The following is a 143593-nucleotide window of genomic DNA, read 5'->3' on the forward strand; positions in this document are numbered from 1 at the left end:
GACGAACGAACGGACAAACGAACGAACGGACGAACGAACGAACGGACAGACAAACGAACGAACAGTTTGTTTCCAGTTTTTGGAGAAACAATTAATTTGTTTTTGATTCTGAGAAAAAAAAAATGTTTGTTTCACCCTCAGCTGCCATTATATGTAATGCTAAAATTGAAAGAAAAAAATTGTTTTCGACAAAAAAAGTTTGTACAGAAAAAAAAACCATACCCCCCCCCCCCCAGATAATCAAATGGTTGCTGCCTTAAAAAATTTGTATTAAATTTCAATTGAAAATTTCTTGCTATTGCACAATACTGTGCAAAGAAGATTTCTTGCTATTGCGCAATACAGTGCAATTGAATATTTCTTGCAATTGCACAATTCTATGCAATTCAGTATTTCTTGCTATTGCACAATACTGTGAAATTGAAGATTTCTTGCTATTGCACAATTTTGTGCTATTGGATATTTCTTGCTATTGTGCAATACTGTGCAATTGAAAATTTCTTGCTATTGCACAATACCTATAATATAATAATTTACACATCCTGTTTGGTGTGTATCTCCTGCCATATCATTATTATTTGCCTTTATGTATAAATCAGAAATAACCAACTTAAAATGCAAAAAAAAGAATAAAAAGGAAAAAAAAAATCCACCCCTCAAATTTTGTGAACCCCCTTATGATTAATCACCCCAAACTCAATTCCAGCCTTCTAATTGTGGTATGGGACCTTGTAGTACAATTTCAGAGAGATCCATACACTTGAACACAAGTTATTGTCTGGAAACCAGAAAATGCTTGTTTTTGGCCCCAAATTCCTAAATGTTTACATGTAGCCAATTACCCCAAACTCAAACCCAGCTTTCCCTTTGTGATATGGAACCTTGTAGTACAATTTCTAAAAGATCCATACACTTACACTCAAGCTATTGTCCTGAAACTAGAAAAATGCTTGTTTTTTGCCCCTTATTCCTAAAATGTTAAGGCAATTATCCCCAAAATCAATCCCAGCCTTCCCTTTGTGGTATGGTACCTTGCAGTACAATTTCAGAGAGATTCATACACTTGAACACAAGTTATTCTCTGGATACTATAAAAATGCTTATTTTGTGCTCTTTTTTTGGACCCTTATTCCTAAACGTTTTGGGCAATTACCCCCAAAATTCAATTCCAGCTTTCCCTTCATGATATGGAACCTTGTAGTACAATTTCAGAAAGATCCATGTAATTACCAGTGGCAGATCTAGTAAGGGGGGCCCACTGACTGCCTAAAAGGGGGGGGGGGGGATTCTGTCACGCTTCAGTGATTCCCTATATAACCAACCAAATTTTTTCTGAAAAACGGGGGGCCTGGGCCTCCTCCTAAATCCACCTCTGCATGCTTACACACAAGTTATTGTCATGAAACTAGAAACATGCTTGTTTTTTGCCCCCTAATTCCTGAAATTCTGAGGCAATTACCCCAAAAATCAATCCCAGTACTCCCTTAGTGATATGGGACATTGTGGTACAATGTCCGAGAGATCCATACACTAACACACAAGTTATTGTCGTTATTGTCTGGAAGTTGCAAAAATGCTTATTTTTTCCCCCTAATTCCTTAACTGTTGGTACCACAACCTCCAAAATCAATTCCAACCTTCCTTTTGATGTATTGAACCTTATGGTAATTTCATAGGGATCCATTCACTTAAACTAAAGTTATTGTGAGAAAACTAATGTGTCTTCGCCAACGTCATACTAATATACGACCGCAATTTGTTTTTTAGCAGTCATATAAAAACTGCAAGTTTTCCTTAAATTTACCAATTCAGGGGCAGCAACCCAACTACTGGTTGTCTGATTTGTCTGAAAATGAGGTAGTCTTCAGCTTTTATCTGCTCTTTGGTCGGGTTGTTGTCTCTTTGACATTCCTAATTTTATTGCTATTTTGGGACATGAATACCATTATTTGTTATTTCAGTATTAAGCTCAAGAAACTAGAATTAAATATTTTGCTATATACCCCAGTACTTACCAAGAAACTATAATGTCATGCAATTAGATGATGATGGATGGCTGTTAAATGTACAGTGGCAAATTAAATGCATATTCAGGATGAAGACATAATATGATATGAATATAAAATATGATTAGCAGGACTTTTACATGTTAGTTTACATGGGACACATTATTCTGACTCCAAGCCAACCAGCATTTGCTCTCACTCTGAACGGTGCGTGCATTTGGTCTAAGATAAATGTTTTAGATGAGAGCTATGTTCAATTTGATTAAAATACAGATTCTGCGCCACTCTCTGGCTCAAGGATTCGCCAACTACTTTCTGCACTGATAAATTTTATATCAACAAAGGATATTTCTGCCCGCTAATGCCACTACAAGGCAGCACTCGCACCCGCAAAGTAGAAATGGATTAATGTACATGTAAGTTGTAAATATTTCTGCCTCCAAATTTTGAAGGTCTGTATGATCCTGTATCATTACCATCAAAAATAAGGATCTTGAAAGTTATTAAAACAGTCATCGTTTTTGTGTTATTTCAGCAGTTTTTATTGGTGGAGGAAGCCAGAACACTAGAGAGGACCACAACATTTAGTAGAAAAACTGTAAATTCTTGTCAATTAAGATAAGAGTTAAACACACTTGTTACGTGGAAGATTCATAGATGTGGGCTCTATGCTAAAGTACAAGAACAATTTATCAAATTCATTTCTGTGTGTTGCATTGTTGTTTGGTTTTTTAATAATTGCACTTCAGTGTTTTGGTTACTTCATTGTTTTCCTCTTAAAGTTGATGTGTTTCCCTCAGTTTTAGTTTTTAACCAGGATTTGTTTTCTCTCAATCGATTTATGACTTTCAAACACAGGTATACTACTGTTGCCTTTTTTTAAATAACATCTATCCAATGTTATCATCTTTTTTACATAACAAGAGTTGGGTTATGTTTCAAATCATCATGTCTGTCTGGGATGTTGCAGATGTTAGCTGTAGCCTGTATGATAAAGAAACAAGAATTTGATATTTTGATATTTATTTACCAAGAAACAAGAATATATCTCATTCAACAAGAAATTTGTAGTTAATCAACACTCAATACATATCCTTATCTGTTTTACATAACCTTTCTAATGAATGAATTAGTTTTCAGTTATTATACATATAAAATGTAAGAGAAAATTGAGAATAATCTATATCATCCAGCATAGGAAGTTTGGTGAAGATATCATTTTTTTTTAAACAAGAATAACAATACTTTAAAAGTTATTTCAGATTCTTATGACGGTATGATTTATGAAGCGAAAGCTTGATTTAATTTCTACTATAAATGCCAATTTAAAATGCATGCATGATCTTCCTATATTAACAAAAATTCAACACTATACAAATAAAAATTTCAAACTGATTTCAGAAAATTGTTCGAACAAAGTGTGTTTTATAATAATAAATACTATATTAAAAATAAATCCCTAGCTTGTTTTACAGATTCTAAATTTTCACAACAAGTTATCTTGATGAGGAGTAATTATACCTAATATATGACAAAGAAGATGTGAATACAACAATGAAGAGGAAACAGCAATGATCAGAAACAATTTAGAGTTATCTCCTCTCTGACAGATATGATAGTCTTCCTTTAGTTAGGGACGACATCAAAAGTTCAATGTAGGATAAAAAACTTAATTCACATATTTTTTTCGCTAACCCCCCTACCCCCCTTCTTAACTTAATTTGGGAAAAATTGATTTACCTATATGGATATATGTAAAATCGATTTTAGATTAACAAAACTTGCAGCAATGTTGACCCCCCCACCCCCAAACTATTCGATTTAAGTTTTTTATCCTACATCGATCTTTTGATGTCGTCCCTTACAAGAGCACAATCATTTGTGTATATTTTCCCAGCAATTTCCCCCCTGAAGATGGTACTCAGAATAAGATCTTGTATGATTCCTGACAGGAGGATACAGGGTTTGATTTTTTTTTAATTAAAGGCTTATCCATTTAGGTAAAAAAAAAACCAGACATTTAAATTAATAATCAAGAAAGTGTAGAAAATATAAATAATTACCAAAGTGAGAAAATACAAGCGAGTCATGCAATTTAACTTTTCCAGCAAGTACAAGATTGGATATCCTTTATATCTATGCTTTAGGTCAACTTTTGCTGCAAGAATATATACCTTTTTTCTGGCTTTAAATATAACACTGACATTTCTGTTAACAAAAGTGCAACCCATATTTTTCTTGTTTGTTTATTCTTCATAAAATAGAATATGGAACGAGGTACTCTAGTACCATATAGGGATGCATAAAATATAATGGTTCTCTTGTAACCTTATACCTAAAGGCAGAGAGATACAATTTACAATAGTTTTAAAGGAGGCTCATCTACATTCAACTAATTGCTAGATTTTGTAATCATTTTTTTCTGATTAAGAATATCATACATTTTCAACATGATTGTGTTTTATGATATATTGATTATTGGCTGGGAATAAAACCAATATTATGGAATTTGAATCACATACATAACATTGAAAATAAGAACAGTCAGTATTTATTACATTATTGCAGTGTCAAAACTAATTTTCAGACACAATTCAGATACTGGCATTTCATGAGCATACTTCAGTTGAGTTTCAGAAAATAAATTTTCTTGACTTATATCCAATTGTATTTGTATTTCCAAGCTTCATGCACAGACAACTTTGTATTTTGCAAAGGTATATATATTTGTGACATGTTAAGGTTTACAATTACACTTTGAGATGCTCCCTCTATTAAACTGTCATACCATGCAAGCAGAATATATACATGAAAACCTCGCCATTCTGACCTTTATTAATCTACATAACACAATTTGATTTGAATGAATAATTTTATACCATACAACTTTCAATCTCACATCACAGAAAAGCAGTTTGATATAAAAAAAAAATCAAAAAATTATTGAAAAAAGTTCTGCTTTATTTAAAATGACACTCAGTAATCATTGTTCTCAATATATCACATCTGATAAAAAAAAATTATCACCAGATAAAAAAACAATAAAAATTAACTGAGGAATGTTCAAATCATGCCAGTTAAATATATTTTTTAACTTGCATTAGGTGCACTGTGTTTTGAAAAATGTAAGATTCAAATGTCTTATTTTTTTTTTATTGTAATTCAAATGTACATGATAACCAAAATTATAAAACAAACGCGAAAAATAATATTATGGAATTTGAATCACATTTCCCATGATGCATTGTTTTAAATTTAGTGATATTTTAATTTGTAAAATTTTGTCATTGTATAGAAAATCTGTCTTTATAGGTGCATTACATATAAATTGAGCACGACATTAATCTTTTACAATTTTTTTTTTCATTTTTAACATATTATTTCCTTGTGACTTACATACAATAAATTTTATATTTTTTTACAATATTAAATGATAGAAAGATAAAAAAAAAAAGAAATGTAAGAAGATTATGATACTTTAATCATATACAGGCTATTTTTTTTTACCAAAACACGATTGTCTCCCCCTAGTATATACACAATCAACTTTCAAAATAACAAAACAAAATTCAACAAACTCATAAACAAACACTCTATCACACAACTTAAAAAGCATTAATAACCCTAAAAATAGCTTTTTCACCAGTAAATTATAAACAGGACTAATTTATAAAATTGTTAAAAAGTTTAACAAAAGTTATCTCCCCTTCTATATGGAGAATTCTTGCCATTACTAACAAACTGAACTGAAATCTGCATACTAGATTAAACAACTATTTTTCTAGATCATACATCTACTTGTACAATACTTTAATGTAAAGATTTTTTGTTTATTTATCGAGTCTATTACAAATATATGAGGAATGAAGTTCTACGATGTATTTAGGCATTTATTTACTAGGCAAGAATGAAAAACACCAGAAAACATAAAAAAAAACAGTACAAAATAACTGAAAATATAGATCCACAACAAAATTGTTTCCTATATATATATAATATTAGTCCCACAATGTGGTAAAATTGTCATAGATAGTCACCTTATCTCCGTTTAAAATATTTGCTACCCACAATTCCAAGGCAGAATATGTGGTAACCAAAATTTTTTGGAAAATCTTACAGAAAAGTTTACATATAAAATCCACATAGCTTATTTCTTCAATACAAACCAAATTATTAAAAATTGTCCCCAAACAGGTACCGGTAGGTCTTATAAGATTTTTTTAACATTTTGTGTAACCATTTAAGAAAACTATCTGTGACAACTTTATCCAAAAGAAGAAGGTTTAATAGGGATATTTTTTGGCCCCTTCAATTGAAAAATTAAAAAACTTTAATATATTATTACATTTGGTCTGCAATATTTGTATTGCGGCTTCAAACTTCTTCAAACTGGTGTAAGACTGAATAAATTGCCAAAATAGTCTCATTTTGAGATTGTGTCATCACTTTTTAGAAAAGAGTAACAGTTTTACCCCCAAAAATGTCTTGCTTCAAGACTTAAATTTCATAGAGGTTAAAATATGTAAAATATCATTTTGGGTTCAGCTGTTGGTCATACCTATCTGGTCCAAAACCTACGTGAAAGATGGTCATTTATGGTCAAAGATGCAATTTCATGGACCAAACAATGGCTCTTATCATACCCCCTCCTTTTAATACATAAGGAATAATCATAACAATATGAAAAAATAAATATCAAATCTGACATCAGCATCAATCCATTTTCAAGTTGACATAAATATATCTAACAAAATTCAATGACGCAAAAAATGATACTGTTCCCAGCATAAGGAAGAAAACATAACATGTGAGAAATGTGTAGCCGAAAAACTCAATTGTCTGCAGGGCACCGGACATGTTGGATCTCTTGAAGTAGTAGAACATGGCATACAGAAAGACAAAACATCCTGTGGACCTACAAAATAAATACAACACAAATAAAATTTTATTTATATTTGAATTCCTGTAAATATATGATCAACAAAAAATTTTGGATTCATGCAATACATTACATATATTAATCTTTAATAAAAGTTTCATAACAATCCTATGAGAAATGTAGACATGTGACCACTTGCAATGCAATTTTCCATATAGTTAATATCTCCTTTAAATATGGACGATTGGCACTGATTTTCCAACTCATCAATGACACTTCTGATGTAAATATTATTATTTGATATAAATTTCATAAAAATCTACCAAGAAATGTACATGTAAAAGTTATTACAAGTTAAATGGACTCGCATTATGGGGTATGGGCTTTGCTCATTGTCAAAGGCCGTACAGTGATCTATAAGTGTTAATTTCGGTGTCATTTGGTCGCTTTTAAGGAATTATTTCATTGGCAATCATACCACACCTTTTTTTTTGATATTCACAAACCATTGAACATGGATCTGTAATTTCTATTTCCCCTAAACCATAATGTGCGACGGATAAAAAATACCATGCCATCTTACAATATATACCTACCCAGCACTAAATATAGACCTCCACCACCATCGGTAGTCCTCGGCTGACAGCTGGAAGTAGGTCAGTGCTATTGATATACAGGCAGTCACACTGATCAATATACCGTACACAATGAACAAGATACCGTACAAGGTGTACTGCTCTCGTCCCCATAATGTGGCAAATATATAGTACAACTCCACCGATATAGCACTAAAAAATAGAATGAGAAATAAATATAGTATAATTCTACTGATAAAGCACTGAAAATAAAATAAGAAACAAACTGATACAACTACACTGATATAGCACTGAACAAGAATTTGTCCCTAGTAAACGGATACCCAATGTCATTTTCTATGTTCAGTAGACTGTAAAATTGTGGTAAAAACTTTAATTTGGTATTTTAAATTGGAAAGATCATATCATACGGATCGTGTGTACTAAGTTGCCAATTGATGATTTCAACTTCATCAAAAATAATCTCAACCAAAAACTTTAACCTGAAGCGGCAAAGACAGACAAACAAACGAACAAACAGACAGCGGACACACAGACCAGAAAACATTATGCCTATAAATGGGGCATAAAATAACATGAGGAACAAATTTGCTATGTGTCTATTGTGTTTTCGTTAGCTTTTAATCTATCTGGTTAGTAAAGCTCTATTCAACTGATTATTCTGATGTTGTACTGGTATACCGCTGTCTTAGGTTAGGGTTTTGCTGTATATTATATTTGTTTCTAGCCATTTGTTTTGTACAGAAATCAGACCGTTATTTTTCTAATTTGAAGGTGATGTATAGCTAACTATGCCTTATGGGTTTTGCCCATTGTTGATGGCTTGTACTGTGATTTTTACTTGTTAATTTCTCTGTGCAATAATAATGTCATTTAATCTCTGGTGGAGTGTTGTCTCATTGGAAATCATACCACATCTTTTTATCATTGGCAATCATACCTCATCTTCATACTATTATATATAGTACAACTCCACTATTATTGTACTAAAAAAATCATGTGTCAAAAATATGCTCTAATTTCACAGATTTAACACTGATGAACCTAATGTCGTAAAACTCCATAAATGAAGTATTTCGTTAAATTACCTAAATGGTAAAAATCCTCCCACAATGCAATGGGCAAATGATGATCTGTACCACGGAACACTGGGGACCTCTCGGGGGAAATTTTTTGTGCGGCAAGGTGCATCAAATCCTGTAGCCCAATTTTTACCGAAGATTCCACCAATAATAGTTAATGGATATCCAACTACAAATAAAAAAACAAATCATATCATTTAATTGTATAATAAAATATTGTAAATTTAAAAATTATTGCAAGGTTTTTATTAATGCAAATAATGCCATTGGGTGATTCTTGCAATGATAAGAACTCCCATTCTGCTATCTGATCAATATTTAAGAATTGAATGCTTCTTTTTGTAACTTCATTGGGGTGTAAAAGCATTGACCGAAGTACATTTTGTATGAATTGCAGAAGTGCTTCATACTTAAAATGTGCGCATGGTTAACGCTTTTACAACCCTATGAAGTTACAAAAAGAAGTATTCAACAGTTATAATTACATTTTTTTAGCAATGATCATGAAAACACGAATTTTAATACTGTTTTATTGAATTCACCTGTGCACTTTATTGTGGGACCACGTGTTATCATGAATGAAAAGTTTTATTGAGCAATGCAATTGCTTACGGAATAACACGTGATGTGCAGTTAGCCAATCAGAATAAAGTATCATAATGAAACATACATCTAATATAATTATATAAGTATGCAGATTTTCGTTAATTTCACAAAAACTACCGGTAATTTCACATTTTTGTTCATTCTTAAAAAATCGCAATAATGAATGCACCCAAACATTTCTAATTTACAGTATATGTGTTCAGATATTTGTATAGCATTAATCATTATCAGAAACTTGTAGACAAACATGTACACATACTACTATCAACATTTAATGAAAACCATGTGATCTGTTCTCTTTCAATTGTAAATTCAAGCAAACTCAATTGGCAAAATGCCCAAATAAAAAAATTAAAATTGAGGGCATACAACTATTATTATCTTTATGTCAAATTAAATACACTTACTTTATTGTTTAAAAGGATAAAAAGGAAAGGAAATTTGAATATTTTATCTATGTAAGCTTCAACTCTTTGAAAATAATTCATTTCAAAAAAATTTCATGATTTCAGAAAAAAATTTTGCTGTACAAATATCATAAAAATTGGTACAAATAATCTTTATATATAAATCAAGCCAAATGTCATTTAAAAAAGAGGGGTCCATGTACTCGTTTTCAAGCTTATGATTAAAAGCAGTTGAAAAATCCATTTCCTGATATTTCACATTTTGACGTCACAAAAAAATAACATTTCACGTTAGGTACGTCATTTTCTCCCCTGTAACTGTATCGTATGCCCTTTAGAGAAATGGCAAAGTCTTAACTTTATTCGGGAAAACTAAAAATATAATTTGAAAGGAAAAAAAATCCAATAAAACAGAGAAAACAATAGGTCAATAATCACAAATGATCTGTATAAAGTACTTTTGTCAAGTTTGGTTCCATTCAAAAGTCAACAGTTGAAAAAAAACTTTTCAATACACACACAAACTGTAAACTCTGAACAGGTGGACAGGGCAACAACAAAATGTCTCCAAGGGTGATATCTTTTAATATCTCACGCACACAGTTTCTTTTTAACATTTGATACTTATATATCGAAAGCTGTCAAAATTGAACTGCAATATATTTTCTCAATCTAAAGTTCAAATTAAAATTTAAGAATGTTTTTAGCGTTGAAATTGCTGTTGAAAATTAAATAAAAAACTGTAAAAAACTCATTAACAGAAATACAAAAATAGTTAGTACGTCCATACTGGTATGAAAATACGAATATTTGTCTATTTAATTTTAAAATTTGATGACAAGTTTCAAAATTGTCTGAAGTTTAAAGAAATGTAGTATCTCCTTCATGCTCTGACTCCTTGTCTGGGATCAAGATGTTTTTTGGTCCTTTTTAGTTTTATAAACACTTAACATTTTGTATTATCTATAAGTCCCTTCCAGATTTTCCTCTAATTTGTTCATATAAAAATAAGATGGGGTATAGTTGCCAATGAGACAAATCTCCACCAGAGACTAAATGATAATATAATTTTTTCAACTGTAAATGACAGTATGGCCTTCAAAAATGAGCAAAACCAAATACTGATTGTCAGCTACAAAAGTCTCCAAAATGACAAATTCAAAAAATTCAAACGAAAAAATTAATGGCAGTACCGGTAGTCAGTTTTGGTTATAATGAATGTGGTTTAAACTGCAGAAAGGAAATAACTTTCGTCTATCCGCTGGCATTTCAGTATATGGGAAACATTGATGGTGTGAAACTGTCTGCATCTTATGACTGGGTTATTCAGTAAAAGCTGCAGCTAAAAACTGACTGGCAAATGACATTGCATGGTGTGAAATTGTCTGCACTAAAATATGGAAAATTTGTGGCAGTCGATGCTGCAGCTGTTAACCTATCTGCACTGACATCTGATGACTTAGTTTTTCAGTTGACGTTGCAGCTGTAAACCTGTCTTGCAAATAGTGTTGCACTATGAAATTTTATTGACATGGTGTGAAATTGTCTACACTGACATCTGGTGACTTAGTTTTAGTTAGCATTCAATACTGCAGTTGTAAACCTGTCAGGCAAATGACATCGCATAGTAAAATTTTATGAGTTGGTGTGAAATTGTCTGCACTCACATCTAAAGACTTGGTTATTCAGTTGAAAGTGCTGATGTCAATCTGTCTGGCAAATTACATTGCACTATGTAATTTTAACATGGTGTGATATGTCTTCACTAACATCTGACAACTTTGTAAGCAGTTGATGCTGCAGCTGTTAACCTATCTGCACTGACATCTGCTGACTTGGTTATTTCAGTTGACAGTGCCATTGTAAACTTGTGTGGCAAATGACATCACATAGTGAAATTTTATTGATATGGCGTGAAATTGTCTGCACTAACATCTGATAACTTTGTAAGCAGTCCACACTGCAGCTGTTAACCTATCTGCACTGAAACTTAACGATTTGGCTATTCAGTTGACACTGCAGTTATAAACAGGTCTGGCAAATGACATTGCATTGTGAAATTTTATTGACACGGTGTGAAACTGTCTGCACTAAGATCTGATGACTTTTGTAAGCAGTTGATGCTGCAGCTGTTAACCTATCTGCACTGACATCTGATGACTTAGTTTTAGTTAGCATTCAATGCTGCAGTTGTAAACCTGTCTGGCAAATGACATAGCATAGTAAAATTTTATGAGTTTGTGTGAAACTATTTGCACTGACATCTGACAACTTTGTAAGCAGTTGATGCTGCAGCTGTTAACCTATCTGCACTGACATATATGGACTTGGTTTTTCAGTAGAAGCTGCAGCTGAAAACCTGACTGCCAAATGACATTTAATGGTGTGATATTGTCTGCACTTAAATCTGAGAACTTGGTAAACATTCAATGCTGCAGCTGTTAATCTATCTGCACTGAAATCTAACCACTTAATTATTCACTTGACTCTGCAGTTATAAACCTGTCTGGCAAATGATTCTGCACTATGAAATTTATTGACATGGTGTGAAATTGTCTGCACTAAATCAGACCACTTTGTAAGCAGCCTGTGCTGTAGCTGTTAACCTATCAGCACTGACTTAGTTTTTCAGTTGATGCTGCAGTTGTAAACCTGTTTTGTAAATGACATTGCATAGTAAAATTTTATCGCCATGGTGTGAAACTGTGTGCACTGACATCTGCTGACTTGGTTCTAGTTAGCATTCAATGCTGCAGTTGTAAACCTGTCAGGCAAATGACATCGCATAGTAAAATTTTATAAGTTGGTGTGAAATTGTCTGCACTTACATCTGACGACTGGGTTGCATTCAATACTGAAGCTGTTAACCTATTTGCACTGAAATCTAAAGACTGGTTTATTCAGTTGACATTGCAGTTATAAACTGGTCTGGCAAATGACATTGCATATTGAAATTTAATTGATATGGTGTGAAACTGTCTGCACTAACATTTACTAACTTGGTTATTCAGTTGACACAGCAGCTGTAATTCTGTCTCGCCAAATGACTTTGTATAGTGAAATTTTATTGACATGGTGTTGTCTCTAACACAGGCAAATGACATTGCAAAGTGAATTCTTTTTTCACTTACAGGTTGATCTGGTCATGGTTGGTCATGAAAAAATCCTGTCTGTCGGTACAAAGCATATTCTATCATAGCCCTTTAGGGTGGGGTTTTAAAGTAAGGTTCTCATCAAAGCATGTTCACAGCCATACTGCTTTACTCCAGTCATCACAGTGATTTGACGCACTGTGAATTCATTTATTTTTGTGGGTACCAATTTTTGTGGATTAAGGAAAACTTACATTTAATAATAATGAATCCATGTTATTTAAAATGTTGGGTTTTTGTAAAAGTTGGTATCGATCCTTATAATGAAACTTACATTTAGGTGGATGTACAATTGTTGTTTTGCCTAAGTCTGCATTCAAGACTATAGAAAATGTGTTATTTGTTGAACATTTTATTTTCATGGTTCACCTGTACCCATGTAAATTGGTATTTAAAGAATAATAATGAATCCACATTATTTAAAATGTTGGATTTTTAGTTGGTATCAATCCTTATACTGAATGAATTCATTATTAATTGTTGAATATCAATTTTTCAATGAGAATCTGGATAGGGGTGAACCCAGGGACTTTCCATACTAATTGGACAGGTCACTTATAACGATGTCTATACAAATTATCAAACTGATCTCGGCCTTAGCTGATGTCACGTGACTTTATAGCAAATCATTTCACATTTACGAAGTGTTCTTCATAACTATATGTTTAGGTCTAACAGAAAATCGTTTTTATGAAATTTTATACATTTTGTCATAGCAAAATGCCGTTTTTTTTTAAATTTCTCGGACTGTTTTTTAAATATTGATCTTTGAACTTTGAGGTATTTGTTCGTCGAATTTTCAGTAGCCGGCATCTTGTTTGATATGGAAACCATTTTACACAACTGGGATGTCATTAAAACGATACATCTTAGTTTATTAATTCATCATTCTTTCAAAATCTTATATTTTTTGTCATCGTAAATGGCTATTAATCAGATTTTATATTAACAAATAATAATAATCATATAATTACAATGAACTGTGAAATACAAAAATAACTACTAGCATCGTATATCAGGGATACGAAACTAAGTTTATTGTTGGATGGAAGCTTTAAACTGGCGGCTTAGTAATCAGTTAAAATCAATGAGATGAGTCCAATTAGTATAGAAAGTCCCTGGTGAACCACAAAATTAAATGTTCAAGGAATAAAAAAAATTCTATAAGTTGATGACTTTGGGAAGATCAGGAATTAAAATATCCACGAACCTATTAGTTTTCTTTAGTCTACGAAAAGTGGTACCCACTAAAATAAATGAATCCTCAATATTCTCATATGAGTTTACAAAGTAGAAGGTAGGCTTGGGAAATTTTTTTTGAAAGTCATCAGTGCTCCTATCCAAAGAATCATCTTCATAAAAAATCCTTCTATTATCACATTATTCTTATTGTTTTGCACTTAAACTCTTGTCAGCCAATTTGAACCTATATTTCAGACTTAATGTGGAATTCACAAAATTTTCATGGAGAATTTAGTCTAAAACAAAAGAAATCATCGCCAAAAAAAATTAAAGAAATTCTAACATTTGAGCCTATAATTAAGTTTGTGTGAAAAAGCAATTTTTCATTCAATTTAATGTTTGTAAACCTTAGGCCAACTAAATTTAATTAGTAGATTTTCATCCAAATTTTTGAAAAAAATGGGGCGGGTGGGAGGATTTTATTTTTTATTTCATATCAAACCATCAAAACGTTTCCTTCATATATGCAAGAGTAATAATAAGCTTATAGCATGTATTTACATGTACAAGGAATCGTACATAATTTTCCAACTTCTTAAAATTAATATCTCTGATTGGCAAACACTGTTCTACATGTACATGATCATGTTGCCACTTTAAAAACCTATTTTTTTTTTTAGTAAAAGGCAAACACATGGAAAAATGCTCTCTTCAGTTGGACTAACTACACCAAGTTACTTTTGCTTTCTTAGAATGAAGCAAATATGCATTGGTATGCAACACAAGAATTATGAGTACAGAATAAAATGAAAATTCAAACAGTGTTGAAAATAAAAGGGTTGGTGCTTTTAAGATTCGTATGCATGATGCCAATATAATAACAATGTAAAACATGAATTTAACAAAAAGAAGAAGGTGTTTAATGACTCTATTGAGGGTATTGGGGCAGAGGTTGTTTGCTGTTTCTCAACAAAAAAACAATAGCCATGGGTAAATCTAAGTGTCTGTTTGCCGACTTTTTGAACTCAATATATCTCAAAAATCTAACAAGTTCGAGCTTGTGTCAATTGTTTTAATCCAGTCATTTTTGTACCAACGTGTTCCACAATTCTTGAGCTTGGGATATCATTCACAGTCCAAAATTCCTGACACAAAGTCATTGGCATTGTACAGTATCAATAATAATTTCCACGGTTTTCTAATCATAGAAATTTGTGTCATGCCGCAGCGATTTACATTCTTGGAACAGCGTATTAATCGTAACCCGAATATTTTATGCCCTTCCCATAATCAATCTCTATTCTCGGTAGATGATGTTGTCATCATAGATCTGTAGAGTCATTCTAAATTACTCGAAGAAATACGAAAAACGAAAATTGAAACAGGAAGTTTTGAATGAAACGAAATCATTGACGTTTACCGGTAACGGAAATGAACAAAATCCGGAAATCGTAAATTTTTCAAAATAAAAAAATTCGGGGCGGGACGATTTCAGAGGGGCGGGCGGGGATGAAAATCTATCAATTAATTTTAATTGGCCTTACAAACAAAAACAAATTATCATAAAAATAAAAATTTGTACCATTTGAGATCCTATATTTAAGTTTGTGTGACAAAAATTAATTTCATTGAGTTTTTGTGTTTAGTAAAGAGGGGGGATAGGACCTTTATCGGGACTCCGGGATCGGGTGTTTTTAAGCTCGGGATTTCGGGATTGACTCTTTCGGGATCCGGGAATCCTTTTTTTCGGATTTCGGGACGTCGGGATTTACTTTATTTAAATTCGGGACCTCGGGATTTCGTTTTTTTAAGTCCGGGATTTCGGGATCAGGACCCCTCCTATCCCCCCTCAGTAAACCTTATAAACAAAAGAAATTATGGTAACAATTTGTGAAACCGTATTTAAAAATTTGTGTGAAAAAAACCTTACAAACAAAATTTATCGTATAATAACAATTTTTTTTCTACCATTTGATAACCTATGTTTTAGAGTTTGTTTGAAAGATTTTTTTTTCATTCCATTTGGTGTTTGTAAAACTTACAAACAAAATTTATTGTAAAATAATAATTTGTTTTCTACCATTTGATAACATATGTTTTAAAGTATGTGTGAAAAAAACAATTTTTCATTCAGTTTGGTGTTTATAAAACTTACAAACAAAATTTATCGTAAAATAACAATTTGGCCCTTGGGGAAACTACTCAGCTAAAAAATTTAATTTTTTGCTCCATGCCTAAACCAAGAGCCTAGCTATGTGCATACTGAAAAGTAGCAAAGTATAGACCCCTGGCTTGACATCACACCAATCCAATTGGAACGATGGTTCAAAATAAATGCATGAGGCTATCAGGAAGCCTATGAGGCTATCATTCCTAGAGGCTATCATGCCTATGAGGCTATGAGGAAGCCTATAATGAGACAATGAGGAAGCCTGTAAGGAGGCTATGAGGAAGCCTAGTAGTGTTGATGTTGAATTGGTGTTGGAATGAATTTGTATGAAATTTGACAGTTTATCCCCAGAAATTCTTGGGGGATGAGTGAAATTTTTGAAACAACCAGTGATAAAATTTCATAAATGAAATGAAATCAATAAACATAATGCTGAGATTGCTACCCCTGTCATGGCAATATTGAAGGTGAAAGGAGGGGTCGGTGGGAGGCAAGTTTTTAGCTAAAACACTATTAGCACTATTAGCCAAGATTATTCTATAACTGCTTAATCTGCATTTAGATAAATGAATACTCAAGGCAGCATACACAGGTTTTTAATACACAACTTCTTAATGGGATACTCCTAAGTGGGAGGAGTTAAAACTGCACCCAGATTAATGTATCAAGAAACAAAGGACAAAGGAAGCCAAATGCCACAAGTGGTCACTAATTAACAAGACATGTATATTTGTATTGGAACTGATGAAATTAGACCTCCTGCTAAGAACATGTGATAAACTTCATATCTAACTGATTGACATATGATAATAAATCTGTTTCATCTCAACAGCAAAGAAAATACACATCCTGGGAAAATCCTAAAATAATGACTACTGAGTAATTAAAATCAAATTATGTATAAACATAACTTATATAACATATAAGTACCTATTTATACAAAATTCTCAGAAATGATCCTGAATATGTTTAATTGTCATTTGTTCCATGTTTGCAATGTGTTCTGATTCTTTGTAAATATTTTTTAGGGTAAATTTATTTCTGTTTGATGTGATGCTGTTCTAATCTTATTTTAATTGTCTTTTGTTTATACTGTATCTTTTCTGTGGTAATCTGTTATGTAATAGGGAAATGTGTGTTAACACCTGAGCAAACATCCAACCTCATATCTTCTTGCAAATTCTTTGACCTGACAATTAAACCATCCTGATCTAACTTTCGGCCCTATATTTTAATTTTGCTAATAAATGTGTCAGTAAACAAAATCCTCAAAGTCACACATAATGAGTTCATATTAATTTCATAGTAATTTAAATAATTTAATTACCCCTGATTTCTTTCAGAACACACTGTTTGAACTCATGATATGTAAAATTAAGGATTTAGTGCTCACATTATTATCAACCTAATTTTCCCTGCTATCACCTATCTTGTAAATAAACTCCTGGGAAATACTGTGTAGCAATGCCATTGGTATTCATGTTTGAATTAAACATAAATCATAATTTAATTGCAACTTTTATTTTATATATATACATCACGATTATAATTTGGCCCTTGGGGAAACTACTCAGCTAAAAAATTTAATTTTTTGCTCCATGCCTAAACCAAGAGCCTAGCTATGTGCATACTGAAAAGTAGCAAAGTATAGACCCCTGGCTTGACATCACACCAATCCAATTGGAACGATGGTTCAAAATAAATGCATGAGGCTATCAGGAAGCCTATGAGGCTATCATTCCTAGAGGCTATCATGCCTATGAGGCTATGAGGAAGCCTATAATGAGACAATGAGGAAGCCTGTAAGGAGGCTATGAGGAAGCCTAGTAGTGTTGATGTTGAATTGGTGTTGGAATGAATTTGTATGAAATTTGACAGTTTATCCCCAGAAATTCTTGGGGGATGAGTGAAATTTTTGAAACAACCAGTGATAAAATTTCATAAATGGCCATAACACAGATGGTAACAGCTGAGTGTCCCCAAGGATTTGTGAGGTTAGGGAGGGGGTACCTTCAATAAAGCCATGAAATAAAAAAAAAATAAAAAAATAATAAAAATAATAAATGTTATCACATAATAATACACAATACATGTATCAAAATCAATTGTCAAACAAAAACAATATCATCTAGAATCTCTGTAAAAAACATGCGTATGGAATATTTGAAAGTGAGCATGCCCTTAAATTCTACCTAACCTACTTTGAGCTGTTTTAATAGATGCTGGCGTTACCCTAATGTATCTGATGTAACTATCTGAAGTCCAGCGCCCTAATGTTTTTATCAAGTGATCTTCTATTTTTGCCTTACCAGCACTTGTAGCTGCCCCAATTCTAAAACTATGACCATTATAATGACTTGAGTTGAAACCACATATATCCAGTACTTTTTTGATACAAGTGATGAAATATTGTCTCTCCAAAGGTTTCTTATCAATGGTTATGAAAAGTGGATCAGTTTGATTAGTAGGAGAAAATTCTTTCCTTATTTGTATATATTCTAACAAAATTGTGTAAGGGCAGATAAGCTGACCTAATTTATGTAGCTGTATATTTATGCCTTTTCTAAAAGGATCAGTTTTTGATTGTTTTAATTTCAAAACTACTAAGTCTGAGTGAAATACAACATCTTCAATACATAAATTAATATGTGGATCAAACTGTGAGGCCTTTGACACTGTAAACTCGCCACATCTCAAAAATCCATAAAATGCGACAATGCATGCAGTTCTTAACATTAAATCAGTAAACTTGGAACAAAAACCTTTTCTCAAACAATTTACAATTTTTTCCAAAATTTCGAAAGTTATTGGTAATCTTATGTGATTTTTTGTTTTTTGCAGTCTTTTTACAGAATTTAAAACATAATCAAGTCTGATTAAAGGTGTATTATGAGCAGATTGTAAGGGATCATTTTGATTACCCTGTACATATTTATACCTAATTCCACATAAATATAATTTAATGGTAGAGTATTGTAAACTCAGAATTTTAAAGCAGTGGGCTATGAAATAAATTAAAATATCCTCAGAAATAGGAGGTAAATTAGAAAATTGAAAACCATTCAATAACATAAAAGTCTCAAATTTTCTGAACCCAGTATCATAAACAGTTCTTGTAGTATTAGCAATAGCACTGTTCCAAAGTTCATTCACTGCTTGATTTAGGACCACATTACATCTGAGCTGCTTGGGCACTTCATTGGATGTTGTGCTGCACTGGGAGCTAGTTTGCGGAATCTGTCTATCTGTAAACGAGATAGAGCATCACTTATATCATTCTGATATCCTGGAACATGTTTGGCACTAAAATGAAAGTTGTATTTACAAGCACACCATGTAAGTTTCCTCATTAATTTCATTATTTGTAAACACTTTGAACGGCCCTTTTTTACTATAGCCACTGTAGCTTCATTGTCACACCAGAAAAGAATGCGTTTTGTTGTCCACTGTGAGCCCCACAGTATTGCGGATACTACAATGGGGTATAATTCAAGAAAAGCCATTGAAAATGTTTTGTCAGGATAAGCAATGTTTGATGGCCATGATGAATAAAACCATTCTCCTTTGAAATATCCACCAAATCCTTTTGTTGATGAGGCATCAGTAAAAAGTTCCATATCATAACTTGAGTAAAATTGTCTACTGTAAAACATGTTCACACCATTCCAGCTGCTCAGAAAAAGTAACCAAAATTCTAGGTCAACACGGCATTCCTTATCTAATTTAACATAATGATGCAAATCATTGACAGTAGTGGACAGCCCTATGAGGTATGAAACAAAGGATCTACCAGGTAAAATGACACGTGAAGCAAAGTTTAAGTGACCCAAAAGCTGCAACAATTCCCTTTTTGTACAAGATTTTTTCCTGCATAATTTTTTGATGAATTCACAAATGCGATCAACTTTATTAAGAGGTAGTCGAGCTTCCATTTTTTCAGAATCTAGAATAATACCCAAATATTCTAAACATTTTACAGGACCTATTGTCTTATGTTTTGCTATAGGAATGTTCAGTTTTTTGAAAATCATCATCATTATAGCCATAGTTCTCTCACCATCAGCATCTGGTGGATCTATGGTTAGGAAATCATCCAATAAATGCAAAATGCTATTAACTTTGTAACTGAAATTTTCTTTCTACCTAACTTATCAGTAGTGTCTACTTGCCTTGATACTTTATCTGGGTAGTCTTGATATGTCATGGAGGTTTGCATAGGACAAAAAGCAGTAGTGTGATCAACCAAATTACAAATTTTGCAAACATTTACATTCCCACCAGCAACTATTAATGAAAGAAGATCCCTATCTCTTTTGCTCCAGTCAACCTTAATCCTTCTCTCCCTTAAAAGAGCTGCTGATTTTGCAGAAAACAATTTATGGTAATCATAAAATCTGTCACCATAAAAATTACTAATATCTATAATCTCATCTTCATAAGCATCTAGCTCTGCTCTACGGTCAGGGTAAACTGATGACATGACCCTCTTAAACTTGCCAAATGCCTTAATGAATTCTTGAATTGTGAGTTTTCTATTAAGACGGGGATCTGGCTTCCCAGAAATATTTAACTCTAACCCATTAGCTGCAACAGAGTGAATTTGGGGAGTTTCATAGTTTGGGATAAGCAGAGATGCCAAATTAACATCCTTACCGTCAATGATTTGCTTTTGAATAGAAGGAGATATAATGTCCACATTAGAATATTCATCCGAACGCACTCCACATGAAACATTTCCAACTTGTGGTCCTGAGATGAAAGATGCATGCTCTTGTGTATTTCCATGTTAAACAGTATTATTTCCTCTGTTAGAAATTTCACTCCTATTCCCAATCCCTGCATGGTTGTACCACTGTTGAAGGTTGAATTCGCAATCTCTACCTGTGTCATGAGTACAATTGTCTCTGTAAATTAGCTGTTTAAAGGTCTCTTGAAGTCCTTCAAAACACTGAGCTATGTTCCTGTCTGTTCCACCATTTGAAACACTGCTTCTGTGTTGATGCACTGATTCTGCTAAGGTAATTGGAAGAGTGCTCTCTGGTGAGGAATCTGTGTTAATCTCATCACTAACGGTGTCTGTCTGTTGTGTCTCTAAAGATGTTACTCCATCAAAACAATTCTCTAAATAAAGTTGTTTTAACACTTGTTTTGACATACCAGAAGGTGTTCTTATCCCCTTTTTGTTAAGTTCTTCTTTTAGTTTGTTTATTGTCCAATTAGAAGGGTTATTAGAATCCCATTGGGTCTCATACGGAGAACTCCTAGTTTTCCTTCGAACACCTTTTCCTCTGCCAGACATTTTGTTGTCAGTTAATCCAAAATAATGTTTATTGTTTCAGGTTATATAGTTTGAATTATATTTAGTTGTTTAAAAACTGTCATATAGCTTTTGTAAAGTAATCCAAACACTGAAAGTTCAAGTTTTTAGCTAAAACACTATTAGCACTTAATCTGCATTTAGATAAATGAATACTCAAGGCAGCATACACAGGTTTTTAATACACAACTTCTTAATGGGATACTCCTAAGTGGGAGGAGTTAAAACTGCACCCAGATTAATGTATCAAGAAACAAAGGACAAAGGAAGCCAAATGCCACAAGTGGTCACTAATTAACAAGACATGTATATTTGTATTGGAACTGATGAAATTAGACCTCCTGCTAAGAACATGTGATAAACTTCATATCTAACTGATTGACATATGATAATAAATCTGTTTCATCTCAACAGCAAAGAAAATACACATCCTGGGAAAATCCTAAAATAATGACTACTGAGTAATTAAAATCAAATTATGTATAAACATAACTTATATAACATATAAGTACCTAATAATATCCTATCCCAAAAATTTACACTTTTTTTCTACCCATTGACAACTTATACTAAACAATTTTTCATTTAGAACCTTAAAAACAAAATCTCAATAATAACAACTTCTTTTCTACCAATGCAGAACACTTTTCAACTAAAATTATGAGTTTTTATGAAGTTAATAATTTTTCATTGAGTTTAGTCTATGAATAATTTATCTGTTGACCAAAAATATTTTTCACAATAATTAAAACACTTATTCTATACCAATAGAGAAAGGTTGATATGTAAAATACACAACTTTTCAATGAATTTTGTGTTTGAAAACAATAACTAGAGGCCCAAAAAGGGGTCTGTATCCCTCACCAGCATCTAAAACAATGGCCATTTTTTTGTAAAATCATCATTAAAGGGGAATAACTCTATCATGAGTTCACTGACAACTTTAGTCCTTTTCATGTATTTGTAGATTCTATTGGTGATCATTTTATGTTTCTAAAGTTTCTATTTATCTATCACTGTTTACAAGAGAATAGACAGTTTCTATTTATCTAATATTGCTTGTCAGATATTCAGCAAAAACGGAAAAAATTGGTAAAAATCGTCATTTTAAGACAAAAACTCTAATAATGAGACGACTGAAGATTTCAGCCATGATGACTTATTTGTAGATCTTGCCTTGCTTACCATTTTTGCTTTTCACAGTTTCTGTCTTTTTATTATAATCAAAAAGATAACAGACAAAAAATCAAAAAAATTGTAAAATTTACCATTTAAGGGCAATAGCTACTAAAGAAAGTCCTCTGACAGAGTGACTTAAGTATTTAAAAGGTAGAGCTCAACATTTTGAACTTCTTTGCCCCTGCCAGATTTTCTCTATTTATAGCAGTTTTCAAAATAATAAGCAAAAATTGCATTTTACAAAACAAAAAGTCATATCTTCAAAATCAACACTTATTTGCTACAAATTGATCCAGATCTTATATTTTAGATTCACTGAGAAATAAATAATTTTTTATTGAAAAAAAAGATATGAAAAAAATTTCAACAATTGACATATCTTTTATAACAATTGAGAACGCTTATTTACGAGTATTTGTTTACAAAAACAACTTTTAATTGAAAAGCTCAATAACAAAATTTCCAAAAAATGTAACTTCATTTCATCCTATTGTGAATGCATATTTACGAGTATTTGTATTGTAAACAATTATTCATTCAAAACCTTGAAAACAAGTTTCAAAAGATAACACTCCTTTACTACACATTGAGAAATCTTATTTACAAGTATTTGTTTAGTAAACAAATTTTCATTGAAAAACTTAAAAACAAAATTTCAAAATATAGCACTTCTTTTCTACACATTGAGAATCTTTATTTACGAGTATTTGTTTCGTAAACAAATTTTCATTGAAAAATTTATAAACAATATTAAATAATATAACACTTCTTTTGTACCCATTGAGAACATATATTAACGAGCATTTGTTTACAAAAACAAATTTTCATTCAAAAACTGGAAAACAAAATTTCAAAATATAACACTTATTTTCTACCCATTGAGAACATATATTTACAAGTTTGTTTACAAAAACAAATTTTCATTGAAAAAACAAAATTTCAATAATTGACACCTCTTTTCCAAGAATTGAGAACTTCTATTTACTAATATTTGTTTGGTAAATAAATTTTCATTGATAATCTTGTAAACAAAATAAAAACAAGAATGTGTCCTCAGTACACGAATGCCCCACTCGCAGTATCATTTTCTATGTTCAGTGGACCGTGAAATTGGGGTAAAATCTTTAATTTGGCATTAAAATTAGAAAGATCATATCATAGGGAACATGTGTACCAAGTTTGAAGTCGATTGGACTTCAACTTCATCAAAAACTACCTCGACCAAAAACTTTAACCTGAAGCGGGACAGACGGACGGACGGACGAATGGACAGACGGACGGACAAACGAACGGACGGACGCACAGACCAGAAAACATAATGCCCCTCTACTATCGTAGGTGGGGCATAAAAACCACTTCTTCTATACTCATTGAGGACGTAAATTTTTAAGAGTATTAGTTTCATTGAGATACAATAAATAACACATCTCTTCTCCCATTGAGAATGTATGTTAATAAGTTTTTATGGAATAACATTTTCAATAAACTTGGGTGTTTTATAACCTTATAAACAAAAATATCCTATCAAAAATGTACATTTTTTATAACAATCCAAAGTTTTTGTAAAATAAAATATTAACTTAATAGTTTTGCACGCAACTTATTTTTAAATTGATTGATTGTGTTTAACACCACCTTTAGAATCCTTGGCTATATCATGGCAACCAGTTTGCAATGGCCTACCCAGTGGGAAGGTTCCAGAGTTGGAACCCCCTTTTTTTTGGACGATCAATGCATTTGAATGGGGACATATAGTTGGAACCCCACCTTTGTTCTGGGTTGGGACCCCCCTTTTTATTAAATGTCTGGATCCGCCCCTGATTTGTTTTGATGAAGGAAACCAGATTACCTGGAGAGAACTCAAGATCTTCATAGGAAAACTGGCATTCCTTGTCAATTAAGATTTGAATCAAACGCACCTTGCCACCAGCAGGGTTCAATTCAAACTCATAAATGACCTCAGTGTTGTCAATCTACTGATCACATTAGATGACCTACTTAGACCTCTTGGCTACCAAAGTCCCTTTTTAAATTCTTTTTAATATATACAGTATTCATTTGTTTTTTATAGAGAAGTTTCGAAGAAATACCGTTGAAAATTGACACTTACCAAATACCCAGAGGCACATTAATAATACAACTGTCTGCCAAGGTAAAGCTTGCGTTGTACCATAACCCCAGGCAACAGAATTTACAAATGCCCATACCATGAAAAATGGCGCTGAAATAATAATAACAATAAGATTTAATTGCTTTCTCTTAATTCACTTCCTGGTTGCAAATTTTCAAAGTATAAGTAATTTTTTTTATTTCCAGAATGATTACATTGTGCTTTTTAATTATTCCTTGTAGAAAAATAACAGTACAAGGTCAAACCAAATTTATTTAAACTTACATATCAGTTCTTTCTATGTTATTTTAGTTGTGAATGTTGCTCAGTCTTTAGTTTTCTATGTTGTTTTTTGTGTATTGTTATTTTTTTTATTGACTTTTGCTTATTAGGCCAAATAAAAATATATGTGTGGTTCCAGTTACATACTTTTGAAAAATAGGGTCGGTAGGTCTTTTTATTTATTTTTTTTCTAAATTTTATTTTGGATTGTCAAAATCCGGAAAAAAATTGTGTTTACCGATATTGTTTCCAGTATTATACATGTCAATACCTGAAGTCAGCCATTTTAAAAGTGTTTGGTTGCAAAATAAAGACAGTCATTTACCTTTTTAGTTAATTTTGTTGCATTTTGACAACAAATTGTTATGAATTCTTGCATTTTATCAATAACTGATACTTCTGATGGAAATTTAGATGACAGAAATCTACAAATTTTATTATTTTAAAATCACAATCTTCAAAATTTGATTGTTTACAAATTTATTTTTCCGAAATGCAAAAAAAAGTTCTAGGGTCAGTCGGGTTACTGGAACCACACATATATTTTTATTTGGCCTTAGTCAAACATCCTTTGATATTTTTTCCCTCTTTTTTTTCTTTTAACTATCTTATATGATGGTTAATCAAAGAGAAAACTATTTTAAATAAAAAGAGAATTGCACAATCGTAGGTCTGTTTTGAACTTAATTTATTTTAAAGAATTAAAAACTTAAAATTCATCTCAGTGAATATTTTCATGATTTCCTCTTTTTTGTAAAATTTCTAGGCATTCCCTCTTTAATCGTGATTGCATCAACCTCTTGGTTTGTATAGTCATGTAACTGCAGACTGCCATGGTTACTCACCAGCAAATAAACAGGAAGTGAGATTGAGATTCCATACCCAGTTGTCTCCCCCTAAAACTTTGTACATGTTTGCTGCAACATAACCTGCAATGCCTACAAAAAAAATCTCAAGTTATTTACTGAGTATGATATAAAACAATTTTTCTCTCAGAATAACTAGTAATTTTGTGTTTTAAAAAGCAATTGTTTTCAATTTGGGGTATAAAATTCTATGTTATTGGAACACCATAAGGGCTATTCCATTAAAATGTATGTGGGAGGGTAGAAAGGGACTTTCAAAATATGCTTATTGTTAACGGCTGTATGGTGATCTATAGCTGTTAATTTCTGTGTCATTTGATCTTTTGTGGAGAGTTGTCTCATTGGCAACCATACCACATCTTCTTTTTTATATTTACAACCAAAAATTATTGTTAAGAAAATTTTGCATAATGGTAAGAGACACACACTGAAAAAAGGACCATATTCAATAATTAAACTTCCCTTTCTACCTTAGCTTTCACATAGTTTAATGGAATAGCCCTAAAGTACATTATGAAAAAGTTTTTTGTTTCGTCCAGAATGTCTATTGTATTTTAGTATTTTTGAAATAAGGTAAATATTTTCACCTTGAGGTGCAGTGTATGAATCATATCTATTATAAACCCCACAAACCATTCTGATAAAAAAAATGCACTTTGGCATATTGTAACTGAGATTTTGTGAAAAATTGAAATTCAGAAGACAGATAGAAGTTATTGCAAACACAAAAAGTTTTAACAATTTAGGGGGCATGGAAGTCCATGATTTGTAATAGAAAACCATACAAACAGAATATGTTTTATCAATGCAAATATGCTCCATAAGTAGAATGTCATTGGTGTAAGTGATTAAGGAAGAATTTTAAAGTTTAAAACTTTAACCTGTTTTAAGCAGAAAGAAAAACATTCCACCTGTTAAATTTCATTGACAGTTACCCTTCTTCAAACAAAATCTAAGACCTACCTGATGTAAAAGCATACAATATAACTCCTGCTGAGTTGATAGATCCATGATGGTGCACATTAAACATTCCTAATACAGCCATTACCATGATACCAGTGGCTAGTGCTAAAAACTGGCTACCAACCCCTGTAAAAAATATAACATCATTATAAAGACTATTTCTTGATATAGTCTTTAAATCTAATTGTTCTGTGTTAATATTTTTGATTGAGTTAAGCCATTTCAATTGATATTTTATAGTTTGTCTATCTATATTGTGATGTTATACTATTGTTTCAGGTAAGGCTGAAGGTTGGTACCTATTAAAACGTTTAAACCTGCTGCATTTGTTTGCACCGGTCTTAAGTCAGGAACCTGATGCTCAGTGGTTGTTGTTTGTTGATGTGGTTCATAAGTGTTTCTCATTTTTTATATACATTAGACCATTGGTTTTCCTGTTTGAATGGTTTTACACTAGTGATTTATAGAGCCTTAATAGCTTGCTGGTCCGTGTGAGCCAATGTTCTGAATTGAAGATTTTTTACCTATAATGGTTTACTTTTACAAATTTTGACTTGGATGGAGAGTTGGCACTCATACCATAACTTCTTATATCTATTTAGCACATAACTGTAGTTATACTTGAATATGGCTACCAACCGATTTCCTTATATAGCAAATAAAATTTCAAACTATTGTCAAAAAGGAAGTGGATGCACAGCAAAATTTATAATTTTTTTTAAACTCTAAAATTTCAAACTACCAAGAAACAGCCTTTTGTAAGTTAAAAGACTTTTGTATAAAAGAATCAGATTTCACTGCAGATAATTTCCTGCCATTCTATTCTTGACCCAAATGATAGCTATACACAGGACTTTCTCTTACCAAGTATAGCTGTAAAAAGACTTTTAAAAGAAGGGAATCTGAAGACGTCGCTGTGTATAATTTTCCAGCCATTATCTTCTTGATCAATATCATCACTCTCTTCTTCATCCACATTGTATCTGGCAAAATCACTTTTTAATACTCGTGTCTGAAATTTAAAGAAAAAAAAGACTTCTCTTGTGTACTGATTGATAATTTAGTTTTAGATGCATGATTTTTTTTATTAGTTGTTAGTGCTTTCCAACTAGCTGTCAGTAACGGCGAGTACTTTCGGATCCGTATTAAGTGTCTTTTTGTCGTTGTGATGTACATTTCCCGCCAAGTCCACTTGCATTTGTAGTATTTGTATTTTTATCCATTTGATGAGTTAAGCCTTTTTCAACTGATTTTTATCGTTCGTTCTTATATTGTACTGTAACACCACTGTAACCAGATTAGGGGAGGGTTGAGATCCCTTTAAGAAGTGATTACTTTGGCTGTATTTGGCAAAACCTTTCAGAATTCTGGGTCTTCAAGTCCTTCAACTTTGTACTTTATTTGTTCTTTTGAACTTTAGATTCAATCATCACTGAGGAGACTTTGGTAAACGAAACGCACATCTGGCACACAACATTTTCAATCCTGGTATCTATGATGAGTTTAAGGTGGTACCTAACACTACGCAGAGATAACTCTGTAATATCAGCTAAACGTTTTAATTACGTTGTGAAGGCAATATAAAACTTCTCAATGATCAAAATTAGTGTTTGTCAAACTGCTATATAACCAGTGTAATTTTTCTGATAAAACGCTTGGTTCAAATTTTTTGAATTTTTTATATTTTTGTTTAAGGGTCAAAGTAAATACTTTGTAAAAATTTTATGAAAATTAAACGAGCCAAATTAATTTTAGTGAAAGTGTTGGGTACCACCTTAATTACACTTACCAGTATAATGACAACAAAACCAATGAGGAGGAAGACTAGCACCATGGAATTAATAATGGATAACCAGTGAATCTGAAATATATTGCATCAATTACAAAACAAGGAATATACTGCTGATTCAGTTATTTGTGGATACCAATTCTCTTGGATTGTTTGTTTACAGACTTTGGCAAATCATTTCAATCATATAAATAAATTTGAGGGGGCAGGAAAGGGTTGGCCAAATTTAGCAGATGAAAATCACAACACCCTGCTATGCTGTAAAGTGTTTATAATATAAAGGCTAGGGATTGTCTTTAGGGACTCTTAAACATGGTTATTTAAATCAATCAATTACCCGTAAATCACCCACATTGAGCTGTAAATATATAGGCTAGGTCTTGGTGTTAGGAACTCTTAAACATGGTTATGTTGGTCAATCAATTACCCGTAAATCACCCACATTGAGCTGTAAATATATATAGGCTAGGTCTTGGTGTTACGAACTCTTAAACATGCTCATGTAAGTCAATCACTTAAATCACCCACACCTCTTCATCAAAATCAGAAATATATCAGTCAAGAAAATTTGACCTGCCCCCTTATTAGCAAGTTAAAATATACATCTGTCTTATTTGTATTCTATATAATGTATTGTAATAGGGACACCCTGCTGAGCAGTGGTGTATTGATAATATAGATTAGGGTTTGGCATTAGGAACTCTTTAACAAGCTTTGGTACTGTGGATTCGTTTATTTTCGTGGGTACCAATTTTCGAGGATTAAGGAAAACTTGCATGTTCGTGGATTTTTAATTTCATGGTCTTGCCGAAGTCTGTATACAAGCCTATACATAATGTGGTATTCGTTGAACATTTAAATTCGTGGTTCTCCCGTACCCATGAAATCCACGAAAATTGGTATCCAACGAATAATAATGAATCCACAGTATTTCGATCCAGTTAACTACAAATCTCTTTTGGGTAAATCAGAAATATACATCTGTCTGCAAAATGTTGACCTAACCCCATATTAGAAAGTTAAAAAAAATACATCTGTCTAATTTGTATTCTATATGTTTTATAAATTCTGTTTTGTAACTTGAAATATTGAGACACAAAAGACACCTAATGTAGATCAAATTTGCCCAAAAAGTCTATTCCTTTCATGTGTTAACAAGTCCATAAATATTGCGATAATTTCTTTAATAAGTCCAAACATATAGTGATAATTGTCTTCAACAACTATAACTGTAGAATACAACACGTGCCAAACAACATGATTACTACATATTCCATTCAAACCTATTTTAAGATTGTTAGGGTGATAGACTTATCATTGCAAATCAACAACTTTTAAAGTTTTCTATAAATAAAACCCGCCCAAATATTTCAGTTAACAGGCATTTAATGAGTGATGAATCTGAAAATGTATCACACGGTATAGCTGACTTAAATAAACCCTGAAACCAAATTTCAGAAATCCTTGTATTATAATTCCTGAGAAAAATGAGACGTAAATTTTCAACTTGGCTATCTTGAGAAAATGATACAAGTATTCCGTAAAGATGCAAGGAAAAATATTCATGCGACGGACAGACTGAAGGACTGACAGACAGACAGAGGTAAAACAGTAACAACTTTTTTAAAGCGGGATATAATAATTAGTTCTTACTAAAATACACACTTTTTGTCATGTAAGCATACCCATGTTCCTTAATTTGATGGTAAAAGTCACAAAATTTAAGGTTCATTTGTTAAAACATATTTATTTATAGTGGATTTGGAAATAAGTTATTACAACTTATATTAATCCCTTTCCACTTTGGGGATGCAGGTGCTGCCTTGTAGCATTAGCATGCTCTTTTTCATAATCTACAAGGGTGTCTTCTTCTTCTTCCAGTTAAGCGGTCGCAATCAACTGTCTGATTATTCTGCCACTGTGTGTTGCGCATGAGAGTCCAAAGAAAATTTAGTTATATTTACATTTTGTGAAAGTTAAAATCCTATATACAGGTGCTCATTAAAAACAAGTGTTTATGTCTATTTTGTTAGCCGAGCCTTGAAACATTCAAGACTCGGGGCGGTGATAGTGGAAAGTGGTAAGGCATTCCATTCCCGTATTGATTTTGATTTTTGTGTCTTTTAGGTGCAAGAGATATAGCCAACATGGTAGCGTTAAAAATAAAAAATAAACATCTTTTTGTGTATATATGTACAGTACTATACCTCTAATGTTTTTGGGAAGAAGCTGTTATCTCTTACTCTCTTAGCTCTATCATCATAAGCCATGCTGAAAACATATAAAACAAATTATATTTTCCTACCCACGTTTTCAAGAGTTAATTAAGAGAAATTTATAAAGGAAAAAATAATTATCAAACAAAACGTTTTTGTTTATATAAAGTACACACTTTTGTAATAGAAATTCCTCAAAATAATAATTTAAGTCAATACAAAGCCTCCAATCAGCCTGAAACTGAAATGCACATACAACAAACAGCCTATTATATATAAATAAACATAACTGAAATTCAAAGAAGCTAAAACAAATATTGTGGGTTCATCATATTCATTGGATATCAATTTCCGTGGATTTTGTGGGTGCAGGTGAATCATCAAATTAAATGTTCTAACAAATAACACATCTTTTATAGGCTTGTATGCAGACAAACTCAAACTTAATGAAATAAGATATCCATGAACATGTAAGTTTTCTTTAATCCATGACAATTCATACCCATGAAAATAACTGAATCCACAATATTCATGATATACAAAACTTTCATGATCTTTCACAATTTTTTTAATGGACCTTAGAAGAAAACTTCAAATTAGAAACAATAACAACAATACCTTACCTTGCCTTCTGCAGGCTAGGTAAAAAAAAATGAATTTTCAGAAGCAAGTTCAAAACAAGTATAAAATAATTTAACAATCTATTAACATAAAACCAGATGCTCCACAGGGCGCAGCTTTATACGACTGCAGAGTTCGAAACCCTGAACAGTTGGGGCAAGTGTGGACACAACATTCAAGCTTGAAACAGCTCTGAATTTGGATTGTGATTAAATAGTTGACACAACATAGGTTTCTGACACAGAATTAATGTGGTCTAACAACTAAAACTTAAAAACTTAAAAATTTTAAATTGGACATTTACCTATTATGGTCCAATATCCAAAATCTAAATACATGTTTAGATTCAGCATATCAAAAAACCCAAAGAATTCAATTTTTGATAAAAATTAAACTAAGTTTAATTTTGGACCCTTTGAACCTTAATGTAGACCAATTTGAAAACAGGACCAAAAAATAAGAATCTACATACACAGTTAGATTAGGCATATCAAAGAACCCCAATTATTCAAGTTTTGATGAAATCAAACAAAGTTTAACTTTGGGCCCCCTTAATCCTAAACTGTTGGGAACAAAACTTCCAAAATCAATCCCAACCTTCCTTTTATGGACATAAACCTTGTTTTTAATTTCATAGATTTTTTACTTATACTAAAGTTATGGTGCGAAACCAAGAAAAAAAATGCTTATTTTTGCCCTTTTTTGGCCCCTAATTCCTACACTATTGGGACCAAAACTCCCAAAATCAATTCCAACCTTCCTTTTGTTGTCATAAACCTTGTTTTTAAATTTCATATATTTCTATTTACTTATACTAAAGTTATGGTGCGTAAACCAAGAACAATGCTTATTTGGGTCCCTTTTTGGCCTTTAATTCCTTAACTTTTTGGACCAAAACTCCCAAAATCAATCCCAAGCTTCCTTTTGTGTTCATAAACCTTGTGTTTAAATTTCATAGATTTCTATTTACCTATACTAAAGTTATGGTGCGAAAAACCAAGAAAAACGCTCATTTGGGCCCTTTTTTAGCCCCTAATTCCTAAACTTTTATGTTTCTTAAATCACTCTGTAATGTTTATGTCATGTTGTATCTACTGTTATGCTCTTAATGGGCCCTTTAATTTTAAAAAATAAAAATATTGTATTGTATTGTATTGTATTGTAAACTGCTGGGACCAAAACTCCCAACCTTTCTTTTGTGGTCATAAACCTTGTGTTTAAATTTCATAGATTTCTATTTACTTAAACTAAAGTTATAGTGCGAAAACCAATGTGTCTTCGGACGAGGACGATGGTGTGGAAAAGAGTGTATCATCCAAACGAAAGTTTGAATTGTGTGAAAAGTTTTGGAAAACAAAAGAAATCAGTGATATCAAAATAGGTTACTTTTCTGAAGAAAAAAAATGGAGAATGTGTCTATGAGTGAAAGTGATGCCACCCAACTACAAATTAAATAATTGACCTGTGTTAGACAAAACTAAAGTTAAAGAATGGACATAAAAATCTGAGAAATTTTTATGTTTATAAAGGGGCTTAACTTATGAACAGTAAAAGTGGCACACCCAAATCGAACTTGATCATAGTTTTGAGGTAATAAGCATTGTGAATAAGTTTCATAACATTTGGTTGAGGCAGACTAAAGTTGGAGATTGGAAACTAATTTGGGATATAGGAACATACTCACAGACAGACATGGGTAACACTTATTGATCCCTGTAGCAGTGGGGCATACAAATATATTTTGTCATGTGATTTTTTTGTTGTTGAAATAACAAATTAATTCTGTTTTGTTTGTTGTAGAATACGCATGTTAAACAAGTATTTACTTTGTTTTCATCCATTTTACACTGTAGGTGAAGACGACTTCATAAGGGGCAGTAACTCCATCCAGACTAACAGGTGCTTGTTCTTTGGTTGTGACGTTGGCATATATAACCTAAGGAAATAAACAACAAAACTTTTAAAGCAAAATTTAACAAGAATGTGTTTATAATACATGGACATCTAACTCCCACTATCATTTTTATGTTCAGTGGAAAGTGAAATTGGGGTCAAAATTCTAATAAAGCATTTAAATTAGAAATAACATGTCATAGGGAACATATGTACCACGTTTCAAGTTGATTGGACATCAACTTCATAAAAAAACTACTAGTACCTTGACCAAAAACTTAAACCTGAAGCAAGATAGACAGAAGGAGGTATGAACGAATGCACAGACTGAAAAACATAAATTTTCTTTCAAAGCAACTTATAACGTAATTCTTATTACTTATGTGTAAATCATTAAACGATCTGATGCCTTGTGTAGGCATAGGTAACGGTTTGGATATGTTTGAAAACCCTGCCATCATTTGTTTTGATGGGTCCATAAATTGCCTGCAAATTTTCTAGATTAATACAGTTAACAATATAAAAAGAAAAAGAAAACTTCAGAAAAACTCTATGGAAAGTACAAAAGGACCTAATGTATCTTTTATATCAAGAGGATGTAAAAGTTTGAATCTAATTTTAAAATTGAGAACGGGAATCGGAGAATATGTCAAAGAGACAACAACCCGACCATACAGCAGACAACAGCAGAAGGCCACCAATGGGTCTTCAATTCATCTTGAAACTCCCGCACCCGCAGGAGTCCTTCAGCCAATTTTGTATGGATTTGATTGAGTAGATGTGTGTGCTTATATAACATTTTAACTCTTTAAATACTTTTTTTGAAGTTTTTAATTCATGTCATGGAGGAATGCAAGTTATAAAGGCACATAACTGAAGAACGGTAAAATTGACACTACTCAAATTTGTACTTGATCTGAGTTTTGTGGTAATAAGTATTGTGTACAAGTCTCATAACATTTGGTTGAGGCTAATTTTATACATCACCCAATTTCAAACTAGATCTGTAATATGGGATAACAAGCATTGAGTTGAAGTTTCATAACATTTATTTGAGGCAAACTAAAGTAAGAGAACGAAACGAAAAAATTCAGCAATTTTTCCAAATGTGAAGGGCATATTTACTCTAGAACGATTGTAGTGAAACCACCAAAATTCAAACTTGATTTGTGTTTTGTGGTAATAAGCATTGTATATAAGTGTCATATTATTTGGTTGAGGCAAACTTAAGTTAAAGAACCATCTTTCGCATGTACAGATGGCCTGACGTACGTTCAGATGGACAAGGATACACCTTAGTTAATGTCCCCTCTGCTACAGCAGGGGCATAAAAAGTTATGCAGCCTGCAGGTGTGATTTCTTTACATTTGATGTGACAATATGTGCAAAATGAATCACAAAAGAAGATTCTCAAATCAATGATCAAATTCCAATAATATGGTTCCAAGCCAAGATGTTGCTTATATTGGTTGTGAAAGTGGTTAAATTGACATTTATGTTTGGGGGGTCCGCTAGGGGCCCCTCTTGGTACAGGATTTTCTTCCTGTGTTAAAAATCCATTGGTGGCTTTTAGCTGTTTTCTGCTCTTTGATCATGTTGTTGTCTCTTTGACACATTCCCCATTTCCATTTTCCATTCTCAATTTTATGGTTTATCAAAAAAATTCCCCATTTCCATTTTCCATTCTCAATTTTATGGTTTATCAAAAAAATTCCCCATTTCCATTTTCCATTCTCAATTTTATGGTTTATCAAAAAACAGCATACCTTTGTCTCACTTTTTGACTCTGACAAGGCGAGACAGTAAATAGATCCACAGTAGTTATGAAAGATGTCTAATGAGCATGCTCTAACAAAATATAACCATATGAAAAATTACTCCTGGTTTCAACTTTAACTTGCATGTATTGGTTATGAAGTGGTCAAATAAACATTGTCAATCAAAATATAACAGCAAAAATCACCACTTGAAGTGGTCAAATAAACATTGTCCATCAAAATATAACAGCAAAAATCACCACTTGAAGTGGTCAAATAAACATTGTCCATCAAAATATAACAGCAAAAATCACCACTTGAAGTGCTTGTAACCAATGATTATTCCTAATTATGCGACCATTTAAGAACTATATTTATATGAACACAAACCTGATTTCCATTGTATTCTATGTTGAAGTTGAGATGTGCCCACAGAAAGACTTTATGGTTATGAGGCAGAAAACCTCCTTCCTCTAAATGTCCAATAAAACCTCTAACTGGTATCTCATCTAAAAAGAAATAAAAAACCCTCAAATTTCAGCCCTAAATCAAATAAATTTAATCACTAATTGTGATTTTTAAACATAAATGTAGTTTATTGTAAAACAGAATTCTAACATTGGTACTTTGTGTCTTAAATCCTTTCTTTAGATGTTGTTTGTATGTATTGTTTTGATCTGATTTAATATTTGAGCTTTTTCAACTGATCCTTATAGTATTGGTCTTATGTTGTGCCTTCAGGGGCAAGGGGATGGTTGAGCTCTTACAAACATTTATAAAACTGCCAAATTATGTATGTACCTTTCCAAAGTCAGGAGTCTATAAACGTATTTACATTTTTGGTATTTAGCTGAACCTAGCCACCGAATGACCTTAAATCTACTCCAAATCACCTTTTGACGTCAAGCAACAATCACTTTTAAATTGTGACGTCAAATAATTTAAATTATGATGTCAAAGTTTACGGGAACCTGTGTGATTTTACGTAATGGCGGACAAATTTGCATACAAGTGTAAATACGTCTATTAATCAGTGAATGTCTTTTTCTCATCCTTATTGCTCTAAATTTATCATGTCCTTTTATAGCTTCCATCATGTTGCAGAAGGTCAAATCAAACCGGCCCCCAATGTCCGATATTTTGGAAATCAAAGTTTTTTTTAATATAATTGTTGAATAGATGAGGAAGTATTAATACACATACAGAATTGGATTCCAAAATATTTAAAATCTGATCAAAATCCAGATCCTTTTCTTTCTGACCATTTGCTGTCTGAGGTATATGACAAGACTCTGTCTACTGTCTGGTCTTTTAGAGATACTTAGGTTTTGTTGTTATGATACACACGGTCAAAAGTTGACAAAATATTTCATGAATATCATAGGCGGATCCAGGGATGGGGGGCCCTTTTGTGGGAAAGATTTGGTTGATTATATAGGGAATCATTGAAGCATGACTGGAGCGGGGCCTACCTTAGGTCAGTCAGCAGCCCCCCCCCCCCCCCTTAGGAAAAGTTCTGGATCCGCCACTGATTATTTAATTAATTTGATAGCCTAAGACTGTATTTTGATCATCTTTTGAAAATTAATGATTATGTTATTACTTTGACACCCCCATAAGGGGCCTTCGTTTTTAGAAATAGAAACTAATCTAGTGTACCTATAACAAATTCAAAGTAATAGAGATCCTCAATAGCATCCCGTAATAATTGTAAATCTTGTTCTGTAAATGTCACCTTACACAATTCTTTCTTATCCGAATCACCTGAAAATACAAAAAAACATATCCTGTTAAATCAATTAAACAATGTATTAAACACCTGCAGATATGGCTGCGGAACCATAGCTCTTAGGGCCTAAAATATTTTTTTACTATTTGCGGACCAGTCTATGGTACCTTAGGAACTAACAAATCCACATAAGGGTGCCAGTCAAATACAAAGCAGATTTTATATTTAATATATTATTAATTTTTTCTTGTTCTGAATAACGTTATGCATTTAATTGAACCTGTTGATCAGTGGTTGTCGTTTGTTGATGTGGTTCATAAGTGTTTCTCATTTCTCACAGATTAGACTGTTGGTTTTCCTATTTGAATGGTTACTTTTATGCTAGTCATTTTATAGCTTGCTGTTTTTGGTGTGAGCCAAGGCTCCATGTTTTAAGGCCATACTGTGACCTTTAATGGTATACTGTTTACAAATTGTTACTTGGATGGAGAGTTGTCTCATGCATTGGCACCAGATAATTCCTAGTTTTATATTAGTATCATATTAATTTTCTGGTTCTATATGTGCATGTTAATAAATGTATTTACACTTTTGGTATTTAGCTGTATTTTGCCTCTGAATGACCTTAGATCTACTCCGAATCACCTTTGACGTCAAGCAACAATTACTTTTTATTTGTGACGCCAAATGTTTTGAATTATGATGTTAAAGTTTACGGGAACCTGTGTGATTTTGCGTAATGGAGGACAAATTTGCATACAAGTGTAAATACGTCTATTTGCTACTGGATGTAAAGCACCGCCATCATCCATCAATTGGGACCCCAAACTACTGTCAACCTAAACTATAACCTGATATTGGAAAGATTGAAAAAGGGACTCCTAGACTGCAAAACATAATGCTGTGAACTTACATAAGCAGAGCATTATTAAAATTTGCAGGAAGCTGCTGCACTGTTTTAAATGGCGAGCAAATGACCAACCTTAAAGTGTGTATAACTTCTATTTTAATGCATCAATATATCAAAGATTTGTATAACCTAAATTTCTTCAGAAATTCTTTTGATGCATAGTTTCCGTGTTTGAAATACCATAATACTTTTCTTTGAACAGAGTAGGTAAAAAAACTGTCAAATTTTAAACATTTGACGTAAGTAAGACACTTTCTAAATCACCTGACTTCATCAGCAGCATGTTAATGTGACCCTGCATTAATTGTTTCAAATGGTGAGCAAAGGACCTACCAAAGTGTGAACGTAACTTCCATGTTAATGCATCAATATTTCATAGATTTTATACCGGTAACCTTATCTTCAACTTGATGTGGAATTTCAGTGTAAAAATTACAATTAATGCTTTTGTTTGCACAGAGGAGGTATAAAAACTGTTAGATTTTTCTTTTATCAGTTTGAATGTACTTGTTGTTATTTACTAAATATTTAATCACACTGAAACTGCTATTTTGTCAGTTTATACTTGAAGTAACCTTTAAATGTTTTTATCCTGCAATTCCGTGTTCTAGCATTTACGTAAATTAACAACAAAGCAGATTATCGCTTTGCTGTAATTGAATCCTATATGTTTATCTCTTTAGGCTCCTCCTACTGCCGGACTACTTTTGTGTTTTACATATTGTTCTTAGGTGACCTTATATTAGGATTTGTATATTACATTTCCAAAATCTATTGCCAGACCTAACAAGAAATTGTTGATTTTACATTTCAGTTGGTTTTATATATAATTTCTTTACGGTAGCAAACTATATAAACAGCTGCGCCATGAGCGCATGATACGCCCGACGTTTTGTGTGGAAGTTTTATGCAATAATCATAAATAGTTTCTGAGGAAGTTTTAAGCAATAACCATTTATTGTTTTTGAGACACGGCAGGACATGTGAAACCCCCAGCCCCCCCCCCCCCCCCCCCCCACCCTGTTTTTTTTTTTTACAAATATCACTAAAATAAAATTTTGAATCAAACCAAAAAGTATACAGATCTTTAAATTAGTATAACAAAGAAGTGTGTACAGTTTCAAGCAATAATCATAAATTGTTTTTGAGATACGGCGCGACATGTAAAAAAAACCCTCCCCTTTTTTTACAAAATACTCAATAACTCAAAAATAAAATTTTGAGTCATCACCAAAAAGTATACAGATCTTTAGATTAATATAACAAAGAAGTGTGTAAAGTTTTAAGCAATAATCATAAATCGTTTTTGAGATACGGCACGACATGTAAAAAAAACCTCCCCCTTTTTTACAAAATACTCAATAACTCAAAAATGAAATTTTGAATCATCACCAAAAAGTATACAGATCTTTAGATTAATATAACAAAAAAGTGTGTAAAGTTTTAAGCAATAATCATAAATTGTTTTTGAGATACGACGCGACATGTAAAAAACCCTCCCCTTTTTAACAAAATACTCAAAAACTCAAAAATGAAATTTTGAATCATCACCAAAAAGTATACAGATATTAAGATTAATATAAATAAAAAGTGTGTAAAGTTTTAAGCAATAATCAAGAAACGTTTTTGAGATACGGTGCGACATGTGAAAAAAAACACACCCCTGTTTTAGTAACAAAGTGCCGTAACTCAAAAAGTTAAAATCTTATTTTCACCAAAAAGTATACAGATCATTTGACCATCATAAGAAACAATTATATATTAAGTTTCATGAAATTTGGATAAGTCGTTCTAAAGTTATGGTGCGACATGTTTACGCCGGACAGACGGACGGACGGACACCGGACATTTGTATACCATAATACGTCCCGTCAAAATTTTGACGGGCGTATAAAAATAATCTGTAGATGCTCCTTCTTGATCTTGAAGATTTTTTGTCCAAGTTTCATAAAACAGTCCATAATATTCACAAATTTATCATCTCAAAAAATTAAATCCAAGGCTCTCTGTAAAAAACCTAAGTCTATCTATCAGCAAAAAAGTAAATTAACAAAAATAATGAACGACAAGGGAAGTCCCTTCTTAATTGGTAAAATAACAGGTATCAAACAAATGGAAAATATCTATCATATTCCTAACAGGGTGCACTTACAGGCATTTCCTTATAAACAGAATGGTGGATTAACACTGGTTGTATAGTTAGCCTCTCACTTGTTTGACAGTCTAAAATACTCAAAATTAGAAAAAACAGAATGTGTCCATTGTTCAAGGATTCCTCATGCCCACAATCATTTTCTATGTGCAGTGGACCGTGGCATTAGGGTCAAAACTTTAATTTGGCATTAAAAGTAGAAAGATCATACGGTAGAACATGTGTACTATTAGTTTCAAATTGATTGGAATTCAACTTCCAACCAGATGCTCCGCAGGGTGCAGCTTTATACGACCGCAGAGGTCGAACCCTGAACACTTGGGGCAAGTATAAACACAACATTCAAGCTGGATTCTGCTCTGAATTTGGATTGTGATTAAATAGTTGACACAGCATAGGTTTCATAGGTTTCTGACATAGAATGAATGTGGTTTAATGAACTTAAATTTTTTTTTGCTTTTGAGCAATTCACTTTGCTGTTGACTAATTATCCTCTCAAAAAAAAGCTTGAAGAAATTTCCATTTATTTCAGAAATATGAAAAATTGAACCCCACCCCCCCCTTCCCCCTGGTTTTTCATCTCCCCCTTTCCCTTATTCCAAAAATGATCTCAATTCAAAGGACTAGGTCCAGTAAGGGCCGATTTTGGCCTCAAATTTCAAGTTCATCTGACGAAAGATTTTAGACACTTTTTAAACACTTAAGTGTCTATTTTAGCTGATTCAATAAGTATATGTAAACGATTTTCACTGATTTACTCATTAAAAATGCCCCGATTCTAGCTTAAATATGAAAAATCTATAAAATATGCCAAAAATTGTCACTTTTCAGATGGTCTTTGTCAAAAATGAAAGTGGTCGCATCCGTGTTCATCCTCAACCTTTATATATGTTATGTATTATCATCAAATACAACTTACATTTCAATATTTAGAATGAACACGAATGCGGCCACTTACATTTAAGACGGAAACCGTCTAAAATATAACTACAAGCCTAAAATTGTGAAAATTTCAGTAATTTAGCATGACTTAATGATGCTTGCATATCATATAAAGTCATAAAGGGACATAACTTTAGAAGGGTAACAAGAGTGCACACACTGAAATGTCTCGCCTTCTATACTAATCATTGAAACACTGTAATTACCGAATCTTTTCATAATAAGTAGGTGAGCACTTGAAAATTCATTTCAGTTTCACCTGCTATAGACTAGCTAATATAAGTAAAATTCATTCACAAACTGACAACAGAAGCTGCATGGTGCCTTCGATAAATAACAACATGTATATTGTTAACTGAAAAAACAACAGTACAAATACATTCCTGGTGCAAATAAAAATATTAACACACATAATTGTGTTAATAAATATGCTATTAATAAATTCATTGATTGAAGTTCATAAATGTGATCTACCATGTATACTGAACATACATTCTAAAAGAAAATTTGTATGTCGTCAACATTAAAATTTGTGGTTCCATTGACAAAATCCATGAAAATTAGAATCTAACAAATATAAATAATGAATCGGCACGTAATTGTCAAAAAGAGTGGATTAAAACACTTCTGATTCTGTACATTTATGTATGTAACCATGGTAACACGATTTGACAATGTTGCTCTGATTTACACTTGCTTTCAAGATTTGATGATATAAACTGTATAAATATAAGACATCTACAGTAGTCAGCACTTTTTGTGCTGACATGAATTGTCATTGATATCATATGGTTATATTTATAAATTTACTGTCTACAAATTTTTGAATTTTTTGAAATACTAAGGCTTTTCTACCTCATGGCATAGTTTACCTTAGCTGTATTTGGCAAAACTTTTAGGAATTTTGGTCCGCAATGCTCTTCAACTTTGTACTTTATTTGGCATTTTTAACTTTTTGGGATTCGAGTGTCACTGATGAGTCTTTTGTAGACGAAACGTTCGTCTGGCGTATATACTAAATTTAGTCCTGGTATATACGATGAGTTTATCTACAAGTTCACAACAGTGTGAAAATATGTGTCCATGCAACCAGCAGCATGCATTACATTCATGTTATAGAATAAACTTGTAGGCAAACAGAACAAAATACCTAAAACTAGAGGCTCTAAAGAGCCTGTGTCGCTCACCTTGGTCTATGTGCAAATTAAACAAAGGACACAAATGGTTTCATGACAAAATTGTATTTTGGTGATGGTGATGTGTTTGAAGTTCTTACTTTACTGAACGATTTTGCTTCTTACAATTATATCTATAATGAACTTTGCCCATTAGTAACAGAGAACTATATTTGGTAAAAATTTACATATATTTACCAAATTAATGAAAATTGTTAAAAATTGACTATAAAGGGCAATAACTCCTTAAGGGGTCAATTGACCATTTAGGTCATGTTGACTTATTTGTAGATCTTACTTTGCTGAACATTATTGCTGTTTACAGTTTATCGCTATCTATAATAGTATTCAAGATAACCAAAAACGGCAAAATTTCTTTAAAAATTACCAATTGGAGGGCAGCAACCCAACAACCAGTTGTCCAATTCATCTGAAAAATTCAGGGCAGATAGGTATTGACTTGATTAACAATTTAACTTCTTGTCAGATTTGCTCTAGATGCTTTGAATTCATAGTTATAAGCCAAAAACTGCATTTTACCCCTATGTTCTATTTTTAGCCGTGGCGGCCATCTTGATTGAATGGCCAGGTCATCGGACACATTTTTCAAACTAGATACCCCAAAGATGATTGTGGCCTAGTAGTTTCAGTGGAGATTTTGTAAAAGATTACTTAGATTTATGAAAAATGGTTAAAGATTGACTATAAAGGGCAATAACTCCTAAAGGGGTCAACTGACCATTTTGGTCATGTTGACTTATTTGTAGATCTTACTTTGCTGAACATTATTGCTGTTTACAATTTATCTCTATCTATAATAATATTCAAGATAATAACCAAAAACAGCAAAATTTCCTCAAAATTACCAATTCAGGGGCAGCAACCCAACAACCGATTGACCGATTCATCTGAAAATTTCAGGGCAGATAGATCTTGACCTGATAAACATTTTTATCCCGTGTCAGATTTCCTCAAAATGCTTTGGTTTTTGAGTTATAAGCCAAAAACTGCATTTTACCCCTATGTTCTATTTTTAGCGGTGGCGGCCATCTTGGTTGGTTGACCAGGTCACGCCACACATTTTTTAAACTAGATACCCCAAAGATGATTGTGGCCAAGTTTGGATTAATTTGGCCCAGTAGTTTCAGAGGAGAAGATTTTTGTAAAAGATTAATTTAATTTATGAAAAATGGTTAAAATTGACTATAAAGGGCAATAACTCCTAAACGGGTCAACTGACCATTTTGGTCATGTGACTTATTTGTAGATCTTACTTTGATGAACATTATTGCTGTTTACAGTTTATCTCTATCTATAATAATATTCAAGATAATAACCAAAAACAGCAAAATTTCCTCAAAATTACCAATTCAGGGGCAGCAACCCAACAACCGATTGACTGATTCATCTGAAAATTTCAGGGCAGATAGATCTTGACCTGATAAACATTTTTATCCCGTCAGATTTCATCAAAATGCTTTGGTTTTTGAGTTATAAGCCAAAAACTGCATTTTACCCCTTTGTTCTATTTTTAGCCGTGGCGGCCATCTTGGTTGGTTGACCAGGTCACACCACACATTTTTTAAACTAGATACCCCAAAGATGATTGTGGCCAAGTTTGGATTAATTTGGCCCAGTAGTTTCAGAGGAGAAGATTTTTGTAAAAGATACTTTAATTAACGAAAAATGGTTAAAAATTGACTATAAAGGGCAATAACTCCTAAACGGGTCAACTGACCATTTTGGTCATGTTGACTTATTTGTAGATCTTACTTTGATGAACATTATTGCTGTTTACAGTTTATCTCTATCTATAATAATATTCAAGATAATAACCAAAAACAGCAAAATTTCCTCAAAATTACCAATTCAGGGGCAGCAACCCAACAACCGATTGACCGATTCATCTGAAAATTTCAGGGCAGATAGATCTTGACCTGATAAACATTTTTACCCCATGTCAGATTTGCTCTAAATGCTTTGGTTTTTGAGTTATAAGCCAAAAACTGCATTTTACCCCTATGTTCTATTTTTAGCCGTGGCGGCCATCTTGGTTGGTTGACCGGGTCACGCCACACATTTTTTAAACTAGATACCCCAATGATGATTGTGGCTAAGTTTGGTTTGATTTGGCCCAGTAGTTTCAGAGGAGAAGATTTTTGTAAAAGTTAACGACGACGGACGACGACAACGACGACGGACGACAGACGACGACGGACGACGGACGCCAAGTGATGAGAAAAGCTCACTTGGCCCTTCGGGCCAGGTGAGCTAAAAAACCATTGACAGCACAACTAGCACAGCTTCAGTCTATATTAACTTTGGTCTCACATATTTGCCTTTAATATGTTAAAAAAAATATATATATATAGAAAGAAAACAGTACACTTAAAATCTAATTTCAAAGCAAATATATCATCATTTTTGCTTAACAGTTTTTGAATGAAAATACCAAAATGTCTTAAAATTTCTTGAAGTTTAAAGATAGAAATAGTTTAAACACCATAATATCTAAGTTTTCAAATTAATAAAGCTAATTATACATTGTATGGGTTTAATGATACAATATCAATGAAAAACAATGCAATGTTTAAGTTATTGTTTTCCATGATAATGAAAAGAGATTTTCAACATGCAAACTAGGTGTAAATTCAATGTATTCCTATCTTCTTGTTCAATTAAAAAATCGGTGAAGCCCAGTATGACAGGAGTTGATCTCTCACGTCAGATGACATTTGTATAATCTCTAATCTCTTTCAATTTGCATTTTTTCTGATAATTCTTTGCAATCTGATTTCAAGATGATAAAAACAAAAGCCAGGCTTAACGTCAAAGATGAGGGAATCACCGCTGATTAAATAATAGGAAAAGTAATATGTTGATTTCTAACACGACATGATGACACGGAAACCTAAAGGATTTGACAACGAACCTAAAAGTACCAAATGCTGTTTCGTGTTAGTTAGTAAACTTTTAAAATTTAGTTTGCTAATTTCTTGAAGTGCAATTTATAACAGATAAGAAATAATCATATTAATTTCATATCTTGTTTTGATTAAAAAATACATAATTTTTGTACTTAATAAAATGATCAAAATTTAAGGTAAAATTACATGTTTTAGTTTTAATATGACACAGATATCCAGTACTGGTTGTATCCAGGGTTGGCAAAGTATGACCCACCCGGGAATTCCCGGGCGGGAAAACCCGGGTTTTCCCGGGCTGGGCAATACTCCCAAAAATGGGTAATAGTGGGCATTACTGGGCAATATGATTTTTTAAGCTTATTTTAACACAAAATAGAAAAGACTTGTTATAGTTTCATAGTATAACAGCTAAATATATACTTTTTATACAGATAACCATTGACAGTCATTTCTAGAAAATTCAATTTCATTCTCTTCTCTATTAATTTTATATGTAGGCAGAATACAAGATTTGCACATTTAAAGATACCTTTTAATTACCAAGTATTGTTTCAATAGTCCAAACTTTGAAAAAATGCATTTTATTGCAGTGTTTAAGTGAATTGTTAATTTTAATTGTTATACATTCATATTGCTAAATAAACACCCTACAGGGTCATGCCATTAACACTTATAAAATTGAAAGGACTGATTATTGTTACATAAACAAATCTATGTTCTAATCTGAATAATTACTTATTAATTAGTGACAGTACATATACATTATCTAAATGTGATGTTTCTTTAATACATGTAATTGTTAATTCTTAATAGGAGCTATATTCATCTGAAAAAAAATGATTTATTTGCTTTCTATTTACAGTTTGCCAATCTAGACAAATGCTAAACAAACAAAATAGGGTATAAATATCTTATTAAATGTATTGCATTTGTGTTTATCACTGAATTCTCTTTAAAATTCAGACAAATATTTTATATTACCCAGTATTGCCCAGTATTACCCACTAAAACCCAGTAAAACCCGGGTTTTCCCAGTATTTCCCACTGGGCTGGGCAATACTCATAAAACCCGGGTTTTTGCCAACCCTGGTTGTATCGTATCACATATACTTGGCCTTTTATTCCTGCTCATTGTCGACAACCATGCTGCTGTAAGCTTGACTTGTTTTCTATCTTTTTCTAAGTTATTGTTTCATAATAAAAAAATATAAACCCCTTTTTTTCGATTTTTTTAGGCAGGCTTCTTATTAACATTGTGTCCATCAACTTTTGTACAACCCCATTAAATAACAAAAAGAAGCATTCGATCCCTATTTTTATACTTAAAAACAAGGAATATATTAATCTCGTTATATCCCAATTTTGTATGTTTTCCTTCGAACTTGGTTGCTGTCTCATAGACTAAACTACAATAACTCATAAGCATTTTGGTTGATGTAATAAATAAAAAAGCTGTCCCAAACCATTGTTGACTTCATTACATAAGGTGTGGGCATTTGCAATTTTCCCCCTATTTGTTATCTTTTTTGCCCATAATTCTTTCTGCAAAACCCCATCAAAACTTCTTAAATTAATGATTATCATTCGAATACACTGGTCAACTTAATTATTTAAGTTTTACAAGAAAAGAGTGGCCAAAGATGTCTGAGTATTTTTGACATTGTCAAAAACCTCCATGAAACTGTATAGCAGTTTTTTTTTTTAATTTGAACAATAATATTTAAGTGGATTAAATGTGACTTTCGAAATGATAATACTGTATAGAAGTTTTTTTTTTTAATTTGAACAATAATATTTCAGTGGATTAAATGTGACTTTCAAAATGATAATACTTCCTTTACTGAAGAAAATAAAAATATTTTGCATTAATGTAAAACAACTTTTAAAAGGTCAATAATTTCAGAGTTGTTTCCTCCTCTGCACTTTTCTGTCAAAACAAAATGAATTATAAGACAATGACCTAATAAGGCGTCATCTGAAAATTAGACAGGGCTTAAAACTTCTTTCTTATCTCCTGCAGAGAAGAAGAAAAATTACAGCTTTTTGTACTGAATTTTATGAGATAAGGAGATTAACAACTCGTTAGAAGATAATCGGGAATTTGCAGTACGATAGCGATTAAGTTCCGTAAGAAGCTTTGCATGTTTCAACAGATCAACTCGGTGATTGAACACACTGCACTTAGAAGCAGCTGATGAGACGTGGTAATCATCCCTGGTTAAATCCTCTCTCCAGTTGCTTAAAAAAGACGTGAAAAAAACGCGTCTTCGAAAGGTTTCTGACTTAATCTCATTGATTCCGGAATTACAGAAGAGTAATATCAAACTATTAAACAGACATTAAATCGTCAATTTCATTTCATATTTATTTTGATTAAATAGAATCATAAATTTTTGAGTTACAATAAATTTTGACACTAATCTAATTAGGAATGAATCTTGATACCTTATCCTGTCATTGGAAGCTTAAACATCATGCAACATGGTTCTGTAGGATCATGAGGATATTTGTTACAGACATAAATGAATGATATAATGCTATTATAAAACAGGAGTTGCACGAATATGTGTCCATTGAACACTAACAATGAACAATTGATGCCCTGTTCCTGGTCAAAATCTTTATTTGGTACATGTAGTGTTAATCAAGCAACACTGTTCCGTATAGGATATTTTTTACAGACGTAAAATAATGAATGATATAATGCTATTTTAAAACAGGAGTTACAAGAATATGTGTCTGTTAGACTCCCAACCCCTTTTCTGTTAAAACCTTCATTTGGCAGTCTTTTAAAACAGGAGTAGCAAAAATATTTGTCAATTGAACATCCATGTCCTGTTCTAGGTCAACACCTTTATTAGGCACTGTGATCTCCAATATTTTCAATATAAATAAGGGTAACAAGAATATATTTCATTAAACACCAAATAAACCATTTTGCTTTATTAGTCCAATCACTCATGAAGGACATTAAGGATTTTTTTTTATTCGTTTTCAATTTTAATATAGTGTCAATTCAGAAACTTTGTGGGCTCTTATATATTATTTGGATTGAAAAAGAATATACAAAACCACAAGCTTTATCATTACAATTTCATGAAAAGCTTTAATATGTAAATGGTGCAAATATCAATATGTACAGCTGTGGATCCAGGGGGAGGCCAGTTCCTGGAGTTGGAGCCCCCTTTTTTATGGGGGAAGAAGACCAATGCATTTGAATGGTGACATATAGTTGGAACCCCCCTGTATGCTGGGTTGGGAACCCTCCTTTTAAAAATAGCTAGATCTGCCACGTATGAGGGTCTTGATAGAGTTTACTGAATAGACAAATAGACTAATTGACTATGAAGATCAAATGATATGTGTACATCTAAAAATTATTCCATACACCAAGTATAGATGATCTGCTGCTTATATTATCGGAGATACCATTACCACAAAACTTAAACCTTGATAAATGGTCCATGAAATAAGGAGAAAGTCAAGTGAAACTTGCATTTCAGACACGCATCCCTCGCAAGATGCTTTGAGATTCATATAATGAAAGTCAGAGCTTAATTGACACATGACAAAAAAACTTTTCAGTTTTTAGGCAGTTATTGAACCATGAAAATGAGTTCAAGGATAATATGTTGGGTAGATGAGGAGTTAAAATGGTGAAAAGATATTGAAAGTATCGTCAAATTGCAAGTACATATCTGACAGATCTTAATCGAACTCAAATTTGTCACACATTACATGTAGCTGCTGACCAAAAATGAAGATGTTTTGCATGTAAAAACTGGAGAAAGCGTAACAGACAAAAAATTTGGTGAACAAATGGACAGACATATTGGAAATAAGCCCTAGTATGTATATAGTATAAACATCAGTTGACAAACTGAGATGACATTTTCACCAGAAAATTAACACATTTGAGTGTGTGTCAAATGCAAAAAATCTTCACAGCATTTGTAAAAGGTGGGAAAAACAACCAAAAAAAAATCACATCAAAGAGAGTAAATACATGTCACGTTAAAGCACAGGTACAACTCACTGTAGTTAACATCAGAGTATCAGCTAAAAATTTCTTAAAGGGTTCTGCAGATCTTTGTGTTCGTTCCTCATGGCACAACTGTTGTCAATGTGAAAGTGTAATGACCAAAAGGGAGAACCCTGTGACCCTTGGGGTATTGCTGCTCTCAGAGTGAAAGTGCAATCTAAACCATCATATTTTACATTAAATAATCTGCAATACAATTTATTTAAAACAGGGGGGTTCAAAATAACATATGGAAAAATTGAGCCTAGGGTCAAAATAGGTACTATGTGATGTAATGACCCCGGGTCAGTTTTCCATATGGTATTTGGACCTTGGGTTTTATTTTCAAGGGGTTCAAAATACCATCATATATATATGACACCAGTAATAACTGATAAAAATGTGTCCAAAAAGTAAGGTTTCCTTCTTTAGAAATGTTTGATTCTTTTTGTTGATCTCGACTATTAAAGGAAGCATATGTCCAAGTTTCATGACATATGATAAAGTTTAAACAAGTCTTTGATGTCTAAAAACTCTGATCCCCAACGTAAATGTAAAGGTTCATTGCAAAATTTATCAGAACCATACAAACAAGAGGCTCATGAGAATGTGATATTGCTCACCTGTTTTTTCAGTTTCAGGCATTTGACTTATAGGTAGATCTTACTTTGCTAAATTTTTTTGTCATTTACTCTTTCCTCTCTTTCTGTAGTAATATTATACTATTAACATGCTAAAGAAAATATATAACCCAAAACTGTAAATTTTCCCCAAAATTTACTATTTCTGGACAGTAAAAAGCTGTCCAAATTCAGTAAAAAAATGGTAAAAACTTTAATTCAAGGGTAATAACAACAAAAAGAGAACAAGGGTAGTGTAACTTATTTCTGTACCTTTAATTGTCCTTAATTTTTGCCAATTTCAGTTTCTCTCTATTTACTGAAGACCCAAAAACACTATATGTGCAAAAAGATATTCTTCATAAAAGACAATAACTCATACATGGAGTCAACTAACAAAACTATGGAAAGGGGGGGGGGGTCAATTGTCCATTGTGTGGGGGATTAAAATACCATGGCTAAGTGAAAATGGTTAAACTAACATTTTCGTCTTCTACCAAATCAGTATTCATATTTAAAAGTAAATAGTTTTACTAGCTATTAAAATGTCTGTAGAGGGGTTCAGTTTTCTATTGTATAGAGTTCAAAATAGCATAGTTCAGTAAAAAAAAGTATACATCTTTCTAACATGTGTTATATTAAATGCTGCTACAAAGAAACTTTGAGAAGCATTATTACTATATAAACAATTCGCTGTGACTGACTATTTGAAAATTTGAGTTTTATAGGTTTTGTAATGCTCATTCTGCAATAAGTATATTGAATGTAATTCAAATGTATGAAATGTTTTTTTACACTTTTCTTAGCCATGGTATTTTGAATTCCTACCATGGAAAATTGAAACCCCTAGCATTATATGTCAAAATTTTAACCTTTTCAAATGCAACAACAAGTATTAAATTTGAATGAACAAATGTTATCAAACAGATTTTCTAACACTCTTTCTCTGCCATGGTATCTTAACCCCCTACCATATAAAATTACCCCCTTTTTATAGGTCAAAATTTAATTGAAGATAGCATTTAAAATATTTTAACTTCTTATAATTCAACAACAAATATCTTGGATGAAAAATATATGTTTCAAGAAAAAAAATGAAACACTTTCTTAGCCATGGCATTCTGTCACCTCTACAATGAAATATTGAACCCCCTTAAAGGTTAAAAATTTAATTTATGATAGCATTTACATTTCTTTAACTTATTATAATATTGAAATGAGAATCTTAAATGAAAAAAATTTGTTTGAAAAATAGGCATGGTATTTTGAACCCCCTACCCTTATTGGTCACATTTTAATTAATGATAGCATTCACAGTGCTTTAACTTGTTAAAATGCAACAACAAACATCTTGAATGTAAAACATATGCTTGAAAAAAAATAAAGAACACTTTTTTTTAGCCATGGTATTTTGACACCTCTACTATAGATGAGATATTGAACCCCCTACCCTTAAAGGCAAAACAATTAATTTATTATAGAAAACAACACTTCAACATGTTATTATGCAACAAAAAATATCTTGAATGTAAAACAACTGTTTGAAAAAAAATTAAACACTTTTTCTTAGCCTTGGTATTTTGACACCTCTACCATGAAATATTGAACCCCCTACCCTTAAAGGTTTAAATTCTAATTCGTGAAAGCATTTACACTTTTTTTAACTTGTTATAATGCTGCAATGAGTTACATTCAATGAAAAAAACATATGTTTGAAAAGATTCAATGCCATTGTAATTTTAGGGTTCTCACTAGGTATTTTTAATGGTGAGTCCTGGGACTCATCACTTTTAGAAATGGTGAGTCCCAATAGATTTTGATGAGTCCAGGTCAGTCCAGGATGCATGTAATTTTTTATGTCATAATATAATGAAATATGACCAAATACAATTTAAACGATGCATGTTGGTTTGGCAGTTTTTATAATATCAATAAAAATTATGATCTCTTTTATTGTTCAATATATATATATGTAATAGACTTCTTTCTGGGTCTATCAATTCTTGATGTGGGGCCACATTGAAAAAAAAATGATTTGCCTTCAGATTTGGTATATTTGATCTGTTCTCAATTTTATTCAAATTGTGTTAAAACATTTAAAATTGCCTAGATGGTCCTTTTTACCCATAATGCCCAGAAAAAAACCCTGCAGTACTGATGTACTATTTTCAATTTAAGTTACATATTGTATCATCTGCCCAGGAGTCAAGTGTACAACTCATTAGTCGTCTGCCAAGGAGACAAGATATCTATTAACTCAATTAGTACATTCCCATTTATCATGATTACACATTTTAAATATTGGCAATTAAAAATTCAGAAAGGTTGTTTTTCATTTGAATATTTGAATTATTTATTATATCAAAACTTCTTTTCAATCGCCAAGTTGTGAATGATGTTGAATTGGATACCCCCTTATTTTGCAAGTCACTTCTAAAAATGTAAAAATACACTAGGTTACTATCAAGCACATTTAAGTAATTGTTTTTTAAGTAAGTTTGAACATATTTAAAAATCACAAGTCGTCTTAAATGAAATGTCAGGTCTCAAGGTCAACTGCCAACCCCCAAGGTAATAAGTCGATAAAAACCTGTTGGCACCACAATAAAGATCAAAAGATTGGCGATGAATATAAAGTACAATGTTTCAAGTTGATTATGAGATATGTGTGAGAAAGTGAAATAGAACATTTTTCTCATATATCATGTATATATTTGTAAGCAATGACATTTGCATAACTCTAGAAGGTCAAGTGACTCACTGCCCAAATTTGAACTCTGCTAGTTTTGGTTCTTAGAACTATGTATGAGTTTCATAAAGATTGCATTAGACAATATTATGTTTAAGGTGGTACCCAACACTTTCACTAAAATTAATTTGGATCGTTTAATTTTCATAAAATTTTGTCAAAGTATTTACTTTGACACTTTAACAAAAAATATAAAAATTAAAAAAAATTTGAACCAACTGTTTTGTCAGAAAAATTACACTGGTTATATAGCAATTTGTCAAACACCAATTTTGATCATTGAGAAGCTTAATATTCCTTTTACAACACAATGTAATTAAAATGTCTAGCTGACTTTACAGAGTTATCTCCCTGTAGTGTTATGTACCACCTTAAGTACTAGTGTTTACCTGAATTTCCCTGTGATTTATGTACATGCTAGCATTTCAAACTGAGAAAATGCTATTTGAAATGTGATCCATTTCTCAGTAATGATACATTGTACCCACACCTCCCTCCCCTCAACCCTTTTTCACCCCTTATAAGTAAGTATCTTGAAAACAGGAAGTGAATGAGTGATTGATGTCTAAACACATCACATTCATTTGACATTTTAAGGCATGTCCAATGCTCACATAAAGTTTATTTCACAAATTCCCAAAAGCCATTATTTGTAGTTTCGTAGAAGAATATGACAAATTATAAACATGGACGTTGTGTGTAAGAATGTATAGTATTCTGTAAACAGAAAGTGGTTCAGAAATAAATCTGAAAATAATCACATACATGTGTAGTACAGCATGCTCTTGTGTTTTATAAGTATAACTCTATAATCGTCAACACCTAACCTGGCAATTTAATTTTGGAGTAAAGACCAATTTCAGAAGATAAAGCTGAATACCAAATTTCAACAAGTTCAGAATGGTAGTTTCTGAGAAAAACATTACTGTAACTTAATGGAACAGACAGACAGACAGACTGATGTAAACTAAAATTAAGAATGGAAATGGGGAATGTTTCAAAGCAGCATGCATAGAGCAGACAACAGCCAAAGGCCACCAATGGGTCTTCAATGTAGTGAGAAACTCCCGCACCTGGAGGCGTCCTTCAGCTGGCTTATCAGAGCAAAGTATAAATGCAAGTAAATTTAATTTATGACAACTGAGTTCGCACCAGTGCAGGTATATTATCAATAATTAAAACAAGTAGTTGCTGCATCTGCCCAGGAGTCAAATATAAGTCATTAGTCATGCTAGTACATCCATACAAATGCTATAAACATAAGCAATCTTAATATTTTGAAAGGTTGTTTTAAATTGCAATTTTGGAGTCTTTTTTCAGAAATTTTGATGGCATCACTGCGCTGTCAATAACAATAACATTACATGTATTTTTCATTAGAATCTGTACTTTTGATTGGCTGACTGCAATAAAATTAAACATTCCTGGCAGCAGATGCTTTTTGTTGACAACGATGATTGTTCCTGTGATAAACAATGCATGGAATGCAGAGTTGTTAATGTCTGTGTCATTTTGGTCTTTTGTGGATAGTTGTCTCATTGGCAATCATACCACATCTTCTTTTTTATATAGAAAAACAATTGAAAAATGTGTATACCAGGCCTTGAAGTCATAAAACTTGCAAGTCCGATTTTTGTACTCATACTCCAAAATCAACCAATCAAAATAATGGATTTCAGGTTTCGAGCACATTTTTGTGCTCCGAGCACTAAACAAAGTTTTATGACTTCAACCCCAGGTGTAACTTGTTATTTCAGAGTTGTAGCATACATTTGTAATTATAAGAATTGAATGCTTCTATTTGTTACTTTATAGGGGTGTATAAGCAAAGAATGTTCACACATTTTACAACATGTGCTTTGATTAAGGCTTTTACTTCCCAAAATTTTGTAAAAAATGAAAAAAGCATTTAATTCTTAAATAAAAACTCATGGAGCTTGTTAGGTATTAGTCCTAATTGACTTTTATATCTATTTTATCAAGTTGATGAAAAGATATGTTTGAAAGTGAAATAAAAAAAAAATGTTTTTCTTAACTAAATGGCTATTGCTAATTTTTAACAAGAAAACCTATTTTCTATCTATTCCTCATTTCAACTTATGATTTATTTTCAAATAGGTCAATAAATCCCAATTTGTAGTTTCAGCTAGAAATAGAAGCCAAATTTGGGCCTTATTGAACCTTCTCTTTTAATAAATAGGAATGAAACTACCAACACGGAAATGTCAGCTATTTAATCAAAGTTATAAGTGTAACCAAGTGACACATTTAAATTCCCCAATGTGTCACATACTTTTTTATAAGTGTGATAAACATATATTTTTATTATTTTGATGTTAACAACAAACAGTTTTTTCGTTGCTGTTATTGTGTCAAGTAAATACCACTAGTGTCAACATTTGCGTCACTTTGTCGTCAATACTAAAAATTGGAACATTTAGAAAAAAAAACTGTACTTGTCAAGAAATATAAGTTCTATTATAACATACATGTAAGCTGCAAATGGTAGATATTTTCTAAAGATGTAAATAAAACAATATTTGATCCTTACTGAATTAAGGGTGTACAATATTTGTTCCAACAGGAATAGATATTATGGCATTGTATTTCATTTTATATAATAAAGTTTCCAGGACATAGATATAAAAGATCCAAAAATTTTGTCTCCTTTGTTGTGTAAATGCAGTGCGTACATGCACCTACATTTTAAATACATCTATATATGATGTGTTGATTAATCAAAAGGTAAAACCAGTTACATAAGGTTTTGATTGGACGAATAAATTCTTTCCCCAAAAAAACCTACGAACAATCAATAAGGCCAATTAAAATTAATTGATAGATTTTCATCCCCGCCCGCCTCTCTGAAATCGTCCCGCCCCGATTTTTTTTATTTTGAAAAAATTACGACTTCCAGATTTTGTTTATTTCCGTTACCGGTTACCGTCAATAATTTCGTTTCATTCGAAATTCCTGTATCAAATTTCGGTTTTCATATTTCTTGTTTCAAGTACTTTTTAATGATTTTGTTGACAAATTCTGCTGCTCAATGAGGACAATATCATCTACGGAGAATAGAGATAGATTACCAGAAGGGCATAAAATATTTGGGTTACGAGTAATACGCTGTGTCCAAGAACGCAAATCAGGGTATATCACAAATTTGAAATTTCTGGCATTAGAAAAGTGTGAATTTTTTTTAATAAAACATTGACTTTGTGTCAGCAAATTTGGGCTTTGAAAGATTTCAAAAGCGCAAGCAAAAAACAAAACAGGATTAAAGAAACTGACAAAAGCACGAACTTATTAGATCTATGACCGTATACTGAGTTTTAAAAGTCGGCAAAAAAACACATTGCGTCTTAGAAAACCCTTAGATTTACCCATGGCTATTGTTTTAAAAAATACAAAATACCCTTAAAAGAGTCATTAAACAACTTCATGTTTAACATTGTAATTATATTTGCTTCAGTCTCGCATAACTTGAGAATCTTAAAAGCACAACCCTACTATTACCAACACTGTTCGAGTTCTTATTTCATTCATATAATACTTATGTTACATACAATTGCATTTGTATAATTTTATGGAGACTACAAACAATCGCTTAAAAAGTAGTCCAACCGAGCAGAGGATTCCTCCATGATTTTACTGTTTACTGGAAATAGGTTTTTAAAGTAGCAATTGTATGTAGAACAGTCGTTGCAAATCAGAGATATAATAATTAATTTAAGAATTTGAACTAGAGGCTCTAAAGAGCCTGTGTCGCTCACCTTGGTCTATGTGAATATTAAACAATGGACACAGATAGATTCATGACAAAATTGTGTTTTGGTGATGGTGATGTGTTTGTAGATCTTACTTTACTAAACATTCTTGCTGCTTACAATTATCTTTATCTACAACAGTACTTTATGTGGAAAATGTTATTGAAAATCTTCAAATTTTAAGAAAATTGTTAAAAATTTACTATGAAGAGCAATAACTCCTTAGGGGGTCAATTGACTATTTTGGTCATACTGACTTATTTTTAGTTCTTACTTTGCTGTACATTATTGCTGTTTACAGTTTATCTCTATCTATAATAATATTCAAGATAAAAACAAAAAAACAGCAAAATTTCCTCAAAATTACCAATTCAGGGGCAGCAACCTAACAACCGATTATCCGATTCATCTGAAAATTCCAGGGCAGATAGATCGTGACCTGATCAACAATTTTACTTCCTGTCAGATTTGCTCTAAATGCTTTGGTTTTTGAGTTATAAGCAAAAAACTGCATTTTACCCCTATGTTCTATTTTTAGCCAGATAACTAGATACCCCAATGATGATTGTGGCCAAGTTTGGTTAAATTTGGCCCAGTAGTGTCAGGAGAAGATTTTTGTAAAAGTTAACGCAGGGCGACGACGACGGATGACGACGGACGCCGGACGCCAAGTGATGAGAAAAGCTCACTTGGCCTTTTGGCCAGGTGAGCTAAAAATATGTACGATTCTATATACATGTTTACACATGTACATGGTATTAGCTAATTATAACACATGCATATGTATGAAGTTCACGTCACAAGAAGGTTTCATATTAAATAAAATTTAAAAAATAAAATCCGCCCACCCGCCCCATTTTTTACAAAACTTTGGATGAAAATCTACTAATTAATTTTAGTTGGCCTAAGTAATCTAGAAGATAATCTTTATTTAAAATTAAAACATAAATCCAAAATGCAGTTTTACTTGCATGTCAAATGAATGTCATTCTTATAAAGCCATATTGTCCCCTCTTAAAATAAACAATGTATTCTATCTGAGTATGACATGTAAAATGTGTAAACCGAATATCATACTCAGATAAAGCAATATTGCCCACTCTTAAAAAGAAACTACTGTGATCCATCTCAGTATAACTTACGTGTAAACCGAATATCATATTCTGATAAAGCCATTCTGTCTCCATCTAAAACCTCTCCTAATGTTAAACTCTTGTGTTCTATCTAGAAAAAAACAGGAAGAGAAATATTTATCTTGGTCCATTTCCTGAAAAACAGTCTACAGATTGTGCAATAAGGGAAAATTTTTTCAAATTGAATTAAAACATACATAGCATACATTTTTTCAAAACCAAAGTGTAGGCCTAGGATGTCAAGAAAACACTGCAAAGCGTCATACCCTCTATAAACCTCTTGTAAGAAACACTTTTAACGATTCATGTCTTTTACTCATTTAAAAAGGTTTTGCTCATTGTTGAAGAAAGTATTGTGGCCTTTACTGTTTACATTCACATCCTGCGGTCTTCATTAGATAGATGTCTCATAGGCACATTCATACCACACCTCATTATCCTTAGGCCAAATAAAAATATATGTGTGGTTCCAGTGACCTTCCCTACTTTTTCGTCTTGAAATTAGCCTACCCTAAAGATTTTATTGTCATTTTTCATTAAGCACTGTTAGAGTCAGAATGATGCCCCCATAGACTCAATGTAAAAAACAACATAAAAAAAAAAATCCCTACCTACCTACCCTAACTTTTTTTCAGATGTAACTGGAACCACACATACTATTTTATTTGGCCTTATAAAAAGTATTGTAAAGAAAATCTTAACTTAATTGTCTGACATGGGCACCGGTAACACTTGTCAAGCAGGATCTTCTTTCCCTTCTGGAGCACCTGAAATCAACCCCATTTTTTGGTTGGGTTCATGTTGTTTAGTCTTTAGATTTCTATGTTGTGTTTTGTGTACTTCTGTGATCTATTCACTTATTTTTTTACCCATGGTATTGTCTGTTAATTTTTTCGACATGAGTTTAATGTTCCTGTGGAATATTTCATCCCTGTTTTAATATCATTGTCACATGTTCTATGTACATGTGTGTCCTACCTTTTTTGGTCTACAGACTGGTAGCTGGTAGTAATGGTATGTTTCATGAGGGTTGAAGTATGGTCCAACTTTGTTCACATAAAGTATCACCTGAAAAATATATAATAGAAAATTAAGAAAGGAAACAGGAATGTGTCAAATAGGCAACAACCGGACCAAAGAGCATAAAACAGCAGAAGACCACCAATGGGTCTTTGTCACAGCGAGTAAATCCCGCACCAGGAGGTAGACTTCAGCAGGCCCCTAAACAAAAATGTGTTTTATTTAAATGAAAATGGATGTCACACAGTACTTAACTCTAAACATATCATGAACTAACATTTTACAGATTTCTAGGTTGCACTTTGTAAATACAGCTGTTTCTCAAAACACGCCTCTTTTGGGGAGTAATTGAATATTCATAGAAAATTCATTTTGTTTACATACTGGTTCCCAGTTATGCTCTCTGTATTCCATATCGCAGAGACAGAACTTGGGAATGTTACCAGTAAATAAACATGTGCATATTGTTTACATTGAAATCTGTGGTAACCTTTCATTCGAGGTAGGGGTAGTTAAGACAATTAGTGAAAGTTTAAACTCTGAGAAGTTCAGGGCATATAAACGTTGAAAATATGCCGCACAGCCCTATATTTTGACATTTGAAAAAAATTGTGGTGCATATGAACTTTCAATTCTAGGATAAGATTTTTTTCAAAACTTCATAGTAAAAGTGGTACAGTTTTAGCCGTAAAAGGAGTTCCTATGGGAAATTGCATTGTCAATATTTACAGAAATGCAACCTCTAGTGTTCATGGTGTTTGTCAGTCATGTCAGTAGATATTTAGTACAAAAATATGTTTCTTGTCCTCTTTCTTAGTTTTCTGCAGGTTTGGAAATCAATATTTTTTTAAAGATAAATCTGATAGAAGGCTCTGATTCATTTTTTTGATATCACCATTACTCCTAAACATTCAGATTTGAATTTGATTTTGATTACTGGTGTATCAGCTATTTATTGTGATGGAATTATCTCCCTTGCATATTTTGGAACTATATATATAAATCATCAAAGTCAGTCATTCAATATACTGCTCATGGAATATTTTTATGTTGTGTAAATTAAACATTATCAAAATTACATTGATTCTGGCATGAATACATGCATACAGTGTTTTTAATTCAAATGTTGCTTATATATAATTAGAAGATAATAACTAGCCGCAGGGAATAGAGCTAGGGAAGCATTTCTGCAACTTTAACTGTTCAACACAGAAGTCTGAGATAATAATGTTATTTTCTGAATATGATATTCTCAAGTTTTAGTATATTCAACAGTTTGGTTTGTAAGCTGTCCTAGTATTTGAAAGTATTAAACTTAAGGGAGCTACCATTTGATTTTTATGGGGGGGCTAGGATGAAATTTGAAAAAAATAGGCAGGACAGGAGTTTTGAGTTGAAAAAAAGGCAGGATGAGCAACTTGGTAAAAAAAAAAGGCAGGATGACAATTTGTGTAAAAAAAGTCAGGATAAATTAGTAAAAAAAAAGGCAGGACCGAATAGAGTAAAAAATAAAAAGGCAGGACAGAGATTACAACTAAAAAAAAAAGCAGGACAAAATTTTTCATCCTAGCCCCCCCATAAAAATCAAATGGTAGCTCCCTAAGTGGTGGAGATCACTATCTAATATAGTCTAATGACGGTATTCTTTGTAACATTGACTATAAAGATCTGTTGACACAAAGTCATGCACAAATGTACAATAAAACTTCAAGATTACGATTTTTTAGTCTTGTAAGTTGTATGCAAGTTTAATGTGAAAAATAAATGTCATATGTAATCATTCCACTAGATGACAATGAGCTTGTGTCGCACGATTATTAGTTTTCTTTGTTATGTGTACTGTTCCATCATTGTTCCAGGTTAGGGGAGGGTTAGGACCACTAACATGTTTAACCCCACCACATTCTGTATGAATGTGCCTGTTACAAGTCAGGAGACTGAAATTAGTTGTTGTATTTTGATTCTGTGCAACATATTTCTTTTTCGTTCATTTATTTGTACATTAATCATGTTAATTAGGCTGTTAGTTTTCTAGTTTGAATCGCTTTCAATATATGGGCTTTGCTTGAATTGTTGTACGCCATATTATTGGTGACCTATAGCTGCTAATTTCTGTGTCTTCAGAATATTGACTTCAGCCATATCTGGTACTTATCCGTTGAATCCCAGCCTGATCTGTATTTCGTAGAAATATTTCAATGGCTGAGGGAGAATTCTCAAAAACAAATATATAACAAGGTATTTGGAAAAGAACATGATGATCATGATGATTTACTGCAATAAATGGATTGAACATTTACTTCAGGCAGCTTTCATCAGGGTGTAATGAAGTAAAGTTACTAAGCCCAAAGTAAGAATGATTTGATGAACACTCTTAAGGAAACAAGTACCGGAACTCATAAGAAAAATGTCTTTGAGAAAAAACTGTAAAGTCTATGCTTAACCTCTTTTCTAAGTAACAATAAATAGTGTACATGCAGGGGTTTATCTGGGTATTTTGGGAAAAGGGACTCTGGCCAGTTTTGGGAATTTTTTAGCGCAGTTTTCAATGAAATTGGGAAAAACAACCAATATACCAGATGTTAGTTTTAGTGTGTTTAGTTCATTAAATTTGTTTTTAAATATAACAAAATGGCATTAAAGTTTATTTGAGTATCAAAATAATGAGTTCTAACTTTTTAAAGGATTGTTATTTTTTTTTATTTTGACATGGAAATTTGTGAACTTAAATATTTTGAGTTCTGTATAAAATATATCCTGTTTCTATTTTTTTTTATATATACTGAGTGCCAATGAAAACGCAACACTTTTGTTTTGCAAAAAAATCTTATAATTTTTATTTTATTTATATTAGAACTTTGTATAGTTGGTTGAAAATGACTTTTAAGATAATTGTCGACAATTTTACGGTTGTGTGATTTTTGAAACAAATGTGAAGTAAGGGTTATTTTGAACGGACATAACCCGAGTTCACCGCTTTTCAACATACGCACATTTTTCACGATTTTGTCATTTAAAGCTTGGGTAATGTCATGAATTTTCCCGCCCTTATTGTTAAGAAACTGCAATAAACATCTGAGTAAATGCCAGGACTTTCTGACAACCAGCTACATGCAGTTTTGTGCATGGTCCAATAAAGCCTTTCACAGCATACACTTACAAGAAGACTGAAGTTGTAGCCTCTACAATAACCCAAATCATCCACAAATTCAACCAAAACGGATCGTTTAATGATAAGCCACAGCCCGGGATACAAAAAGCAAGAAAGGCTCAGCAAGACCGATACATTTGGCCTTTAACATATCCGATATCGACTCTGATGGTTGTTCAAAGGTCACAAGAGTTCAATGGTGGTCACGGTAGAACCTTTGGAGCAATTCCAGTAAAGCACCATTTGCGCAGAAATTGTTAAAGAGCACCACAGTCTTTCCTTAGTTACATCTCAACGGCCGTCTGGCGTAAAAATCGAATTCTGTAGACCAAAAAGCAGTCATTATGTACTAGAAACCGTCATTGGTTGTTACATAGACATTTGGCACCCGCCTCGGCCAAAAGTCATGCTTTTCGCCGGATTTTGGTCCGATCGCGCAAATTTTGCATCAGATTTGACATGGTTTAGACGATGAAAACCACCACCAATATCATAAAGTCAGCATGAGTTAGCTTTGCGGGACAAGTGGAATAACATTCCTCCGGATCACGTTAAACGTCTTGGATGATCAATGCCACGGCGCTGTTGAGATTGCGCTGCACCACGGGGTTGTAACAATTTTTGTTAGGACTGTGAGTTGATGATTCGACATTGGATGTTTCGTTTACCTATTGCGCAAGACAGATGACAATAACACATTTTTGTTTGATATCGATCTATTGTTAAAATTGTTAATTTTCAAGAACAATTTATTTTAAAAGATTATCATTTCTAATATAAATTTTATTTTTGAAAAACAAAGTGTTGCGTTTTCATTGGCACTCAGTATATATATATATATCTTTTACTTTTCAATTTTAGTGTTGCTATGATACATTTGTAGCTGTCACATGTTTGGTTCTTTTCATTTTTTATTAACTGTATTTGATTGACAAACCCGGAATTATATACTTGTTCATTTCCGGATTTGATCTGGTTTTAGTATTTTCCCACACTTCCTGTTTATTTATGGCAGCCATTGTTTGTCAAATGTTGTTTGTCATTCAATATGTTTTAAGGCCAATTAAAATTAACTGATAGATTTTCATCCCCGCCCGCCTCTCTGAAATCGTCCCGCCCAGATTTTTTTTATTTTGAAAAATTTACGATTTCCGGGTTTTGTTAATTTCCGTTACCGGTAAACGTCAATGATTTCGTTTCTTTCAAAACTTCTTGTTTCAATTTTTGTTTTTCGTATTTCTTCGAGTAATTTAGAATAACTCTACAGATCTATGATGACAACATCATCTACCGAGAATAGAGATTGATTACGGGAAGGGCATAACATATTCGGGTTACGATTAATACGCTGTTCCAAGAATGCAAATCGCGGTGGCATGACACAAATTTCTATGATTAGAAAACCGTGGAAATTATTATTGATACTGTAAAATGTCAAAAACTTTGTGTCGGGAATTTTGGACTGTGAATCGATATCCCAAGCTCAAGAATTGTGGAACACGTTGGTACAAAAATTACTGGATTAAAACAATTGACACAAGCTCGAACTTGTTAGATTTTTGAGATATATTGAGTTCAAAAAGTCGGCAAACATACATTTTGTAGATTTATCCATGTTTTTTTGTTCAGAAACAGCAAACAATCTCTGCCCCAATACATGTAGAACAGTGTTTGCCAATCAGAGATATTAATTTTAAGAATTTGAAAAATCATGTACGATTCCTTGTACATATATACATGCTAGAAGCTTATTATTACTCTTGCATATATGAAGGAAACGTCACAAGATGGTTTGATATGAAATAAAAAATAAAAAATAAAATCCTCCCACCCGCCCCATTTTTTTCAAAAGTTTGGATGAAAATCTACTAATTAAATTTTGTTGGCCTAACTTGGATTTACACATTACTTTGTTGACGATTTTTGACATAAAGCTAGCTGTTGAATAAAATAAACATCTCTGTCATGAATAATAAAGATGAAAATAAATTTTGTGATCATTTGGGAATTTTACTTCCAAAATTGGGAAAAATGTAGGGTTTTTGCTGTTGGGAATGGGTCCGAAAACCGGACCCTGTGGAATGCTAGAAAAATCCATGACATGGTGTTTGCCTTTGATTGAATCTTCTTTACTTGTAAGCTATTGTAACCGGAGAGCATGTATCTACTCTACAAATTTATATCGACACCACCGGGATTCTAACCCCGGTCGCCTGCAAGACAGTCAGTGCATTAACCCACTGAGCCAAAGAATTGATTGCTAGCTTGAACCCTGACCATTGTGATCATTGCTTCGTTGTTGTATGCACCAAATTCTTGTATGAACTTTTAAATGTCTAATGAAACTAGATTTGTATATGACTTTCAATTTTTTGCATGTTTTATAGGCTTTACCTTGTCATTATCCTTGTATTTAATACCACTGCTTGTTGACAAAAATGCCAACACGACAAAACATACAAATATCGACATTATCAATTTCCAAAACTAATTTTAAACAGCATAACACTTTGAGTGCATTGATGTGGTATATAAATATATCTTAGAGTCAAAATATGTCGAGAAGCAGTGACAGGTAGCCAAAATCCTGCTTCAGATTGTGTTGATTTGTGGCAAAATTGTGTTGATCTGTATCATTTAGATGCTTATACTGGATGCAAAAAAGTAGTGATTTCAAACGTTTTGTCGACTGTGTTAAATTTACTGTTAATCTTTGTGTATTTCTTTTCCGGCTTAGTAAATCGTCTGTATTTCTACGCTACATTTTGTAAAATATACTTAATTTTTAATTTTAAAATCAAAAACATACAAAATTGATTTCAAGTAAACTTCAAATGAATTCTCAACAAGTAAATTGTTGATGTCAATTGATAAATCTCCTTTAACCGCCACGGGCACCTGTTAAAATAGTTCCGCGGCATAATATTTATTGATGTGTGAAGAAGCTCCTTAATCCTCTTAACTGAAGACTTGAGTATATCTGGCTATGGTTAGGGACTCGTTGTTTACAATAATGTTAGACACGGGAGGCTCATGTCTGACATTTCACGACAAAGTGCTCGTGCATTCGTGAAACTTTGTCAAGGCGACTTTGTTGGAAAACTATCAATATAACTCGAATGAAAGTTGAAATTTCAGCATCTTTCATCCCATAGAGTGATACCATATTGTGTCTTTTAACTCTGGGACAGTTTTGCTGTTTTGGAACCTACTGATTTAATTATGGACTTCCATGCTGCAATGGAAACTTTTGCTGAAGCATGGGTTGCTGCCAATGTCCACACAGCAGTGAACACAGACCCTGGACAGGTAACAGACATTTTCAATATTATCTTTTAGGGATTTGGACATCATTGGCTGTCATGGACCGATGAACATGATCTTGTATTTCTTGTCACATTAGTTGATTAATTACTGTCATTGTTTCTTTGTATAACGGTATAATGAATCAATCAACTTTAGACAGACAAGTCATGTTATATTCACAGATTTATTTCGTTATATCTCTTTGTTCTGTATATTTAATCATGTTAATTTCCCTTAATAATCTGAAGTCTTGTTTGTACCTTGCTTATTAATATTTCACACCTGACATTCATCATGTTTATGAGCAATTTGAAATAGATTCACATCGAATATACATATATAATGGTGCAAATTTTATGTGTTGTTTTTTCGAAAGTCTGCGTAATTAGAATATTAACGCAAATAGTTTTTAATCATTTTCTATTTACATATTTAAGTACATGTTAAATGATTGTTTTGATTTAAAGTTTTGACAATATTTAAATATTAATTTTAAATTAAGAAAATATTTATTCATTTTTATCTAACTTTGAATGTGAAAATTATTTACATGTTATTAATTAAGTATTTATACACATGATACATGTTAATATAAAAGTTAAAACACTCATATATATACTTTTAGAAATTATAGAATTTAAATTCAAATGATTAATTGACAAAACAAAACTAAAATTTTCTTACATTTTTATTACTTTCATCATGTTCATGACCATATAAATCTATTAACAAACTTCCAATGTCATCAGAGAACAACACTTAAATTTTCTTTCTGGACTTTTAGGTGACATAAAAGTTGTGTCCAAATGAACATAAAAATTATAGATTTTGTGAATTTTTGTATAATTTGTTTTTGTACAAGACCGGATTCTGTTTAGTGTATAGATATTCTTCGATGTACATTTTGTGCCTATTAATATTGTTATTTTGGAATAATAAAATTCAACCAAGTCAACATCTTGTGCTTAAATCCATTCATTTTTATTCAAAATGTACATGTAAGCAAAGTCACTACAATGTAATTACATGTACAAAAATGTATGAAACAAAATCTTATTCTTAATGTATGATAAATTTTTGTGGTGAGCCATGCTGCAATGAAGATATGCTTTTTTTGAGTGTTTTCATTATGATCTTCTAAATTTTCCGTCGTTTACATGTTTGGTAAATTGGTAAGTCATTGTGTCAGTTGGGAAGGAAATAGGAAGTGTTTATTTTGGTCAGATGGGAAATAGTATAATTAAACCTACATGTAATGATACCTTAGGTTTTAATTCATTTTTGAAGTTACGCAGATGAACTCAGTGTGGAAGTCTGTGTTTGATTGGGTAGACTGAACGTACATATACATGTATTTCATGGATTTAGAGCTTGGCTCTCTTCTTTTGTCGATGAACCAATTTTGTTATGTACATATATCTTTTAATAAATTGAGAATGGAAATGAGGAATGTGTCAAAGAGTCAATAAGGCTATAAAAAAGAATAGGTTTGTTTGCCCAAACCCTACCTACCCAGAAAAAAGCTGCCTACTCAAATTCTTTTATTGTCCTGATTTGTAGAATTTTTTTTTTAATCAGATAGGCATGAAGACTAATAAACACCCGATACTTCAATTTCTTTTTTTGAAAAAAAAAAAGAAAATGCCTACCTACCTATACCCATTGTCTCAACCTTTGGGTAGGGTTTGGGCAAACCAAAATATTTTTAATTGTGGCCTCACCTGACCTCTTTGGACATATACTACTATTGAAAATGATAAGTCTAAACAGATTGTCCTTAGTCTTGTTAGTCCATGAGTTATGGACCCATCGTAGTGAGAACTCCAGATGTGGGGATATTCCCTCAACCATGTCAATAAGCAAGCAGAAAGTCTTTAAAATTTGGATGAAAACAAAATTTACTAAATGTTTAATAAGATAACTCCAATACAAGTACACATGAATTTTTAAGCGAAGTGATTTGGATGAAAATAAAATTTACAAAATGTTTAATAAGATAACCTCAATACAAGTACACATGAATTTATAAGCTGAGAACAGTTGGAAGATAATCCTTACATAGTAATAATCTGTACTTATCCTGATGATAAAGGACAGCTGATCTTTTCTCAACCCAGAGATAACCCTTATCAAACTTAATCTTCTACATGTATGATTATTAACCAAATTAAGCATGTATTATGATCTATTTATGAGCAAAATTTATTATTACCTGGTTAAATATAATGATTATCATTAAAAGACTCTATTTTGTATGTGCATGTTGCATTTAAGTTAATAAAGGTGTTCTTGTGAGAAGATGATATTGGTTGGCCTCAAATACTGTAAATTCAGAAATTGTTGCTTTCATTTATTATTGCGATTTTTTGAAGAATGGAAAAAAATGTGAGAAAAAATATATTCCCCATAATACAATACATGTATATATGATAGACTCACCACACAAAGTAAAATCTTGTAACGTGGATTCGTTTATTTTGGAGGAAAAAATGTTTGTTTGTTTGTTGATATAATAGAATAAGCATGATAAGATATATCATGCTTTTGTAGATTTCTGTCTAAAAAAAAAGCCTACATGTATGTGTATAGAAAATTTGTTCTTGATTAATTAATTTTGTTTATGGTTTACTTCTAATTCTGTACCCATCGAATTGATGAAAATTGGTATCCCACGATTAATAATGATTTCAAAGTAATATAAAACTTTCAGCAAGTTTCAAGATGAAGAATAGCAATAAAAGAGTTCATGCTTTATTTTATTGGTGAAAATTATTTTGTAAGAATTTCCGTTATTTACAGACATTTTTAGTGTTAAATATAAATAGATATTTGTAGTTTTATTCATCAATTTATACTTAAGGTAAAACTCTCTTGTTTAATGAATTGAAAACTCTGATCAATAATTAATTTCTAAAAATCCTTTTGTGTTTTTTACCGCAGGAAACTTGTTTGTGTGTATTTGTTCATAATTATCATGATTATAGGAAGCTTGAAACAAAAAAAGTGAAACTTAATCCGTTTATTGGGAAAAAAATGAAGAACGAAAAACATAATCTTCTTTATTCCTGGAAATTGTCAAATTTTCCACCTTTAATATAGATTTATTGAAGATTAATCAAAATTTGAAACGGCCATCTGTGACATTTATAGTACAGATCAATGGTCTTTACCCACAAGGCAATTGGATTAAACAGGTTGAAATTAATGTACAATAAAAGGGATCAACGTGTTTGTTTAGTCCAATATTTGACTATTATTCTTGTTATTTATTGATCATTGTGGCCTTTTGTTTGGAGATTATAGAAGGGATTAAGGCCTAAGGGAAGTTAAACACGCTTTAATGTAACAAGTCAATTTTGAAAAATTAGGATGAGCAGATCAACTGGATAAAAGTAAAAATTTAATCTTAAACTGGTTTAACAAGAAAATGTTAAAGATGACACATTTTACTTTTATCATGTATTCATGTTCATTGTTCTTCAAAAATTTTATGTAGGTTTTATATTCATTGTATTGATGTCCAGTTAAAACTGGTATTTCAACAATCTTGAAATAAAGAATGGTATTTAATTGGTTGATTTTAACAGATATATAATGCACTTTTAGTATATAAATTCATATCAACCATTTTATTTACATTAATTAAAAAGAAAAGATGAAGAGAATTAAGTAACAGGAAAAAGGTTAATTTATGCAAATAAATTTAAGCTATTATTTATGAAAAAATCCTAGACTCAACTGTTTTGAAGAATTTCCAGGGTAGGTGAAATAATTTGACTTTTAACTTTTACATACAAAAAATTTATAGCAGTCTTTCTAGTAGAAAAAAATATATACGTTAGATGTGTTTTGAGCTTACAATTTTCTCAATTGATTACGGACTTTCCTTTTTGAATTTTCCTCAGATTTCATTTTAACTCTTTTAAAATGTCAAATCTTCAATTTTGATGAAAAATCTACAATAAAAAATATTTCATAATACATGGTTTATAATATCTTTTAATCTTGACACATTTTGATCAAACATTCAAAATTTAGCCTATATAAAGTGTCTAAGGTTACCTGACATATTGTCAATGATTGTTTTAGCTGTGATGAACATGTAAAATGATTAATTAATGAAATTTATTATAATGAAAGTTAAAAAAAAATCCCAACCAATTGAAATTTAATAGTCATAGTTGTTGTTGAATTATTTTAACCATAAATTAATTTACTGTAAAGAGTACATGCATGTACATGTACTGTACCTATGATGAATTATTATGGAAAAACATGTGAAATAGATTCTACGAAAATTAACTTAAGAATTGAATGCTTCTTTTTGTAAATTTATTGGGGTGTAAAAGCGTTGACCGAAGTACTTTTTGTATGAAGCGCAGAAGCGCTTTATTGTAAAAAAAAATGTGCGCACGGTCAACACTTTTACAACCCTATAAAATTACAAAAAGAAGCATTCAATACTTATAATTACATTTTTTAGCTATATGATCATGAAAACACGAATTTTATATATTTTTTTATTTAATTCACCTGTGCACTTTATTGTTGGACCACGTGTTATCATGAAGGAAAAGTTGTATTGAGCAATGCAACTGCTTACAGAATAACACGTGATGTGCAGTTAGCCAATAAGAATAAAGTATTATAATGAAACATACATGTAATGTAATTATTTTCTTTTAATATGATTTTGTTTTGTGATTGAATTAATTTGTATTTGATTTCTGTATAAACTTTTCATATTAATCATGTTAATTAAACTTTAAACTTGTTCTCATCCTAAAATGTTTGTAATATGTGTCACTGGACATTAAACATCAAATAAAACTTTTTTGGCCAAGGCATTGTCCATATAAATGTTCCCATGAGTGTTAGTCTTTTAGAGAGTTCCATCGTCAATGTTGTCCAATAACAAAGTATTTACCATGTTTACAAATATCCTTTAGAAGAGTGACACTTTTAAAGGTCAAGCTATTTGCAGTACCATAAGGTGTGATTTAGTTAACGACTGTAAATAAGTCACTCAAATCCATTCAAGAGTATCTCAGTAGAACGAACACCCACTTTCACCATAGGTAGTGTCCATATTTAGAAATATCAACATCAGTTTTGTTTTTACTTATTAGCAGCTATGTATTAGTTGTGAATGGGGAAAGTATCCGACACATTGTTGTCATTTGTATTTTGTCTTTCAGATAAACAAGCAGAGCCAGAATATGGAGGATCAGACGACAAATGTATTGAAAGATCATCCAAAAGTGATTGCTAACCACCAACAACCACCAACTTCCCAACCAACCAGCCCTACAGCAGGTATGTAAAATAATGCCAGAATTGTTCATGGTTGTTGTTTACATTTGCAAGGATATTCATCTGTTGTTTTACAACTAATTAGCAGGTATATAGATATAAGAAGTATGAGTGCCAATGAGCCAACTCTCTCATCCAAGTCACAATTTGTAAAAGTATGTACATGTAAACTTATGCCAGAATTGTTTATGTTTGCCAAGCAACCACACATCTATTGTTTTACAACCATTCAGCAATGGTACATATTGTTTTTTTACATCAGGTATGTAAACTGATAATAGATTTATCAATTGCATATACTGTGGGTTCATTTATTTTTTTGTGGATATCAATTTTGGTGGACTGAGGAAGACTTCTTGGGTATTTGATTTCATGGTTTTGTGAAAATTTTTAATTTGTGAATTCTTGATTCACCTAGGCCTATATATCTTCAAAACCACCAAAATTGTTATCCAACAAAAAATAATGATGCCATAAAACCAATACCACAACTTTCAACTTTACATGAACCTAGTTGTCCAACTGGTTTGTACTTTTATACACAAGCTCTGTATGGTTGCGAATTCAAATTGTCAAACCACATAAACAGAGCTATCCAACCAGCCAGCCCTACAACAGGTATCAGTATTATTATTTACATGTACAAAAAATGTATATGTATATTCTATATCCTTTGTTGTTCCATTTTATTTTGAAAGCTTGAAAAATCTTAACAGGCAGTGAATCTTGATGAAAACATCATGAGCTGTTCTGTACCATACATATAAACTTTTTTCTTCTGTACCATATATATAAACTTTTTTCATGTTACAATGTATCTGTGTATCTTTGAAAAAATGCAGTTGAAGAATTTATGCTGGAACTTCTGAAAAATAAGAACAAATCTGGTTAAATCATGACTGACGATTTTGCAAACTCATAAAATTAATGTAGTGAACATAATAAAGTGGATGAAAGCGTGACAACGTTAGGACACTTGTAACAATATGTAACGGTGGTTAAATTCGTAATAATATTTATTGCTGTTTAAATTGCTGCTTTAGACAAATCTTTCTAACGGTATGTGGACCAAATTAGTCCGATTACATAACGTCTATACAATCGTTAAATCCCAAAATACAAGAACAAATTGCATTTTTTTGAAGATTAAGATGTGAAATTGCTGTTTTCCATCAAAATGTTTGAATTTGATTTAAACCCATCTTTATTTCTACGATATTTTCTATCCCCCGTAATTGTAAATTTATTATTTATAACTCTGAAATGAAATGGAAAGATTAAGGCCTAAACCCAGAGCAGGACAATTCAAGATGTAGCGACTTAAAAGACGAAATTACCCTGATAAGATATAACACAAAGATCTAAACTCTCATATTTACAATCATATAAACATTGCAAAATATAACTTAAAGGATTTGGCCGGTATTATTCAACATTTTGTTTTGTGGCCGATATTGTCAATCTGATTTTCATACTAATGTATTTTTACGAATTTATCCACGTCAGATCAAGAAGGTAATTTCCCGAGGATTTAAGGGTGTTTAGTTGAACTGAGCCAAAGATTAAGGTTCAATTTTCCATCGATATTATCTTTGACATCCACGGATAATCCTATGCAAGTAATAACGTTCCATCGAAATTCTAAAACTAACAATTTTACGAGAATAAATCCCAGTGATCAGACATTGGTAATTACATTTAGTGACATATAATACAAAGTTTTATTTATTCAGAGATTGGCGAAGTTTGGTTTATTTCTCTGAAATGAATTTTATTTGGAAACAAATGCTTCCTGTGGCTATTACTAGGTGCATATACAATTAAATTAGGTGCATTATACTGTCGAATTAAATGCATGTTTAAAAAAAAGCTGGTTCAAGATTTTATTTAACTGTTTAATATTCAAAAGTGGATGCTGATTTGAATTTCAGTTGAACATAATTAGGTCCCAGATTTTCATATGTCTGTGGATGAGTACCATGCAGTGAATAGAATTTTTTTGGGGAAATTAGATAAAATACCAGTGAAGTAAAGATTTAATTAAAATTTATTTGTTTGAAATAGTTTAAGCGTAAATTCTAGGGAGTTGGGTTCACATATCTAAAGGGTTGCAAAAGCTGGGGCAGGTAAGTGTAAATTAAACTGTGTGATGACTTTTTTCATTTGAAGACTATACTATAATGTTGTACTGTATACATAGTAGCCTCAAATCTTATGTCTGAAGACTATACTATAATGTTGTACTGTATACATAGTAGCAGTGAGTCAAATCTTATGTCTAAAGAAGAAATTAGTAATTATAATATTAGGTGCATTTTTTTTATTAGGATTTATGATTTACATTTAGTAATAAAAGATTAATTATTATTATAAAAAGAAGATGTGGTATGATATATTTGTCAAAGAGATATTACTTTTGGCTAGATACTAAGTGAAGTAGGTGTTATCAACTGTAAGACGATTTTAGAAAATTTCCAGTATGAAAAATTTAAATTTAACATGTAAGTTCTAATTAATGCAATTCCAATCCTAAGTCATTAATCATGTTAAAACATTCTGAATTAACAGTATTTATTTTGTAAACTTGTTTTCAAGTCTATCAATTCATCTTTGTTTAACAATGTTTTAAAACAACTAAATTAATGAAATTTCCATAATATTAAGTTAGAAGGAGTGAATTTGAGAAACAGAAACTTTGACAGGTGTTCACTGTTTTCAGATTTTTACAAGATTAATTTTAATGAGCAATTTGCCCAACCTGAAATTCCACAATTATTATATATATTGTTATGTCATAACTTATAATCCCCCTGAATATCTATGAAATATTTGCCACTTGACGCCTATCAAATCAAAAATCTTTTGGTTGTTTGTTTAATAATTTTATGTAAAGTTATACATTGTAACTGTATTAGAAGTGTGTGTTGAAAAAATGACACATGGCCTTGCATGTATTAATTGTGGTACTTGATAGTGAATCCCTTCCCATGATGCATTTGATGGTGACCTAATCTATCCCATGAGCATTTGCGTGTGGCCTAATCTATCCCATGATGCATTTGATGGTGGCCTAATCTATACCATGATGCATTTGAGTGTGGCCTAATCTATCCCATGATGCATTTGATGGTGGCCTGATCTATCCCATGAGCATTTGAGTGTGGCCTAATCTATCCCATGATGCATTTTATGGTGGCCTAATCTATACCATGATGCATTTGATAATGTCCATTCCAATGATGCAATATGAATATGTTCTATCCTATTAAAGATGTATTTGATTGTGTCCTATCCCATCATTGAATCATGCCTTTGATGGAAGTAATATGCTATCTATTGGTCACTTTATTCAGATAGTGAACTGGTCAAAGATCTGATGACCACAATTAGTTTCATGTTATATTTTTACTAATGAAAGCAGCTTTTTGGGAGGGAAAAAAATGCATTCAATATTGTGAAGCAGTAATTTCTGAAATTGTATATATGTCATCATAATGAACATGTATAGAAAAGTCGATTTTTTTCTATCTTAAGTGAACAGTTTTTTTTACCAAAAAATTTCGTACTCTTTTGACAAGATATTCTTTACGTCCTAAAATTGAAAAACAGATTCTAAAGGAAGATTATAGTGTGTTTATTTTATTAAAATTGACACTTGAACAGATAAAGACTTTTAAATTTTATTTGAAATTAAATATTATTTATTAGATGAATTAGATTCTCCATAAGATTATTCTTTGACAAAAGGCTTTGAGGGTGCCGTTTTAAAATCGGCTATTTGGATTAGGTGGGTGTTACCGCAATCCTGTTAAACTTGGACCCTAATTCTTTAGGAAGACAGAGGACGCACTCTTCTTAATCATATGTCGGAAGGCTTCAATTATTAAAATTGCTTTGATGATTGTCTATGTTTACTTAATATTCACGTAATTTCTGTTTCAATCTCTCTTGAAATTGTTTGTAATTATTGTATCTGAAGATGAATTCAAAGCAAAAAAAAATTTGGAGAAAATTTTTTTTGTAAATAATACAGTTTGGTGGTGAACATATTCTAAAGATAATCCAAAGTCATGTTTGTAATGTAAATATTCATTTAAGTAATCTTTGAAAATTATAGGGAATATGTATTTATCTAACCAAGTTTGCATAATTTGAAAAGCATGTTAAAAAACACTTTGGGAGTGTTTTATAAAAGTCATGGATATCTTTTGAAAAAGTATGATAATAGCGCTGCATGTTTTATTTTGAATACAAGTTTTCAAATTGACCAAAAAACCTCCTGGGTTTGAGTTATGTCCCTTGCATTTGTGTTTGTGAGTTTAATTTCTTTATATTTTTACTGTCTCTCTTGTAAAATTTGTAAAGAAAGAAGACCATATCATTCAGGTTTCTTCTACATGTATATTTAAGAATGAATTGCATATCCAGTGAATTAAAGATGATTTAAAATTAAAATTTCTTGAATTGCATATCTAGTAAATTAAAGATGATTTAAAATTAAAAAAATTCTTGAATGGCATATCCAGTGAATTAAAGATGATTTAAATTTAAAATTGCTAAAAAAATATGTTGACATCAAATTTCAGTAAAAATTTTCATTTGACTGAATTTTAATATCCATTTTATGAGCAGTAAATGTTTTTAATAATAGTCTAAAGTTAAGTACATGTTTCACTAGTTCTGCACCTACATGTACATGGTGTATCTGGATTAAGTGCACATGAATTTTCATATTAGATTCATTTATATGAAAACTTTTTAAATTTTTTTTAAACCCAAATAAACTTTTCAAAAGTTCAATATATATTTATAAAATGTTTAAGTATTTGCTAGACAGATTATCAATAAATTGGAAAATTTCTTCCGAACAATAAAAACCTAATTGAAGAGTTTATTCCTCGGAAGAGAATATAAAGAATGGCCATTCAATGATTTATTTTCTATTTTGCTCAAACAAATGAGACTATTACCTTTCCTATGTGCTTAACCATCGGCTGAGGGGATTATATACAAAGAGGGATTAGTGATCTGAACGTAATTTTGTTTACTTATCTGAAAAATATTCATTCTGCAAGTAATCCCTCCGCCTGATATTTTCATTTCGACTAAATCTTTTGTCCTCGTCCGATAGAGAATATTAAAATGGTTGAGAGGCTTCGATCCAAATATCTGACGGATTAATTCTTTTTGAATCAATGGTGTGTTAAAGCCCCATTTTAGATAAGTTGACGAAAATGAATGCGTCTATTATTAAAGAGATAGAAATCCTATTTATACAGAGTTAGGCTTATATGGTCATCTCCGTCATGTTAGTTTTCTCTTATTCCAGAAGCACTTGAGATAAATCCCCTGTTTAACATTCAAATTAAGTGATTGGTTAGAATTTAGGGTAGGCACAAAATGAGAAAATTCTTAATATTGCTAATCCTTCTTAATTGGATCTCGACCTTACCATCATTCAAACAGTCATCGGCCTGACGTTTAGAACCCTTCACCCTATACAGATGATGTGTATTTTCTTGTCAACGAGTCGAAACATAATCCAGGATTAAACTTTCAGCAGTTAAGTACCCACGTTACGATTTTACTAAGAAGATAATGGGGGTCTACCTAAAATAGGTAAGCTGGAGAGATAAATATTTTTATAGGGATAAATTTGGATCACAATAAAGAACAAAAGACTTGGAAAAGGAAGAGGCCTCTTGGAAGATTAAGGAAATATCTAACATTTAATCTGCTATGTTCGTAAAATTGAAATGACTATGGGAAAAGCTTTAAGTATTTATTAAGGAGGATTTTCTTATCTCAGTATTCAAGTTACTAATCCTACGGAAAATTAAATTGCATTAAGTGGAATAGTTTTTAACAATAATAATCAACACGAAAAATTTGTAACTACAAAATGTATGTCAGACATTTTGATAAAGATATAAATACTCGTGTCAATTTTTCTTAGGATGATTTCATATTGTTTTCAGCAGGATGAATTTTAACTCTCAATAGTTTTATAAGTCAGGGATTATTTTTGAATTATTTACGCAGCTTTAATTTAGCTAATCCAGTTAATATATTCCATTCCCAATTCAAATCTGCCTCTGCACTGATGAACTGTACTGAATTAGAAGGAATCCTACAGTTTTATAAATCTAATAGAATGGAATAAAATTGAAATCAATCTTAGAAAATAAGAAAAGAATTTAATCCTGTAGTTATAGAGAGAAAACAGGTGTAAGTTTCACATGTGAAATTAACAATTCTATAAGGTTTTAACTGAATTTTGTATTATGGATTATTGATAGCCCTACAGACATATATAAAATTTTATTTTAATTCTGGAAATGTTAGATTTGCAAATTTCTTTTCATTGGATTATCTCCCCTATTACTATTGAAACCACACTCACAAAAAAAAAAATGTTTCTATTATTGGATGATCTCCCCTATTACTATTGATAACAAAAAAAATCATTTTCACATACATGACATATATAGATTTACATGATGAAAAAAGAAACTTTTTTAGTGCTGCAGGATTATGTTTAAATATAAAACAATAAAGTGTATGGTGGAAAAAAGTTTTATTTTTTGGTCAAAAGTATGGAGTTCTATTGCCAAATTCTTTTATACATCTTCCTGCTTGTCTGGAACGGCAGTCATTGAACAGACATTCAAAAAAGTTTGGTATTGCTAAAAATAAAAGGGCTTAAAAGTAAAATTAGTGATTTTCATATGACGTCAATAAGTTGAAGTGTCACAAATCCTGGAGTCAAGTGTCACAGAATCCAAAATAGCGATAACAATATTAATAGAACTACTTCCTGTTAGGAAAGATGTTTATCTTACTCCCGATTTTTTAGAAATTAGCCCTTTTGGATTATATTTGAAATGATATCATTTAAATTTTGAAAACAAAATATGGATCACATTTTGCAAAATTTAATCCATGATTGAATAATGTAAAAGTTGTTTTTTTTATACTAAAGTGCATGATGATTTGTTTCCAACCATATTCAATCTAAAAATTGAAATAATAATTGCCAAACATTTTGAATTTTTGAGGATTTTTTAGACAACTGTTGAGTTATGGTGGTATTACTTGGTTATGCTAGCTACATTGCATGTATAAGGGGAAGTAACCACAAATCATTTCATCATTTTTGCTATTGACCAAATTTTACAGCTTTTGCATTGTGCCTTATGAATTACAAACTGCATTTATGGAATTTTTCGTAACATATTTAAGCAAGTGTTTTTGAAAGTTATATATTATAACAAACTTCGACAGAAATAGTTGTAATATAACTTCTAATTCAGTCTGTTTAAAAAGTTAATTTTGTTAAGAAATTCATTAAGAGGATTTTAATTGGCTTCATAGATTAGCTAATTTTTCAAACCTAACCAAGTGCAAATTCAGCCTGAAAAAGAATGAAATTGTAGGTAAATTACAACCATTTCAGTGTAAAAATATGGTCCACCGTAACTCCTAGTTCTCAGGAGCACCCTGAGCACACTACAATGAAAGTGTGGATCTGCTTCCTGCATATGGTATGAAACATAGCAAGGGCAAAGTAATTGAAACATTACATTAGGTGTAGCTTGTAATCTTATATAAAGTGCAAAATCTTCTATAAAATATGTAAAAACTTATAGAATTTTTTGTAGATTTATCAATAGATGTAATAATTCACCGAGGGATTAGGGTAACATGTGGCTTTGTTTTGTACAAAGCTCGGTAATTTGAATAAGTAAATGCAAAACCAACATTAAGTGTCATATATAAAAGATCTCGTAGCCAAAATCGTAATCCTCAGATTCTTTTCCATTACGTTATATAACGTTATTTATTTCTCAATTTGTTTGAAGTAGCAATTACATATTTACCATTTAATCTTAACTGTATATCTCATAATAATAGTATTTACTTGTCCAAGAAATATGATTTTGATATTATCGGAATGGAAAACGGAAGGAGTCCCAAATTGAAAATAATCCTCATATCGTTTGATGCTTGGGAAGAGTCCTCCATTTATGATTTGATTCTTAATTAGTTACATAAGAACAACTTAAATCTAGGTCTTTGATGAGGGTGTAAACCTATTAGTGAAATAATCATTTTCTTGCTGGGATTATTAACTCCGACGTGTTAATTTCGCACTGAGAAAACGATCACGCCAACTGTTTTTCATGTCCTCATCGAAAAACTTGTAGTAGATCTATTAAACGAAACCTTCTGCAGACTATTACCGTTTCTAAGATGCTTTAAAACATTTATCTCACTCAGATTAGTTATAGATGCTTTGATGGCGAAATTAATATTTACAATTTGTGAAAAAGATTTAATTGTAGTGGTGGAATTAACAACACTAAATGGGTTTAATATTGCTTACATATTTTACTCCTCGACAATTATGAGCGCATACTCGAGATGGCTTTCCTTTGAGCCCTGTGATGTAATAGAAGAATAGCTTATAGCATATATAGTTCATGTTGTCTGGCACTTGTAGTTAAACTGACTATTCTCTTTTGCCAAAGTCTGCATAAAAGCCTAGATAAAATGTGTACTTCGATGAACATTTAAATTCAAGGTCAACCTTTACCCATTCTGTAAATATGTACATGTTTATATTTTTTATATGCTTTGTCTTCAAATTTAACGCAACAATAGTTGATTCCCAAATTTATTTGTTTTTCCCTCAGCAAGATTCTTATATATGATTATGAATATAAACTTTTTAGAAAAAAACTATTCAATTTTTGAAATGGTTTGAATAAAATAACTTTCGTGTAAGGTCATTTGGGGCATAACTAGTTTCAGTATAATATTAATCTACCAAAATAGTCTCATTTTGTCATTTCTATTAATATATGAGTCAACCCTCAGCTTTAAACAATATTTTGATAGAAGTTGAACTTTTTTCAGGCTAATGAGTGGCTCACAACTAATTTTAGCAAAAACAATTTGTAAAAGTCTAACTTCTGTCAGAATAATTCAATTTCAATATGTTTATAAACCGCAGTGACATAAAAACTAACTTTTCTGATCTTTGTGTCAAGATAATATTATCTTACCAAATTATAAGCATAAGTAGAATTAATGAAAGTTTTAAAGAATTTAAAAAATTTATCATTTCTTTGTAATTTAATTTATTGATTAATGGGAATCTGCAATCTCTAGATTTCTGAAAATCTTGGAAATGATTTTTGATATCATCAAATTAAAATTTTATTCTCTTATCGACACCTACGAAAATTTGTATGCAATCTAAAAAGATTTATAACAAGTCATTAAATTTTATCACATTAATATTTTCTTCAGAGTTAAAGATTATAACAGTTTAGGTATTTAAGAATTTTTGCACGCTGGTTTTGTCGAATTTTATAAGATTGGTGATGAAAGCGATAGGTTTTGAAGAAGGAATTATGAAATTAAGACTTCAAAGGTTATGTAACTAGTGTAACCGTTTTACAGTGCCAAATTGTTCCATTTTAATACCATTTTATTGCTTAGTAATGAAATAGTTTTGAGATTTTTTCCAGTGATATTTTAAATTTCTTTTGCGCGATTTGTTTCACATGAAAATATGATCGTAAAACTCAAAGACTAATCTCCAATCTTCATTTGTAGCTTAGCTGGAAAAAGGGAAAATGTGAAAGAGTTAATATCTTAAAAATTATATGATATCAAAAAATCTTCAAAAATGAACATGTAACTTATGTCTTGAGATTTATTGTGATCAGATATCATGAACATTTAAGATTTCTCTAATTACCATGGTAATGTAGAAATATACCAAACTTTTTTTTTTTAAACCAGTGCCATGAAAAAATTAGTTTAGCCAGCAGCTTAAAACTTACTGAATATTTTTTAAGACCTGATTTTAGTTCCTGTTAGAGATTCTATAGAACCTGGTTCAACTTTACCACAAAATGTAATGAATTTATGTGCACAGGACCAATCAAATTTGAATTTTAAGGCTAGAAATCTACAAGATCTTCAGTTTTTCCAGCGATATTTTAAGACTTATAGATAGATACATGATACCTTAAAAAAAACATTTTTAGAAAATTTAAGCAAAGGAGGAATATTTCTTAAAAGAAACAATAGTATAAAAAAGAAGATGTGGTATGATTGCCAATGAGACAACTATCCACAAAAGACCAAAATGACACAGACATTAACAACTATAGGTCACCGTACAGCCTTCAATAATGAGCAAAGCCCATACCGCATAGTAATATATATTGCTCATTGTTGAAGACTGCAGTACTATGAAATAACCTATCGTTGTTAAAACTTCTATGTCATTTGGTTAATGTGGTGAAGAGTTAATTGTCTCATAGGCAATTATACCACATCTTCATATTTTTATAACAGTTTGTCTTTATAATGTCAAATAGTCAAAGAATGTTTGGATGAGTATGAATAACCAAGGTGATTAAATAGCCGATTTATTTCTCTGTCATCAAAGATTTAGGATCATGTAACGTGTTAAATGTACATGTATGTAAATAGCGACTGATTACGACTTTCTTTTCCTGTACAAGATAGTAGAAATATTTCAACATGGTTGATTACAGAAGAAATACCTTTCCCAGCGAAGAAAAAGAAGTTGTTTTTATAATAAAAAATAGTTCATGTTTAATAAAATTCAAATCTCCTCTATACAGCTGTGTTAATCGGCTTTACATCTCGTTATCCTCGAACCATCTGCCTTAGCGTGGACTGATCTACCTGGCTTGGAGAGAAAGAGAGAAGGATTAAAATTTAATGCTTCATCTAGTCGACACAAAGCCGGCATCCCAGTAATCCGTACATCTGTCAAGCTCCGAACTTAATTCCCTCCACAAAGAAGATTGAATAGGATTCTGGCTGTGTTTCATTATTAAACCTGGGCTAATCCTTTCTTATTATTGGAAGTTGCACTAATACGGAATATCGACAGGTCGGTGAAATCCTAACGATGAAATAATTATAGTACCTATAGAACCTGGGTGTCAAATTCTTTGTTTGGTAGGGAAATTATATTTGATTACAGTTGAAAGTTTAAAAGAGAATTAGCACAGGGGAAGTCCATTGACTTGACATAAAATCGTCATAAAATCCGAACATTAGCCTTTAAAGTTTTGTTAGCTGGAGAAAAATAGAGATTGTGAAATATAACCTGATAGCTTAAAAAAATCAATTTAAAAGTTGTTTGTTTATTTTTCTGGAGAAAAATACTTCTTTAAAAATTTATAAAAAAAGTGTTTTTTAATTGAAAATAATATATTTTTTTAATTATTTTCATTATCTAAAAAAAAAGCTCACACTTAAAGATTGTTGTTGTTTTTGTGATTAGGAGAAATATGATACAATCATTGCTTGATACATTAGACAAGTAATTAATTTTAAAAATAGTTTAAAGAGAGTTTATTGTCGACATACAATGATTGATCATCAAACACAAGTTAAAAACATCAAAATTTCACCACCATTAAAATAAACATATATATACATTATCAGGGACTAACTAAAGTTAAAAATATGCATATATACATGATCAGGGACAATGTTAAATCTTTCTTTTTACAATCACGACTTGATATTCATGATATTAGAGCTACCATATTTTTGTTGAATATTATATTTCTAATTCACTCAGCTTTTTTCTTTTTGTTTAAATAAGTTTTATTGACCAATTGACCAATATGGTTATTTTTTCAGGCATTTCCTCTTAAATCAGTTTTACTTCAAAATTTAGGAGAAAAAAAATATAAATAAAAAATGAATTATTGGTCACCTTTTTCATGAGGGATAAGTGAACAAACTTTAAATGCTAATGAAGGTCTTAATGTCAATACAAATACAAAATGACACAATATTTGGTATAAATTATACAAAATATTCTGATGTATATGTTATGCTTACATTATTTATTATTAGTAAACAGTGAAACCTGGCTATACCAAATCCTGCATAAATTGAAAACCTGTATAAACCAAACATTATTCTTAAGCCCAGATATATCAAATTGTATGCATTGTGAACCAGATAAAACCAAACATGGACCAAAACCGAACAAAATCTAGAGTCCCAAAGGGGTTCGGTTTAGACAGGTTTCACTGTAGTATATAAATCAGGGTTGGAATGAGGGTGACAGTCTGAGGTGACAGTTGACAGTCAAATCTGATTCCTGATTTCTTTTGCACAACATTTCAAAGTTATGAGATAATTATTTATAATTATAACCTCTGGCTGATTTTCCAAGAATTAAATTTGTGAAATTTAATTCATTTAATATTTAAATGATTTCATAAGATTGAACCAAATGACTGTCCAAAGTTTTCTCTGCCAGACAAGGTTACTGACTATAATGATGACTTCATAGTAGTAATCCAAAACAAACTTTTTATGCCCCACCTACGATAGTAGAGGGACATTATGTTTTCTGGTCTGTCCGTTCGTCCGTCCGTCTGTCTGTCCATTCGTTCATCTGTCCATTCGTTCGTCTGTCTGTTCGTTCCGCTGTCTGTTCGTTCATCCGTCTGTCCCGCTTCAGGTTAAAGTTTTTGGTCAAGGTAGTTTTTGATGAAGTTGAAGTCCAATCAACTTGCAACTTAGTATACATGTGCCCTATGATATGATCTTTCTAATTTTAATGCCAAATTAGAGAATTTATTCCAATTTCACGGTCCACTAAACATAAAAAATGATAGTGTGAGTGGGGCATCTGTGTACTGTGGACACATTCTTGTTAGCAGATAATTCTAAGCTTGACCACACCCCCAATGTTTCGCATGTAAGTAATCTTGTGATCGGTTATTTAAACTAATTTACAAATTAAGATATCTACATAATACTGAAATTTTAAGTGCAAAATGAAATTTCTCAGCTAGTGCAGAAAGATTGGAAAATATGGAATAAAAAGAATGTTTGTACCTCAAGTCCGAGCATAAAACTTGTAAATTATCCAAGAGAGATAGTTTGTTGAAGAGCACTTGGTTTCATAAACAAATGTATTACGCTTACATCTATCCATAAAATTTTGAGAAAAGTGATTTTAATTACGAATAAGTAGCATTTATTTCATAAAACAAATGTATTATATCACTGCGAATCATAACTGGTATTAGGATGTCTTTGAAGCCGCTTAAGTGTTCACAACTGCACGAAATTATGAAGAATTTGGGAATTCGTTACAGATGTTGATCGAATTATCATACATGCTAAATTGCAGTTATTAAATGTTATCAATAGCTGTGATGATGAAATTTATTCCATTTAATATGCTATTTCTAATTTCAAGATTCTTAAGTCATAAGAAAATCCCTTTGAAGAGTTTTCTATTCCAGTTGTTTTCAAAAGAGTACTGTTTTGCACCGTGAAGTGTTCATTGGAGTTTCTATCGTCTTTTCTCAAGGATTGGGTGGATTTAACATTCACCGTGAAGTGTTCATCTAAGGCTTTCTCCCATTTTATGACAAATAAGCACTTGAGTTTGATACTAAATATTATGTTGTGGAATTTGTCTGGTGTCGATTTGATGATCATTTGGATAACCTCACAGCAGAAGTAGAAACAAATGTAATACTGTAAAGTGTTTAAATATCTTAACAACATCTAGGGCAACCATGACTTCCAACTAGGCAAATTTTGTAATTTGTCACTCAAATTGATTTAAATATTTTGATTCGTTTTTATTGTTAAATAGAAGTAGTTAAAATACAGCATATAATTTTTCTATAAAAAAAACAACCAAAAGAAAAAGTGAATCAACATATGTCTTAATGAATAAATATAAAAAAATCCACAATTATTGATTTAAATGAGAAAAAAAAAGATTTTATTTAGAAAATATTGCACCTTTTGTAACGATAATTTATTCATCTTTATTTGTAAACTAATATAATGTCTTGAGGTTTATTTTTGAAATATGACATAGAAAATAAACTGTTTTTTCTCAGTGTATATATACTTGTATGTCTCAACGTGTGACAGCTTTTCAATAGATAACCTGTGTTGAAGAAGGGGGTCACACCACAATTTAAAATATACTTTAATTGTCTCAAATTTAGCCGTATGTATAACATAATGTACACAGCCATGTATCACCATCATTGCTGGTGATCCGTTGGATAAATCTGTTGTAGAGTTGTCACTGACTCAGATGTACTTATAAAATATATTTATTTTTTGTGACTGTATCGTGCATTAATTTGTAGGATCCTTTACTATAGATAATTGAGCTGATCTGTAACAATAACATCTCCATGCCTTATATATCATGTACTGTAGTACGTGTACGACGCTAGATTAAAACTGACGAGGAAAGGTAACACATGACCACCAAAAGCTTTATTATATGTGAAGACCAGGTGGTCTAGTGGGACGGCTACAGTGCAGGCGATTTGGTGTCGCGATATCTCGGTAGCATGGGTTGGAATCCCGGCGAGGGAAGAACAAAAAATTTGCAAAAGCAAATTTACAGATCTAACATTATTTGGTTGAAACATCAACCCAACAATGTATATATATATTTCAATGTTATTTATGAATATTATATATGAGTTGAATACTTGCAAATGTAATTATTAAATCCATTTATAGTTGTCATCATTGAAGTGTGAACTCGCTAATAAATATGTTAACTTAAAGAATGGCTGTTAATTTTTTAGGAAAATTTTATGAATGAATATTACGAATGTTGATATTAGGATTTTAGAAATTTGAACTCAAAACCTACATGTTTCCAAATGTCACAGTTAACCAAATTTTGTCATATTTAGGTTAATAACGTCATTTGAACCAAACCTTCACGATATATTCAATTTATTAAAAGAAGAAGACGCACCTTCACCCAAATTTATAAAGTGTTAATTTTAATAAAGAGCACTCACTTGGTTAGTAACACTATACTCCGTCATAATCTCAGTAGTTAGTGTTTATCCTCTGACATATAGTTTATTTAATTATCATTTCTATTTCATTGATAAATTTTGAATATAGTAATAATATAAACTGATCTTCCAACTCCTTCTTGGCAAGTTGACCTTTATTAGTTTCATCCATTTTAAGGTGACTTTTGATCTCATAGTTCTTCAAGTATTGATAATTATGCGTGAGCATTATTATCATACCCGTAGCCCCTTGAAAACAAATAAGCACTGTTAAAGTCAATGTTTTGTTTGAATTGTGACTGTTCAAGTCAAGTTTGTGAGTCCAACGAACCCCCCCCCCCCCCTTGGAAATTCCTGGCTACGGGACTGATTATTTTTGGTTTTGAGTGTTGCTGATTTTGGGGAGTCTGGGTGGAGTTTACATTATATAGAATTATTGGCAAAACACAAAATGGGTAGAGAAAAATGAGCAAAAGGTATATAGAAAGGTGAATAATGGGATGCAAAAGTATAAAATATTACTGTGCAGAGGCGGATTTAGGGGGCCCGGGGCCCCTCTTTTTCAAAAAAATTTTGGTTGGTTATACAGGGAATCACTGAAGTGTGACAGAATCGGGCCCCCCTTAGGCCCCTTAGGCAGTCAGTGGGCCCCCTCTTATGAAATTTTTTAGATCCGCCACTGCTGTGAAAGTGTAAAGAATTAGGTAATACATCACTGATTACAGAAATGAAAGATGTACAGAATAAGGAAGAAATAGAATTGCACAAATTTTAGTAGTAGTATATTCATTTTAGTGAGAATTTTACAGAATAAAGAATTATAGATATCAGGACTGCACATCGAGATGTTAACTTAATTCAGACCTACAATTTTGTGTTGATTTTATTTTCAAATTATGTACTTTATAATTCCAGGTGCCAAGTCCCTACCCATTCACTGTGTGGTAGAACAGACCAGCGGACCAGTATCGTTTGATGATGACGGAAGTTCACACTACACCGTAGAACTTGACAGCTACGCAATTCTACCATGTACAACATTGTTCTCAGAACTAGTGAGGGCAGCACTGGTCAAGCTGGGTTACAATTCAACAGAATCAATGAACGCTAAAGGTAGGATGTCAATGCATTGTTGAAGGTAGTATTAAAAGAGGAGTCTTTGTTATACATGTATTATGTTGTGAAAATTTGCTAAAGAAATGATTTTTACACATTGTTGAAGGGAGAGAATTAAAAGAGGCGTCTTCGTTTTATTATGCTGTGAAAATTTGCATAAGAAATGAGTCTGATTGTTATTTCGAAAAAAAAAGGAAAAGGAAAAAAATAATAAAAATTTATTAGACAGCAAATACATAGTTCCATGTACATGTGGAAAAGAATATTTTAGTTTATACTGTGCAGTCATATTGAATGTTGGCAGTTACTGAACTTTTTTGTATTCAAATCTAGCCATCCGCAGTGGTCAACTTGATACTAGACAATAACTTCTAAAAAGGTACTTTCAATAAATACATCATATTTATTGTATTATGCTACAAGTTTTGAGAAAATATTTCAATTTTAAATAATGATTTATTACAGGAGCTATACAGATTAAAAACTGGAGACCTTTGACCTTTGAGGCAATCAGCAACAACTCAAAATCAACAGTAGAGGATATACTAGGGGAGCTAACTCAGGTTGCCAAATTGAGAATTAGGCTTTGCAGGTAAATAATACACTTCTCTTTCACTTTGTCATCAGGCCAAAATAAATAAATTGTGTGTTTCCTATTTCACTCTCCAAAAAATTAAGTAGGGTAGGTAGGAAAATCATTTTATTTTATGAAAACATTTTTTTTTAAATTTTGATACTTTTTCTGTTAATGTGATAACATTTCTCATATTTAACAGCTAATACACTGCAGTCTTAGACAAGCCATGTATGTCTTTGTAGATGTTTTACTATGTTTAAGTATTATTTTTACAAGTAACTATCATTCTAACACTTTTACATCACCTCTGAAAACCAAAAAGCAACTACAATCAAAACATCAAACATTACAATCTACTGTTAATTCAGAAATTATTGTGATGTTTTTATTATTGCGAAAAATGTTTAAGGGTTATAAGCGCAATAATTTAAACTTGAAATTTAATTTTTTATTTGAATTTAAAAGGATTTTTCTCAATATCACAAAAATTAAAATGGCATTTTAGTCCGAAATGACAAAACTGCAATAATAAATACATGCAATAATTTCTGAATTTAAAGTATCAAGATGGCCAAAGGAGTATATAGCATGTTCCTATAATATACATGTTAAAACTAAGCACTTATAACAAATTCACATCATATTACATAAAAATATCTTAAGTAGAACATTTACCATAATGGTTTAACTGAGTGATCAGGAATTGTCTGTTTTATGAAGTTTTCAGACAAAAAAAATATTGACTTTGGAAAGCCTCATTTGGTGGGATATTAAGGTGGTACCTAACACTACAGGGAGATAACTCTGTAAAATCAGCTAAACGTTATAATTACTTTGTGTTGTAAAGGAAATATTAAGCTTCTGAATGATCAAAATTGGTGTTTGTCAAACTACTATATAACCAGTGTAATTTTTCTGACAAAATGGTTGGTTCAAAATTTCTGAAACTTTTATATTTTTGTTAAAGGATCAAAGTTAGTACTTTGTCAAAATTTTATGAAAATTAAACGAGCCAAATTTATTTTAATGAAAGTGTTTGGTACCACCTTAAATGATCTTTAGCATTCCTCATCGTTTTTATGTAGTTCTAATCAGGAGTGAATCTATTTTTCTAACTGGACTTAAATACAGAGTAACATGTTTAGCTTTCAAACCAATCTGAGCATCAAGGTTTTGTCTTTTTAAGATATTATTTATTTGATGAGTATTGTTGCATTTAAGTTGGAAAAAAATTTAAAACACTGTAAATATCTATCTTAAGTATATAGCTATCAAACTGTTATTATGTTATAATGCAGTTTTAAACTTTAGTTGTTAAATAAGTCATTGTATTTTGAAGTTAAATAATTTTGACTTTTTTTATAACTTAACAAATTTTTTATTGTAATAGTTGATAGAATTTAAAATATGAATTTTACATACTTGTAAAATGTGAAACTTATAGTTGTCATAGCAACAGAAAATAAAAATAAAAGAAGAAACTGAAATCTATTCTGGTCATCTCATCTTTACCATTTACAGCAAGGCCAAGATAAGTTCTGTTGATGAGGTCAAGGGGAGATTACTCCAGTTATTGCTGAACCAATCACAGGGCCTGCTGATGAACTCTGGCTGTCCTATCGAAAAGGTTAGTACCTCTAAATATGAATAAACAATAAATACTAGAGAAAATCAATGAGAATGCAATGGTAGTCTTAAGGAGACTTGTGATGAATACTAACTCTGCCATGGCAAGGGGAGATAATTACTTTCAAATTGAAAAAAGGAGAAATTAAATAGTTTGTAAAAGAAGACATTTCCACAGAGAGAAAACATACTGATGAGAAAAAACATCTTTTAACTTGGAAATATGATTGTACAATAGTTTTTAACATAAAAAGCTATACATTTCATTTTTAAATTGTGCCCTGACAGATTTTCAATGCATATTCATAACACAATTTGATTGAAGCTGAATTGAAACTTTTAATATGTGTTTCATTAAAAAATAAATAAATGAATAAACAAATTCGTTTATCATGTATATAGTTATTGTCAAAAGGTATTTTGGTGGTGTTTTTTTGTTGTTTTTTTGTTTGTTTTTTTTAAAGTTTTATCAATTACTTCTAATTTTGGTTGTGTATCTATCATCAATTTAGAATCTTTATTTCATTTTTGAACTGAAGGAGCCAGATCTTATCAGTTTATATATAAAAGTTTAATGAATGAAAAGTGTACATATATATGTAGCTGTTTATGTCACGTGAAAGCTAGTCCATGGACTGAAAAAAACAAGAGACATTAACTGATCATCATGTGATCTTTACTGAGTTTTAATACAGTTAAAAAAAAACACAGAATTTTACGTATAATATAGGAACAATTTTTTCAAATTTGATTTAATTTGCTAAAAGTGATGTTTTTCTTTTATTTCAGTCTCTTCTTACCACATTTGCCAAAGGTGATGCTTACGCTAATTTATCACCGGAACTTCGACAAGCTTTTGACAAATGGTATGCAGAGCAGATTCGTAGTGTCAAGCCAGAGGAGAGTAGAAATACACACGAAACATCTCCAGAAAAACAGGTGGAGACCATTCAACATACAGAATCTACATCAGTTTCATCTACTATGCCATCGGCCATTACTTCCTCACCCCACTTTCACTGTAAGACAAGAATGAGAACTTCGTTTGACCCAGAACATGAGATTCCTAGACTTCAGAGATGGTTTCAGGACAATCAGCACCCCACACGAGAACAGATGATACATTATTTAGACGAGTTAAACTCGCTCGACGCTAGAAAAGGTAGAAGGCCGTTAGACTTGACCAATATTATTTATTGGTTTAAAAATGCAAGAGCTGCCCATAGGAGAGCTTCTAGACAATTTGACGGAGATGGATCATTTGATTTGGAGGATGGACAGGGAACTAGTCTTACCGGTGACCAGAACTTACCTTATCTTCCTAATAAGAATGCAGTATACATGCTCCCTTACCCCATTCATGGTCATCATTTCCCTACAACTGAGGATTCTCGTCTCACTTCTGAAACTGCCAAAGGTCAAAACATATCAAATGAAGATTCTCGGGAACCTTTTGATTTATCACAATCTCGTACTTCTAGTCAAAGTAAATCTCCTGTTGAAATAAAGAGAGAAGTTACCTCCCCTTTAATCAAAGAAACAGGGAGTGTTCAACTGAAACAGGAAGCAGACGACACTGAAAACAACAACAAGAGCAGTCCTGCAGTGAATGGTTGTAATAAATCTGATGTATCTAGTCCAAGAGAAACAAATAATTATGATGGCAATAGTAAGATGAATTCTGATTCAGAAATGGATGATTCTGAGTTTGAAGATGATAAATCTAATGTTGGGTCAGATTCTAGTCACGAAGCAGCCAATCTGTCAATCAAAAATATGGAGAATCAGGGTTTCCTTAGCAACGGACTTGCACATTTGCCAAAAACATCAACAGGGCTTCATCAACCATTGCACATTCCGCATTTCCCGCACCCATTAGCTATGCACTATTTTCCAATGAATACTCATTTTATGGCGCAGCAAGCTGCACGGTACAATCAACAACAACAGCAACAACAGACGTCACAGATGTCAAGGTCAAACTCATCAAGCAATACTCATCGCAAGAGACGCACCCGTGTGTTTATAGACCCCATGTCAGAAATACCGATACTAGAAAAATGGTTTGCGGAAGACACTCATCCATCTTCATACATGATTGATAAATATACAGATGAACTGAATCGTTCTGAATATAGACAAAAGTTTCCAAGATTGGAACCGAAAAATATTCAGTTGTGGTTTAAGAATCATCGTGCTAAAGTGAAACGAATGCGCTTGTCGCAGGATTACGATCACATGGATCAAGTAATGTTAGATTCAGACGACCAGAGTGACATTATCAAAAGAGAGATTCATTCATAAATTGTTGGTGATAATATTACATGTTTTGTTATATATATATATATTATTGGACTATGTAGGACTCGTGTTGTGTATTGCATCTTAGGTGCTAGTTTAAAAAAAATTTGTGTGAAATTTACAGATTGTAAATTTTTCAGGGAATTTTAACGCTTAATGATGGTATTGATTTGATGGATGTTTTTTTGTCTTCTACGCATTATCATCTTCTAAGTTTTTTTGCAAGATCACCAAAAAAAAAAATTTGCAGCAATACATTAACTGAATTTTTGTTTTATGAAGTTTCTTTATCTGTTGAAATATAAAATTTTATTTTTTTTCTGATATTTTTAGTATGCATTCATAAAACTTGAACTGTTTCAGATTACGCAATAAGGTATTCACTAAGCAATATTTTTCATTCTTTTGTCAAATTTTTATACACAAATGCCATAAAAAAAAATAATTCTGAGATGGAGTCTCTTTTAAGAGGTTGTATTATGCTGGTGCCAATAGTATTGAAAACCTAAACAGCAATAGATTTTGAATTTTTATGTATATAAATATAAGGAGATGTGGGGTTATGTCTGAAAATATTTGTATTTTATTAGTTAGAAATACTGTCTCGAAAAAATTGGCATAATATTAAAAATGTTGCCATGTAATAATATACTTTAGCAATAATGTTGAAATATTGTGTATTATTTTTAATGTTATGTATCATGCAATCAATTATTTACTCACTAAAAATATTTTTACTCAAAAATTGTCCTGAAAATTCTATTCAGATTATTTTAATCATGTGTCAAATTCATGTGCATGGCATAAGTAGAAAAATCAGGATTGTTATTTTTGGTGAAAGGAATTGTCTTTTTTATAAATATTTATTTTTGAACTCTCAAGCATCAATTCAAACACTATGAGTATGTATCAGTCAGTTTTGTGTGTGTGTATGTCTGCTCTGTTATCTGTTTGTTAAGTCTCTTCATTTAAAAAAATATTTATCATTTTTGAATACATAGGCAAACTGACTATTTATGAATTCTACTCCTTCAAAACTATATGGGTTATTTCCCCTTAAAGAGAACTTTTCAGACTTTACTAAATATACATTGAATTTTAATAGCATTCACAACTTTAAGGCATGTTATTGCTTAACATGGGATTGCTTGCTTATGAATCATGAATTGGCCATTTCATTGAAAATGAGAAAAATTGTAAATATCCCTTTAGATTACTATTGTCATGTGACTCTAGAATACTATTGTCATGTGACTTTAGATTACTATTGTCATGTGACTTAATTCCTGGAAGATGACCATTCCCTAGTATTAAACTGCTCAGATTGGCATGGCTTATTTGTTTAGACAAGGACTTTTGTCTGCATTGCATGATTGTATAACAATGGTGTCTGTTTTAAAAAAAATTGTGGAACATATTTAAATGTTCAAGTTTTAAAAAACCCAACAATTTGCTAACATAAGGTGATTTTACCTAGTAATGTCACATTCATTCATAGTTAGTGCATGCAAAACATTATTCTGCTAACAAAATTACACCTCTAACCCGCAAAATCATTTGCCATTAAAAGCATGGAGCATTATTTTTATAAATTACATATTCAAATTTGTATGAAATTTTTCAGTAATGTAAAGCTAAGATTTATCATCTTAACCAGACTCAATTGTTTAATTGATATAAGTGTCAGTACAGACTTAAGTTTTTTTCTATCCAATCAGATTAGGTGTTACAAATTTGTATGCTAACACTGATCATGCTTTGGATCATATGCTTTATAGAAGTAAGGGAGATCACTCATTGCATCATTTAAACAAATAAATACCTCAGTGGGATTTTTTTTTAGAGTGTATAAGATTAAGGAGATGAAGCAACACATTACCCGTTTGTCTTTCAAGCTAAAAAAAGGTGAAAACAAATCATTTAATCATTTTTTTTAGGGGACACATGCTATAAGAAGTATGTGTTGTTATCATTAAATATTAATGGCATCATTTAGACTGAATGATTTATAATTTACTGTGAAGAGTTACAACACTGTGTTATAATTGTCTAAAGTTCCATTTATTTATGTTATAACTCCCCCCTAGTTTACTGGAAATAGGTACACGTTTCCTGAAGTCAATCTTCATTGAGAAATAACTTTTTTTCTGTGTCTCTAAACCTTAGACTTGTGCTTTGCTATTTTTTGTGTTCACTGTAAAAATCTAGTGCTCTAGTTTAAATTGTACATATATTGGCAGTAATAAAAACTAATTTATATCATGATCATTTGTATATATCATTGATTGACCAGAAATTTGGTAATTAAAAAATGGATATGAAAATATGGTGTTAAAACTTGTCAGATATTATGTTATTTATGAAAACATTATTTTTATCTCGACTAATGATGTTAAATAGACGTGTGGATTTAAAATCCATTAAAATGCTGCATGAAAAAATAATAAATGCTTAATATATATTTATTTCCGTATGTCAAATTGCAATAGTTATTTTCTGTATGTAGTTTTAAAATTCAAAATGATAAAGATATATTTTATTGCCATTTTCTTTTTTTTTAATCGACAAATAAAATCTTTCAAAAATTTGAAAGCATATGCTTATGAACTGAAAATGACAAATTGCCACATTTTCCTTTATAAATGGGAATTTATAGGCACTAATTTTTTCAGGTTAATAAAAAAAAATTAAGGATTCATTATAATTTCTGACAGTCTTTTATCTATCCTCACGGGGATGATGAGGTGATAAACAATTCTATTTTTATCTTTTAAAAAACTAAATGATATGAATTAAATCTATATATAGAAAATAACTGTTGTTTTGCTTGTATTATAAACAGCACTGAGATTTATATATATACAAAAAAAAATGTTAAGAGTAACAGAAAAAGATTTTTTCGTTTCAAGAAAACACATTGAATATCCCTTTCAAATATTTGACAATCAAATTCAAATTTGAACATTATTTTCAATTTTTTATAATAATATGTGGTTTTGGAAAGTAAATTCCCTGAATAAAAATAAGGACAAAGTTATTTATGACTGATTTCTATAACTTAGTAGATAGCTAAACATTAACATGTTTTTTTGAGTTTTTTTTATCGATGATTTAAAATGTTATCAGACATACTATGGTTACTTTGTGACCTACTTCCTCATGTCACGCTATAAATGTTAGTGCTGTTTATATACCCTCTATACTTTCCAAATTGTATACATTCCTCTTGTATATTGGTGTATACTGCTTACCAAACAAGTCCACAATTTAAAGCCTGTCATTCGATCATTCAAAAAAGAAATAACTATATGAATTTCTTAGTTATGAAGTCAGAAACTAGAGGACTATGGGTAATTTCATTGTTCGTACACAAAAATGAAAGTAATGAATGTTTTAAACCAATCACAAGGTTTTGGTGTACGCTTTTGAATATATTACCCAGAATGCATTAGATTATGAAATGGCAAATTGGGATGAGAAGTTGATCAATTTGAGCTACAAAAATGACCTGTCGGCAAGCAGTATATACTAACAATATTTTTAGTTATTAGTCATAGACGTAGGTGCTAATAGTATACACTATTTTTATTTTAACTGTTGTATTACTTTTAGAAGACATTTGCAATAATTTATTGTTGTTTTAATACTCTTTACAGCTATTTTTAGACTTGTTTTGACTTGTTGAAGAATTTTAAACTCGCAATAATAGATTTGTGGCAATTATACAGTTTTAGAAAAATGTTATGGTTTGAAATGCAACATTTCATTATAATCATGATAATGGTAACTAATAACTGCATTTTAATTTTATTTTGAATTATATGATTTGTTAATGAGATTTGCAATTCTTGTTATTTATTTTCCTGTCATTCTAAGACATTTCAGAGATTGAATTATCTCCCTTCTTGATTTTTTAATTATCTCCCTTCCTGATTTTTTAATTATCTCTCTTCCTGATGATTGAAGTATTTCTCTTCTTGATTTTTCTACGGAAAAATAAATTGGCTTATTTTATTATCTCTCTTCTTTTATAGTTTATTTGCATCTATAACATTCCCTTGGTATATGCATTATCAAACTATTTAATTTAGGAATATTGAAATCAGAAGATCTTCTAGACAGAAGATCACTCAATAAGGGAGATAATTGAATCATAGCTTTATTTGTCTTTTAAATATACAGGGTACTTGTTAATTTTTAAATGTGATTATAAACAAATGCTTTATTGTATGGGGGTTATTTCTTGTTAGGTTAGTTATTAGCACTGTTTTGAATAGAGATTGTTTCAAATGTGTCAATATTTGTAAAATGAAATGATTGAATCATGGTAAGAAATGTATTTAGTGAAATGAAGCTTTTTAATACCTATACATATAATGTCAAAAGTATGCAAAGTCAAATATATAAAGCAATAAGATATTTATATTTCAACTACTTTTTGTTTGAAGGATGACTAGAAGAAAGATTATTTTTGCAGCATTTACTTTTTTTTTTAAAAGAACATATATAATTGTATGATCATAAATATTTTGAATTTTAATCATGTAAGTTGAGACAAGCAGGCAAGAAACATGTTCCAACTTTTTCTGGATAATTAGGAATTTCTGTCTCGAATGATATTTTTACATTGAATTGAACTCTGACAAAATCAATTAAAATATGATACTTACATTTTTTTTGTAATAGTACTAGAATATTTTGATTGTAGAATTTGTTTAAATCATGTTTGTTTGAAATATTCAAAAATTGAAATTATTATACTCAGCAGTGTTTATGATCTGTTTAGCAAAAAAAAATCATTCACAAATTGTAAGTTTTGATATAGAAAGCCTTTTTAGGTTAAATTTACAAATTCAAATTTTAATTTTAGTTGCATAAAATTATTTTAGAAGTACAAATAAAAATGTTTTCAAACTAATGATACATGATGCTCAGATTGTTCAAAAAGCCAAGTAAAAAATAGATAAAGCTAGGGAGATAATCTTCTTCTTCTTTAAAAGGGAGATAATCTCCTTATTACTTCCCTTGACAACTTTAACATCTTTACTAGACTCTATTCATGATAATTATACTCACAGATACTTTTTATAATTCAAAAAAATTCTTTTATTCAGTTTCAAGTCTCTTACTCTAAGAATTTTAGTTATACTCCAAAGAATGAATTTTTAGTTATCTTTTGGGGGAATTAATAAAATACGAAGATATTGATGGTCACCTCTGTATAATTAAGATATCTGTATGCTAAAGACAAACAGATTTGTATTAAAGCTGTGTAAAACTATTGTTACATGTTGATGATATATTAAGTGTCATAGATTATTGTTGGACATGCCAAAAAATATTGTACATGTCAAAATATGCAATAAAATAGTGAAAAAACAGACTTTTAGAAATATCTTGATTTGCCATGCAATTGTCTTGGTCTGAAGTAAGTAAGTTAGTAAGTATATTTTATTTAGAGTCGGCGTCCATATATACATGATGACAGACTAAACATTAGCTCTGTTGAGCTCTTTAACTGACCATTACATACAAATAATGAGCTCTTTAACTGACCATTATATACAAATAATGAGCTCTTTAACTGACCATTACATACAAATCATGAGCTCTTTAACTGACCATTACATATAAATCATGAATTCTTTAACTGACCATTACATACAAATCATGAATCATCATGTAAATACTAATAAATAAAAATGAAAAACCATGTAATATTATGAAAGCAAATGTTTGCTCTGTTTCTGTATTGCATAGTGGCATCTTCATGTAAATTCAGTGGTACCTAACTCTTTGACTGAAAAAGATTTGACTTATTTAGTTCTCATTGAATTTTGACAAAATATTTACTTAAACCTTTTGACAAAGATAAACAAATACATGAAACTTAAACCATACAATTTACAGGAATAATGTCATTGGATAAATAGAAACATGACAAACACTAGTTTTGATCAGTGAAAATCATGATTTAACTCTATTATAAGTATGTGATTAAAACATAGATGTTCAGATGAGTTTTAAACAGTCAACTCCTTCAGGTGTTTTGTGTCTCCATAATATAGTGTAAGTTAGATTTCATTGCTTTCTAAAGCTATTATCACACGATATCTTAAGTGTTCATTGTACAGGTGAGGCATAGGTGACATTTTGACATTTCAAACTGCTGCTATGGACTGTTTTTATACGACCGCAAAATTTGAAAAAAAATTTTATACGACCGCAAAATTTGAAAAAAATTTCGTCGTATATTGCTATCACGTTGGCGTCGTCGACTGCGTCGTTGTTGTCGTAGTAGTCGTCGTCCGAATACTTTTAGTTTTCGCACTCTAACTTTAGTAAAAGTGAATAGAAATCTATGAAATTTTAACACAAGGTTTATGACCACAAAAGGAAGGTTGGTATTGATTTTGGGAGTTTTGGTCCCAACATTTTAGGAATTAGGGGCCAAAAAGGGCCCAAATAAGCATTTTCTTGGTTTTCGCACTATAACTCAAGTTTATGTTAATAGAAATCTATGAAATTTTGACACAAGGTTAGTGACCACAAAAGAAAGGTTGGGATTGATTTTGGGAGTTTTGGTTTCAACAGTTTAGGAATAAGGGGCCAAAAAGGGCCCAAATAAGCATTATTCTTGGTTTTTCGCACAATAACGTTAGTTTAAGTAAATAGAAATCAATGAAATTTTAACACAATGTTTATGATCACAAAAGGAAGGTTTGTATTGATTTTGGGAGTTTAGGTCCCTACAGTTTAGGAATTAGGGGCCAAAAAGGGACCCAAATAAGCATTTTTCTTGGTTTTCGCACCATAACGTTAGTATAAGTAAAAAGAAATCTATGAAATTTAAACACAAGGTTTATGACCATAAAAGGAAGGTTGGTATTGATTTTGGGAGTTTTGGTCCCAACAGTTTAGGAATAAGGAGCCCAAAGGGTCCAAAATTGAACTTTGTTTGATTTTATCAAAATTGAATAATTGGGGTTCTTTGATATGCCGAATCTAACTGTGTATGTAGATACTTAACTTTTGGTCCCGTTTTCAAATAGGTCTACATTAAGGTCCAAAGGGTCCAAAATTAAAATTAGTTTGATTTTGACAAAAAATGAATTGGTTGGGTTCTTTGATATGCTGAATCTAAAAATGTACTTAGATTCTTGATTATTGGCCCAGTTTTCAAGTTGGTCCAAATCGGGGTCCAAAATTAAACTTTGTTTGATTTCATCAAAAATTGAATAAATGGGGTTCTTTGATATGCCAAATCTAACTGTATATGTAGATTCTTCATTTTTGGTCCTGTTTTCATATTTGTCTACATTAAAGCCTAAAGGGTCCAAAATTAAACTTAGTTTGATTTAAACAAAAATCTTGGGGTTCTTTGATATGCTGAATCCAAACATGTACTTAGATTATTGATTATGGGCCCAGTTTTCAAGTTGGTCCAAATCAGGATCTAAAATTATTATATTAAGTATTGTGCAATAGCAAGTCTTTTCAATTGCACAGTATTGTGCAAAGGCAAGAAATATCTAATTGCACAATATTGTGAAATAGCAATTATTTTTTTAATTAGAGTTATCTTTCTTTGTCCAGAATAGTAAGCAAGAAATATCTAATTGCACAATATTGTGCAATAGCAATATTTTTTTTTTAATTGGAGTTATCTTTCTTTGTCCAGAATCAACTTAAATCTTTGTTATATATATTCACTTTTTACTACCAACTGATAAATTAAAATAATCTTTACCATTCAGTGATAACAAGCAGTTTTTTTACATCTTAATATTTTATGATGTATTTAAATGAGTAGTTATTGTTGCAAACTCCATTAGAAATTTTAATTGAGATTAGTTTTGGAATAAGGGAAAGGGGGATGTGATTAAAAAAATTGGGTTCAATTTTTCTCATTTGAAATTTCATAAATAAAAAGAAAATTTCTTCAAACATTTTTTTGAGAGGATTAATAGCATAGTGAATTGCTCTAAGAGAAAACAAAAATTTTAAGTTCATTAGAACACATTCATTCTGTGTCAGAAACCTATGCTGTGTCAACTATTTAATCACAATCCAAATTTAGAGCTGAATCCAGCTTGAATGTTGTGTCCATACTTGCCCCAACCGTTCAGGGTTCAACCTCTGCGGTCGTATAAAGCTACGCCCTGCGGAGCATCTGGTTAAAATGGCAATGAGTTGCAATCTTTTGCTCAGTATTATAGTTTTCTCTTTGACTTTGTTTGCGGATCTTTTGCTTTAGGGTTATTCAAGTGTGTGTATTAAAACAACATGTCACAAAGTAATGATAATGAACTCAAGGTCATGTTTTTCACAGACTGTTCATCTCGTCTTCATAAATGATTGATGTTTCTTTAAAGAAAGAGGAGGTTATTGTCTATAATATCTCCAAAGGCGACAGCCTACAGTTTGAGGGGTCAATCTCATTGAAGGGCCACAACCTCCTGTTTGAAAGACCATTGATAATCTGTTTATTGCTGTGCTCTTAAGTAATGTCAATGACATATTCTCATGCTGATGTGCTTTCTCTTTATACTGGACTGAGAAAATCCAATATTTCTGGATTAGCGAGATATGAAAAGTTATCACAATAGCAATAATTAACTACCAGTATATCTGTTTGATGTGTTCTGATTGATATTTTAGTTTGGGAGAATATAATTTATTTGCTGGTTGTTATTTACTTTACCGACCGTGCAAGGGCTGTATAGCTAGTCAAGGTCGTTAAAAACTTCCATTTGTTGTATTTACTTTGATCTAAGCTTTTAGTAACTTCTAGTATTTAAGATAAGTACGTACTTTGTGTCTCTTTTCATAAAGTTATCTTTATGCTCGCCGTAGTGGAGAAGGCATTAAGTTTTCCCCTTGTCTGTCTGTATGTCTGTAAATAGGTTTCCATTCTCTATCTTTGGTTTGCCTGACCCATGAAACTTATACACAATGCTTATAACAAAACGCAGTTCATGTTTCAATTGTGGTGCTGTCACTTTTATCATTCTAAAGTTATGTCCTTTTACAAATGGAAAAGCTGCTGAATTTTACATTTCCATTTCTAACTTAACAGCTTAAGTTTGACTCAATTAAACGTTATGGATCTTATACACAATGTTTATTACTAGTTTGAATTTTGTTAGTGACACTTTTACCGTTCTTGAGTTATGTCCCTTTATAAAGTTGTATGCGAGAGAGGCATCATCTGTGTCCCATTCAAACTAATCTTGCCATGTCTGTGACAAAAATTAAGAAGGAAAAAAACTGGATGCTTCATATCCTGTATGCAGATATCTTATGTTCATGAGTTTCTCGCTGTCCTATAACCAATGCCCTTGACCTCGTTTTCATGGTTCAGTAACTGATTGAAGAAAAAAATCATAGTTTGTCAGGTGAATTTCTCACATACATGAATAATAGGTTGACTTTATTTGGTTAATGAGTTCCTTTGGTCATGTTTTAGCCGACCTCGACCTCAGTTCGTCAGGGATCAAGGTTAAAGTTACATGATTAGGTTTGTTTCTCAGATACTTTAAGCAGGAGGTCAACTATATGTGGTGTATGTTATGAATGTTATGTGTATATGTCTGTCTGACAGGTATCACTTTAACGTTGTCCTCATTTTCATGGTTCAATGGTTAGTAAAGCAGGCGAGACATTTCAGCATTTAAATATGAAACATAAGATGTGGTATTATTGTCAATGAGACAAAAGTCCACAAGAGACCATATGACACAGAAATTAACAACTAAAGTTCACCATACAGCCTTTAGCCCTGTCTCATTCTATATTTGCCTGTCCTAAGTCAGGAGCCTTTAATACATTAGTTATTTTCGGTTATATATGTTTTTCATTGATTGTTTTGTCATAAATCGACGGCCCTTAGTTTTTTTTGTTGGAATTGTTTCACATTGTCATGTTGCGTAGCTAACTACTGATCATGTGTGCACATACTCTCATGGCACGGGTGGTCAGTGTTGAAAAAAACCCTGCAATTATGGTATGAATTATGTTTATTGTTGAATGTAGTATCGTTTAATAGTTGCTAACATTAACTTAGTTTAGACTCATTCAGATCCTTGTCCTATTGTCAATCTTCCAACACATCTGCTTATTTTATATCAAGGAATAAAATTAGGCATGCCATGAAATTAACTTGTTTAAAAAAAACTATATGTAACCATACACAATCATTAATGATACAAATTTCAGTGCTAAAGGCTCGCATTTTGAAAATTGATGAAGGTCCTGTGATGGTCGTGGCAAACATATTCAACTGTACATTTCCATATATCAATACAAACGCCAAAGAGCTGACAAAACAACTTTATAGATAAAGTTGGAAAAGAAATAGGAGATAAGAATTAGGGAGATTAATTCCTTTTAATTCAAAATCGTTTCGAAATTTTATAAACAGCATAATATCGAACCATGATGATGATGCTAGTACTACCGAAGTACTGGCTACTGGGCTGATGATACAGTACTTATTTTAAATGGCATTTAATTCATAGCACTATATCCTTGCAAACGCTTGAAATTTCCCATGGGCTTACCCCTGAAAAATGATTATCAAATAAATGGATAAAAAAGATAAAAGAATCGAATATAGCTTTTTTTCTTGACAGTTTACCTGGAATTACTTCCCCTGATACATGGAATGATCATACAGTGAGATGTGCAGTGTTGTCATTGCTAAAAGAGATGGGACAAACAGCACTGGCAAAACTATGCCCATTAACACAGGTAAGACAACTAAAAGTATGACAATTTTATTCCCCCGCCGTAGCGGATAGAGCTTTTAGTTTAATTCTTGTTCGTCCGTCCATCCGTCCATCCAAAAGTTGTTTTCTGTTTTCTTACTTTAGTTTGCCTCAACCAAATGTTATGAAACTTATGCTCAAAGCTTATTGCCACAGAACACAAATCAAGTTTAAAATTTTGGTGACGTTCTAGAGTTATGCCCCTATACAAATAGAAAAACTGCAGAATTTTGGGTTTCGGTTTTCTAACTTAAGTTTGCCTCAACCAAATGTTATGGCATTTATACATGTACACTATGCTTATTCCCACAAAATACAGATCCAGTTTTAATTTTGGTGGTGTCATTTAAACTGTTTAAGAGTAAATGCAGATTTATTTTTGTTTCACGGTTCTCTAACTTAAGTACTCTTCAACCAAATGTTATGAACTTACATACAATGTTTATTACCACAAAATACAGATCAAGTCTAAATTTTGGGGTGTCACTTCTAATGTTATAGAGTTATGCCCCTTTACGAATGGATTCTTTTTTCGTTTCCGTTCTCGTTTTTAAGGTTGCCTCAACCAGATTTTTTAAAAAGTATACACATACGGATTATTACCACAAAACTCAGATCTAGACAAATTTTGGTAGCGTCATTTTTATCGTTCTTCAGTAATGTCCCTTTAAAACTCCAATGACATGCAAGCAGACCACTTTATTGAATTTCTTTTAACTTTTTGTTTTCAGTCCGCCATATCAAATATTGCTAACTGGAAGTATAATAACAAGCTAAGTGACGAGAAATGTGCAGAATTTGGAAAATGGTACACACAATATATGTCAAATACCACAGGTAAGTATAGCAATTAGACGCCGTTTAAAAGTTCTATTTCATTTCGTTGTTTAAGTACACATTTTTCATGGTAGGACTATTCCCTGATCGCTTCAAAATATCATTAAACCAGTTTCAAGTGATGCACACATGTTCGACATAAAATAAGCAACACGACGGGTACCACATTTGGAACAGGATCTGCTTACCCTTCCGGAGCACCTTAGATCACCCCTAGTTTTTGGTGGGGTTGGTGTTGCTTGTTCTTTGGTTTTCTGTGTTGTATCGCGTGTTCTATTGTTTGTTTGTCTGTCTGTTTTTCTTTTTTTCATTTTTAGCCAGCGTGGTCAGTTTATTTTCGATTTATGAGTTTGACTTTCCCTCTGGTATCTTTCGTCCCTCTTCGATAGATCTCAATTCCATGTTGTTCCATAAAACAAAGAGTTCACAAATCGTTCACAGTTCCAATTACAATTAAATGTACGTGTGAACGATGCATTAATAATGAAAAATGGCATTTGTCATGTTTCCAAAGGAAAGTCGTTCTATGATTCATATAAAAATAAGGCGATGTGGTATGATTGCCAATAGGACAACTCTCCGCCAGAGACAAACATAGAAGTTTACAATTATAGCTGTCACCGTTCTGCCTTCGTGATCAATAATGAATAAAACCTATACCACACACTATAAAAGGCCTGAAATGTCAAATGTAACACAATACAAACAAGAAAACAAACGGCCTGATGTATGCCAAAAAAAAAAAAAACCCAACACCAAAGAAAACAAAAAAATGACCGCCAAGTCTAGCAAGATAAGAGTAGTAAAAATTAAGGCCATGATTTTATGTTAAAAAAAATCATCGTTTATAATAGTTAATAGTTGAGAAAACTCAATAACAACATAACAAATGTATATATGGAAACATGTCAAAATTTAATGACCAGAAATGAGTATTTTAAGGCAAAAAAGTTAAGATTACTATCATTTCAATCTCAGATAAAAGGAAACCGGAAAATGTGTGAACAGTAACAGTATTTGAAAGATTATGATACATGATTGTACAAGGAAACTGACAAAATATCATGACCAGAAATATGTATTTAGTCAAAATCTCAGATTTTTATCGTACAATCTCCCAAAACAGGAAACTGGAACATTTGTGAACTAACTTGAAATTTACAATATAAACCAAGATCTGTAATCTGAATTAGTTGACATAAAAAAATCTCCGTGACAACACTATTTTCTAAGCTGTCGTTTGGGTGCATGCCTTGAGTGAGGAAAGTCGTGAGTTAGAAATCCCGACCGAGTCAACTGAAAGACTTTAAACTTACTGCTTCTCCGATAATCCCGTAGTATTTAGGAGTAAGTATAAAAAAGAAGATGTGGTATTATTTCCAATGAGACAACTATCCACAAAAGACCAAAATGACACAAACATTAACAACTATAGGTAACCGTATGGCCTTCAACAATGAGGAAAACCCATACCGCATAGTCAGCTATAAAAGGCCCCGATAAGACAATGTAAAAAAAATTCAAACGAGAAAACTAACGGCCTTATTTATGTAAAAAAAAAAAAATGAACGAAATACAAATATGTAACACATAAACAAACGACAACCACCGAATTACAGGCTCCTGACTTAGGACAGACACATACATAAATAATGTGGTGGGGTTAAACATGTTAGCGGGATCCCAACCCTCCCCCTTACCTGGGACAGTGGTATAACAGTACAACATGAGAACGAACTATAAAAATCAGTTGAAAAAGGCTTAACTCACCATATAGACAAACAATACAAGTGGACGTGGCCGGGTACTTATACATCCCGACACAAACATACACAATGAACAGATCTGAGATTACTCGCAGTTATCTGACAACTAGTTCAAAGCCAACAAAACAAAAGAACAAAGGTTCCTGGTTCGATTCCCAATTGGGATGAAAATTTCAGGAACTGAATTTTCGGCTCTCCCTTGACACCATTTGCGAGTATGGTCTCGAGGAAACGATGATAGTCCGTCGGAAGGGGACGATAAATGGCTGACCCGTGTTAAGAGAGAGCCATATCTCTTGCACGTTAAAGACACCCTTGTAGATTTCGAAAAAGAGCAGGCTAATTCCGCTACAAGGCAGCACTCGCACCCGCAAAGTGGAAAGGGATTAATATAAGTTGCAAAACTTGTTTCCCAATCCACTATAAATAAATATGTTTAAACTAAAGCCACTAACTACTAATAAAAAAAATCATGTATCTAAGACTAAAGGTTTGTCTCGGAATTAGAAAATTCAGCATGTTCTCGGTCATAATACGGTAAACCACTTATTATTGCGTATTTCTGGAATAGAAAAATGTCGGGATCTAATTAGAATTGAATCCTTGAAATGCTCCCGTTATGATATGATGCGCGACATATCAGAACCAACATATCAGAAAGGGAGCAATTCAATTATATAATTTTGATAAGATTGAAAAATAACGCAAGTATAAATTGTCACGAATAAGAAAAGCTTGGATCTTTCCTTATTTATCTGCATTTTGTGAATTTGAAAATCGTGAAATACCAGTATAATTGCCGCGTAGTAGAATGAAAAGATAATTAATGTGAATTATAATATCCGCGATAATAAGATGGTTTACAGTATACAATTGACTTGCCATTGGACGTAAAACAGTCACCCATTCATCCATCCCTCCATCTACCAGTGGACATTACTTGAAACATGAACTCTTTCAAAGTCTTGCACATAAAATAAACACAAAAATAATTAATTTCTTTGAGCATGCACCTGTGCTGTTCATCGGGAGAATGCATAAAAACAATGCTCCTCAAAAATGAGACTGAAAATATGGATTATATTTGACAATCTTTTTTTTTGGCGACAAGTCGAAAGCTTTTTTTTCTTTCAATTTTAGCATTACATATAGTGGCAGCAGAGAGTGAAACAAACAATTTTTTTTACGGGGTCAAAAACTAATTATATTTTTCTTCACAAATTGGAAACAAACTTTTCAAAAAAAGTCCATAGCCCGCCTCCCCCGCGCCGAAAATCAAATGGTTGCTGCCTTACTATCAAAATACATATGTATAACTGTTTCAAGATAGGGGCGAAAGATACCAGAGGGACATTCAAACTAAAAAATCGAAAATGAACTGACAACGCCATGACAATAAAAATTAAAAAAAAAGAGACACAGACAAATAGACAATAGTACACACAACAGGCACAACATAGACAAATATAGACTAAGCTGTTTATCACATTAACATGTATTTCCTGTACACGTGTACAGAACATAACAGAAAAGGATACACATTTTGTAAATTTTTTCATGTTCCTCTAGATTGACTTGACGAAAAGTTTAAGTACTTTGAATAAATGTAGTTAGCCTCACATATGTAATTACAGAATTTTTGAATTTACCTTAATTAGCTGCTGTCCTCAATTGATTTCTTTTTCCCTGTTTTTCAGATTTCCCATGTGACTTTGGAATTGCACCGAAAGATTCACGTTTAACTTTTCACCCAGATCATGAAATCCCTGAAATGAGACAGTGGTATAAAACTTGTAAAAACCCAACAGAACACAAATTAAATGCCTTTGCAAATGAACTAAACAAAGGACATGTGAGACAGGAAAGACCGAAAGTGACGGTTGCTAAGCTTAAAATATGGTGGAAAAATGAACGACAAAGAGAGAAAAAATTAAATAAAAGTGTAAAAACTGCGACAGTCACTTCACCATGTTCACTACATAATGTAAATACTGAGCAAAAGTTAAACGCAAGTAGCCAAGACTCTATAGACCTTGTTCAACAATCTTTTGACCTTGCAAATGACGGAAGTGAAACTTTTCAAAAGTCACATGATCAAATTGAAGAACCAATAGAATTACTTAAACAATTACGTCAGAGTGATGATGTCACAAAGGGTGATAATCAAACAGAGAGAAAGTCATATTTGACATTACAACCGACAACTGAAAATTCTCTGCATAGAAATCCATTTATTTCAACAGTACCGGGCATGTCCGAAAGGAATTATAATGAATATAGAAGAACAGAAAATATATCCGAAAATTCTATAAATATGAATCGCTATGATACGTGAAACAATGTATATACTGCACACGTTTCTATTTTTGTGTACTATTTAATGCTGTGTGTATTAAGTGTGAGTAACATTATTTTTGTGTTCAAATTGTATAGGTACGTACAAGAGGTCACATTTCCTCTGTGGGTTAGTTTGAGTAATTTATCTTTTATCAGACAAAACGAAATTGTTTTCTGTAAATTTATGTCTTTTAAAATTGATACCTGCCATTATTACCACTTGGTCGATAATTCTGCTTGTGGACTGTTAGTACCAGTAGTAAATCACCATTACATTTGCCAGAATTCGGTAATGGCAAATATATATCGTGTACTTAAGGTATTGAAATCAACTGTTTTTTCAAAATTTTGAAATCAATTTAATTATGGAATATATCTACCTCATGTAAAGGTCTGTTTCTATGTCCAGATTTGGCTATTCGTTATACTCCTTTTGGTTTTATCAACTTTTCAAATTTGTTTTTAGGTTTTGGACTTTCAAATATTTTACCTCGAGCATAAATGAAAATATATTAAAAGAGGGACGAAAGATACCAGAGGGAGAGTCAAACTTATAAATCGAAAATAAACTGACAACGCCATGGCTAAAATGAAAAAGACAAACAGAAAAACCTTCTGCTGTTGTTTTTTCTACGGTCGGATTGTTGTCTCTTTGACACACTCCCCATTTCCATACTCAATTTTAATAGTACACACGACACAACATAGAAAACTAAATAATAAGCAACACGAACCCCACCAAAAACTAGGGGTGATCTCAGGTGCTCCGGAAGGGTAAGCAGATCCTACTCCACATGTGGCACCCGTCGTTTTGCTTATGTGATAACAAATCCGGTAAATAGTCTAATTCGGTAGGTCATATTCATGAAAGTGAAGGGGATTGTAGTTACGACGTAATGAACATATCCGATATCATTGGTTATTCCATTAACATTAAGTGTTGGACAGCGCATCTGGTGCAGTATAATTGTTTTTTTATTTAATAAAAAAAACCCAGATTGAACGGACATGTTTAGCCAAACAGAGATTAGACAACCTGTTTTCATTGATATTGTAAAGTTTTGGTAACAATTAGTTTAAAGTTGCGTCAGTGTATCTATGCTTTGTGACCTCTTTCGTTCTTTTTATTTTTAAGGTGCTAAAAAAAAAACCCGTACAAGTAATATTTATCAGTCTAATTAGAAAATCTAAGAATTAAGACATTAAGGGATTATCAAATTTGTAGCATTGAAATATCTTATTCCTAGCTGAAGTTAGCTTTAGTACAGGTATTGAGCAGGGAAGATTTAAAGGTGTGAAATGTATGGCATGTGATTTTATTTCTATGTGTTTTTTTTTATTTAAATGTCTAAACATGACTTGAGACACAAGTAAAAAGGTGGACATGCCGAACACATTAAGTTACATTTCACCAGTATCGATATTATGGTTTTTAGAAAAAAAGGGCATCCAGGTATTACATAAAGTGATGATGAACAAGCTGTTTTGTATTTGCGAAAGGAAACTTTATCATGTAAATATACACACAAACCTTTTCATGAATGTAAACACTGGAAACTACAGCAGTGCATGCTTATTACTTTACCGAAGACTTTATTTGTTTGAATATTAGTATGTAACCAATTTATTATTTTTAAAATGGAATATGTTATATATGCGTATGCTATCTGTGACAAAGTACTATTACACAAAAAATTGATATGATACTTATTGACGTTAAAGTTCATATGGATCTTCTTGCTAATATGGCGTTGTTTCCGCCACAAGATTTACTCTTAATGCAAACGTCAACCCTATGCATGAGGGAAATTTTTTAGACTTAACTTGCCTTAGATATACAAAATTCAAATGTATTTATTTTTAATAAATGTAGATTTTGTGATGTATATGCAATACATCTTTCATTTTATAGTATGCATAAATTGTTTATGTATTAAAAAGTTTTATGTTCTTTAACTTGTTTTTTGAAATTCATTTCTTAAAATAAAAATAACTAAAACAAAAACCCGAAAGCTCTTTATATATTTTATTGTCGTATTTTAATATTTACAACTACTTTGAAACACAAAATATACTTTTTACGATACTTACAAGAGATGGAATAATGGTCAGTCAAAGGTATGTTGTACTTTGCTTTGAAATTCAATCAAAGATGAAGACTTGGATTTTCCTTCATTGTACTGGATACCAAACTTACATAAGTGTCTTTCAAAATAATAAAAAAACACCTATCACCAAACGGTTGACCTAAATTTTAGTGACTATGAAATTTACACACCCCGTTCTCTTTAACAAATTTCGAGCAGCACCTGCATATAAATGATTTATCTCCCTGTTGTTATGTTTTATAAAGGCTTGCGTTTTCTATTATAAATACCCAAATAAAGTATTGTTTCGTAGAAAACTTGCATTTCAGAAGGCGTAAAGACGAATATTTTGAAACCAAGCATGTAAAAGTATCGAAAACGTTAATGAGCTTTAAACCAAAAGGGCATACACATCCTTTCAAGTGCAACTTTGCCTAAGGGAGTTGAAACCTTAGATCTGTTTAATTTCTAAATTTATAAACCGGCATTAAATTAACACATTTCTGCGATTACTGACAATTAATTTAATATGATATGATATTTTTTATTTCGTGCTTTCTTTTAACTTTGTATTTGAACTTTACTGATGAGTCAGTTTATAAATGAAACACGTAAATATTTTTAAACGTGATGAGTTTATTCAGAAGATGATTTTCCTGTTTGATTAATTGATAAAAGAAATTTCCTGGACATATATGAACTTTCAGCATTGATAAAAGTTTCTGATTGTTCGCTGATGTTTGCGTGTGAAAAAAGTCACTGAATATTTTTAGCTGAATAATATTGATTGTAAAATATATAATATAAACCACATTTTAATAAAGGTAAGTATAATTATGATTTGAATATATTTCTAAGGATTATGACTAGATGAATAAGTGACCCGCCTATTTGAAATGTTTTTTAATCCTTCCTTTTTTTTTGTTAAATCGGGTAAATATTATGAAACAAGCAAGTATTAAAAATTAATAAATGTATTCACAATTTGTGAAGTCATGTGTGACTAAAAGAGGTATACACACTATTGTTTATTTTCACAAGTTATGAAGAAAAACAATACAAACTGCATTTACTACATCGAAAAAGGGAGGGGGGGCAGATGCACCTAATATACATAATTAGGTACAATAGATTGTACACTTATTTCATAGCAAAAACATAACCCATACTGCTATTAGACACTTAAATCAAATATTTCAGAGTAAAAAAAATACAAAGCTATAGAATATTTCTTTGTATTTTTTCAAAAATGACACTTGCATGTATACATTTGTTTATTTAGAGAATACATGATCTAATCTAACATAAATTTAGATTTCCGCGTTTCCGAGAATATATGGGGAAATAAAATGTTATCTTGTGGTAATGATATGCGACAAATGTAATATCACAAAAATACTGAACGCAGAGGAAAATTCAAATCGAAAGTCCCCAATGAAATGGCAAAATCAAAAACTCAAACAAAACAATCGAATGGATAACAACTGTCATATTCCTGACTAGCTACAGGCATTTTCTTATGTAGAAAATGGTGGATTAAACCTGGTTTTATAGCTAGCTAAACCTCTCACTTGTATGAGAATCGCATAAAATTCCATTACACCGACAATGATGTGTGAACAAAATAAACAGTCATAAAAGGTATAAATATTAAAAATTGAGGTAGAGCAGTCAACATTGTGTAATAATCTTAATCACTATAAAAATAAGAGGTCTGTCCTATTTTGTCACTCGTAAATCTTATGTAAATGAGAAGAAAGCGAGTTTACTTTTTTAAATTTCATTCAAACCGCAGAACTTCAACACAAAACTTAAATATACTATTTGTTTAGTAATAATTTCGATTTTTTTTTGGGATGAAGTTCTGCATCAATTTCCAGTATTATGCCTTGTATTAGCCATGTATCAAAGGTTTCCACATCAGGTTTTTCTTTTGGTACATTTTCCACATTTCGTAGCATTTGACTTGTAATTCCCAACCTTTGTCATTTGATTTCAATATTCAATATTCGCACTTTCACATTTTGCAATGTGTATCTAAAACGTTTTACATTTAAATTTTCAACATTCGATTTGTAACATTGATTTAGATGTTCAACATCCTTTTTTTTTAAACATTCAGCATTCGATTTTGATATTTAAATTATTCAATCTCTAATTTTTCGCACATAACATTCAATTTTTAGCGTTAAACATTCGATTTCAACAAAGGAGTAGGTCCAGTAAGACCCCTTTTCGGCCCCAAAATATAGCAGTTTTACAAAATTGTTAAAATGTAAACTTTTAGTTATTTACTGAACAGTAGAATGCTTCTGCTACATAAATATGGGCTGTTTTTGACAATACGATGTACATATATCGGGTATAAGCACCATTAAGACATGCTAAATTACTTAATTCTTCACAATTCTAGCATTTTTGTTAAATTTTAGACGGTTTCCGTGTAAAACGAAAGTGGCCGCATTCGTGTTCATCCAAAATATTAAAATGTAAGTTGTATTTGATGATAATACATAACATATATAAAGGTTGAGGATGAACACGGATGCGGCCCCTTTCATTTTTGACGAAAAACATCTTAAAAGTCACATTTTTCGGCATATTTGGTAGATTTTTCATATTTGAGCTTGCATCGGATCGTTTTTAATGACTAAATTAGTTAAAATCTTTCACATAAATTAATTGAATCAAATGAAATAGTCACTTAAGTGTTTAAAAAGTGGTCAACATCTTTCGTCAGATGAATCTTAAATTTGAGGCCAAAATCGGTCCTTACCGGACCTACTCCTTTGAAACTCCGATTTAAAAAATTCATCATTCGATTTTGACATTTATCATTCGAATTACATTTAGCATTCAATTTCAACATCTAATACAAATTTCAACATTCAACACTATACCTGGATATAGATCATTGTCGATAGTTAAGTCATTTTTAATGTATAACATATACTTAATATGTTCTTCTTTATTATAAATAATTCAGCATACTTTTTTTTTTATCTTTTCAAATATTTCGAATCGACCTTTCTTTACTTGATAATAATGATCATCCATTTAAGAGAAAACAGTAAACCCCACAAAAAAGACAAAAAAACCAACAAAAAGGTATTGTACATTACATCATACCACACCAACAATCAATAACCGTCTTCTCTGATGTTTTTTAACACTCAGCCGAAAATACACTGCAACAAACTTATTTTCCGGTTCAAGAAAAATATGTAGTTGTAGTAAACCTGATTGACAAGCAAATGAAACACAAACACTTGCTAACTAGACCAAATGTCTTATAGTTACAGTACACAACAAAAAACCTTCACAGTTTAGCTACCAACAGGATCAACCCAGTGCTGTAAAAGAGTAAATAACACGTTATAAATTGCATACATCCGACGCGCTTTTCTTGATAAACCTTCATCAGGAACGCTTAAAGCCTAATATTTGAGAACCAATGATAAATAAGAACCGAAACATTTGAAGAGCTATGTGTAAAAAAAAGTATCTAAAAATATCAAAATCCATTTGAGGTCAACTTAGCCTCAGGTAGTTGAAACCTTAGTTTTGTTGTAAATTAAAAATTGATAAACATGCATTGTTGGAAAGATTTGTTACAAATCAATAAAAGACGGCCCAAATAGAATCATATTCAAAAAAATGTAGCTGTGGCCATTGATTGACAACCTTAAATTATTCCATTGAGTGGGGCAGATTAGGTGAACGTGTGTCTGTAACGACAACTGCTCACTACTTACTTATTATAGAATTTAAACTGTGGGGTCACCAAAGGTTCTTAACGCCTTTAATATTAAAATAGTTCGAAAAATTAATCAGGAATAACTTTATGTTTTGATTTGTATTATTGATATAAATCAAAACATCGTGTTATTCCTGATTAGTTTTTCTAATTTCTTTATTTAGGTGTTGAGAACCTTTTTTGTGACCCCACAGGTTAAGTGCCTTTAACAAGTACATAGTGAGCAGCGGTTGTTACAGACAAACGTTCACATAATCTGCCCAAGTCAATGGGACAATTTAAGGTTGTCAATCAATTGCCACAGCTACACTGTTTTGAATATGATTCTATTTGGAAAACCAATATACAATTTAGAAAATAAATTTAAAATGAAGTTGATATGACAATAATATATTAGGCAACAAAAGAAACGATACAACACTTTAATCAAAAATACTATTTTACCGTTTAGAAGAAAAGCAAAAACAAATAGATCAAATATGGGTTTTAAAGTTCTTCCTGATACAGTACAAAAATCGAGACACAGCTGTAAACAAGATATGCTGCAAGGTGTTCAACCTCCAAAGTCCTCTTGCACAAATCAATTCAAGTTTTGCAGCACTATGACGCTGTTTAAATAGCGACCCTCTCCGGATACGTCTTTGATGAGCTTTGTGCCCTCGACAAACTGTCTAACCTGAAATTCTGTTGTTGTGACGACCAGATACTGTTTGGGCCGTAGTTTCCGCATTTAATGTACGGTTGCGTGAGTGTAAAAGAAGTATCGCGCGGTCTTGGCGTTGTGACGTCTCATGGGGTCTGACTCAACATGGTTTATCATTTGTTGAGCCAGTTAGCCTTGATATTGTAACTCTTGCCACATGAGAATGATTTGCGACGTCAGCATGCGTCATCCCAATTCTGACCATGCCATCATCTTGTTTACTCTGATTTTTGAGTAACCGTGGCATCAAATTCTGGATTTGTTTTCCCATTTTTTAAGATAGCAAATTGTTTACCTAATGCAGTAGCCAAATTATTAAAAAAAAAAATACCTCATTGGTTAACGGCGAACTCGATTACTGGAAAAGTAACAATACGGATTTTTTGTAGTATTCGTTTTGGAATTTTTGCAAAAAGAATTAACAGATGCTTTTTGTCGTTGAATACAGAAATAAACTTATACAGAAACTTAAGATATCAAAATATAAAAATATGGACAAAATTAATTTTGTATCGTTTCTTTTGTTGATAAGAATATATAAAACGATATTTTATTTTGTAATATATACTTAAAGTGGAATTTTAAATTGTTTTTGGGAGGAAACTAAAAAAAAAATCTTTTAAAACTATGGTTATAAGATAGAAATGTACAGGTGAATGACATTGTTAAATGTTGTGTTTATGGCAATAGATAAGTAAGCAAATTAAACATACAGGTTTCCGCCTTACATACATGTATACGAATGTTTTTAATTATAAAAGGAAACATTTTCTTTGACTGAAGGCGGAAAATTGACTGTCTTGCTTGATCTCATTGTACAATATAAACGCATTTTACTCCTCGCAAAGAAAAAGGTACTTTTACATAACATTCAATTCATTGTTCAACTAGGAGGTAAGGAATACCAAAATCTTGTTTCCTATAACATATTCCAATTAAGTTGATGTGAGCTAAATATATACAATGAACATGTAGCAGAAAGAAAACTTTTGAATGTCATTTAGCAAAATCAGCACTCAATAAAATTATTTTTTTTAACCCTTTTTGGCAAAATGTAATTTCATCAAGGGCCTCACTGTGTGAACCTCTGACCACAGCCCCTAGTGACATTTTGTCTCAACCATCGTTTTTAAATGTAAATATTATGATTGATGGAATAACATCTTTTTATAATGGTTGGATAAAGAATAATATATTTTTCATAAATGATCATTAAGGAAAATGGAGAATTTTACAATTTTGATGAATTTATTAGAGACTATAATATAAAAACAACTTTCCTAGAGTTCTATGGACTTATCTTTGCACTTCATAAGGAATGGAAAAATGTTATCTATTCTGAAGTATTTGTCAAACTAAATACTGGTCCCAAAATTATTACCGCCATAAAAACAGTGGATAAAGTATAACAGTTTCATACATGGAAGACAAAATGTATTAATAAAAAAAATTCTGACTTAACATTTCAACTCTATACTAGGAGCAGAAAATGTCAAGTTATAACAACGAAATGTTATATTTGAACTCATAGGTGTTAAGTTGAAAACAATAAAGTAAAAATGGAAATTATACATTTTAAAACATCATATATTGTTGTTGGTTTATCGTTATAGTATTGAAAAGAAAGAGGTTTTTGTATCGTCTGAAGGATGATGGACGCAAATCAAGAGATATGTACCATGTCGACACACCTGGGGTTGAAGTCATAAAACTTTGCTAAGTGCTCGGAGCACAAAATCATGCTCAAAACATGAAATCCAACATTTTGGTTGGTTGCTTTTGGAGTATGAGTATAAAAAACTGACTCGAAAGTTTTATGACGTCAAGGCCAGGTCTTTTTCCGATTGAATATTTGATATCAATAATAATCTTTTTCATCATTGTTAGGTATAACCATGATCTTTTGAGATATGTGCTGAAGATTAGTGTAGTCCCTATACTATAACCACTATTAAATTGATAACATTTGTATTTTCAACTTCAGATGGCAGCAAATTTGCTCTCATAATCTCTCTGTTGACCAGGATAACACATTATTGATGCAGGATATAATTACACTACTATTATCATTGCGTCTTAATGTAATGATGATTGATATAATTTTGAATTTTAATATTTTTACAGAAAATTCAAAAAAGTGTAGTGTTTTTTCAGTATTGAAATTATGTACAGTAAATTCTATGTATTGATAAAACTCGAGTCTTCCTGTTATATTAAGGACGTTGCTATATGATATTGAAACATACAGCCATAGATATCACAGCGTTTAAAGTCATTACTTCAAATCTGTATATTAAATACTTTAAACTTGCTTTTAGTAACTTATAAAAATCTTTGATAAATTATCGTTATTAATTGATTTTATTTTAACAATTACATCTGTTTTACCGTTATCAAAGTAAAGTGCCATTCGGTACTACATATACTATTAATTGTATACTGTTTAGAATACTATTTTTTTTAGAAAGCATTTTAGCAGAGTTAACAGTTTACATCGTGTTTCATTATTTCACACCAATATGACTGGTTTGAATTGTCCAATGAAAAAACATCTTAATACAATAGTGGGAGATATTATGGACATAATTGCGAAAATCGTGATACAAGCACGAAATTTGGTGCAAAGGTTGACTAAATGATAATTAAAAAAAATCAGGTGCTGGCCATAAAAAATTTCCATTTTTTCAAGATGGCCACCGATCATTTTGCAAATGGCGTCATATCACGTTGGCTACATTTCATAAATCTTTGAAATCTGTGTTATGGGTATAATCCAATGTTGGTTTTGATAAAACGTAAATTACCGTTCCTAAAGTATGACAAAACAACACATAAATGAAGAAAAATAGAGTGACTTCCGGTTCCAAAAAATCTTTTAAAACTATGGTTATAAGATAGAAATGTACAGGTGAATGACATTGTTAAATGTTGTGTTTATGGCAATAGATAAGTAAGCAAATTAAACATACAGGTTTCCGCCTTACATACATGTATACGAATGTTTTTAATTATAAAAGGAAACATTTTCTTTGACTGAAGGCGGAAAATTGACTGTCTTGCTTGATCTCATTGTACAATATAAACGCATTTTACTCCTCGCAAAGAAAAAGGTACTTTTACATAACATTCAATTCATTGTTCAACTAGGAGGTAAGGAATACCAAAATCTTGTTTCCTATAACATATTCCAATTAAGTTGATGTGAGCTAAATATATACAATGAACATGTAGCAGAAAGAAAACTTTTGAATGTCATTTAGCAAAATCAGCACTCAATAAAATTATTTTTTTTAACCCTTTTTGGCAAAATGTAATTTCATCAAGGGCCTCACTGTGTGAACCTCTGACCACAGCCCCTAGTGACATTTTGTCTCAACCATCGTTTTTAAATGTAAATATTATGATTGATGGAATAACATCTTTTTATAATGGTTGGATAAAGAATAATATATTTTTCATAAATGATCATTAAGGAAAATGGAGAATTTTACAATTTTGATGAATTTATTAGAGACTATAATATAAAAACAACTTTCCTAGAGTTCTATGGACTTATCTTTGCACTTCATAAGGAATGGAAAAATGTTATCTATTCTGAAGTATTTGTCAAACTAAATACTGGTCCCAAAATTATTACCGCCATAAAAACAGTGGATAAAGTATAACAGTTTCATACATGGAAGACAAAATGTATTAATAAAAAAAATTCTGACTTAACATTTCAACTCTATACTAGGAGCAGAAAATGTCAAGTTATAACAACGAAATGTTATATTTGAACTCATAGGTGTTAAGTTGAAAACAATAAAGTAAAAATGGAAATTATACATTTTAAAACATCATATATTGTTGTTGGTTTATCGTTATAGTATTGAAAAGAAAGAGGTTTTTGTATCGTCTGAAGGATGATGGACGCAAATCAAGAGATATGTACCATGTCGACACACCTGGGGTTGAAGTCATAAAACTTTGCTAAGTGCTCGGAGCACAAAATCATGCTCAAAACATGAAATCCAACATTTTGGTTGGTTGCTTTTGGAGTATGAGTATAAAAAACTGACTCGAAAGTTTTATGACGTCAAGGCCAGGTCTTTTTCCGATTGAATATTTGATATCAATAATAATCTTTTTCATCATTGTTAGGTATAACCATGATCTTTTGAGATATGTGCTGAAGATTAGTGTAGTCCCTATACTATAACCACTATTAAATTGATAACATTTGTATTTTCAACTTCAGATGGCAGCAAATTTGCTCTCATAATCTCTCTGTTGACCAGGATAACACATTATTGATGCAGGATATAATTACACTACTATTATCATTGCGTCTTAATGTAATGATGATTGATATAATTTTGAATTTTAATATTTTTACAGAAAATTCAAAAAAGTGTAGTGTTTTTTCAGTATTGAAATTATGTACAGTAAATTCTATGTATTGATAAAACTCGAGTCTTCCTGTTATATTAAGGACGTTGCTATATGATATTGAAACATACAGCCATAGATATCACAGCGTTTAAAGTCATTACTTCAAATCTGTATATTAAATACTTTAAACTTGCTTTTAGTAACTTATAAAAATCTTTGATAAATTATCGTTATTAATTGATTTTATTTTAACAATTACATCTGTTTTACCGTTATCAAAGTAAAGTGCCATTCGGTACTACATATACTATTAATTGTATACTGTTTAGAATACTATTTTTTTTAGAAAGCATTTTAGCAGAGTTAACAGTTTACATCGTGTTTCATTATTTCACACCAATATGACTGGTTTGAATTGTCCAATGAAAAAACATCTTAATACAATAGTGGGAGATATTATGGACATAATTGCGAAAATCGTGATACAAGCACGAAATTTGGTGCAAAGGTTGACTAAATGATAATTAAAAAAAATCAGGTGCTGGCCATAAAAAATTTCCATTTTTTCAAGATGGCCACCGATCATTTTGCAAATGGCGTCATATCACGTTGGCTACATTTCATAAATCTTTGAAATCTGTGTTATGGGTATAATCCAATGTTGGTTTTGATAAAACGTAAATTACCGTTCCTAAAGTATGACAAAACAACACATAAATGAAGAAAAATAGAGTGACTTCCGGTTCCAAAATGGCGGCCAAAATTTTAAAAATGTATTTTTTTTATAATTTTCATCAACTTAACAAGTGATATCACATTCTTTGTTAAGTTTAAATGCCTTGTTTTGTTAGAAAGACAAGTCGGTTATCTTATAATTATCTGACAGTAGCCAATACAAAAACTCGTATAAGGAAAGACAGAACGGTAGCATTTACAGTTACCAACACAGCTGGATTGTTTGCCTTCGAATTTCAAAAGTTCCTGACAGAAGGATGCAACGTTAACTGGAGCCGAAGAAGTCCTTTTTGGTTCCCAACTGTCATCGATTTTTTCTTTCATCCAACCCCAGTGTTCATGACTTGGTACATGAACCTGTCGAATACATAAATCAGGCTGAGCCCAAACTTGTCCTCCTTGATATGCTTCTCTTTGGATGTGCTCCGGAACTGCATCACAATGCTGCTGCTTCCTGGGTAACAATTTACATCGTGCCTCGTTAACAGCAAATGTTGATGTTGTTCTGCCATACATGATGCAAACAAATGCTTCTATGATGTCCATGTACGTTTCTTTATACTTAAGCGAAGAAAAAAACGTCCTTTACATCTTGAAATACTTCCCATGTCATCCAAACTGACCTATTCCCTTTCCCACGAAAATCCGAAAAAAAATGCATGAACGAAAGGAAGAGTAGCTACACGAGGACATAAGTCACATACAGGAAGCTATCAAAAGTCTTCATTCCTGCCAAAACCTATCCACAGTTTGTTCTACCATATTTTGGGAGTGATGCAGTTCTTAATACTACTACATCTGTGTCAGTGCTACCTAAAATTACCGTTTTACAACAATTTTCATAATCATGCCGAACTTGGACAAACATTCGTGTATCTGCTTCTCCATGATTACAAGGGGGTAGCTGGAAAGTATCCTTATTAGTCTCTAAAGAAGCAATTCTTTCGGCAAGAAACTTTAAAAATTTTGTTTCGTTGTCATCTTCACAGAGAAAACTACCTCAATCCCCTGGTGTTCTACCAGAACCAACACCTTTCCGCCTAGCACAATAACCTTGCTTTTGTCTTGTCACATCTAGCCTTTAAATTATTCATTTAGTTAACATCAAATGCAATGTCTACTCTTGAATACTTATCGATGCAAGATTTTATGTAAGGCAGTATGACATCATTTGCAAAATCGTCAAATATTGTTTCCCAACAAGTAGGCCTGGAATTAACTATTGTTGCACCACCAAAGATAAATGAGTCAGAATTTGGATCAGCAAATCCCAAAATACCACTGTTTAAAGTGACATCCTGAGACAAAAACAGAGGAGCAGTTTCATTTTTATGGATAAAGAAATATTCCAAGTCAATTTGTCTACTGCGACAAGAAATAAAAGTATAGAAAAGATATGGCAATCAATTTTAAGGTTCTCTAGCTTTGTTTTTGACAAAGACGTTTACAGTTTTATTTTAAGGACATAATAGGAAGTTGTTCATTTAATCTGGTTATGAGAAACAGGTTCTCCTTCGTTTTGCATTTGCTTCAAACGATCTCCGTATTGTTTGCCTTTGATCTTTTAAAAAAAATCCTTTTATGTTTTTGTAGAGTGTTCATTAAGTTGTTCATCTGTTCAAGAATGCCTCAAACCACTAGATCTTTCAAATTCATCTGATAGTCTACTGACTTCTGGTCCAGCTACCATTCATATGTCGAAAAGGGATCTCCGGTTAAACCTATGACAACAACATCGTCCTTCACAATTGCATTATTCTAATTTTTTTGCCTGATCAATTGTGCTATAAGAAAAAAATTTGCTGGTCTTACGTACAGTGAAATTATCATTTTCAAAATCAATTGCCACCTGTGGGTGATGTTAGAGAAGGGAAGCCATATCTCGGAGAAGGTCGGTAACGATCGAGAACAATTTACACGATCAAGACCTAGATAAATACGGTATCATGCTTAATATGGAGTGTTTGTACAAAATCTGACTCATGAAATGAGCATACTACCAAATTCACAAGAAGTTCTTATTTTATAATTGAACGCCTGGAATTCAACTGTGGTCGAGATGAATATATTTCCTTACAATAGTCTATCAAAACATTGAATGTCACAGAGTCATGACATGATTATAATTTCTGTGTTTAGCTTTCTTAAGCCGATATATACAATTCAAGCTAAACACATACAGTTGGCTGATGCGTGTGTCTAGTCCTAGGTACATTTGACCATACATACAAAGAATCTGCCGTTCTAGGTGTTGCAATATTGGTTTTAGTGAGGACACATGTCCATCCACTATCACGTAATATATCACCCAGAATTTTATAACAAGTCATTTCAATGTGCAATCTACCTCACATTACGATAAACTTATCTTCTCCGTACAAATCCATTCCCACTGAATAGCCAGTACCGAAAGTGGCTGATCTGCCGTTACTATTTATATTTCTTCCGTATTAACCACATTGTTCGCCTTATCCATCGAATACCTGATCATTGCAACTGAATGGTCTTGTTTTTAAACAGTTGCATCATAGATGTTACACTTACTTGAAAAGCTCTACAAGAGCCTCGATTTTTAAAGTAATGAGATGAACTACGATTTATACCAGTGTGCCCTGGCAGTGCATACAAATCGCTTTTTATGTCTATAAATAGTTTGCGCATGTGCAAAATTGTTACATCATGTATATCATAATCTTGAAAAATGTTATCAAACAAAATCATAATATCATGGAAAATCCCAAAACACTAATTTTATAATAAATAGTTCAAATGTTTTTAAATTAATTTTTTTACATTTTCGCGCATGCGCAAACCATGGATATTTCAAATATTTATGTTTAGTAAATTCTTCACATTTAAGGAAGGTAGAGACCAAACCTGATAGCTGTTTTTCACTAAAATAAGGTAAAAGAAAAGTTTTCCAGAAAATATCAGTATTTTCAAACTGAAAAAACAGCCATTTTTAGACAAAGGCCGTTGCCATCTTGAAAAAAATGAATTTTCTTAATGGCCAGCAGTTGTTTCTTAAAAAGTATATAATAATGATGCTTTGTGGTAATTTTCATGCTTGTATCATCATTTGCACAATTCCCTCGATTTTGCCTGCTAATATCTTCCACTACAACATGTACAAGAGATATTAGGACTTTCTGAATGACATTATCAACAATCTTAAATGAATGTAAAGTGAAAAATAGAACTTATTACCTTTTGTCTTAAAGCCAGGTATTTACAATTGCAAATTGTTTATATTAATGTATTTACTTGGATAATTGGTAAATTGGTTGATGCTTATCACTTTTAAAAGTAGAGGATCCAAGGAGTCTGTGTCGCTCACTTGATATTTTTATTTGCAATTGATGCATTAAGTAATGCTACCGTTATACTTTTGCTTTAGTTTCAGAGATATAAGTAAAAACTGCATTTTCACCTAGGTTCTATTTTTAGCCATGTTGGCTATGTTGGTTGGCAGGCAGGGTCATCGGACATATTTTTAAATTAGATACCCTAATGCTGATTATGTTCAAGTTTTATTAAATCTATATCAGTTGTTTCAGGAGAAGACTTTTGTAAAAGATTACCAAATCTTAAGATTAATTGTTAAATTTGACTTTTAAGGGCAATAACTCCTTGTTGTGTCAATTAACCAACTTGGACATGCTGACTTATTTCTAGATATTACTTTGCTGAACATAATGGCTGTTTACAGTTTATCTCTACCTAAAATAATAATCAAGATAATAACAAAAAAAAACAGAAAAAAATCATCCTTCGAATTACTTATTCAGGAACAACAACCCAACAACGGGTTGTCCGATTTGTCTGAAAATTGATGGAAGATTTATCTTGACCTGATAAACAATTTTCCATCCTCAGATTTGCTCTAAATGCTTAGTTTCAGATATATAAGGCAAAATCTACATTCCCCCCTTATGTTCTATTTTTAACCATGGCTGCCATCTTGGTTGGAGGGCCGAGACATCGGACACAGTTTTTAAACTACATACCCCAATAATGATTGTGGCCACGTTTGGTTAGATTTGGCCCAGAAGTTTCAGAGGAGAAGATTTTTGTAATAGTTCGACGACGGACGACGGACACCAAGTGATGAGAAAAGCTCACTTGGACCTTTGGGCCAGGCCTTGAAGTCATAAAACTTTCGAGTCAGATTTTGTACTCAGACTCCAATATAAACCAATCAAAATACTGGATTTCATGTTTTGAGCATGATTTTCTTACCCCAGGAGTAGATTACCTTAGCCGTATTTGGCACAACTTTTTGGAATTGTGGGTCCTCAATGCTCTTCAACTTTGTATTTGTTTGGCTTTTTTTGATCTGAGCGTCACTGATGAGTCTTATGTAGACGAAACGCGCGTCTGGCGTATAAAATTATAATCCTGGTACTTTTGAAAACTATTTGTGCTCCGAGCACTGAGCAAAGTTTTAAGACTTCAACCTCCAGGTGAGCTATATATACATATTTTGCAGACATTTTTTTAATTTGAAGTTGAATATTTTGATTTTTGTTTTCAGGTAAAAATCAAAGAAACCTAAATATATGAAATATTGTGATATGACTTTTAATAAAAGGAGCAGTTAAGTACATAGAGATTAATATATGGCCTTTTCCATATCAGCCTGGGTATCATCCCGAGACCCCCATATGGGTCGAGGGATGATACCCAGGCTGATATGGAAAAGGCCATGTATTAATCGCTTTATCATATACTTCCGACAATAGTTTTATGTAAAGCAAATAAACTAATGCAATAACTAAAACAGTTAGTCATTTTATAAAGAAAATTAAAATTATGAATCAAATATACTATAGTTGTCCAACAGCATCATTAACTCCTTATATATTTATGGTAACATTTCCTATAGAGGCATTTTGAAACATTGAAAATTTGGAAGATTTTACGATCAATACTACTCCATGTTTGTTGTACTATAAATGATTCATAATTGTCAATGGCATTTGTTAGCAAGTATTAAACTATCCCCACATAAGTTCCCGTAAATTTTGACGTCGTCATAAAAAACATCTGACGTCACAATGGAAAAGTAAACAACCGATACCGGAAACACCGGAAGTAACTTGCACGAGAGGCACTATTATGGGTTTTGTGCACGAGATGCACCTGATATGGGTTATCAGCCCGGGTGGGAAATTATGGCTTGTGTACTTCCGCTCATTACACATATGCAAAAGCTATCATATCAATGCTAATTAGTATATGATAAAAAAGTATATCAATATTATAACACTGCATTGAATGATGATGTTGATAAAGTCTATATATATGACTTACTGCATTGTTTAAAGTGATATGTGATGTATTTTATCCTTAAAGATAAAACAAATCGTAAAACGAAAGTATCTGAACCTTTTAATGAACAGGTTACAATTAGCAACCGCTTTAATTGCCGAAACTGCATGCAAGTAAAATTGAGTTGAACTATCAATTGCCATAGGATGTAATTACTGGCCTATCAAGTATATATATATATATATATATATATATATATATATATATATATATATATATATATATATATATATATATATATATATATATATATATATATATATATATATATATATATATATATATATATATAGAGAATGTAGTATTAGTGCCAATGAGACAACTCTCCATCCAAGTCACAATTTGTAAAAGTAAACAATTATGGTCAAAGTACTATAGTTTATTGATTCTGAATCTAAAAGTATAAAAACTACATTCCTCCTTTTTCTTAACATAACGACATAACACATAGAGCTCTAAAATCATTAGATAAAGAAGATCTAAGTTTATTTGTACCTGTGTATTAGAAAGGCAGGTAATTATCTAGATGTTCCCCCTTAAAAAGAATGTTAAATTTATTATTCCAGAACAACGAGCCATGGTATCATGGAAATATAACTCGCATGGAAGCAGTGAGCTTACTTCAAAAGTACAAACACATGGGGGATGGTGCTTTTCTCGTAAGAGAAAGTGAAAGTTGTACCGGAAACTATGCCTTAGATTACTTGTAAGTTGGAATGGTATTGTGTAAAAATGTCATTAACAAATCATCTTTCAATATTAACAAGTAATAATTACGGATTTTTTCTCAAACATTATTATAAAAGGGAACATATTTTCCTCATAAAAGGAGTGCAGGGCGTTTGCGCATGTTAAAAATTATAACTGAGAACATTCATATATCTATACAAAGCTAAAAGAGGAAAAATTTAAGGACAGAAAGTACACGTACGTTCAAAAGAAGTCTTTAAGTCGTCATACATGTAAAAATGATAGTTCTGTTCACAAACAACCTTTTGATAAAGCCGAAGTGTCTAGGCAATTGAGCACATGAGCACAAACGTTTAAAGCGGAAATGTCTAAATTGATGAGAGGACAGGTGTCTTTTCATATTACAGGTAAGTATATATTAATTCTCTCGCTCACGGATTATTCATTTTTTGATAGTTGGCAAATAAAGAACTTAGTTAAAATATCATGTCAAAATAACGTGTTGATAGTAGCATTTTCAGCTATATTAATGACTGTATTTAAAAAAACTAAGTGAGTCTTTTTTTTTTCTTCAATGTCCACTATCAGGAAAGGACAATGTACGATAAGGCCTGTTTTTGGCCTCCCTATTCATTTTCTCATTTTTCATAAAGCTACTTATTATGTTAAAACATTCCCTGAGGTTTGAAGTTTGTCTGGATGAACTTCAAAACCAATAATTTTCGCAACTGGGTGAGGTGATGGGGGTTAACTTTCTGTTATTATTCAAATATTGTAATTATTATTCATTTTGCAGGTGCTTTTACAACATTTTTATTTATTTCTTAGTGCCTGCGCCAACGTGACACAGGAATATTTTTATTCCAATGTCATGAGAACCGTTTTTTTTCTAAATCGCCATAATTTTTTCCGGGTCACGTAGGCGCACGATATTAAATTCTAAGAAACAATGGCCAAAAATCGTTATTTTTCCTTCTTTTGGGATATTTGATGCACATTTACCCCCTAACCTCACCCATTTTCTTAAATTAGTGGTTTTGAAGTTTATCCAATCAAATTTCAAACATAGGGGAATATTTTAACGTGATAAGTAGTTTTCCGAAACAAAATTTAGAAAATGAGAAAATTGTAGGGCCAAAAACGGGCATTATCGTACCTTGTCCTTTCCATATTGATCTTTATTTATTTTCTTTATTCTATATTAAAATTTCTTGGCATATACAATACCGATAGATTTCATCTAAATGTTTTATGTCCAGTAAAGTGCGAGTCTTGCCAACAGTACAAGTTTTGATTTTAATAAGTTTTTATATGCCCGTAAAATTTTTGACGGGACGTATTATGGCATACAAATGTCCGGCGTTGGTCTGTCAGTCTGTCCGTCTGTCCGTCTGTCCGTCTGTCCTTCTGTCTGTCCGGCGTAAACATGTCGCACCGTAACTTGAAAACCACTTATCCAAATTTCATGAAACTTTTTTTTTATTTTTTTTTTAACAACATTAAATATTAATTCATCAAATATGCTTGTTACATTGTTACACCAAGAAACTAAGCTTTTCTTGATGCATCCTGTTATATTCCACTGATTACCCAGGTTAGCAACCAGCTGCTGGTATATGTGTATAAATTATGATAATATGTATAAATTTCTTAAAATACAATTGTACAACATTTTAACACATTATGTTTTATTCTATCAATCGTCTAAACTTAGTTCTTTTTGGTGACTTTAGTAATGGATTAAGCTTCATTGTTCTGTTTTCGTTGTATCTTTTTATGTATTCTCGAACAAAAATTTAATAAACATTTACCTTTGTCAATTTCTGATTAGATACATAATATGATTTGTATATGGAAAAACCTAAGATTGTTAGGAAATAATTCAGACTAAAATAATTTTTGTCAAAAATTTTATATCCGAAGACTAATTGCTTTAATGATTCTCTAAAATTTAATATTGATTTTATCTTTAACTCAGAAATCATTTTCCAAAAATGTTCTAAAAATCGACAAGAAATAAAAAAGTGGTTATAATCTTCTTCTTCTTTACATACATTACATAGACTGTCATTCTTCTGTTTCCATTTAAACAATAATTGTTTTGTTGGTAATTTGAATTGTAAAAGTTTCCATCTATATATTTTGAACTTATTTTCTTCTAAATAATGAAAATTTCCAGTTTGAAATATCATTACTAGTGAGTTTACTTACCCAAGATGCTTTTAGAGACATAACATAACTTTGTATGTCGATCATTTGTAACCCCCCTTCTTCGTTTGACTTTATCATAGTATTTCTTTTAAACTTATCTGGTTTACCATCCCAGATGTATTTATAATATTTACTTTCTATTTCTTTTCTGAATTTCTCCGGAACTGTACAGACACTTGTCAAAAATGTAAAAAGTGGTAAACCTAGTGTTTTTATAATAAGAATTTTCCCGATTAAAGTTAAATTACGTTTCCCCCATAAATGAAATAGTTTATTCATTATCAATTTTATTCTCCCAGTTTAATTTTTCACATTCTTCTCTGTTATGACCAAAATATATTCCCAATGCTTTTACTGGTTTGTTTGTCCAATTAAACCCAGCTACCTTATCTTTACTTTTTTAAGTTTTCCTATCCATATACCCTCTGTTTATTTTTATTCAAAGTTAACCCAGAAAATGATCAAAAAATTTCTATTTCATTCATAGCAGCTTTGATATCTTTCTTATTACTGAGAAATAAAGTAGTATCATCAGCTAATTGTGAATTTTTTAGCTATGCTTTTTATTATCAAGTTTAACTACTAACCCTTTGATATCTCTGTTTTTAAAGTCTTAAAGCCATGATCTCTACGGATAATACGAAAAGAAGAGCTGATAAGGGACACCTCTGCTTTATTCCTCTTGAGTTATGAAATATTTCTGATATCCATCCATTATTAATAACACAAGTTTGTAACCCAGTATATAATATTTTTACCCAGTTTATAAAAGATTCTTTAAATCCAAAATGTTTCAAAGTGATTAACATAAAATCCCATTCTAAGGAATCAAAAGCTTTAGTAAAATCTACAAAAAAACTATTGCCCCTTCAATCGCATATGCATCCGCATAGTCAACAATATCTTGAATTTGTCTCAAATTAAAACCAATAAATCTATTTTTAATATATCGTGTTTGATCTTCATTAATAATTTTTGGTAGTATCTTTTTTAAGCGTTGTGCTAGAACAAATGACAATAGATAGTTTTAAATCTACATTTAGTAAGGAAATTGGCCTATAATTATCTAATAATAAATGATCCCCCTTTTTGAACAATAATGTCAAAATACTTTTACGTTGTGAGTGCGATAGACTTCCTTTTTCATTAACAGTGTTTAAAACCTTGACTAGAAAATATCTTATTTTTTCCCAAAACATCTGATAAAATTCAACTGTTAGACCATCTAGCCCTGGTGCTTTATTTAATTTCATTGTATTAATAGCTGAAGTACATTCTTCCATTGTTACTTCTCCGTCACAAACTGATTTGTCAACATTATTTGAATTATTTTCTAATTCAGTTTCACAAATATAATTTTCGACTAAAACTTTTTTTTGACATTTAGTTTACGGTTTTTGTCCATTTGTTTTTGATGCGTTTTGTTATTTGATTTTGCCATGTGATTATGGACTTTCCCAATTGATCTTCCTCTAAGTTTAGTATTTTTGTGATTTTACTTTTTAGAACTGTACGGTTTTTCATAGTATTTCTTAATTTTTGTAAATAAATCGGCCTGGTCTGTTGTTATAGTTCCATTCTCGTTACTTAGTTTATTTATCGACTTTTTTAACTGTCTTTGTTTTTCTAAACCTAAAAAATATGCATATTTTTTCCCCCATATTCAACATTTCGTTTCTCCCTTGACCTAACCTGTGCACCTCTAGCTTTCTGTTCGTATATCTTACCTATTTCTAGTTCTAAATCTTTTATTTCTTCATCTAAATTTGAATCCTCCTGTGGTAATGTATCTTTTAACTTATTTCTCTCTTCCAGTTTTTTCTAGTTCCCGACTTAATTCTCTGTTTGCCTTTGCTTTATTCCTACAATATGCTATGCTTACCCCCCTTATTTCTACTTTTAAAACGTCCCACAATAATTGACAATCCATTTTATTATTTCCATTAGTATATTTATGAATAAGATTACTTATTATCTCTTTGTATTTTTCCTCTTTTAAAATAGAGTTGTTAATCTTCCAATATCCCTTTCCTCTTTCTGACACACCAGTCCTAATACTTAAGAAAACGCTTTGATGATCAGTAGAATTAATTACAGCTGGTTTGATTTTACAATTTTCTACTAATGACTTAAAATCTGAGCCAATTAATATCATGTCTATTCTACTTGCCCGAGTTTTATCTCTCCTCCGCCATGCAAATTGTTGAACGTTTGGATTTAAACATCTCCAGATACCGATTAGTTTGTTTGATTTTAACATTAATTTCAAACTATTTACTTGTTTTGAAATCTTGCTATTTCATGTATTTGGTCGTGTTGTTTTTCTATCTATAACATTTAAAGTATCATTGAAATCTCCCCAAACTATAGGTATACCGATACCAAATTCTTTAATATTATCACCTACCTTTTTTAAAAAACGTATTTCTAGATGCTTTATAATTTGGTGCATATATACATCACGGCCGACACTCGGCTAACCGAGAGATAGGTCGGTTAATCTATATTGAGTATGCGGCTATATCGGCGGTTGGTCTGTTAATCGGGTTGGTTATACGTCTGTTAAGAGTAAAACGCACAATTTTAATATTAAAACACAATGATTTATAGGTTTTAAAGTAAAAATATGAACAAGTGAAATACGTTTTTCCAACAATTGTAAAAGAAATAAGTTTAAGTCGTTCCACGCTTCGTTGTATAGTAAATTAGAACTTTAAGCATTGTCTATAAAATAATTTGATGTAGATTCAATTCATTGTCGTTCAAACTGCCGATTTTTGATTGTTCTAGCCGAGAGGGTGACATTCAAAAAAATTGTCACCCGCTCAGCCATGTGATAGAGTAAATTAACACCTTCGTATTAGGCAATCAAAACATGTCATTTTAACATGATGTATAATAATACCTTAATATTACACTTTTTTATATCAGTTTTCAATATTCATGGCCTAAATTCATTGTTCATGTCAGTGTTTCCGTATATATTATGTTCATTGCTCATGTGTTGTTTCCGTTTATTTTAACCACTCGTCTTGAGCCTACCCATTTGATCCGATAACATCCCATACAGCAATAAAATTATACTTTTATTGCCATTCATTACTCTTAACAGACCAATTAACAGACCGGGTTTTATACATCCGACCCATTAACAGACCAGGTTTTAAATAAAGATTGATTTATGTCACCAAAATACAGATTTTTGTGTAGATTTTTCACACAATGATATCAATTTGGTTGACAAACATAATGCCTGTCTTTGTTCGATGTTCAAAATATCGCATGCAAGTAAATTCAACCAACGTGTCTTTTTGTGTACATTTTGTGTGTGTAAAATGTGTATAAATTTATTGATGAGTAACACGCCTTTTCATTTTATAGATCGTACATCGAAGCTAGAAAAATAATAATTACACCACTGGATTCAGTACATTGAATTGTTTTGTTAGACATGAATAATTTTTATGATAAACATATATTTAAAAAGTTATACAATGAAACATGCAGAATTTCCAATGATTTCCTCGATAACACCTGATTAACAGACTTTAGCAAACCCGATTAACAGACCCACATACTCAATATAGATTAACCGACGATATAGCCACATACTCAATATAGATTAACCGACCAATCTCTCGGTTAGCCGAGTGTCGGCCGTGTACATACTAACGTGAATATTGTATCGTCAATTTGTATATTGAGCAGAATTTCTCTCCCGTCAGTGTCTCGATTTTCATTAATAATAGTAACGTTTAACCTACTCCTAATTAAAATAGCGACCCCCTACTTGCTGTCGTGCACGGTGCAGAATATATTATAATCTTTCTGTATCGACATTTCATCACTTACTTTTTCGTCAAAATGCGTTTCTTGCAAAAAAGCAATGTCACATTTATGAGCTTTTAACCATTCGATAACCCTCTCTCTGTTATTCCTATTGTTTATACCATTTTAATACATTGAGGCTACATACATTTATTAATTTGTTTTCAACCATATTGTGTTATCTAATTCAATTTTCAAACATGTTACATAAATAAAAATACTACAGTGTGAATTATATACAATACTTCTACATAGAAGTATCTCTTGTTTTCTTTTCGACATGCACATGATAAACAATAACAGAATACTAGAATTAAAATGTGTTTATAATATTTTAACAAGGTCACGGATAGGTAAACATGCATACAAGGCTATGTATAACATCAAGAATTATCTGCAAGCAGAACAGCGACATTCCAAACAGTTCCAGGACTGAACAAGACTTTTAAAATGTGAAAAACTGTTTTCAGTCCTGAAATGGTTTGGAAGGATGTTCCATAAAGAAGCAGCAGCAAATTTGAACGATTTTTTTTACCGTAACGGGTTGAATTTACCTGTGGAATTTCAAGAATATTTACATACCTGAAAGAATATTTGGATTTTTTGACATTCACCAAATTTTGTAAGCACACAGGAGCTATGTTGTTTATAATTTTAAAAGTTTCTAGAGCCATTGTTCTTATCCGTCTGATCTGCAAGGAGGGTACCTTAGCTTTAAGTAAGAGGTCCTCGTAGGAGCTGGTAAAATCCTCATACACAAAACGTAGTGCTCTTTCCTGCACCTTTTCTAGTTTTTTGGAATTTTTCTCAGTGCAAAAATGCCATGCCAAAGGGCCAAAATTAAAATCACTAAGAATAAAAGTATGAAATATAGTAGGTTTACTAAGTCTATGTGAAACTGAGCCTAAACGTTTTAAAACATTTAATTGCTGTGATGCCTTCCTACAGATTGAGCTGATATGAACATCAAAATTTAGCTGATAGTCTATTTCAATGCCTAATAAATTTACTGTTTTTTCACATGTGAGGTTCGAATTTTGAATGTGTATAGATGGGTTCTTTTCAAAGGTCTTTTTGCCAACAGCCAAAACTTGAAATTTGTCAGGATTTGCTCGCTTTTTATTCACCCTGAACCACTCAATAAGTATTTTTGAATCAGATTCCAAAGTTGAAATTAATAAATCGAAATCTGGAGTACAAAAAGACAAAGTATTGTCATCTGCATAGTTATATAAACTACCATTTTTAACAAAAAGAAAAATATCATTTATAAATATGTTAAACAACAATGGCCCTAGTATCGAACCCTGTGGTACGCCTTTATGGATGTCAGCCCAACCACTCAGAACATTGTTGACTTTAATTTGCTGTTTTCGATTAGATAAATAGGACTTTAAAAGAGCAACTGCATTGGGGGTTAAACCATATGCTGATAATTTATCTAGGATAATATTGTGAGGGAGGCAGTCAAAAGCCTTAGAAAGATCCATTAATACTGCTACAATGTACTGGTTTTTATCAAAAGCTTCACGCCAGTCTTCTAACACTCTGAGAAGTGTGGTCTGACATCCATGTCCTCGTCTAAGTGCACACAAAAATGGATTAAATATTTTATCAAAATAATCAGTTAATTGAATTTCATATATTTTTTCAAAATTTTTAGAAAATATGGGTAAGACACTAACTGGTCTATAATTTGTTTTTAATAATGGGTCACTCTTTTTATGAAGGGGGTCACTTGGGCTTCTTTAAGTTTATCGGGGAAACAATTATTATCAATTGACAAATTTACAAGAGTTGTCAGTTGTGGTGCAATATAAGATTTACAATTTTTTACTGTTTTTGCTGAAATACCTGGCATCAGCTCCTGTAGCCTTCTTTATGTTTATTTTATTCAAAAAATTTTCGACACCATCATTAGATACTTTTTTAAATTCAAAATCAAGATTTTGCTTTCTGTTATCCAAAATTTCTTTTATACTCGGGTGATTTGAGGGGTCATATACAACATCTGCTCCAATTTGTCTGCTACTATGGAGAAAAAATTATTAGAAACATTTGAAACTTCATTTGAACATTTTACAATTTTGTCATTTTCACATAATAAAATTTTTTGCTCTCCACAGTTCCCCTTTTTTGAGAAAAATGGTTTGACTGTTTTCCAAAAATCGCAAGATTTTGACCCACCAGAGCAACGTTCTAAAAAGTATACTTTTATTGATTTTCTCTTTATCTTTGTTACCAAATTTCTTTGTTTTCTAAATTTCTCCCAATTTTTGTCACTCCGATTTTTAGTATATTGTGAATAAAGCATTTGTTTTCTATATATGGTCCCTCTCAGTTCTTTATTCATACATGGAAGTGGTTTATTTCTTTGACCCCTAGATTTTACAGGTGCATGTTTATTTAATATGTTTTTAAAATCTTCTTCATAATCATCATATATACTATTTAAATCTTTCTCAGTACAATTTTCTGAAATCTTTATTTTCTGTAAATCATTTGTAAAGTCATCAATATCAAAAGTTTTGTAACTTCTATATGTTACATCCCTGCGTTTTTGTGCAGGTAAATTTCCTTTCACAACTGTTGAAATAATATTGTGACAGTCACTTTAATACACCATTTGGACTATTTATTGTTTTAAAACACAAATTCTTTTTATTTGTAATAATAACATCTACAAGGGATGGATTACAACTCTTTTTAAATAAAATTGAGAATGGAAATGGGGAATGTGTCAAAGAGACAACAACCCGACCAAATAAAAAACAACAGCAGAGGGTCACCAACAGGTCTTCAATGTAGCAAGAAATTCCCGCACCCGGAGGCGTCCTTCAGCTGGCCCCTAAACAAATATATACTAGTCCAGTGATAATGAACGCCATACTAATTTCCAAACTGTACACAAGAAACTAAAATTAAAATAATACAAGACTAACAAAGGCCAGAGGCTCCTGACTTGGGACAGGCGCAAAAATGCGGCGGGGTTAAACATGTTTGTGAGATCTCAACCCTCCCCCTATACCTCTAACCAATGTAGTAAAGTAAACGCATAACAATACGCACATTAAAATTCAGTTCAAGAGAAATCCGAGTCTGATGTCAGAAGATGTAACCAAAGAAAATAAACAAAATGACAATAATACATAAATAACAACAGACTACTAGCAGTTAACTGACATGCCAGCTCCAGACTTCAATTAAACTGACTGAAAGATTATGATTTCATCATATGAACATCAGACACAATCCTTCCCGTTAGGGGTTTAGTATCATACCATCATAACATATATGAGAAGAACATAACCCGTGTCATGCCAACAACTGTTTTTAAAAAAATAATGTGTTTAGTTCCGATGCAAAGACCTTATCAGTGACTCAATATTAACGCCAAAATATGCAATCTTTAATGACTTGACAACAGTATCGTAATTATATCCCTTCTTAATAAGTCTATTCAAAGGTTTTGTAAGTTTCTGAGGTGAATACTGACACCTTTGTGCTTTATAAAGAATATTACCATAAAAAATTGGATGTGAAATACCTGAACGTATTAGAAGTCTGCATGTTGAGCTATACTGATTTACGAATGATGTCTTTATACCGATGATAAAATTTAGTAAATGTTTTGACTAGTTTGTGATATCGAAAACCCTGGTGTAATAATTTTTCAGTAATACATAAATTTCTCTCGTTAAAATCTAAAACATTGTTACATACACGAGCGAATCGTACAAGTTGAGATATATAAACACCGTAAGATGGTGACAAGGGAACGTCACCATCTAAAAACGGATAATTAACGATAGGAAATGAAAAATCATCCCTTTTATCATAAATTTTAGTATTCAGCTTTCCATTAGTGATATAGATATCAAGATCGGGAAAAGGGCAGTGGTCATTGTTAGTATTAGCTTTATTTAAAGTAAGTTCAACAGGATAAATTTCATTAATATACATACTGAAGTCGTCATTATTGAGAGCCAAAATATCATCCAAATATCTAAAAGTATTATTAAATTTGTTTATCAGATGTTGTTTCGATGGGTCTTTGCTTATTTTTGTCATAAATTGTAACTCATAACAATACAAAAACAGGTCCGCAATAAGTGATGCACAGTTAGTCCCCATTGGAATTCCGATAATCTGACGATATACGGAATCCCCAAAGCGAACAAAAATGTTATTCAGTAAAAATTCAAGGGCATATATAGTGTCAAAGCGTGTCCAATTAACATAGTTTTTTTGTTTATTGCTACTAAAAAATGACCTAAAAGAGTTTGAACATATATATTCACATTCTGATTTTTTGAATGCCCATTTAATTAGGTGTGTGAATTTTTTCTTAATGAGAATGTGAGGCAATGTGGTATACAGGGTAGAAAAATCAAAACTTTGAACTGATTCAAAATCACTAATATAAGCATGCAATTTATCAAGTACTTCCAACGAGTTTTTGACACTCCAAAAGTAATTTATTCCACTATTTTCGAAGGCCTTATTTGAACAATTTATTATCAGGTTATTAATTGTACCAAGTGTGCTGGTAAAAAGAATAGACAATTTAGTAGTTGAACAATGGCTTGAAGACGAAATAAATCTATATTTGTAAGGGGTTTTGTGTAGCTTCGGAAGCCAATACATAGTTGGGACTTTCATTGTATTTGGCTCTGCTTGTAAAGCGGTGGCTAAAAGTTTATGTTTGTTACAGATTTCGTTTTCTGAAAATGGAGTCAGTTGGAATGTTGGTGAATTGGTGATTTCCTTTTTCAGAACCTCAATGTAAAATTTACGTCAAACAATAATAATATTATTAGCAGCTTTATCTGCCGGGACAAAAACAAATTTCTTGGCTAGTTCTTTTAGTTTATGTTTGATACGAGAAATAGGTTTATTGTGGTTATTGTTTATAGTAAAATGTTCTTTAAAATGTTGAATACGTAAATCAACTATCTTCATTACTGAATTAAAAAAAGAGTCCAAAGATTTTTTGTCAGCTTTTTCCCGTTTTATCCATTTCATACAGTAAGTATGGAGTGAGTCGTGGATGATATTACGACACTCATTCCAATTAATAATTGACGGGGGACGATATTTATGTCCAAACATGTTGGGCCTTTAACCAGTTGGGACAAGTTGCCTGTCACGTAGGTTTATACCTTGCACTAACAGCGACAGTTTGTCTTCCTCATTATCCATGTAGATACGCCACATTTCTCTAATGCGTTGGATTCCTTTAATACATTCCGCGGGAACCTTTTCTCCGACAGCTTTATAAATTTCAACATTTGTTATCCACATAGACCGCTCCGGTTTCGTAGAACCACGAACGTCACAATCTTTTAGAAATATGGGTTTTACAAAATTACTTGAATTTGAAGTTGAAGCTGAAGTTGAGTTGGGTTGATTATCATTTGTATCATTTGTGTTGACATCGTTGTCATTGTTTTGTTCTGTGTTATTATTTTTTCCGGACAGTGCTTCACTGTAGGACGCCATTTTTTCTTTGTTTTGATTTTGATTTTGAGTTTTAAGTTCACTGTTAAATTCTGCGTCAACACCATATAGACCCTCAATCAACCTCTTAATTCTATCATTTGTCATTTTTCTGCACATTGCTTCTACATCTTTATCCATTTTCAGTTGTGTTTACCTTAATTTAACGATTGTTCTGGAGAGCTATCTCAGTAAGCCTCAACATACCAAGAACGGCAACTCATCTTCAATTCATGAAACTTAACACATAGTTGTTTCTTATGATGGTCAAATGATCTGTATACTTTTTGGTGAAAATAAGATTTAAACTTTTTGAAATACGGCACTTTACAACTAAAACAGGGGTGTGTTTTTTCACTTGTCGTGCCGTATCTCAAATACTATCTATGACTATGGGTGTTGCTAAACGGCGGAAACGGAAAACGAAACGGAATACGGAACGGAAACGGAAAACGGAAACTGAAAGAATTGACATCTTTTCTTTTTTGTTATCATTCTACATAGGCATGTTTTATAAAGTAAAACACATGTTTACAGAAAAGAAAAACGGAGGGATAAATTTAAAATAAAAGATTTTAGAGCATAAAGTTTTGAAATAATTAGCAGGACATGATGAGACTAGGTTTTTGAAATACAAGATCCCAGGCTAGATCATACATACGTCGTTTATGCGATTCACTAAACTGATCGACTTTTCTTATTTAAAAAAAAGTTGAATAAATGTCTATAAGATAGTAACCCAACAGTACATAAATAAATATACATATGGCCTAAAAAGATGGACATTGACCTCGATTCTATAGATAGGTTGTGAAGTAATACTTCTTTCGGGAAATGCTTTTCAGCGATTTTTTCTTTTGTTTCATTTTTAATTGTTTTAAATTTTGATGTGGTGTATCTTGTTGCGTTGTTCTGCATTCGTGATTTTCGTTGTGCCTTTTGGTATAAAACCTCTAATTCATAGCCCCATTGCTTTCTATGTTAAATTCTGCAATTTCAAGCATTAATGGCTACTTTGTCTTGAGTTCAAATAAAGTGGCAGTTATTTCATGTCAAAACTGTATCTTATCATGACTTCTGCTGCAAAAACCAACATACCTTTAATTGCATATCAGAGCGTACTAGTTCCCTGAAGTTTGATTGTACAAAAAACAGGAACTTCTGATCTGAACAACAGGTCAAATGTGCCCTCCTATCAAAATTTCATATACTCCTTTATTATTCAAATAAATCTTTCAAAATGGGTTCTTCAGTGATCACAAGTCCCCAAGCTTTCATTTGATACCACAACTAACAACATATGTCCACTATTGACAAAGATACAGGTATGCGTAGGAACTATTTTGTTTAAAATATGTACTACTTTCTTTCCGACCGGGCCTGAATTAGTGGTTCTATATCGTTTCGTGTATAATGGAAAGAAAACCAAAACGAAACCTAATGGTACAATGGTGTATGGACAACAACCGATAAGGAAACCCTAGAACTAGAATATAATCTTAATTTTTATGTAGAAAATAATTAAATTGATAAAATCACTCACTTTTAAAAACCTTTCCCACCCGATTACAATACTGAAGTACGCTGTTTGGTATTAACGTCGGAAAAGCAAATATGCATCTCCTAGAATTTAAAACGAATAAATACGAATTGATGTCAAACAAGTGGCGGAAAATTAGTAGCCTACATGGCTTACGATTTGCACCGTTTCCTTACCAAGATAGTCGTAGTCATGTCCAAAGCCTTTAAAAATCAAAATGTCCACACTCAGTTTTCTTTAAATATCATACCGCTTATAGTCCGGCCGATCGGTGAAAAAATTGCTCAAATAATGAGGAAAGCACCATTTTTTGCATGATGGTACATTTTTGTGTACTGAGCAATATTATCTATGGACCCACCCTCAAAATTCAATATGGCGGCTTATTTCAAGATGGCTGTCGTACGTTCTACAATACTTTCCAGTATTGCACAAACCACAGTTGATTTGATGCTGGAAGAACAAAAATCAACATATTTGAATGACTTGGTGTACTTAGCAAGATTTTGTTTTGATCTATCTTTGAAATACAAAATGGCCGCCTTGAAAAATAAGCAAATATTCATTATTGAGAATTGACCTGAATATAAGCATTTTATTGATGTAAAGTGTCATTTTGTATCTGTCCCAGTTCTGCCCTTTTTGATTTTGCCTTGCTTGTCATTTCATTCACGAAGTAGTAGCTTTCATAAAAAGCTGCAGTAATAGCTTTCATTAAAAGCTGCACTATTTGTTGTCTTGGGTCACAAATAAAAGCTGTGATTTGGGAATCATCTAGCTAGAATCATTTAAACACATATCAATGTTTCATGATTTCCTCATCAAGTGAGCAATTCTGCTCTATATCTGCACCAATCGGCCGGACTATTAATCACTCTCAAATAGCCGTGATTTATTTTCGTTTTTACAATGGAAAATAGTGTCACTCATTCAGTATGATGCTTTACTATTATTCAAAATATTAAAAGATAGGCGAAAAATACCACAGTGACATTCAAACTCACATGTCGGAAATAAACTGACAAAGCCATGACTAAAAACACAAAGAAAGACCAAAAGACTTAAAAACAGATAGACAAACAGACAAACAATAGTACACAAAACACAACATATAAACTAAATGTGATGACAGCACAAAGTTACAATTGCGATATTTACGAAAAGCATTGATGATATTATCAAATCCAGCCGGTTATGCATTATGTTGAAGCATACTATATGTTAGAGCATCTTAAAGAGAATGCATAGCGCAAATGTACAAGCGTCTACCGTTGTCCATTCATCGGCTATTCAGCTGGTATTGATGATTGTTAAAAAATTTGTGAATATTGATAAAATGTTTATCTGCTAATTCATTATATGGCTTATTTTTCTTGGCCTTCATACTTTGGATGTATTGAGTCCATATTCTATTAATTTTTCTCGTCCTACTTAACTTATTATGTGTTTTCGTTTTGTATGTAACGGTTTGTTTAGTGGTGCGTATTTAGTTGATGTCTACTTAATTAGTACAAGTAAAGTTAATTGTTCATTCAGTGTTTCTGCTCTGTCATGTTCGTTTTCTGCTGGTTTTAATCTTAAGTGGTGGTATACTTTGAGAGTTCTTTCTTTTTAATCTGACCTGGTCCATGTGAGTGTTTTGCGTCACTTGACGTCCGTCGTCCGTTTTCGTCGTTGTTAGCTTTTCCAAAAATCTTCTCTGAAACTACTGGGCCAAATGATACCAAGCACATGACTTAAAGGAAGTAGTTTGACAGTTTTAGTTAAACTTGGCATCACTTATCGTTGGTTTATATAGTTTAAAAAGTGTGCTGGATAACCCTGCCTGCCAGCTAAGATAACCAACATGGCTGAATCGAAAACATAGGAATGAAATGCAAGTGCTGTCTTTTGAAAACCTCTATAAATAGCGAAAACCTGATGCGAAAAAAATGTTTAGAAAGTTGACCTCTCCCTAATGTCCATTCACGTAAAAACGGTCAAATAATTTCTAATCGGAGTTATCGCACTCATATGACATATTTTACCAATTTCCATGTTTGCCTACAATAGTACAAAAAAATTTAAAAATAGTTAACTGCAAAAGTTACCAGCAACACAAGATTTACAAGGAGGTCAAAATATCCGGCGAAATCGTTAATCGACTCGTTATTTGAGTCTTCGCTCTTAATGATTTTACAAATCTTTGGCGTTGTTACCAAATACCTTGAAAACCATAACCGATAGCTAGAAACTATTGAAATAAAAATGGTCAGCAAGACAAGATCTACAAACAAGTTAATTTCCGTTATAGTAAGTAGACTTTTTACAGTTATGATTGACCTTAAATGACGGACGACTCTTTATCCTCTCTTATGTTTTGGGTAAAGACGAAAGAAGATAGAGAGATTTTTATCATGAATTATTCAAGTCCATGTTGAAGAGTTCCTATTGTTTAATATGCACATAAACCTAGATGAATGGCACGTGGTATTCTAGCATCTTGTTTTCTTTTAGCTATCAATGTTATGTTTTACCAAAACTGTTTGCTATTTTCTTTGATACATTGATCTATTCTATTGTCAACATAATTGTTGTATGATTTCATTTATACTTCAGTCGTCATTTATTTTTATACGACCGCAAAAATTTTAATTTTTTGGTCGTATATTGCTATCACGTTGGCCGCGTCGTCGTCGTCGTCGTCGTCGTCGTCGTCGTCGTCGTCGTCGTCCGAATACTTTTAGATTTCGCACTCTAACTTTAGTAAAAGTGAATAGAAATCAATGAAATTTTAACACAAGGTTTATGACCACAAAAGACAGGTTGGGATTGATTTTGGGAGTTTTGGTCCCAACATTTTAGGAATTAGGGGCCAAAAAGGGCCCAAATAAGCATTTTCTTGGTTTTCGCACTATAACTTTAGTTTAAGTGAATAGAAATCTATGAAATTTTGACACAAGGTTTATGACCACAAAAGGAAGGTTGGGATTGATTTTACGAGTTTTGGTTCCAACAGTTTAGGAATTAAGGGCCAAAAAAGGGCCCAAATAAGCATTATTCTTGGTTTTCGCACAATAACTTAAGTATAAGTAAATAGAAATCAATGACATTTTAACACAAGGTTTATGACCATAAGAGGAAGGTTGGGATTGATTTTTGGAGTTGAGGTCACAACAGTTTATGAATAAGGGGCCAAAAAGGGGCCCTAATAAGCATTATTTTTGGTTTTTGCACCATAACTTTAGTATTAGTAAATAGAAATCTATGAAATTTAAACACAAGGTTTATGACCATAAAAGGAAGGTTGGGTTTGATTTTGGGAGTTTTGGTCAAAACAGTTTAGGAATAAGGGGCCCAAAGGGTCCAAAATTGAACTTTGTGTGATTTCATCAAAAATTGAATAATTGGGGTTCTTTGATATGCCGAATCTAACTATGTATGTAGATTCTTAATTTTTGGTCCCGTTTTCAAATTGGTCTACATTAAGGTCCAAAGGGTCCAAAATTAAACTTAGTTTGATTTTAACAAAAATTGAATCCTTGGGGTTCTTTGATATGCTGAATTTAAAAATGTACTTATTTTTAATTATTGGCCTAGTTTTCAAGTTGGTCCAAATGGGGGTCCAAAATTAAACTTTGTTTGATTTCATCAAAAATTGAATAAATGGGTTCTTTGATATGCCAAATCTAACTGTGTATGTAGATTCTTAATTTTTGGTCCAGTTTTCAAATTGGTCTACATTAAGGTCCAAAGGGTCCAAAATTAAACTAAGTTTGATTTTAACAAAAAATTAATTCTTGGGCTTATTTGATATGCTTTATCTAAATATGTACTTTGATTTTTGATTATGGACCCAGTTTTCAAGTTGGTCCAAATCAGGATTCCATATCAAGTATTGTGCAATAGCAAGAAATTTTCAATTGCACAGTATTGCACAATAGCTTTGTATAGAATAGTAGTTGATAATATATGTTGGAAATTTGCCAGACATGACTAGGATGTCATTTTCTATTTTTATTTGCCAATAACTTTATGTAAATAACTTCATTGGAAATTTGCCAATATAAAATGTTGCTGATGAAGCTTTTTTTCCTTATCTTATCTAAAATGTTTTTAGATAATGTATGTTGGACATTTGCCAGACATGACTATGATGTCATTTTCTATTTTTATTTGCCAATAACTTTATGTAAATAACTTCATTGGAAATTTGCCAATATAAAATGTTGCTGATGAAGTTTTTTTTATTGTTTTATAAGATAAACAATGTATATTCACTTTTACTACCAACCAATCTTTACCATTCAGTGATAACAAGCACTTTATTTTACATTTTAATATTTTATGATGTATTTAAAAGAGTAGTTATTGTTGCAAACTCCATTAGAAATTTGAGTTGATATCAGTTTTGGAAAAAGGGAAACGGGGATGTGAAAAAAAAGGGGGAGGGGGTTAAATTTTTCTCATTTCAGATTTCATAAATAAAAAGAAAATTTCTTCAAACATTTTTTTGAGAGGATTAATATTCAACAGCATAGTGAATTGCTCAAAGGCAAAAAAAAAACTTTTAAGTTCATTAGACCACATTCATTCTGTGTCAGAAACCTATGCTGTGTCAACTATTTAATTTTAGATTTAAAAAGTTTGAAGAAGAAATCTTTAATTGATTTGTAAAATCTTGACATTTGTTTTGTGTAAAAAAAACCCATGTAATGTCAAAATTTTGATCACAATCCAAATTCAGAGCTGTATCACGCTTGAATGTTTTGTCCATTCTTGCCCCAACTGTTCAGGGTTCGACCTCTGCGGTCGTATAAAGCTGCGCCCTGCGGAGCACCTGGTTGTAGTTCTCTCCATTCCCCACCTTATATTCCGTCCATATACCTTTTGGTGATGATTCAAAATTTAATTTAAGAGTTATTGAGTCTTTTGTAAAAAAAAAAAGGGGGGGGGGGTCACATGTCGCGCCGTATCTCAGAAACTATTTATGAGTATTGCTTTAAACTTTACACACTTCTAGTTGTGTTAATCTAAAGATCTGTATACTTTTTGGTGATGATTTAAAATTTTATTATAGAGTTATTGAGTTCTTGTAAAAAAAAATGGGGTTTTCACATGTCACACCGTATCTCAAAAACCATAAATGATTATTGTTTAAAACTTTACACTCTTTTTAGTTATATTAATCTAAAGATCTGTATACTTTTTGGTGATGATTCAAAATTTTATTTTACATTTATTGAGTTTTTGTAAAAAGAAAAAGGGGTTTTCCACATGTCGCACCATATCTTAAAAACTATTTATGATTATTCCATAAAACTTCACACACAAGACGACGGGCGTATCATGCGCTCATGGCGCAGCTGTTTATTTAAGTGTGGTAGACATGGTTAACTTAAATGTATTTTATGAAAATATACTAAATATATATTAACTGAAGTCAATCAAATTTACTCAATGATTTTTTTTATATAAATATGAGAATATAATGTCCTTTTGAATGTTCGCTCTTTAAAACATTAGCATTTTGAAGAAAATCACTGAAATATTTTACGCACGTATACGCGATTTGAAAAACCCGTTTCTTAACAGAAAATAGATTTTTATAATCTTGTTAAGCTGTTCAAGTTAAAGCCAAATGAGACAACGAGTTAATGGAGTTAAAAGATGAGAGGTTTGTCTAATTTTTATAATCAAAAAGCAAACTCATTAGGCACCAAAAGCATTTTTTTTTTATTAAATGCAGCAAAGTTGTAATTTGTTTTCTTACTGTTCATTTGTCTCGGAACCTTAATATGGAATTACAAAATGCCTGCAAAATAGGTATACATCTGATACAAAAACTACATATATACAGTTAAAAATCAAGAAGGGGACCAAATTCACAAAGCAACAGAAAGAAAATACAGTAAGTAAAGGTCTTTCCACCATTAACGATCAATTTTGATATAGAACTAGGAAAATTTAGTTTGAAATATAATATCCAGCGTCAAACGATAGCTTTTTGTACACTGATTAAAAAAATATATGGTTTCTATACATTTTTATTCTAAATAATGGAGATAAATTGTTACTTCCGGTTTGAAATATGTCACTTCCAGTTTTATTTGATAATTTACTTGACACTGATTTCAAAAATATATGGTCCTATATACTTTTGCATCAAATAAGTACAAAATAAAGCTACTTCCGGTTTACACAAAGTCATTACCGGTTGGATTTTCAAGGTCATGTAAATTGCTACCTAATGAAAAAAGTGACATGGCTTAAATTTATTGTGTTAAAATATGAAGTTAAAGAAAAGGTCAAAATCTAGAACATCAAATTTAACTTTGACCTTGAGCTCAATTTCAAGGTCATACACCAAGGAACTTTAAACAAATTACCCTAGGTTTTTATTATACTTGGTAAATGAGTTATACCACCATAAATGTAATTTTAAATATAAAATGGGAGAAAACTCCCTTTTACGGTCAACATACTCTTTAAACCAAAATTCATGTGTTACGACATGTTGCAACTAACAATTTAGTAAAAATATGTTGTCGATAACTTATATGGTTTTTGCAAGTAAGTGAAAATAAACCAAAATCAAAATTTAAAATATGACCTTGACCTTTGACCTTAGGTCTCTATCACTTATGGTTTACTTATGGTTACACT

General features: G+C 31.7%; 2 protein-coding genes across 2 annotated transcripts; one reads left to right on the plus strand and one right to left on the minus strand.

The window, feature by feature from the left end:
- Positions 1–4541: 4541 nt before the first annotated feature.
- On the minus strand, positions 4542–64104 carry LOC139498390 (transmembrane 9 superfamily member 1-like). The gene is made up of 15 exons (XM_071286777.1): positions 63764–64104; positions 58177–58266; positions 57208–57289; positions 36733–36837; positions 35464–35582; positions 33250–33359; positions 30794–30857; positions 28587–28658; positions 27662–27809; positions 26798–26923; positions 25814–25906; positions 24687–24797; positions 8570–8732; positions 7482–7673; positions 4542–6921 (listed from the first exon to the last, which is right to left on the minus strand). Exons 1-15 carry the CDS (start codon positions 63839–63841, stop codon positions 6720–6722), a joined length of 1755 nt encoding a protein of 584 aa, XP_071142878.1. The 5' UTR covers positions 63842–64104; the 3' UTR covers positions 4542–6719.
- A 184-nt stretch (positions 64105–64288) lies between these two features.
- On the plus strand, positions 64289–95865 carry LOC139498391 (homeobox protein dve-1-like). Its single transcript, XM_071286778.1, has 6 exons — positions 64289–64678; positions 69874–69991; positions 85780–85977; positions 86446–86572; positions 88079–88184; positions 88973–95865. Exons 1-6 carry the CDS (start codon positions 64592–64594, stop codon positions 90485–90487), a joined length of 2151 nt encoding a protein of 716 aa, XP_071142879.1. The 5' UTR covers positions 64289–64591; the 3' UTR covers positions 90488–95865.
- The last annotated feature ends 47728 nt before the right edge of the window (positions 95866–143593 follow it).

Source organism: Mytilus edulis, chromosome 12 (genome assembly GCF_963676685.1).
Source record: "Mytilus edulis chromosome 12, xbMytEdul2.2, whole genome shotgun sequence".
Lineage (NCBI taxonomy): Eukaryota > Metazoa > Mollusca > Bivalvia > Mytilida > Mytilidae > Mytilus > Mytilus edulis.

Excerpts from the sequence above, each read along its gene's own strand:
- LOC139498391 (XM_071286778.1), top strand. The coding sequence starts at position 64,592 with ATGGACTTCCATGCTGCAATGGAAACTTTTGCTGAAGCATGGGTTGCT. Across the intron at positions 64,679-69,873 it reads TGAACACAGACCCTGGACAG|ATAAACAAGCAGAGCCAGAA; the intron begins GTAACAGACATT and ends TTTGTCTTTCAG. Across the intron at positions 88,185-88,972 it reads CTGGCTGTCCTATCGAAAAG|TCTCTTCTTACCACATTTGC; the intron begins GTTAGTACCTCT and ends CTTTTATTTCAG.
- LOC139498390 (XM_071286777.1), bottom strand. The coding sequence starts at position 63,841 with ATGTCGATATTTGTATGTTTTGTCGTGTTGGCATTTTTGTCAACAAGC. Across the intron at positions 30,858-33,249 it reads GTAAAATGGATGAAAACAAA|CATGGCTTATGATGATAGAG; the intron begins GTAAATACTTGT and ends ATATGTTTTCAG. Across the intron at positions 7,674-8,569 it reads GGAGGATTTTTACCATTTAG|TGCTATATCGGTGGAGTTGT; the intron begins GTAATTTAACGA and ends TCTATTTTTTAG.